At 36.8% G+C, this 144,179-nt stretch overlaps 1 protein-coding gene across 1 annotated transcript; it reads right to left on the reverse strand.

Moving 5' to 3' along the window:
* Nucleotides 1–6,921: 6,921 nt before the first annotated feature.
* crhr1 (corticotropin releasing hormone receptor 1) lies at nucleotides 6,922–108,239 on the reverse strand. The gene is made up of 14 exons (XM_053515274.1): nucleotides 108,141–108,239; nucleotides 107,934–108,027; nucleotides 92,658–92,708; nucleotides 88,120–88,239; nucleotides 77,156–77,241; nucleotides 61,257–61,363; nucleotides 36,253–36,373; nucleotides 29,774–29,927; nucleotides 27,709–27,769; nucleotides 24,744–24,816; nucleotides 23,528–23,613; nucleotides 20,183–20,318; nucleotides 18,533–18,574; nucleotides 6,922–10,408 (listed from the first exon to the last, which is right to left on the reverse strand). The coding sequence occupies exons 1-14, from the start codon at nucleotides 108,237–108,239 to the stop codon at nucleotides 10,268–10,270; spliced, it is 1,371 nt and encodes a 456-aa protein (XP_053371249.1). The 3' UTR covers nucleotides 6,922–10,267.
* Nucleotides 108,240–144,179: the final 35,940 nt, after the last annotated feature.

Consider the following 144,179-nt stretch of genomic DNA (forward strand, 5'->3'; position numbering starts at 1 on the left):
CCTGGCCTTGTTTTGAAGCTATAAATGCCTTTTATCCAGTGTGGCACACAGTAATTTGATCAAAATGAAAAAAGCAACATGAATAAAAAAACATGGTTTCACAGATTACTGTAGCAGTTGCTGGCCAGTGCTACCAATCTAGCAATAAAGCTAGAAAGACAGGAGGAAAAAATTATATTTTCCTACAAAGATTATGTACAGTAGTTGTGGAGCCGAATCTTGGGATTCACAAAACAAACCTACAAAAAAGAGAAAGATAAATGCAATACAGTTTTAAATGTTTGTCTACTAGAACCCTGGAAAAAAAAATATTTATTAAGATTTTTTTTTTTTTACTTTCCGTCTAAGGATGTGTTTCATGTTATTACAGAAGATATAGCTTGCTTCTTCTTCAGTAGAGTGCAACCTTGCACCTACAGTACAGGTTCCGGGTTCGATTCCCACCTCGGGTCTGTGTGTATGGAGTTTTCATGTTCTCCCTGTGCCTCTGGGTTTCCTCCCACAGTCCAAAGGCATGCAGATTGGGCTGATTCTTCTTGCACCGCTCCTTTCTAGCCTGTATATGCTCCCACTCAAGTCAGATAATGGGAAAGAAGCAAATTACCTATCACAGCTATCCTGATGATACCCAGATTTACCTAGGCTTATCTCCAAATGACTTCAGCCTCGCTGACTCCCTCTGCCAATGCATTGATGAAATTAAGAGTTGGATGTGCCAAAATTTTATTTAGTTAAACAAGGAGAAAACTGAGGTCATTGCAATTGGAAACAAAGATGAAGCTCTGAAGGTGAATGCATACCTTTACTCTAGGGGTCTAACAACTAAAAATCAAGTTAAGAATCTTGGGGTGATTTTGGAGACAGACCTTAGTTTCTAAATCAGCATACTATCATCTTAAAAACATTACAAGAATTAGATGTTTTGGTTCCAGTGAAGACTTGGAGAAACTTGTCCATGCCTTTATCACCAGCAGGGTGGATTACTGTAATGGTCTCTTCACCGGCCTCCCCAAGAAGACCATTAGACAGCTGCAGCTCATCCAGAACGCTCACATCACACCAGTCCTCACGTCCTTACACTGGCCTCCTGTAACATTTAGGATAGATTTTAAAGTACTTTTACTCGTTTACTAATACTCGAGTATTGTGGAGTATTTATGTCAACATGATTGCAATAATGTCAGGATTTGTTGCGTTAACAATCTTATGTAGTACAAATGAATAGACTTAAATTTTCAATGATAAATTACATGATATGATAAAGTGTGGTACGGAGAGTCCACCAGAGGTGTCATATGCCAGGAGTGACAGGGTGTCAGTGCTGAGTGATTAATTCCTTTCCTATAATAGCATGCTCCAAAATCTTTAGTTCATCTTAGAGTATATCGAAGCAATTTATCAATGCTAACAAATTGTATTGATTATAGTACAACATTTAAAAAAAACTGTTTATAGTTAAACTGAATGTCATGGAGCATTCACTAAATTGCAGTTGGTATAGTAAAGTAACATTCCTTATTTAAAATAATCATATAATCACATAAGCCGGCTCTTTTTTGCAGAACTGCTCAGGTTGAGTAAAATTTGATGGTAAACGTTTGTGGACTGCAGTCTTCAAGTTATTCCAAAGATGAATAATCTTGTGGTTTAAGCCCCTTCAACCACTGTGTGGACAGTTTTGCTGTCATGTTGAATGGTAAATCTTCTTCCTGTCAACATCTTTCTGGCAGAGGATGCACATTTTCCTGAGTTTGATGTTATTTTGAACCATCAATTTTCCTTCTATCCCTGCTACAGAGAAACACATAAAAATATTACCAGTTTCATGCTTTACTGTAGGAATGGTTTGATCTGTATTGGATTTCTGCCTGACATATTGTTTAATGGTGTGGCCAAATAATTCTATTTGAATCTCTTCTGACCACCTTTGTTTTTGCAAAGCTCACTTGTGACTGCATGTGGCCTTTCTTTGAGAAGTGGCTTTTTTTTTCTTGCAGCCCTGCTCAGTATATAAGCCACATTTGTGGCGAATTTGTGATAATGTTGTCACATGCACACAATGACCTTTCCTTATTATAACTTCCAGCAACTGCTTCAGAGTTGCTGTAGGCCTTTTAGTGGCCTCTCTGACCAGTTTACTTCTTGCTCTTTCATCCAGTTTGGAGCAACACTCTAATCTAGGGCGTATCTGTGTTGTACCAAATACCTTCCACTTCTTAATAATAGACTTTACTGTGCAGTGATAAAGCCTTTAAAATGTTTTTGATTCCATCTCCTGACTTTATCCCAGAGATCTTTTGACAGTGCCTTGCCCTGATCTTAGCTGAAAGTCAAATAGCTTTTGATGATGCATAGAAATTCTGGGATCCCTGTATAATGCAGTAACTTGGGTTCATGAGTTATATATTATTTAGCTGCTTTCTTTTCCACAACAGGATTAGCAACATGTCTTTTTTTTCAAAACATGTGTTCTGTATAAATGTTGTGTTTAATTTAGATTATTTTTAAATATTTTTTTTGATATATAAAATATACAGCTAACACAGAGTGTTCAATGAAAAAAAAAAGGCAAAATGTGACACCAGACATTGTTAGAGAGAGTTATATGATAAACATTTTTAATAATTTGACTCTATAATACAGTCTGTTTTATAGTCCAATAAAGAAATGAAATGATTTTACCACAAATTAAGCCACAAATCTATGACTTAATTACATTCCCTTTCATTTGGATATAATTTCCATTAAATATTTCATTTTTCCCCTATTTCCTTAAAAGTGTGCTGTGGAGAGAGACGTTGACATCCAACTTCATTATCACATAATGATATCAAATGCTCAGAATTTGTAATGCAGAAAAAATATCAAATTAAGGGCTAAACATAAGTAATGAAATAATGTAAATCTACATCCCCAGCACACTCCAACATAGGTCCTCAATTATATAAAACACTTAAACAAGCGTAGAACGAAATACGATATGTCCAATAAACACCGCCGAAGCTGAAATCAAATCGTTTTCTTACACGATCACAAAACAAATTTTACAAGAAGAACTAAAAAAAAAATAATAATAAAATTAAAAATCAATTCCTTCCTTCAGAATCCACACACTTCATTTGGTACTTAATGAGCTCTGATACTTGTGCACCTACATACTTAAAAACATTTTTTTAAATAATGTAATAAATATAGATTTTTGTGTCATATACATATAAATAAACATTTTATATGTACACCTTCACGACATTGATGAACACAACAGGAAAAACAAAAAAACACACACACACACATATTAGACTCCAGGCCCTGTACAGCTCACATCTACAGTACTGCAGACATGAGAAGAAGAACCGAATGTAATAAGAGAAAATAAAGAGATAGCAGCTTGGATTTTTTTTTATGGGGAAAAAAAAATAACAGAAAAAAGTTATAATGAATCTGTTCTTAATCACGCTTTATGTGTGATCTAATAATGACAAAGCTTCAGAAAGAAATAACATAATTCTGCAAAAGAAAACCTCAATATAGTCTACAGGACTACGGCCAACAAATCTGATACAGACACTAACCCTATTGTAAATGAATGTTCTACTGAACTACAATACCTACAAATATACATACATATATATTTATATCTTTTTGCATTGTATTAAAGTGGATACAACATAGATGAATGATACTGATGGATATGCTGAAAACATACACTTCTTTATTTCCCATATGGATATTGCCAAAACTGGGTACATACTGGGTGTGCTGGTGGAATATTCTAAATAGTTTTTCAAATAAAAGTACTGTAATATTTTCTGGTGGCTTTTCATGATCAAAAAAGAGGAAAATTTTAATTATAATGATATTATAAAAAAAAAATTACAGCTTGGATTAAGGGGCTATTCATACAAACATTACACTTTTCTAATATTTAAGACTTTACAGTTACTACTGTGATTTTAGAATTTTATTTATACATTTGATACAATATTTGAAACTAGCATTTGCTTTATACAAGCAAGAATAGAGTTTTTATTCATGATCAGTAGTTTTCTGTCTTTTTTTTTTATATGTAAGGACCATTTGCACTAAATAAAAAAAGCAAGGCTGGGATTGGTTACTGAATGTAAGCCTCCGTTGCCCTTCTGTGTCTTTCACATCCTAACAGCTTAGGATGGATAGAATAATAAAAGAATGCAGCAGCTTTGTGTTAGTAATGTCTAGCCAACGAATGGCATCCTGATTCAAATTTCCTTTCCAGTGCTAGAAAATTCCGTTCCTTTTATGCCAAAATAAATGAAATATGTTTTGACTGCATCACTGTTATTTTTTTTTTATTATTAATGTGACTTTAGTGGAACGCTTTTAACCAGGGGCGTTCAAGTCAAACCGGGACTTTTTTTTGTGCAGAGAAAAAAAACTCCCTTTATTTCTCTACATAATCCCCTACTACACTCATGCACATCCCAGCCTTTCAATATTTCTTGTATACCATTAGGGTAGAAAGTTCTCTCAGTACGTCGGAGCCATAATCAGACCTGCTTCACGTCTGAAACGTTTTTAAATGTTTTACTATGGATGAGAGACTCATCAGCATTAAATGTCAATTAGTTTTACACCTTCACAAATAAATTTCATCAAAAGTCCCTGTTTTCCTTGAACAACCCTCATATTTTCAATAGCAAACCACACTAGCGTAATAATGCCCCTTTTTAAATGTTCCTTTTTTCCAACAATTTTTTCGATTTATGGATCTCTATAGTCATCCACAACCTTGTAAAGAACAAATGGTACATCTGCTCATTCATGCAACCGTCCAATCATGGAGCAGCAGCACAATCATGCAGATGCAGGTCAGGATCTTTAGGTACAGTCATTAGACATCAAACGGGGTGATCATACAACATTTTTCCAAGTTGGGAGTCTTTACCTACTGTAACTTGTTCTTGATTAACAGGAGTGGAATCTGATAAGATCTACTGCTTTTGTATTCCTTCTGCCTTAAGGGTCAATATTACCTTACCTTACAATGTAGCCTTACATTAATTTTGAGAAATTTGCATTAAACAAAACATCTCCAGCCATATAACTGTAGCTTAACTACTTCAACACATAACAAAATTGTAGCAACAAATACATCAGAAATGGAGATTAGGTGCCATTATTGCTGTTATAGTTTACATTGTTTTAGTACCTTGTGCTGTTGATGATTCTTAAAGGTTGCCTTATGACGAAAATGGGATTATAAAGAAATACGTAAAAGGTAAAAATAGGTGAAAGAAAAACCTTAAATATAGCAACTGTACAATGTTATTTCTCACCTCCGTATAAGCATTAGCTAAATGTTCAAAATTACACACATGCTTAGCTGTGTCACCTTGACGAACACACCAGAGAATGTTGGACACTGGAGTTTACAGCAACACAATAGATCCTGAGTGTCAGTGCTTTTTGGATATCATCCAATGTTTAGATGCGGCTCAGCAGTGTTGGGAGGACGTTACTTATTACAGTAACTAATTACATTACGAAATTACTGTCTTTAAAAAGTTACATTAAAGCATTACTTTCTGATAAAAGTAACTAGTTTGAGTACTTTTCCACTGCAGAAAATAAAAACTCCTTTGTGATTCCTTATGCATGTTGTTTTAGTCAAGACCTTTATAATTATTCTACCATCATCACTCAGCGAAGTTTGGCCCATAATCTGTTAGTTACTAATACCACTATCTCACCTACGTGGTTTCGCGTGGTGGCCGTAAGTACGGTTCATCATAATTCACCGCGAGTTTTGGCGCTGTGATTAGGTTTCCATCTTTCCACGCATCGGTCCTCGTATAGTAAAACCGCATGGGTGGGATGGGGTATAACAGCAGGAATAACAGAAGGAGGCGGGTAATCGGGGGCGGGGCTCATAGAACGACTTTCAGATAAACACACACACACAATAACAGATTGATAATGACTGCTGTCTGGCTCACGGATTAAATACATTGTCTAAAAAAATTGATTACGTTTTTGAAAAAATAACTAAGTAATGCATTAGATCACTCGTTACATAAAAAAAAATAATCCAAGTACTCTAACGCGTTACACCCAACACTGCTGCTCAGTCAGCAGCTTGCAGTCACAGGTCTTGGTCAGCTGCGGCTCAGAATCAGGAACCAGTAAACTGTATTTTCAAGCCTAGGTTCCTGCTTTAATGAAAAAACCAGAGAGCCAAAGGGATGACATTATTGTGTAGTTTTCCATATCATTTAACGACTTGTGTATGGAGAAATTGCTCGATCTGCCATAATAATAATGGTGAAGAATGTAAAACATCCATCGTCATCTGTCAAAGCATGTCTCATCACTTAATGAAATGGATATTGGCTTTGCGTTCCCATCTTGAATTAATAGCTCTCTTGTTACGAATGTCGGAAAAAGCACTTAAAGAACCCACTTTACTGTACTTCTGGGAAATCTCAAAAGTGGAAAACATCACAGAGAATTAAACGCTGCTTAAAGATGATCAATGTCATTTTCTGTCCGAGGCTCACTTTAAACTATATTTACTAAACCAATCAGGTAGCTTTTATTATTAAAGCTGTCATATTTGGTTTAATGTTTGGACGTCCAACAAAAACGCAACAAAACTGAGTGGGATCAAGTTTAAACACGTGTAGAAAGAACACTGATGCCATTTTTGCCATCGATGCTTGTTATGGAAGAAAATTGGGGAGATCCACCAATCACAAGGAGAATATGCAAACTTCATGCAGACAGAGCCTAAGGGGGAAATCCAACCTTTGACCCTTGAGGTGTGAGGCCACAGTGCTAAGCTGCTCACAAACATTACAAATCCCTGCAAATGTAATAGCAACTGCTATAACATTTATGGAAAATGTATTAACTTTGTAGAATTATTACATTAAAAGCTGCAGAGTTGTATTACTTTAGGTTTGTTGGCAGGTCAAATGGGGATAAAACTTGGCATTACAGACAAACTACTGTAGATTGTGGGCGTACTAGTCAAGATGGTCTGACAAAGACAAGATGACTACTAAGGATATGAGACTATTATTGCTAACCAGCCACCAATTTACAACACTGTAGACTACAGTGACCAAGCACAAATGGACAATGTCTATTATAAGACAAAAAGCAAAATCAATATTAAATGGTTTTAAAAAACAATATTAGGCTGCAGTAGTCTTGAGATTTTTGCCTTGGTTCTGTCCGTAAAGTTTGCATGTTCTCCCCGTGCTTGGTGGGTTTCCTCCCACAGTACATTTTAGCCTAATTGGCGTTTCCAAATTTCCCGTAGTGGGTGAATAACAATTGGGCATCAATTGGGCAAAAAAAGGCTGATCCAGTGAAGTTCCAACTTGCCGTTTGTCCTGAAAATTGTGTTATTATTGTAAATGTAACTCTGGCGAAAGTTGTATTATGTATCAACACGGACATTCATAATTTGCTGATCCCAATAAGATATTTTGCGATTAAGTCACTATTTGCTTATTTGTTATTCACTCAGAAATGTCTGGTTTGTTTTTATTAAATTAGATCTTAAAGAATTTTATATCCATCCTAAGCTCTCATTAGCAAGTCACTTAAACCACTTGTGAATGTAGCAACTGCTAACATTTCTCTGTACAATGACAATTGTCGTAGCTAAACATTTTACTTCTACAGCTAACTAGTAAAATGATGCAGTATTCAGTTCATTATTCAGTGTAAAAAAATGATTGATTTGCATCTTACACAATTGTCTAGCTTCGTTATCAGATACTGGTAGATAGCAAGCTATCTAGATATGTATTTTTTTAAATACAGATTAAATGAGCAGCATGTTCAAGTTGATTGCTTTGATTTGTTGATGTTCCAAGTTGTATGCTTGTATGGTTAGCAGAGAACTGAAGAAGTCTCGATTTAAATGTTGCTTCTCATGCTGTTTTAGGCAAATGTTGCTAAAATTGACACCTATGTACTGTACATAGAAAATAAATGGTTGGCTGTTACCTTGTCACTTGGGTGCCTGTGAGAACCTTTTTCCGAGTTACAGCACAAGGAATTGCTCTGAGTCATACTTTCCCAACCCTGCCCTGTCACCCAAGTTTGGGACATTTTCTACAATTGAGAGATTTGAATGGTATTTGCACATTTCGCCCTTATTACTGATATGAACCACTTTACAATTCTTCCCCAATGGCACAAATTGGATTAGGAGTTTGGATCCCTGCGGCAGGGAAACTTTAATCTTGTGCCATCTCATATATCTCTCCTAAATGTTTTATCACCATGCTTTATCACAAAAACACTGCGGAGGCTGCGCTGGGAGAAAAAAAAAAGTAAAAAAAAAAAAAACCTCTCCACAATTAACATAATAGCTGCCTTCTTGTGCTTGACACGTCCTGTCTTTCTGTATAAGAAGCTAAAGCGATCAATGTCAAACTGTTTTTCATATTCTATACAAATTGACAGAGTTTTACAGCTGGAACACTGAAACCGTGTCTATTTAAAGCACAGCCAAATCCTCTCAGACGCCTCTGCATGTTTTGGTATGGTTCGGGTTATTTGTGGAGAAGTGTCCTGTTCCCTGTTCCCGTTTCTTCTTTTTTTAGTGCTGCTTGGTTTGTAGTGAATCTTATTATTCTAATAATTTGTAGAATGAAAGTGTGTGGAAGATTGAATCAAGTCATTTGTCAATGAGGTTAAAGTTTTTAAAATGTTATGTAACAGGATTTTCTTTCTTGGTTCAAACAGTTCATTTTTCTTTATTGCCCAAGCATAATTTTACCTATCACTCTAAAGGTTTTGAGAGGGAAGTAGTGGCTCAGGCAGCTAAGGCTCTACTGTAGGTTGTTGATTTAGGGATATGGGATCCGGGTTTGAGCTCTGCTTTCAGTGGGTTACCACACGCCATACTACCCAGCCACTGGGTCCCAATCCTGGCTAGATAAAAGGGTTGTGTCAGGAAGGGTGTCCAATGTAAAAACCCGGGCCACGTTGTTTGTGTGTGGATTGGACGGGCTGGTGTGGTGACCCCTTGACGAAAAGTATTGGATCGTTTAATTCTTCATGCTATTGTTATTTCAATCTGGTCTAAATTGGGTATTGGGTGAAAAATATACCACGTGATTAACACAGATTAATACATACAGGACTTATCTCTGATATACTGTATTATGGTTGAAAATGTCGTAGGGAAAGAAGCTCCCACAATGCAGAGATTAGAGGGTCGGAGGAATAAGTAAGCAATAGTCATATTATTATTGAAATCTTATGAGCTATAAGATTATATTATTGGTCCTCATGAACAGTATGAATACATAAAAAAAATTTACTCACAAGCAAAATATAACATCTTCTAAGGTTAACTACTGGTAATCCCTCTGTTCAACTTGCCTGCTGGAATGGTAGAAATTGTAAGTTGGCCATTTTGAGAAGCTGTGATTATTAAACAAGGTTGAAGTTTTATGAATCCACGGACTAAAAAAAGAGCAAAAACAATTAAACCAACAACAACGACAACAACAACAAAAATCCCACGTATATAGTCATGATTGAAATCCTTATGTTAAAGGGTAGCAGACTGAGAAAGCTGCAATCATTTTGTAGTTTGTAGAGGTGGTCCATAAATTCTATGAACATACACCCATTCTGACATACAATACTTCAGCTATCTGATAAAACAAAACAAACAAACAAAAAAAAACCCATCCCAAACAGACGTTCCACAGACGTTCCGTTAATCACCACATGTAAAGTCAGCCACCATCAGTTCAGCAAAGACTTTTTGTTTGTAGCTGCAGGTATTTCACAGACTTCTTCACAACACTTTCAGGATTCATTTTCCTGATATGACTTTATCCTGATTTGACCGGTGTAGCTGAGCCAGCAGTCTCTATTTGAAAAATCCCTTTCACAAAAAGAGTTGAAGAGGGTAAAGTAATTAAACATTGACCGCTGAAACTAGACAGGCCCCATTACAGTGTCATTTCTGGAGCTTGGATGTTCTACCCTTTCGGATCATCAGGTCTCGACCCCCCTCTCACTTGATGAGGGAACTGTAACTCCAGCTCCAGGTTTCTTCGTCTTATTTGTCTGTGCTCCACCACCCTGGGAGATCAGTCGGAAACTTGCTTCTGCTTTGGTGCACTGCTTTTGGGGGCGCTATTCAACAAGGTCTCAGGTTTGGACTGCAGCTTTTCCCTGGGTTTGCTTAGCAATGGAGGGTAGGGGGGGAGTGCACTAAAAGGAAAGTTGTGGTGCTTGAGAACAGTTAAGATCAGACAGCAGATGACTGCTTGATGCTGTGAAAGCTGACCCGAGTGGGTGAGGTGGGAATTGACATGGCCCGTGCCACCCGTGCCCGGATTGAGTGCTTGTCCTGCCAACGGTGCCAGCGTTTCCGAACAGCGGAACGTACCTGGGGAGAGATGGAGAGATCTGCAATGACTTTTGAGATTTCCCATCTTTAGGGAAAAAGTGCAGTACATAACTAGACATCTAAATCAAATATGCATGGTGTTTGAGGTAAGACCTTTTTCTTTGTTGAATAATATTTTAATTATAAATAAAAATGCCTAGTTGTTCTGTCAGTTGACCTATTGTACAAATAAACACAACCAAACCAACATTTTCAATTATTAAAGGGGAATGCTTGAAAATTTTGGACTATCCATCAACAGTATGCAATAGTTTCTCTCCTCCTGCACTACCAGCTTGTTATTGTTGCTAGTTTAGATGAATACTACATTTTTTCAATAAAAGTTGTTCAGCACTGTCATAAGGAGAGCTAGTGAGAGGCAAGATGAAAATGCATAACGGTTATATGATGGTTAATTAAGGAAATTCATAATTTTTTCTTATGATCTTTAATTCGAAAACAGAAAACTATGTCAAAACCAGGAACATGAAAGTAAGGAACTAGGCTTGGACTTAATAGACAAACATCATGGCACAATGGGCTGTACTGAAAATAAAGCAAAAGTGGCCATAACCTTGTTTCTTTACTGAGATAGTTCGTTGAACCCAACTCTCTAATCTTATTTGAAAATCCTCGCAGTTGATGGTCTCCTCACCGTGCTACAGAATGTTTACAGAGATGACACTATTGACAAGACCACTTATCTGCTCTGAACCCTGGGCTGTGAGGGAGAATTTTTAGCATTAAACAAAGGAGGAAATGCTATTTTTCTCCTCTAATGGCTCCTCATTGAAACAACTACCATAAGTTGATTAATTCACCTTTAACCATATTGTATAACAGGATGTGGTCTGTTATGTTCTGCTTGAATATTTGTTTAACATGTCATGCTGTAGTTTTAATATCCTGGTTTTTTATCTATTCTTTCCTTTTTAACTTTAAGCACCTTTCAGTCCAAGGATCTCTGCATGGCCCTGGCTTGGATATACATACAGAAAAAATGCAGGAAAGTTCAATCATTTGAATTTAGCTTGAATCTTATTATAAGAGATATAATAAAATGCTCTTTTACTTCCTCTTTTAATTTCACTGGTGTAAAATGTTCTTTTACTCTCCTCTAAAATATACTTCCTCTTTTACTTTCTCTGGTTTAAAATTCTCTTTTACTTCCTCTGGCTTTGGAGGTAATGAATTTATCGGAATCCATCTAGATTGTACTTGAAGGCAGAGGCTTTGAGATTTCTATTAAAGCATTGCCATTTCAAACATTTGACTGTGTAAAAATCCGAGTTTTGTAGCTCTGACTGCACTACACAAATGAATTATGACCTTCCTGAAATGCACATTCGATTTTTACACTAACATGAAGTTTTATTTTTTTTAGGTACACTTAATATAGATGAAAAAGGTTCTTCAGTGCTTTCTTAAATGATGAAAGGACAAATCCGCTTGGAAATGGTATAAAAAATATAAATAACTATTCATTTATCATGGTTTCTGGTACTGAATTTTTAGTTTACTTTCATCATTTCTGTGAGAAGTTAGCTCTAATGATCTCAAATAATCTCAAACATAAGGGGTTAATGGCCAGGTTTCACCATCCATTAGTCCATTTTTCAGCAATATTCAGCATCATATTAATGAGAAATTCTATGTAGAAAGATTTGACACACCAAATGCTGGATGCACTTCTTCCAGTTTCACTTGTGCTTGGATACCATCAAGGTAGAAAGTTTTCCAAAGCCATGATTAGACTTCCTGCTTAACGTCTCAATAACTGGCCTCCCAGAAACTTCCTAAACATGTAGGAAAGGCTGATGTAGCAATAACTCCTATCTGAGTTCCTGTGATGTGCAAGGGTTGTTTGTGAATGATTGTGTGTACAGTTCCCACAGACAGATATGCCTCTTAGTTGGTGACAAGTTATCCGTTGATTTTTAAGCATCAGGCGCTCCACTTGCTTCCGTTGCCAAATTGGCCGGAACGTCATTCATGATTTTTTTTTAAAGGTTTGCGCCATTTAAATGTTTTAAATGTAAATCGATTAAATGTTAATAATTTTTAGGCCTTCATTTACCAATAATTTTAAATCCCTATTTGACTTGAACGCCCCCTTTAGCACAAAAGTTTTGAAATCTGAGAAACTCCGAGCTAAAGGAGAAAAGTGCTTACTTAATTTTATGTATTTTTTTCCCCTTAATACAATCTCTCTCTTTTGTATTGTGGTGCTGCTCTGTAGTCTGGCACAGAACTATATCCACACACACACACACACACACACACACACACAAACACACACACAAATACGCGTCCAGGTGTCAAGTGTTTAGGCAGATTACCTGCCAGAGGGCATCGCCTAGTAACCATAGTAACCAGTGTTGGCGCTGATCCCACTGATGGCGCTGTTAGCTGAATCAAACATCATTTCACTAGTTCACCTTTATGATTAGAGTATAATTCACAAATACAAAAACATGGTTCTGTTTGAATGGTTCTGTGTCACCATCTCACCAGCCTGACATGGGTCGTGTTTCTCATGACGATGATCACAATACAAGTTCTGTTTTTACCTTTGTCTCATTATATACTTACTGTATGTAAAGTACCTGTGCCACATTTCCCTGGATATTTCCCCATATATTAATTTCCTGTGTTGTATGCTCTTGTTGCAAGGTCTCAGCATGCATTCTTATTGGTAAGCCTCAGTTTAGATCTTTACCTCTGTTCTTGTTGTCAGATCATGGATTTGCCTCATATTGTAAAAGAATAATGGCTTATACAGTATTAAAATGCCATACACACTTACATAGAGCCGTGGCTGATAATTAAAACTTTCAGGATCACACAATAATGAGAGCAAAAAAGCCACTAATTACATATCACGTTATGTTTTTTTGGATGAAATGAGTTTCCTATCGGGAGTCAAGCAAAATGTCAGCTCAATTTCCATGTGACCTTTAAATGTGTCCTCGGCTAGTGAGGACATAATGGGGAAGACAGATGTGCGTTGTGTTTTTCTATGGGGAAAAAATGTTTGACAGACATGTAGGAAGGTAGATCAGAGTTACATGCTGTACATTTTTTCTCTGCGTAACGCTCGTTTGTTTGCTCAATGCGATTTGGTCATTTTTTACAGAAATATAAAATTATGAAATGGATTAATACTGTCCATGAGCAAAGAAATCAGCTTTTGCTCTGAGCTGTTGTGGTTCTTATAGTAAAGAATTAGGCGGGTAAAATTTAGAGCATCTGTACAACAGAGAGATAAACAACTTGTGCCATGACATTTACACATTTGTCTCTGTAACTAACCACTTCATGAGAGATTGTATAAACATGAGGTTTATCCTTATGCAAACAGAAAACGAGCTCCATTTGCAGTAAGTGTTCATACTGTAGCATGACTGCATGGCATGTCACTTAACACTTAGTGCTGGAGTATTAAATGAAAAAATACTACAAAACTGTTAGGTTCTGTTGGGTTGAGGCCAAACTGGGACTTGTGATGAAATTTATCAATCATGAATAAAGCCATAATATTGATTGACATTTACAGAAGTACAGTACGGTGATGAGACTCTTAGCTACATTAAAACAGATGAAAGGTGCAAACATTTTATAGAAGGCCGCATGTGTGTGAATGGCGATCCTGGACGAGATGGCTCGCACCCCACTGCAGTCGTTTCCTAGAACATTCAGCGAATACACCCTCTGATCCTTAAAAATGAACAGATAGCTTGTCACAAACTTGAGGAAGAGACACATCTGAATGTGGGAACTGTACACCCCATCATTCACCAACAGTACTTGCACATTAGAGGAACTCGGCAGGGAGTTAATGCCGCATCCCCCATACAGTCCTGACCGAATCACTCCAAAGCGATTAGTGTTGTAAAGTTAACTCTCTGTTAAAATGTATTTTTTGGAAATATTATCAAGAGCTGCGTCTTAGCTCCCGAATTACTTTACTGTAATATGGTGTTTGCGGCACTTATGTACAGTATGTGCAATTAATGGTTATTTTAGCTGTATGTTCCCGAGTGGTCCAGTGGAAAGCACACTTTGAACCTCACTCAGGCCATTGGTTTTTTATTAATATTGTTTGGAAGCTGTTTTTGCAACATGGGGTTAAATTTGGGGTATTTACATCGCAAATAGAAAGAAGCAAGTGTGACAAAGTTATCGGAAGAACTTCTATTCTCCAGCAAGCTCAGTAAACCTAACAGCTGTTTTCTTATAGAAACTGCACAAATCTGTGTCTAAAACTCCTGATTTTAAACAATGAGTGTTCACTCCAAACATTACTCTTGATTGCTCTTTATAGAAGTTTCTTTTAGGCAGAAATGTTTTTAAAAGCACCGTTTCCTTATGCCATATTTTTGTATGTGCCCAAGACTTTTGCATAGTACTATACTGTAAGTAAAATAGTTAACAACTATATATAGTAAAAATATAGTAATACAATATTTCTTAGATTTACATGGATAAAAAATATGCAAAATATATGTTTACATGCTTTAGCAGTTAATCAAAATTTAACTTTTGTGTGACATATGTAAAGTGGATATGTAGCTTCTGTGAAGCATTTTATTATGAGGACATATAACATAAGTATTTTTCTCTGAGGTTGGGTTAGGCTTCTCTCTTCATCTTTTACGATCCCGTCAGTGCCAATTTTTCACCCAGAGATTCATTGGATGAAATGATCACAAGTGAGAGAGCGTTGTTCTAAGAAACTCATCATGCAACCTCACGTCACTCATACATGTGGCAAATGTGCAAAAAGTGCAACCACTCACAAAAAAATTGCGTACACTTCTCTACTTTCAGCAAAAAAATTCTGTATATTATACTATAAAAATTTAACTTGGATAAATTTAAGAGTAGTCAGGGTGTTTCCATTTTCATTGCAAGTTACAGTATTAAAACTATAAGGTCTGCATGTTGAGTTGTTGTTAGAGGACAGTAAATCTGTACTGCTATACAAGCTGCACATTGACTCCTCTAAAGTATATTAAATTTTCATTTCTATAGTATTGTTCATTGAAAACATATAATAAAGTAGTTGCTAAAATGTGACAGTACTCAATAAGATTATTATCTGATTAAGTGTTTTTTGGGGAAAAAAAATTACCTAATAAGTGAATTATAAAAAGTTCATCTCATTATGATCGGTTTCAGATCAGGATTAGTGGAATATTAGAGTCCATGTCAACGCACTTTACAGGATTCTGTCCTTACTATAGATACACTGTGCTAATAAAATTGCTCAGACGATCCCATTTGGAATAGTCGGTAATAATGATTGAGAGATAAAGAGTTTACTGGTGACAGAGATTTGATAGGGTTCATTTAGAATCCTAATACGTGATATAAATAACAAACAGGAGGAGTTTGACATTTGATGGTCATAGTCGTTCTAGAAGTGTTAAACATCAACAGGTCTTTAAACTTTATGTTCTTATGTGCAGCACTCACTTCCTGTGTAAGATGTTTCTATGGAAAACACAGTATAATGCATCAAAATGAGAACATTTATATAAACCTTACACCCAGAGCTACTCCCAGTGCTGCTGCTATAGAAAACTCCTTTAACCAATCAGAATCGCGCATGAAACAGATGCGAGCAGAAATAACCTAACCCATTAAGACAGGATGCATGTCCTTAAGACTAGACAAGACATGAGCATGTTTCATTTGATGCCATCATTCCCAAGACATGTAACTAATGAACTGCATTGTTTTTTAAAGCTCTTAGCTTGGAAGAATGTTTTTAAAGTTGTGCTTCAGACGGTGACTAACAACCTGAGCGAGGCGAGTGACCCTGATGCAGAGTACACCAATTACTTCAGGAAAAACAACAAAGACTTTGCAGACTCTGATGTGCCTCCCGTGAGCACAACTAGACCCCTTTTACTCAGGCATGTGTCCCAGTATCGATCTGCTGAGCCCCTGTATAATCTTATGCTTAAGTGTTAAGAAACTCCTATATTTGCCAGTGGATTGTTTTAGATTGATAGCGGGTAAGAATGGATTTTATTTTCTAATCCACAATGGTATTGCGATGCTGATTAACCCAAAGAACAAGCTGAGGTGCACCATTCTATAAATATCATAATTAGATATTGAACTTTTCTGAATTTGATTACAATTCTTAACAATCTTTGTAATGGTCAATTGCCAATACATAATTGTATAATTGCCAATAATTTGCTCCTACAACACTGGATACCGTGTCTACTGCCAACCTGTAAACAATTTAAAGCCCTTGAAAACTAGAACACTAGAATAGTAGAGAACAATTGTAGCAACATTTTACCACCTCAAATCCAAACATATATAAAAAATGTATTTAAAATGTGTTTTGTGGTCTGTGAACTAATTTTAATAATACACAAAAAATAACCTGAGTAAATAGAAAATACAGTTGGCCCCATGTAAAAGAAAATCTCCCATGCTGACTTATGAATGAACTGTGAAAATTAAAAAAAATCTGCATTACATTTTACTTGCAATACCCAGACCTGATTACTACAGTCAGACCTGTTGAATCAAGAAATCACTTAAACTATAACCTGTCTAGTATTTGAACCAGCAAGATGAATGACTTAAAAAACTTAAAAAAACAGATGAGAAACAAAGTATTTGACATGTATCAGTCTGGAACCCCAGTGAGAGTCATTAACCACAAATTGAAAAAAAAAAAAAAAAACTTGGAACACTTTCTGAAATACTCAAACCAGCCCATCTGGAACCAATCACCATGCCATGATTAAATTCACATAATTTAGACTTTTCTTCTATTCTGATGTTTGATTTGAACTTTAACTGAATCTCTTGATTTGCATTTATGCATTAATTTACTGCCTCATGAGTGGCTTATTGAATAAATGAAATGAACTGCATAACTAAATGTGTTCCTATCAAAGAAGTCCGGGAATTTGTTTTAAATGAACTTTGTGGGAGAAATAGTTTTTCATACATATTTTGGATATTGTGGAATATGGAAAAAACTGCATATACACAGCATGTTTAACAGCAGCAGCAGTATGGTAAAGACAGTAAAAGTGGGTTAAGAAAGTTTGCCATTGGCACATGTTATATATGCAACAGACATTCAGGGAGAAATTATGTGATTTCCGTAACTGGGGGCGTATCCCAGTGGAGCTTTATTATTAGCAATGCCTGGTGGCGTCCTGACTCGCTAGCCAATGCATATCAAAATGTTTTGAATGTTTTTTTAAATAATCTATGAATATCCTACTGTAACATGCAATATTTCACTATTTCTGTCACTTGTACTAATGAAGGAATGTCTGACATTGTGTTCCCTTTGTGCTCGCTCTGAAAGTGTGGAAATGCCATTCAAACATTGTTACCGACCGGCATATTTTTGTTCGTTTCCCTTGAGAAACCCATATGCAGGACTCCAAAGAGACAGTAACCAGAGCTCAGGATCAAACATGAATCTGGAAGGCATGAATCCTACCACACACTGTGATGCTGACTGTGTATATTATATTACTGGGTTACGGAAATAAATCAACAACGGCACTGATGTTGACATCATGTTGTTCTTGCAATATGAATTTAAGATGAGATGTTTTGCTTAGATTTTGTTCTTGATTCAAACTGACCTTGGATCAAGCACTTATCATTCTCCTTCTACCTACCCTACTGTACATTTGATCCCTGTAGGTTCGATTCCTACCCCATGTTAGTGATATGCTAGAACCCAACAGCGTGCGCTAAGAATCTCAGAAGAATCAAACTGCTTATATAACACGCGCCATAATTATTCCAAATGTGGATGAATATTTTATGACAATCCTGTTTTTATCATTACTGACCCCTCTTTGTTATTGACTCCAGCTACGAGCAAGAAATTCGAACTCGATGTGATCTTATTGATTGCACAGGTCAGTCTCAGGGAGTCTGGCCAAATTACTCAGGCTTGCTTGCACAGCGTTTCAGACTTTGGATGTCTTTGACACGGAGTGCGTTTTTAGCACCATTCTCCTTAGGGGACGCAGTGCGGATATGCTTCTGCGGGTCTAAAATGAGTAAGGGTTGTTAAAAGGGGAAGGAGTAGAGTGGGAGTGGAATGCAAAAGAGATTACTTACTTCACTGTTCAGGAAGCAGTAAAACACCGACACGAAGAAACCCTTGAGAGACAAAACGGAGAGAGAACGATTACATCATTGTAGGATGCGTTGTAGAAGAAAAGTATGCATATATGTTTTACATAACCCGAATTGCAGGCAGGTTTTACTCTGATTATGAAGTACAGTTATTGTTTTTATTACTGGTATAGTACAGTAGTGCCTGAAAAAAAAAATCTAATTACCACACCATACTCCTGCTTAAAGTCAAACCATTCCCTCTTCTATCTCTTCACCTCTTCATAGCCATTTTAAAATCCTTTCAATAATAGACGTTCTCAATAACTGCATTGGATGATACTTATCATTTGTACATATAAAATGTGCTTTAGTACAATGGCTTCTTATACAGTAAGAATAGCATGCTCACCAATACATAATCTGTTTAGAATTTTTTTTTATCAGGTGATACAAGTGCATTCAAGATATATAAATTCATGAATGGTGTTTGTTGTATAAACTGTTGTATAAAAGCATTATCACACTCAAGGTCATGCTGTTGTACTGAATATCAGCACAGCTCTCTGTCTACATGTGGCATTACTGGAATTTATGGAACACATGCAAGGGATTAATACCACAAAGACTTAGAAGCACAGTAATACAGCTATTGAGTATTTTAAAAGGGCATTATTATTATTACTATTATTATTATTATTATAACACATCTTGGTATGATTTTTCTGGCAGAATTCCATGCTGTAAATCTCCAACATTCCAAAGGTTTTCCATTGGCTTCAGATCCAGTAACTAGGAACGGCACTCAGGAACATTGATCTCAGTGTCATGCTCATACTGTAATTTCATCATTTCATGTTCATCATTGTTCTGGAATAAGGGTGGCCATGTGGACATGAAGTGATGCACACAGTCAGCAAACAACACTCACACAGGCCATGGCATTCAAATGACTTTTATTAACAAGCCCAAGGTGTGCCAAGAAAACACCATTAGTGATAACCATAAAAACTTCACCAGCTTGAGCTGCCTGGCTCCAAGCCTTTATGCATTGTACTGGTCCCACACAAATGGCTGATTAGACAAGTCCATGAATGAGTTGCACTAATGCTAAGTGCTCAGTGAATGAGAGCATTTATAAATATGTGCTTCATAAATGGTGTTACCATGCAGTATTTGAAATCAGTACAGGGTTGGGTTATAGAGAACAAAAATAGCAAACAATTTCCTTTGAAGACTAAACATATCTCCAAACATATTAAGCCGAGCCCTTTTGAACACAGTACTTCGATCAATATTTCAATATTTCCAACAGAAAACAGGCCTCTCCCAATGAGCAGAGTTGTAAGGAATGAATTAACTGTTTTCATTTAAACCGTGTGTGACTTGCCAAGCCAGCATCGATATTATATAACTTTCCAAAATGGCAAAAGACCAACTGCAAGCAGTTTATTATTAGGCCTGTCTTTCACAAAACGTAAACGGTGATGTTAAAGTTTGACTGGTGCGAGTCGTCTTCTAAAATAAACCATTCCATTCATTTAATCTGTTTTATGGAGACGAATGACAAACTGTATAACACTTCCAGCAAAAATGAAAATAACTCATGTTGTGCCGTAATTCTTTCAGGACTTGCGAAAGGAGATTTCTTACTTGAAATGACTCGAGGAAGGAATTGAAATAGATGAAGACGATTTTGGAGATCTCGTCCTCTCCGGGGTTCACGAAGAAAAGCATGTAGGTGATGCCAAGGAGAGGTAGCAGGACCAGAGTGGCCTTTACCGCCTTTCTGTAACAAGACAAATGAAAAATGTCATTAAAGAGCACTTACAGATCGGTTCTGAACACATATACTGTAGAACTTGCTCAACATTAACTGATGTGTTTCTTGGCTTGATCTGCTATTCCTGCAAAGTAGATCAAGGACGATAATTTGCTTCTGCAGTCTAATAAAATGCAATGAGTCAGACAGTAAGGAAATGCAGGCAAACGTGACCAGAGGTAATAAAAACAAATGCATTCTGAATGTTTTTGCATGTTGCAGCATTACAATTTCCCTTCACTGGAGCTAAGAAAGGCAAACATGTTCCAGCATTACAATGCCCCATGCATAAAGCAAACAAGCTCTATGAAGAAACAGCTTCCCCAAGGTTAATGTAAACGAACTCGAATGGCCCGCATAGAGCCCCGAGCTCAACCCTACCGAACATCTTTGCAATGACCTGAAAAACTGACTGCACCCCAGACTTCCTCATCTCTCATTAAGTGCCTGACCTCACTAATGTGGCTGAACGAGCACAAATACCTACAGCCATGCTCCAAAATCTAGTGAAAAGCCTTTCCAGAAGGATAGAAGTTATTAAAAGAGTAAAAGGGAGACAAAACCTGGAATGGAATGTTCAACAAGCACATGCATGTCCACAAACTTTTGGCCCTATAGTGGACATTGAAAGTTTTGAAATGCTTGTTGGTCTTTTTGCATGTTAGTGTTTTCTGATCACATGCATCCCCATCTCTCTTCCTTTTTTCTCTTGAGCTCTTTCTAATGCCTTATATGGCAATGATCCTTATCGTTCACTAGACATCTATAAAACATTTTATAAAAAAGTTTATAAATAAACTTCCTATAGAAAATGCTCATGCTTTTTAAAGGAGTAGCAGATGCATGTGATATGTCCTGCATACTCAGGACACTTGTCTCAAGACTTATTTGGCTTAGAACTTAAACCGGAGAACATTCGAACACTACATTGTGCGTGTGTGTGGATGATTGTGTGACTTTCAATCAGCAAGACTTTAAGCATGTTGAAGCACAGCGGACAGATCTAACGGTTTATTCAGCAAAATCTTCATTTAAGCTTAAAACATGTACAAAATAAAATGAAATTGACAGTAAGACTGACATTAACATTAAGGCATTTGGCAGACGCACTCTCTATTCAGAGCGACTCACAAAAGTGCTTTGAAGTTTCCGTCATTGGATAGATCCTTAACTAGGTTACTCAGTCAAAGACTATTGGGAGTTTTTTTTTTTTTATGAAATTAAATGTAAATTTTTTTGGGAGGTGTGTGTAGGGGAGGGGGATTAACCCAAAATATGTACGAAACAGATAAGTCTTTAATTGTCGCTTAAAGATCGCCAGTGACTGGGATATACAGACATATAGAGGAACAGATTACTGAGTTCTAGGAACTTGCACTCAAAATGCACATTCATTGTGTACACAAAATGCTCCGTTTTTCTCATTCAAAGGAAATGATCATCTGTAGACCCTGCAAATAAATGATCTAAAATAAATGATAGCATGTAGCATAACCCATAATAAATGTTCAGTTTTAACGTTAAGTGCAGCACCCTGGCATTTCTGAGGAAATCTGTCACTTCGCTGCAAATCGATGTAAAAGTGCTCAGGTGTGACCCAAAACTGACTAACAGACTGCCAGGTTGAATCTTCAGCCAGTGTTTGCAAATGTGACTGTGCTGCAAATGTGACTGTGCTGCGAATGAGACGTGTGCCCTTATAACTGTGATATTGACAGAAACTAAAAAGAAACCTTGTTAGATGGATGTAATGAAATTTACACCACCGGTTCCCCAATTGCATTTATCTTTTGTGGAAGCAGGTGTACGTGAGTTCTTTTGCTTTATAGTTATCAAACTGCAAAATAAATAAATAAATAAATAAAAAAAATACTCCTTGATCGATTGTAGGAGCATCATCAGCAATGAAGGCTGTTGGCCTACAATGTAATTACTGCAAATGACAGAGCTTCATTACTGTCATCAAACGATGGCAAACGAATCAATCAGATTATACAGAAGGAATTTAATCATCGGTTGCAAGCAAGAGACGATAAAGATGAATACAGCATGCGCTGCCGATGATGTTAAGATGGATGTCACGCAGTCTATTCAATACAATGGCACTAAGTACGATTCGGTTTGAACCCCACGAATTATTTTGCCACAGGACACTGAATGTGCCTGTCAAGTCGTACATACATAAAAAATAACTACAGGCTGTCATGAATTACTGAATACAGGACTCACAGAATGACTGACACTTAAAGACAAAAACACACATACTTCGAATTGCTTTCCATTTACCTTAAAGGAGACTATTGTATGTTATACAGTACATAGAATGCGGTTCTTGCAAAAGTGTCCACCCCTGATTTATTCTGGGTGGAAAAAAAATTTAATCTGAGAAATGCACTTTCATGAGAACCTCTTAACTCAGCTTTAATAACCAACTCTGAGACTGAGACCTTGATGACACTTATCTTGTGTTGCTTTACTTTAAAGGAAAAACAGCCCCACGGAATTTCAGATCCTCCACCGTACTTGACACTAGAGAATAGATTAGTTTCTGTATACTGTATAACTGTCTTTCTTTTTTAAGTTAAGCTTTTATTTGTTAAATATACCAGACATTTCTGCACAGTAAAATTCTTTATTCTTCACATATCCCAGCTTTGTTAAGATGCTGGAGTCAGAGCGCAGGGCTATTATAATGAACTCCTGGGGCAGACAGGGTTAAGGGCCATGCTCAAGGGCCCAACAGAGGCAACTTGGTGAAGCTTTACGTAAAAAAGTTTCTGCTACTTTCAAGACCAAAGAAAGGTCCAAGGTTTCCTCCCACAATCCAAAAACATGCAGATTGGGCTATTTGGCATTCCCAAATTCCCCATACTGTAGTGTGTTAATGTTGACCCTACCGTGGCTGTAAAAATTAGAATAAACACATGGTCGCCATCGGCTTCCACAGTTCCTAGCTGGACTACAGGAGGTTCCCAGATGAATAGGTGGAATCCAAAATTATTTGCATGGGGAAGTTAACTATTGTCAACTATACCAGAGTAACTTAAGGTTACCCATCTTTACCATGGAAGCAAGTAATTCTGTAGCTAACTAACACCTTACATAAATAAAATTTCCTTTAGTAAACCTGGTTAAGTTACTGTAGACCACTGTAGTCTTGGCCTCTTTTGGCTCACCTGTACTGAATTGTCTCCGATGTGGTAGAAGCTCTTAGCTTGGTCATGAGGATCCTCACGATGTTGAAAAGGAAAATAAAGTTGATCTGTACAAATGAGAGGAATATATTTTGTTATTGGGAAGAGCTGGGCAATTATACATATGTGTCAAAATGTAATATTTTCCTATATAATAATAATATTTTAAAAAATCACTGGTGGATTGCAAACTCTTAAAACAGCTATTTTAGAATAATGGGTTATATATGAGTTAATTCTTGAATCTAGTTTTTCATCATCACTGTCATTCATACATGAGGCATCTCGATCTAAATTTTAATTACAATCATTTCTAAAAAGCTACTGTATAGGTTTTGGGTTCCCCTTCCCACTCTGGCGACACAGGGTGTGGTGCGTCAAGATCTCTGTAGTGTGTACCATGGTGTCTGTCACTGGAACTCCTCTGTGGGTTGCAGTCTTGTCTATCTGATGCATCCCATTGTGCCTCGATCAGATTGGGATCTAAAGAATTTGGAGGATGGATCAACAACCTTGAATTTTTTTCCTGATAAGCCGTGTGTGCCGCAGTTTGTGATGCGCCAGGTGTTCTGATACCTTTCTGTTGGAGCCAGTGTTGACTTATTATATACTTAAATAATTTATTATATTTTTATTGTGTAGGTCGTGAGGGGTCTTGGGTGCCCATAATCCTGACAGTTTACTGGAGTAGAATTGATACATGTAATGGTTTTCAATTCACCTGGCAGTGATAGATAGATAGATAGATAGATAGATAGATAGATAGATAGATAGATAGATAGAAAGAAGAGTATAATTTGTATTTAAATTACTTATAAAAAGTTTTTTTGTGAATTTGTGGAGTTTGCCTGACTTAAATGGTAGTTTTTTCCCCTGCTTGAACAGGATTGAGTTACTATTAGATTTGTGCTCTATGCTGTTTCCCTGCCTTCTAGATATTTTCCTTGAATTTCTAATAAGGCAAAAGAAGCAACCTGAATTTTCACAATTACAGACACAGCATATGGTGATTTTTTCCCTTTGCTTGACTGTTTCCCGTTATTTTTAGCTTGAATGTTTTAATTAAGCTCACCCCATTCATAAGCACATGCCTTATTTCTTATTAATTAGACTTAACTATGTAAATCACTATGAAAAAAAAATAAATGAAAGTTTTATGCTAAATTTTTACTTTGACACCCACAGGGCTCTAACATACCAGGAGAACAAGAATCATGGGGCCTTGGTAGATGTAGTCAGTATAAACACCAGCTCGCTTTCCAAACCAGCACCTACAATCAGACAGAACAGAAATGCAATGAAGTCCTTCAATTAAATACAGAAAAGCATCGCATTCCCGAAATGCTTACCGAGAACCTCATTCAGTTGATTCTTTTCATCCCTGACTCTATTCAACTACGCATGGCTAAAATGCCTGCCCCATTTCTACAGGCACTTGGAGTGGAGATGAAACAATACGGAGATTTAGAGAAAAGAAAGGTGTGACGATGGAACAAATCCAACGAAGTGATTACTTCAAAGAAAAAAAAATTGCTTTTTTCTCCCCCAAACGTGACTAAAAGTTCAAATCAAAAGCAGACCCTCTTGAGGAAGAAATAAAGACCAACAAAAAAAAAACTTTCACCAAGCCAAGATATACTACTTGATCAAAAAAAGAGTTCATTCCGCCATCTTTAGCTTTGAGTACAGCACACGATCATTCCTCGTGCTCCCAAAACCACTCTTTCACAATTGGAATCCTGGAATATGCCATTTGTCATCAGGCAGAAAAAAACTCCATTGATGTGATAACCTGGTCGTTCAGTACATTCAGAATCCAGACCTGAGCAATGAAGCAATCCCAGATTATAACTTTCTCTAGAGGCTTGTACAGTGGCCACTATGCATGATACTGTAGGTGTGATACTTCATGTGCTTCCCTTCATCCGCTGATGCACCAATTACTCTGAAATAGGATCAATCTGAACTTATCAAACCACATGACCTTTTTCCATTGCTCCAAAGTCCAATCGTTACAGTATGCTCAGCAGAAAATTAAGCCTTTTTTCTGATTAGTTCTACCAACATGTGGTTTCCTTATGGCCACATAGCTGTTTAATGCCAATTCTCTAAGTTAACTTCGCCAAGTGTTCAAGTGATCTTCATTCATAACTTTCATAACCTGAGTGTTCAGGTTTGTTGAAGGGTTGTTAATTCAGTTAAAGCAATTTCACATCTCCTTAGTTGTTTCCTTTGCTTAATGCAGGCCAATAATCCAACCCTTCTAAAGTGGTGACTTTTTTTTTTTTTTTTGGCCAAGCAGTGAATGGCAATATTTGTTTATCAAATAATCTCTGTTCAATGGGGCATTTATTCACACCATGTGTGTGAAAGAGAAGGAAAGAAGTTGGTTCAATATGCAGTTTGGGAATTATGATCTTGGAATAATTTGCAGATTAACATGTTTAGATACTAACAAACTTATCCCATGTGCATATTTGGCTTTTGGGTTAGTGTAAGAGCATGTGTGTGTGGTTGTGAGTCAGTTCTCCAGTGTGAAGCAGATGAAACGATCGCCTGGCAGTGAGGACTCCGGGAGGTCAAAACTATGAAAAGCTGATGCATGCTGGCTGCCAAAATCAATTACAGTGCAGCTTTAAATGCTAACAGTTTTGCTGATAATGCCTGCATGGGAATTTACTTCATGTGCTGCTTATTGTGGTCAAAAGCTTAACTAAAGCTGGAAGTCTGGCATGGGACAGTATGTGCGCGGGAAATGTCTTATCGTGATTCAGTGCATATCATGAATAACTGCTCATTCCTTCACAAAATAATCATTTTATTAAAAGGATCCAGGAAAGGATCCCAACTGGCCAAAAACACATACAGTATACGGTACAGTGCAAGAGTCTTGAACTACCACTTATATGTTCATATTTTGCTTCCTAAGAACCAGACTTTCATGTATCTTTTAAGGTAGTCTTAAGGAATGTGAATGTTTGCTTGTGTACGATGGACTGCACCCCCCCATCCAGGATGTACCCCACCTCATTCCCAGAGTCTCACTGACTCCCTGAGTCTCCATGATAAGCGGTATAACGTGAAAAGGGACTTGAGGAATAGTTCTCCAGGCATCCAGGACCTTTTTAGCTTTCAATTTCAGTCCATGCACTGTACAGTACCTGACCAGTTTTAGAGGAATGTTTTTTGTTTGTTAAGTCACACAGTGATCTATGAATCAACCAAGCATAAAGAAATATCCAATATCTAACAGGTGCAGATGACGACAGATGATCAGGCCGGTCATTAGTGTACTGGTGATGCTGAATGCCTATTGGTGGAAACAGACGAGAGGGGAAATGAGGTCGCTGCTGAGGTTGTTACCTAAACGACCAATTTTTTAAATGGGGACTTTTCAGCCTGTGACCTTGAAACATTTGCGCCCATTTCTTTCATTTAATCTACATACGTAAAATAAAAAGTGTAAGGGTGGCTCAAAACTTTCACACAGTACTGTAATTTTTTATTACTTAAGGAAAGAACACATTGCACTTTTATAGTTCCATTTAAGGAGTTGTCCTTACAATTATTCCTTTAGCAAAGTCTCTGTTACTGTCTCCTAATGGTAATAAGACAAGAAAAATACGGCTTGTCATGTTACAAAAATGCCTTTTGTGAGTTGACCTCCGACATTATGGAGCTGGCCGTTGGGACACCTACTAAAAATTCTCAGCAAATTCCAAATCAGGAAAAACTACTGTGGCAACTACAGTACACATCATTTTTCAAGTGTTGCACCTGCCATACAATATTCTGTTCAAGTTCCTGGGTAATTTGTTACTATAGAAACAATAATGTATCAAAATAAAGGTATTGATTTGAACTCTGCAGAAATATTGTACCATCAGAACTGCTGTTACACGTAATCAAAACCTTCTTAGCAATCAGAATCAGGAGTTTATTATGGTTCTAGTAATAATCTTTATTACTTCAATAAAAAGGATTGTCTTTGGTGGACAAGTGTTCTCAACTGTCTATTGCAAGAACAGCTTAGTTAGTTAGTTAGTTAGTTAGTTAGTTAGTTAGATAGATAGATAGATAGATAGATAGATAGATAGATAGATAGATAGATAGATAGATAGATGTTAAAAGAGCAGTAGAACGCATGCATAAAAGGCACTTACTTTTCATTGTCGTAGTACAGCTTACCAATGGCCCATGCAACGATGATAGGAAAGGGAATACCTGTAAAAAGAAAAAGACATCCACTATCATTATTGTCACAGCTGAACAATAACAATAAACACCACAATTACTGTAATGAAAGCGCCACTAATTAGTGGCACCCATTTGGTCGCATACTGAAGGTTTAATATGGCATTCACATGCACATTTTAAAGTATGAGTGGCGTTCAGGTCAAACCAGGACATATTTATTTTTTTACTTTTTCCAGAATAACAGAACACAGTTATAAGAGGAACAACTTTATTTCTCTATATCCCCTGCTACACTAATCCTAATGTTTCACTAGTGCTTGGAAACCCGTCAAGGTAGAAAGTTTTCTCTCAGTACAGCAGGGCCATGATGGGACTTGCTGCTTCATATCTGAAACGCCAGCCTCTCAGCGTTTCAGACGTCTGGACGTCAGACTCTGAAGAATCATAATGATGTTAGACTTTCAGGAGAATTTTTTTTTTTCTTTTCGATTGCCCCACTTTACTGTATTGATTGCTCTCGGCAGCAATTGAGCACACATGGAGAGTTGCATACTTACACTCAAGGCTCTAGGAAAATAAATTATACCCTAAAGCGTTCTAATAGTAGGAATCTACAACATAATAGCATGGGTTCTTCTTGCAGTCTAGTTTCTTTCTAGGAAGGTTTCTTCCTTGTGTCACCTCATGAAGGTGTCATTTTCCTTGTCATTGTCCTCAACTGCTAAATCTATAAATGTATATACTGTAATTCTTAATGTATATTTAGAAGTTTTATTTTTGTGAAGCTGCTTTTCAATTGTTGAAAGTGCTATACAAATATAATGACACCGAATTGAATCATTTCATGATCTACTAAACATCAAGACCTATTGCTGTAAATGAACCATTTAAATAAGATAAATCTAAACCTCGGCATACGGTGCCCTTAATAATTTTTGTCTTAAAGAATAACATTTTTAAGGAATTTGCCCAAACATCAATAATGTATCAAAATTAAAGTTTTTCCGCCGGAAAGGACGTTGGAGAGACGAGTGAGCTTAATTGCTGCCCTATTCAATGGCTGGGAGTACTTTATTTTGTACACAGCATGTATAGCATGAGCAGCACATTCACATGAGAACCTACATCCAATTTAGCCTAAGCATGAACCGCAGCACATTTAACACGTCACACACACCCACACACAACATGGCCGAAGCCACTACCCCAAACACCCTTCCCCAACAGGGTGAACACATAGAAACCCCCGCAAGGCATGCTGGTCGTCAGCCGCCGCCACGCCCACGCTACAGTATGTTCTAGGCAAGTTTTTGTATTTGTTTGCGTCAGTGTAAAGCCAAGTAAAAAAAGCTTTTTTTGCATTTTGTGCAAGATTCAGTGAAGATATAGCACCATCACAGTCTCATGAATGTTAGCAAGGATGGTTGCAAGAAGAAAAGGGAGCCACTCTTAGTTTTGGACTTACAGGAGGCGGTGCATCATAAATTAAGTTTAAGTGAGGTTTAATGTCCATTTTTTATAATTTACTTAGTTTACATGCTTTTTCTAAATGGTTTGAATGCTTTTATATGCAAAAATATGATTATTGTGTTGAAAATTGGTAATATTGGTAATATTTTTGTGTGGCTGGAACGGATTATCTGCAATTACATTATTTTATATATAAAATGCAATATGGATTTTCGCCTTAAGAACTCGCCTCTGGAATGGATATAATTTGTATGTACTGTATAATCTGAGTCTGTGGAAAAATAGTCTTTTGTTACATCCACAAAGCAGCTGACTGATGCATGGAATAAGCATAAAAAATGACTTTTTAGCTTCATTTGATCTTTACAAATTTAAGCTAATTACCATCACTACAAAACATAAACAAAAACTGATAACTAAGATGTGTCTCATGGCCCCTTTTCAATGATTTGTAGTAAACAAACTTTAAATGCATTATGAACATTAAATCTGCCATTTTTATCAAAACTTAAAATTACTGCATTTGATTAGTAAAAGTTCCAAATGATTGTGAGTACTCACACCAGCCAATACAGATGAACATCCACTTCCTGAGCTTATCGGTGGAGTAAGTCAGTACGATGGCTGTGTGAAGATAACAGCCCTCACCGAACATCCAGAAGAAGTTGGTCACATGAAAATAATTATATGCTGCTGTAACCAGTCTGCACCAGATCTGTCAACAAGACCAACAGAAAGGAAAATTGTATAAAAGCATCCTTGAAGCGGACACAACATGACACAAACATGTTTTTTTTTTCATAATCGACAAGATCTTAAAAAGCTTTTTTCAGTCATGTTTTTTTCTGATTAGATTTACATTCCTACATATTTAAATACTTCTTCTAACAATAGTAATAAAACACATTCACTTTCATTTAAATGCAAAAAGAGCGAGGGAAAGAAAAAGGAAAATAGTCGTCGTGCAAACGGATGGAGTTTATTTGAATAAAGGTGATTTCAAGTTCAAATGCTTTAATGCAGAGAAATGCAGTTGATTTCAATTGTTAGCTGAGTAACAATTCAACCAAAGACAAATGCATGACGAATCAATGTCTCTGGGATATATAATGAGTATTTGAAAAATTTTAATAAGAATGTAAACACTATTAAAACTGTTTGCTCAGGTTAAGGAGAAATTCCCCCTATAATTAAGAAACATAGCGATGACCCGCTATCTGTCTCTCTGTCTGCCTATCCATTCAAAAGCTTGTTCAGTATGTTTAGTATGTACTGTAATGTGTGAATATACTGTATGAGAAGCGTTCAAAAAGTCAACCCTGGACTTGTAATCTCATGCAGTCCCTTGGGGTACCTACAGTATGCCTTTGACAGCACAGACATTTGCTAATCTGCAGTGAGTTGAAGGAATGGTTTGACATGGCAGGCCAGGATTTTTTTTGAGCACATTGTCACGTATGACAAAACTTGGGTGGAAACAAATCGCAACATGTATCAAAGAGAGAACAGACTCCTACAGGATGAAAAGACACCTCCCCTCAAAAAATTAAATCAATTGCACCTGCAGAAAAAAGTACAGTATGACAAGTAGTTTTCTTTTTTTTTTTTTGGTATCAATCATGGGATTTTTTTTTTTTTTGTCGTGCCAGTGTGAACAGTAAATATTACTATCAGGCTTTAAAAGATGTGCATAACACTTTTAAGAAAGAAAAATGGCTTCATTATCACAGGCATTCAATTTATGCAAGAAAATGTACAACCTCATACTTCCCACCACACCACTTGCACATGACAGGAACTCTTATTTACTCTCATTAATCCTGGTTTGACTTGAACGTCCCATGTCTTATGACAGTATAGAAAATTTGATCTACATAACCATATCTTACGACTCTCTCTATTCCACAGATGTCTGCACAGTGGATGGCATTAAGCCCACTGCTGCCCAAACGTGCAAACATAGCTTCCTAATTTTTCAGCCATATTAATTCCTTAAATTAATGTGTTAAATGCTGGTAATTATCTGCCAAATCATCTATTTGTAGGAATATAAGGCATCTAATGTAAACAAAGAAACTCAGGAGTACAATTTGGGTGTATGTGCTGCAATAGCTCCCCATGCTTGGTGGGTTTCCTGTGTACTCCGACAGTCAAAAGACCTGCAGATTAGGCTAATCGGCATTCCCAAATTGTCCGTGCTTTAGGTGTATGCCTGTTCCAAGCTAAATGTAACTCTAAAGTATTATAATGATTTTATACTTTCAGGAGAAAAAAATTATTCCCGATTGCCCCACTTTATTGATTGCTCTCGGCAGCAATTTAGCACACATGGCAGGTTGCATACACACGCTGTAGAAAAATAAAGTATACCCGAACAAATTCTAATAGTAGAAATCTACAACATAAGACTTCTATTTTGGCTGTTTATGCTTGATAATAGTTCACAGAATAATTTGTTTTACAGAGCAACCTCTTTTGGAATGAAATAATCACTTTGGACGCACTCTGCAGTCTGCTGTTGACAACTCTATTAATGACATCACGTCGACAGTCTTGGACTATTTATGCCGTTGGACCCTGAAGCGTGCTCATTTTTTATTTATTTTTATTTTTTGCTGTAATTTGGAGCATTTTACAGCAAATTGATTTTGCTTCTTAGAACAGGTATGCAAAATATTTTGCTGAAACTTTTGTCAAAAGTCAAGCCGGAGCTTGTAATGAAATTTCTTGCAGATGAAGGCATAAAACTGATTGACATTTACGGAAAACTTCAAGTCCAGTATGGTGGTGAGACTCTTAGCTCCGTGGTTAAACATCTGAATGTTTTGAAGGAGGCTGTACGTACAGTATGTGAATGATAATCCTGGCCTCAGAGGTGGCTTGGAGCCCACTGCAGTCTTTCCCGTAAACATTTAGTGAATCGTCAGATAGCATGTCACTAACTCGCAGAAGAGAGGGATCTGTCTTTGGGAACTGCTTTTACAATCATTTGCAGCACCACTTGCACATTGTGGAAACTTGGCTGTGGGTTATCAACACGTTTCCCATACAGTCCTGACCTCAGTCCAAGCAATTTCCACATGTTTGGGCCATCAAATGAGTTCCTGGGAGGTCAGGATTTCACGTGAAGATGTGGAGCAGATCTTATTACTGAGAGAACTTTTTTCTTAGATGGTATACAAGCACTAGTGAAATGCAGGGGATAATGTAAAAAAAAAAAAAGATTAAAAAAAAAAAGTTTTTACTCTTATAACTGTGTTCTGCAAGTCCCGGTTGGACTTGGACCCCCTTATACTTGTGTACTGTAAATGTCATTCAATTCTAAATAAGCCTGAAATATGAAAAAATAGTGAGAAGTGCAACACACTGCCATGGCTGCACTTCTGTATATAAATACTTATAGTCATGATGTGAGTTTATACTTTATATAAACTTTAATAAATGTAACAGCAAAAATTATACCCAGTTTAAGTAAACTTCTTGATTTGAGAATTTAAAGCATAATTCAGCTTTTATCTAGTTATTTATGAGCATAATAACACTTTTGGTGGCTTAGTGGTTAGCATTTCTACCACGTGTGCAAAAAGTATGCCTGTGTGCATGGAGTTTGCATGTTCTCCATGTGCTTGGTGGGTTTCCTCAAGGTGCTCCAGTTTCCTTCCACAGTCCAAAGACGCACAGAATAGGCTAAAGGGCGTTCCCAAACTGCCCGTAGTGTGTAAATGTTCACCGGAGGTCCTACCGTGGTCGAACAAAATAGGAATAAATACAACGGCTACCACTGACCTACAGTACATGGTACCTAGTTGTACTACAAAGGTTTCAAGATGGATGGATGATATAAAACATTTGCTTGAGAAGAGCATTCAGGATAATTCTTCTCATTAGGATTAAATGTTGGGGATTTTGAAAATATATTAGATTAGAACTATGCAAAGTAACAGGTGTCATGTTAAAAAGTGGAATACTGAATATTCACTTACACATTGTTTCACATGAGAAAAAATGCTCTCAGTTGGAAAGAATTCAAATAGGAAAAGTTTTAAACTTGCTCACCTGAAAGCATTTCCCCAACTCTTAATCGTTCCCAGACATCTCATATCACCCATCTGAGCATTAGATACTACTGGAGTGCATTTCTAATTACAGAGCTATTAGCATACAGGCCATTAATTCCATTCTGTATCAGCCATGTTCGAATAAGTGAAATGGAGCAAGCAGAATAAATAAGCGGTGGAAGTTTGGAAGCCATATGGATTACTTTGACTCCGAATTTAGCTTTGTCTTCTTACTTCGTCACCACATTTTTAAACGTGGAAGCAAGTGATAAGTCATTCTTCCCTTTTCATGTTTTGTAAGATTTCATCTCTTAGAGTTAATGCCACTGTTTGAATTGTGATATCTTTATTAAAGTATATTAAAGTCTGACGAAACAAGGCTTTTTGGCTGTGTGATGCCTGTGCCATGGCTCTAAATACAATAATCTATAATTATCGGCACCCACCTTAAAAAAATAAATAAATAAACTATTGTACACAGCTGGGCAAAAAAATAAATAAATCAGAGAAATTTAAGGAAATTTGGAATTACTTTAACTTGTCCCAAAGCATTATCACAACCTGGAAGTATAGTCCTGAACTGTCAACTTTGGAAAAAAGAAATGAATGAATTTTAATAAAAAAAAAAAAAAAAAGAATTAAGATCACTTGGTGAAGTTGCATCATATACTGATGAAAAAAAAAAGCTGATGAACTGAATGTACTGAACGACGTCAATAGATTTAATCTGGATGTTTTTGTGAGATCTGGATTCATTTATGAATAAGACGGCTTTCTATAAATGTCTATTGATCTATTTCATTATACCTCATTTAGCTGGTCGTGGGGTGACAAATGTTTTTGATAAAGTTGTCTTCTGGATATTTTTTTAGACATAAAAAATCACTCACTTTCACTAATTCATCGTCTATACCGCTTTGTTTTGTATACAGGGTCACAGAGGACCTGGAGACTATCCCTGGAGATGGGGTACACACTCTAGATTGGGGTGCCAATCCATCACAGGGCACACAGACACAAAAACAAACATCATATACAATTTTTTGTAATTACCCCCTATTGTGAAGACTTGAGAGAGGTCATTTGGAGTCATGTCAAAAGAAAGCAAAAAAAGTTGATAGATGGATCAACCAATCTGGTCTAAATTAATCCATTTTACCCATGTCTAGTGTTTACTTTTTAATCTTTAATGCTGTAAACAGAAGCCTTTCCTTGGCGTGCTTAAAATCTTAGTGAGAAGCTATAAGAACCCTGACCTCTTAATTCAAATTGCAAACACTAATTAGTCCCAGGATGTACAGATAAACTACATTAAACTGCACACAGCAGGGTGTACTCTACATCGAACATGTGGTGACCAATTTAAAAACATAGAGCTGTAATGTCAGTGCGAACATACTTGTGTTTATGCATGTCTGAAAGGTTCCTTTGGGCTTCGCATTGACAAGGCGTTATGTAATTAATTTTCTTACTTTTGATAAGTTCATTAAAATAGCAGGCAGAAGCAGGGGTAATTGACTAGCCTAGAGGCTCATCTGACAGCTACTCAGGGCTCAAGCTGTTTAGATGCCCCTCCTGACATCTCTTTCTTTCTAATTTTTTCTTACACGCACATACACACACTATAATGTAAATGCTTACTAGTACGCCAGGCAACATTGCACATCGGAGACAGACTGCAGAAAGGTGCGTGGTGGCAAAGTTGGGCATTTTAATCAAATTAAAATGACACAGACAGTGTGTGTTTGTGTGTGTGTGTGTTCATTTAAGAAAGAGAGGTAATGTAGGTGGAGACAGTGGGCACAAGGCTACTGAGTCAGTGCTATGCGTGGGAGAGGAACTAAAAGAGAATGAAGGTTTGTATTAGAAGCAGGCGAGATGATGTGAAGACTTACAGCACACAACACATGCAAATCTTTAAAGTCCTCTGTGAGTGTGTGTGTAATTTAAACTGAAATGGTATTTTAAAACCGTATGTGCATTTTGCAGAACTGAGCATAAAGACGTGAGTATAAAGTCCTCTCGTTAATATCTATAATAATACCATAAAAACTATTTAAGACAGAAACATTGATGTGGACTAATACATTGTATGGACTAATTTAGATTTAGATTTCTTTCCCTCATGTACAGGTGGTGCTACTGTAGAGGCACCAGTAATAAAATGGCTATGGCTATCTACTGAATGAAGGAGAAAAAAAGTCTGGTATGTTTTCAGGTATCGTGAAACTAATTTGCCTAGTTAAAGTTCAACAAAAGTTTAAAAAGAAATATAAATGACATCTAAAAGGTTAAGAGTATGAAACACTCCTATGCAAAAAGTTCCTTCCAGTGTCTGCGATCTAAAAATAATGGAAAACATGGAAAGTTCTCAAATGACAGGAAAAAAATAATTGTTTTAAGGTATCATCAATCACCTCGAAACAAATGGGACTTAACTGATAAACACACACACACACACACACATTGATCAAGAATCATCCAGAAATCTCACATACCAGCCTGAAATAGCTTTTTGCACAATATTTATTACCTATTATTTGCACAAGGACTGTTTTTATATCTTCGCTGCTAATTGCTAAACATGCTAGCTGTTCACAGCTCACTACTTCAACTCATTACCTCATTACCACAGTATTACACATTTGCATGTGCACTTTATGTTGTCTTCTTGTACAGTACTTACTTTTGTGTAAATTTCATAGTGTTAATCTGTTTTGTCTCGGCTAGTCAGCTAATTAGGTGCCTTAGTTAGCTAGTTAGCTTTTGTCCATTTATGTTGTCCCTACTGTTTGTGTAAAATATGTTTGAAATCATAAAAAGATTACTGCATAAAAAGAAAAATCATACAATATTGTACAGTATTATCTCATCTAGGCCAGAAACTTTCTTGCATGCACCAATAATTATAGTGTTTGCATGGATCGTTCTAAAGTTGCGGATCAGTGAATAGATCTGTACTGTAAGTGCACTCTAACTCACCACGTTACTCTCATGCACCTCTGGGTTCATGGTCAGCTGAACCACGAACCACGTAGCATTGCGGAGGATGAACGCCGTGATCAGGTTCCAGTGAATGATATTCCGAAGGCAGCGGATGCTCCTGCACACACGGAGAAAATTATTTTAATTCTTTAAACTGCTAGTATATCAACTACAGACTAAATCAATCCCATCTGGTTTTATCAATCTAACTTTCAGTTCATGTGTAAAAATATATCTTGTGATGTACACTAATCAGCCATATCATTACGACCACCTAGGTTTTGGGTTCCGCTTGTGCCACCGGGACAGCTCTGGCCCCTTGGGGTATAACTCCACAAGACCTCTGGAGGCGTGCTGTGGTGTCTGGCACCACAACATTGGCAGAAGATACTTAAGGTGTTGTGGGTTATTGGGTGGGGCTCTGACATGTTTGTCTGGTGTGTCCCATGAGGTCTCAATTGGAATTGGGTCTGGGAAGTTTAGAGGCTGGGTTGGTGGCCTTGGGCTCTTGGGATGTGGTGTACTTTTCTTTTGTGGCCAGCACAGATTTTTCCTTGGTGGAATTTCCTGCATTGGCCTATCTGTGGAATCTGTTCTTTAGAGCCTGTGGACAAGCCTTGGGTGCCTATTATCATGTAGCCTGTTTACTGGTGTATCGTTGACAGTGGTTGTTCCATTCACCTTTCAGTGGTATTAGTATTATGTCTGATCAAAGTAATATTCATGACATATTTCTACTACTACTTCACGACATATTATACATGCTTTGTAGTATTTCTGCAATGAACTATTAAATTAAAGTATGACCCAAATAGTGCATTAGTCTTAATTTTGCTGTATGTTTATGCAAACTTCACAGTCAGATATAGGACATTTTTTTTTGTTAAAACATTCTATCAATTTCAACTAAGATAAAATGATGCTATGTGGTTATTTGTCATTTCTACTTTAGCAAAATGTTATTGATGGCTTATAATGTAGCTCAAAAGACGTTAAGACCTTATAGCATTGTTGTCGTAAAAAAATAATAATAATCAACCTTAACATTTTGGGGATTATTCACCATACACACACATACTGTACACAAAGGAACACATTCACCCCCCCTTCAATAAAGCACCTTTGGCCTGTTTTTTCACTTCTTTCAATGCTACATAAACGTTGTGGAAATTGGACTCGGACGTTGTTAAAGACGTTTCTAGGTTATGTATGAATGCCTGTTGTGTCTGTGTATTATGTATTCAAGTTTCAACAACAGTGACTGAAAAGAAGTATCTAGTATTACATTTATCTGGTGTCCATCCAAGAATCAAGTACATCATGCACTGACCATGGCTTCTGTCATGACCAAGAATTATATGGTCATGTAATGCATTTTTTATTCAGTTTAAATAAAGCAGTTATATATATCACAGTTTTATATATATATATATATATATATATATATATATATATATATATATATATATATATATATATATATATTATAAATCCAGGTAAAAAAAAAAAAAAAACAGAACACTAGCTCATGTTAATTTTTTTTAAACAAGACATTAATTTAAGATTTTTCACTTAAAGGTTAGGTTTATAAGCACACTGCTCCAACACAGCTGCAGACAAATCCAGGCAGAAACCACAGACAGGCTGAGCACATTTACTTCAGTATGCTCTGAAAGCTTCCCAAGGGTTTCTGCTTGTATCTTTAGGCAGCTAGGATAAGACACATCCCCAAAAAAATCTTTTATTCACATCTTTGCATGAATATTTAACCATGCCGCTTTTTGTGAAATAAATGAGAAAGTGCTCACTGTTTGACCTGGTCATGCAGTCAGTCGATTAGGCTTTTAAAAAATTAAATTATTTCCATACTTGTGTAAAAAAAAAAAAACAGTTCTCTACAAATAATAATGTTGAACAGTTTGACTGTTAATTAACTGCGAATGAGGTACGACCTTCTTTTCTTAGACAATTGTTGACTCAGACTTGCAGCTCAAAGACTTGAGACTTAAAAAAGAACTTGTAGTGCAGAGACTTTTCAGAAACTTTGCTATGAAAAAAATAGCTCAAAGACTTGTGATGTGACTTGGACTTGTAGCTCAAAGACTCTCTGTCTTCTGTTTAAAGACTCGAAATATACCACATTTTGAAATTTGACTCTGACTTTGGTTCATAGATATAACTTGGATTTGTAGTTCTAAGAATTGATCCCTTATGAAAAAAAAAAATGGCAAAAACTTAAAAATAAATTTTATATATATACAGTATAAGAAACTAGTGCTTATATTTATCAATATATTGCAATATATGAATTGACATATGTATGGTATATATATATATATATATATATATATATATATATATATATATATACAGTATATATATATATATATTGCAGTGAAGACAAAAACCATTATATTTATACTTACAGTATAGTTGTTTTATTGAAACATTGAAACTTTATGCATGTTTAAGAATTATACACACACTTTTACTTTGTCGGTGTGCTTTGTGCTCTGATTAATGCCTATAAAGACCATTTTGTTCGCACTACATTAAAAAATTCAAATTTTATTTGTCACATACACAGTCATACACAGTACGATATGCAGTGAAATGCTTGTATGACCGCCAGTGACCTTAAAAAGAAAATAAAAACTATACATAAGGAATAAATATTAATAAAAAGAAATACGAAGGAAATAAATTCAACTAGTAAAATAAAATAAACTGTACAAATAAGAGCATAATAAAAATATTACAAAATATAGAAATATAGGAATATGGAGGGGGCGGAAGGGAAGGAAAAGAACATATAAGCATATTGTAAAAATATATAAAGAAATAGATATATTTAATCAAATTGAATATACAGTACAGTATTATGATTTTGGACTACAGCTCTTTAAACCAGTCTAGTAGCTCAAGGATCTAATGTTTTAACTGGATCATCACCACATTTAAGACAATTTAGAAATGCATTTGTCTTTATCATTTATTAACATTAGCTACATTTACATCTAGCTGAATATCATTCAGGGTAGGTTCCATGGAAAGACTCTGGAGACACAGTGATCCCAACCCTAATGAATGAATGAGCAGATGTGTTAAAACAATAGTAGTGTAACTGAATTCTGGGCTAACATCCTATAATCCCAAATTTTACAAGTAATCTTGCCAAAATTTTATCATGTGTGCATCTTTCCTTTTTACCCCCCACATATTCTTTTTCATATTCTGGATCTTTCTCGGTTGTCTACATCCTCAATCTGCTTTTGGCTTTACAGAGATCAATAACACACCACAGATCTTGTCTACTGATCGCTCTGTCTCTGCCTCCCTTGCTCACACCCACCCACGCGAGAGCACGAGGAAAAAGATGGAAAAACACTTAATGGGTATATCTCACTGTCAGCATGTATACGTGTGGTGACCTGGAAAAACCATTCATACGGAGAAATCCTGACATTTTCCACTATAAGCGATTTTAAGGACTATATGTTTTCCTTTACACATATTTCAGTCACAAGCAAAGCTACGGCAGCTTACAGTTTGGAGTGAAATGGAGAAAATTGCATTTAAAGAGTGTGTTCTAACTGCACTAAAAGAGAGCAACACACTGATTTATCGATTTCACACATTGCATATGCAATAAATTAGCTAAAAGTATAAAAATAACCATTTGAAATATATCTATTTTTATATCAGCCTTTATTCATAACATATAGCCAGAAACATCAGCTTTTATTCCGTGTTTAGATTCCACTAATCAACCACCAATTGCTTTAATCTACTCATGAAATGCTGCACATATCTATAATTAGACCTTTACAATGGAAAATGTATAAGCACTTTGTTCATCAGCAGCATCCACATCATTCCTATCACCTGAGGTAAGTCACTTTTGTAGTGTCGTCTCAAATTGTTATGCTATTTATATCCATGCCAAAATAAAACCAACATTTACTCACTCACTCACTCACTCACTCACTCACTCACTCACTCATCTTCTATCCCACTTTATCCTGTATACTGGGTCGCGGGGGCCTGGAGTCTATCCAAGGAGACTATCCAAGGGCACATGGTGGGGTACACCCTGGACAGGGTGTCAATTTATTGAAGGGGACACATACACATATATACACTCACACTCATTCACACACTTTGGGAAATTTGGGAACACCAATTAGCCTAACCTGCATGTCTTTGGACTGTGGGAGGAGACCTGAGTACCCGGAGGAAACCCACCAAGCACAGGGAGAACATGCAAACTCTATACACACAGAGGCAGAATTGAACCCGGACCCTGCAGGTGCAAAGTGACCAATAACCCACCTTGCTTCCTTGTTTATTTCATTCAGGGCTTTTGTTCTTCTGTTGACTAGATTTCCAAGTTTTATAATAGGACATTTAAACATTTTAAACTTTAGTCCATTATGCTACGACATGTAACTCAACAACTTAATTAAAGTTTGACGTTTCATTAACAGGATTAAATTTAAATGAGGTTCTGGAGTAATTTCCTACTTTACAGGTACGTTGATGTAAGTTTACTTTTGTTTAGATTGGCCATGCCGGTGTTTTTTTTAAGGCTTTTTTAAGCAGAAATACCTCTGGTTTTGTACCAAACTCAGCATTTGTTTTAGTAATTTTAGCCCTGTCTAAAAGCAAATGTCAAGTTCTAATTTAAATTTAATTTTATTTGTGACATACACAGTCATACACATTAGTGATTAAGCTAGTGACCTTAAAATCTAAATTATCAATAGAAATAAAAATAAATTAGGGAATGGAATGAAGAATAAAATATAAAAACTTTTTTCTAAAATATAGAAAAACTGTAGAGAAAAGAACAATATATTAAATATGGAATATAAAATATATTTGAAAAACCCACCTATAAAAAATATACACAATAATGGCTGTACAAATATGCAAAATGTGCAAAAGTGTGCCTCGCCCGTGCTTTACTTAAAAAACATCCATCAATCTTTCCTGTTGACTGAAGAGTTTATTGACATGATAGAGGTGATTCTTGGTTTTAATTAATCTAATTCATTTTTTAGTTTTTTTTTTTTTTTCAATTAAACTATTGATCTCTTAGAGAATCTCATTCATGACAGTTAAAGTTTAATAAATAACAAAAAGGCCCACAGATTTCCCTCTTTCATCTATCCAGTACTACAGTAGCAAAGAAAAGACATTAAATTAAACACAGATTATAAACTATAAACAGATTATAAGAACCCCAGATTGTAAGCTAAAATAATTGTTTTTTTTAATTAAAACGGATGTTTTTGGTGCGGGTGTTGGGATTGCCGATCTTGTGATAGAATACTCCCACCAAAGATAGACCAAGTCCTGTTTTTAAGGTCAATTTTAATTCATGCCTTCATTTAATTACATGGCATGAAGCATCCGTCCAAGTTCAGCAGGGACTTGGGGAATATGCTCTAGTGTTCAGTTACTATAGCAGCATGGGAAAAAAATCCGATTGGCCTTCCAATTTCACCTTCCAACCCTAACCCTAGAAAACCCATTTGGTTTAAAGGAATAGTAATGATTGTAAGTCATAATTTTTTTTTATATTTTGAGAAATATAATGCCTTCACTGAGTTCTTTAAGGTGTTGCTATTGAATGATCATATGACTGCATGATGTGACATCATATGACAGTACGAGACTCACTCCTCTTTGTGGCCATTTTATTGTTGCATCATTTTTTATTGCTGATAAGATGTTTAAAATGCACAACAGACATTCTCTTGATAAACTAATCCAGTCCATATAGAGCTTTAATGAGCAAGCTTTCGACATTTTTATCATTGCAGACTGCAGATCAAAGCCCAATTTAGGTTGCTTTCTATTCGCAGTGACGTCTAATGAGCTTTCCTACACTGCTTCACACATACAGTGCAATACATTTCAAAGGGAATCAATACATCTCTGGTGTCCGTTAAGCTCCTTATGCATTTAATTATTAAATAAACCTAAATGCTTGTCGTTTTGAAATCAATTGAGGTACTCATAAACATATAGATCCATACACTTATGCCCTGGATTAGGATGCAACTGTTTACGTGTTGAGGGGACAGTGCACAGTATACTGTTGCCAACATTCCATTAAAGTAGTGTGTGTGTGTGTGTGTGTGTGTGTGTGTTGAGCCCATTAAACGAAGCTGACCAGGGGCTTGTTAAAAATCATTTTACTGAAGATATGCCACTGACGATGAGCGCTAGGAGAATACCATAACACCGTGGGTTTTCGACATGTTTTTAAAATGCCAGATTTTGTAAATTGATTTCCTGTCTGTGGGAAACACACACACACACACACACACACACACACACACACACACACACACACACACACACACACAATCTCAGACAAGTTAAAGCATCCTTCAGTTTGGTTTGATGTAGACATGAACTGGTAAGTAATGTGTGGGATTAAAAAAAAATCTATTAAGATATCAGGTCGCTCAAAAGTCTTTGCCAATACATTTTATCACACAATAAAGTAGAGAGAAGCAATTAATTCTTCAAACTGCAGCATGAAAAGGATGAAAGGATGGTGCTTAAAAAAAGAAACAGAGTGTTTGTGGATATATGAACGTATAAGATGGAATTAATCATGACCGGATTAAAAAAAAACAGTCCTGAATGCACTTTAATTTTTCTAAGCTTTCATTAATCACATGCTCACCCTGACCCCTACATATCAAAGTCTCTTACAGACAAAAAGATCAAAAGAATTCTTAAAACAAAGAACACCATTAAGAAGAACGATACAAATGGTTTTAAGGTAGACACAATTATTATAAGATGATAAAGATGTGAAAGTCTCATCAAAATGCATGAGAGTTTGATTTTTCCTTGGGTTTTTTTCTCTTCCATCACATCAGATTATTTGATCAGGAAGGTCTGGTCCAGATTTTTTATCTTATGCCCTTCCTGTCGCGACCCTACCATTTTCTAACTGGGCTTGGGATGCATGCGGTGTTACTGTACATGCAATGGATAGAGTAGGGTTCATAATGTGTAGGGTTAAGGATCTTACCCAACCAGATGGCAGCACATATTAACAAGGTGAATTTGCTGAACACATTGACACAGAAAACACAACTCACGCACACCTGCCCTGTGCATTCGTGTTCTTTCTCCCTTTTTTTTAAGAGCATTAGAACAAAGCAGTGATGATGCGTACACATACAGTACTGTACATCCATCTTTGAAATTGGAAGCAATGAATGAACAAAGGAAGAAATGGGAGAAGAAAGACAAACAGTACAGACTCACCTGATTCTGGGAAGGAAAGGAAAATTAAATAAAGCAGAATAAAGCAAGGGATAATGAGAAGGCAAAAGAAATAGTGGGCAGGTTGGAAAAGCAGGGGAAGGAAATGCTTGGAGAAAATGCGCGGAGTGTGTAAGGACAGACACTGTAAGGATTAGGCAAATTTTATAAGCGGGGTAAAATCTGTCCTGATCAGTCGTCATTTGATGTGCAGTGCACACAGAGTCCCAGTGCCTGATTACCCACCCAAATGACCAGCGATCGGGCTCCCTGAAAATCAGATCATCAGTGAGCATGTCTGGGGTCACCTCAATGCTCCTGCTCAATTCTTGCTGCAAAAAGGACAGAACATACGAACCGGCAGTAGTGTATGTGAGAGAGAATGTGTGTGCCGTGCGATGGATTGGCACCCCATGTACTGGACACTGCCTCGTGCCACCATTTCCATGGGATAGGCTCCAGGCATCCTGTAACCCCGAACAGGAGTAAGTGAAAGTGGAACTGTCTCTGATCCTATTCAGGAGTTCTGTTTAAACATTCAGTGTGAGTGCTCACGTTACTTGATTGTCTAGCGTGAGCACAGAGGTCTCTGGTTCACAATGTGCAGGAAGGGTGATCACAATGTGAGTTAGGCCATTGTGGACTATTATATTCAACTAAATTTTATTATATAGCACTTTTAGCAATGATCATTGTCGCAAAGCAGATTTACATAATAATAATAATAATAATAATAATAATAATAAAAATAATAATAATAAAAACATAATATGGAAATAAGTTGAATTATAATGATCAGTTTGTCCCTGATGAGTATGCTGGGGGCGACGGTGGCAAGGAAAAACTCCTTAAATAAAGAATTCAATAAAGAATTTCATAATTAATTCCATAATAAATACAAACATGAAAATGAAGGATTCCTGTCCATCGAGCAATTCTACCAAAATTATTAGACAATTGATATAAAAAACATATATATTAACCCATATAAGTTAATATAGGTTATAGGTTAATACGTTTGGCAATTCATAGAAGAAGTGTCAGCATGAAATCAAAATGATTTAAACCATCATTCACTGCCCAAAATCACAACCGAAACTGAACTCGCGTCTGACATGCGTCCAGCTGGGATACATCAAGCTTGTGGATACACGCAGAGCAATGACACTGAAGCTCACCAACGGCATGTTTTTTTCCCTCTCGCTATAAATAAATCCTTGTCAATCAACATGCATGCTGAAAAAAAGGGGAAAAAAAAGGGCTCGCAATCTGTGTGTGAAATTGTGTTGTGAGGCTGACAATGTAAATTGCTCTGAAGAACCGGTCTGTCCTTCAGATTGTAATCATGAGCATGGAGGAATGAGTGCTGAGTGTCTAAATCGAGACCTCTCAACCATGTCCTTTTTGATTATGAGTTGTGGCTATAAATAAAAAAAGTTTTTAAATTGCTTACTCGTGTGTTAATGAAAAAATGTTGAATATGTAATGTAATTTGCCATATGATGTCATTCAAATGATGGCACGGTAGCTTCGAGGCTAGCACCATCGCCTTGCACCTCCGGGGTCTGGGTTCAATTCCCAGCCAGGTTGGTTTCCCACCTCTGTGTGTATGGAGTTTGCGTGTTCTCTCTGTTCTTTGGTGGGTTTCCTCCCACAGTCCAAAGACATGCACTGGCTAATTGGTGTTCCCAAATTGCACCAACAGGTCATTGTTTGTACCCTGCAATGAACTGGCACCCTGTCCTTAGTGTACCCCTAAGTCTCCTGGGATAGGCACTAGGCCCCCCACGACCCTGTATACAGGATTAAGCAGTATAGACGTTGAGTGAGTGAGTGAATTATACTTTAATTAAAATGATAGATGTCAGACAGCTAGTAAATGGTTCCTGGGTCAGTCATGATTCTTGAAAAAATCCATATGCAATTTAGCATTTTACATAATAATAGTTAAATAATGCTGCACTTTACACTTTGAGATTTCTGTCACTCCATTGCTGCATTTCAGTAATATCTTACAATGTGCATTCTCCCAACATGAATAAGTACAGTCTTTATCCTCAGTATGAGTGGATGAAAGGTGCATCCACTGTATTAATGGACATACATACTCCTTATGTTTTTACTCCAATTTTTACAAGATGGCAACTATGTAATACAACTAATAAAGTGCACAACAGAACTGAAAACTTGTGTGCCAGATAATGAAAGGTTGATTGGTACTCCAGTCATGTTCCTCGGTTCTAGGCTGACTCCACTGTGAATAACAAGTATTACGCAATCAAAGAGAAAACTAATACGGATATTATAAATAATACTGGAATTTAACTTTCCCACTTAAATAATTTATTCAATGATCACTTTACAATTTCTTTTCTAAAAGCCTCTGGCCTCTCCAAGGGGAAGCATGGAAACAAGAATTTTTAAATAGTGTCACTATACAAAATACAGACAATTCATAGTAAAATTGTGACATAGTGGTGCAACGATGCATCACTTTTCCTGTGCAAAACAGTGATTTTTGCTTATTTTAGCCTGCACAGATCCCAAGATACATTGTGAGTTTGCTGTATAGACTTTGAAAAAAAATGTGGTCATAGGAGCAATTGAAAATAAAATAAAATAATAATTTCTGGCAGATTTAAGGAAAAAAATCTTTATAGTAAGAAGTAAATGTATTCCTACGAGAGAATCATTTTTGTGTCAAGTCTTAAACCAACATCCATACTTTAACTCCCAAATATTTTGACCAAAATAAAGAGAGATACAACTGTCTAGTGATACAGTAAGCCCAATCCTCCATCCATACTGTATGACCAGCATCAAATGCAATAACAGTAGTAATACTATTAAATTGAATGGAAGAACCTATATTAAACTCATACTTTTTGGCCTTTATGTATACAGTACAAACACCCACTATTTTTATAATCCTTCTGTTTCCCCAATGAGTTTTGTAACTGCTTTCAAACTTATAGTTTTATCATTTTAAATTGTCCTAAAAAAAACCCATAACTAAACATTATTCCCTAAAAGACCAAAAAGCTCAAAATTAGGAAAATAGCAAAAAAATAATGTTCATAAGACAGTACTCAGAGTTATACAGGGAGGGGTGGGGATGGAGGGGGGAAATAAAATCTTAAAATGCGTGTATGAGTAAGAAGTCTAACTAGAGAGTGTACAAGAGTAACCGAGAAGAAAGTAGGGAGCAGGTGCAATTGAATTCAGGTGTGTGTGTGTGTGTGTGTGTGAATGCTGTTAAATTCATTTAGATTTAGGAGTTAAATTTGTATTTCAGAGTCGTGGGTTATCTAATCTAGTCTTAAAGTTAAAATAAGGAGCTTGGAATTTTTATTTTCTTTATTATTTTATGGTCTGATGACGGATCATGAAGGATGGAACAGGGGTGTTCATGCTAGTCCCAGTAGCATACTGTAGCGGACTGGCCCTCCAAGACTGGGTTTGAATCGCCTTACAAATGTATGCTGTCATTTTAAGTTTCATTATTAACAGTATTCATTTTAAATTTGTTTATTATTATTATTTTAATCATAGCTTATTTGCATTAGTTGGAAGACAGAATTTTAACAAAATCCCTAAAACACTTGTATGAGCATCTCCCACAATGCTGTAAAGGTAAATTGTCTTATCTCTGACAAATTCTTCTTTTATAGTCTTGGCCTCACCCCATGTTTGTCTTGGTCTTAATTTGAGCTTGTCTTGGTTTCATTTTATATAAATCTCTAAAAGAACCAGCAGGGTGAAGCCTATAAACCTAAATCAAGTTAAAGCGTGTAAAAAGAAACAGCTGTACAAACCAGCTTTAAAGGCGAGTTATATTTGGTGCCAGGCTTCAAATCTGACATGTTGTTCTCTCTCTGTGTGGAACTTGTTAGCTTGTTCCGTTATAAAGACTTCTTTACATGCAGTGTTTCTAATACATTAAATCAGTCTATCTTTTTGATCTGTTTGTCTAATTTCCTGAAGAAAATTGCGTTTACTGTGTAGGAGTTGCATCTCTATGTACTGTAATGCATACAGAAGCATTCATAGAAGTCATTATTGCTTTAATGGCTTGTGAATAGATTCAAACAACCCCCCCTCCTCCCAAATGATAATGTACTCGTATACTTCCTGCCAGTATTGTTTATTGCAAACTTGCATTCTCTCATAATGAATGACTTGATGTGTGGTGCATTTAGGCCATATCTCAGTTCACATCATCCCTACAGTAAAGAAAAAACCTGGCCTTCTTGTCAAAAATGAATTAGTGGTTATCACTGTTGCCATGCACCACCAGGCTCCGGGTTCGATTCAAGCCTCTGCATGCATAAAGTTTGCATGTTCTTTCCGTGCTTGGTGGGTTTCCTCCGGGTTCTACGGTTTCCTCCCACAGTCCAATAAACATGCAGATTAGACTACTGTTTGGCGTTCCCAAATTGCCCATAGTGTGTATGTGTGTGGGCACTGCGATGGATTGGCACCCTGTCTAAGGTCTTCTGGTATAGGCTCTAGATTTAAAGCCCACTTCTTATCTTGGCCACTTTGAAAATTTCATTCAATTAACTTACAAAAAACCTGAACAACCAGGAGCTAATCTACTAGGAAGAAAGTGCAAAAATCACCCTCACAACTGGAAATAGCCCAATAGACTTAAAGCTGTTTCAAGAAACTGCACTTCTACCAAGTTATAGTCTAAAGAAGCAAAATTTTATGCAAGCATCATTTTTCATTTTTGACCCTTATTTAGATTTGGAAAAACTACAATAAAAATATTGGCTGGAACAATCTGACATTGGGATCCAGACATGCCTGATTACTTTTAATAAGGTAGAATATTTTGGCAAGGCACTAAACATACTGTTAGAACAGGTTCTGTCAAACTAAATGGGTGTGTGTGTGCGCGCACGTGTGTTGGGGTCTTCTAGCAACCTGGTACTTAGACTGAAAGGCCTTGTTCACGCGGGCGTTAAGTTTTTGGATAAACGAACGTGCTCTGAACGTCCTAGACGTTTATGTTGCATTTTGTAGTGGCGCTTGATTGACTTCTACACCGGCGTTCGTTTGTCTCTGTCTAGCGTCAGCCTGCAGCCCAAATTGCAGTTTGTGTGTTAACCTGTGGGGGCAGTTTCGGGAACTGGATACGATTTTGCCCTTTTCCGCATTTTCCTATCTATAGCATGTAGGATCATGGGATATATCCGGTCCTCCGAAGCGTAAAATGATTGTGAAGAAAACACACTGAAAGCGTTTTCCTTGCATTCGTTGGGTTTGGAACGCCAAGAAAAAGCTGCATGCAAGCACAGCCGGACAAACGCACGTCACCGAAGCCCGTGTGAACACATTCATTGACTCCTATGTGTAGAAAACACTCGCCGCTTGATCCGCGCTTACCGGATGCAACAAACGCAAGAAAAACGCTCGATTTCAACGCCCGTGTGAACAAGGCCAAAGACAGACCACAATCATTTTGTCTAATCAGGAAATATCAAGAGCTGTCATAATCACACTATGACCTCAATTTCATGACATAAGAATGTCCAAGCTAAGTCATCCTAAATTAAAACAAGATTGGATCAAAAATGTTTTAAGACCAAGCATTTAGTAAACCTAGTTGGCTTTATCTGTGCATTTTGACAACTTATTAGGCCATGTTTTCTAGTATAAAGAATAAAACACAAACAATACCTTTTATGAACTCTCAACAAAGACCATGGCTATATTTAGTGAGACCAATGCTCACCAAAGTCCAACCACAAATGCCAAGACTCAAAAACCAGTCTCGAGCAAACAGAAGTGCTGGGTTTGACATTGGCCAACACTTTAATTTAAACCACTAAAAATATACAGTTCTGTCATTCACCCCATCGTGCATTTCGTACTTTACTGAACAAGTTAGTTAGTTTAGTTTTATTCCTTCTAGTTTTTCTCCCAAGGCCTTTAAAAACACAAACCTGTTTACGGCTGTTAAATCCATGGGTTTCAGTAACGTGCCCCAGTGGACACTTTACTTGGGCGTGGTATTCACTTTGCGTAATCATTTGACGTGTTTGCACATGTTTGTCCTACACTGTGTAAATCAACAGTCTAGGTTAGAAATAAATCAGCCTCTAACTCATGCATGTGTTTATTCTTATGAGCATCGGAAATAAGATGATGTGGATAATGAAAAGAAAGAGCTTAACCTTGCTAGTTTATTTACACTAGCTGGACCTAAGTACCGGATGCTCAGTACATCACGACACACTGTTGCTCTCTCTTCAAACCTCAGTGACATTTCCCCTTCTGTAAATAGCCCTTATCATTTATTAAAGTCTTTTATAAATAGATTGTGTGTGACCTAATCGACTGCCCTCAGGCGTTCCCCTGCTCTCTCATCTCCCACTGCATTACTGAATGAATATGATCAATGTTTACTCCTCCAAAGACAAAGCATATATACTAGATGTATTCCTGTGTACAGAAGAGTTAGGATATTTATTGGTACTGTTTATAGAAACGAAGCTGATTAAGCTATGGAAAATCTATTCGAAATTTATGTGCGGTAATGTCAATGTAAAAATGCACAATATGAGCAGGTGGGTTCAGATCAATGGATATAAATAGCTGGAAACGATGAGCCGCCAGTGGAGGGATTAGAAAATGTAGCTGTATTTATTAGGGATTTTGTTGAAGCTGTGCATTTTAAATGGTGGTGCAATTATGTTAAGTCCTCCTGATCCTTGGGTGTTTAGAAACCATAGCAATAAAAAAAAAAAATTATAATAATAATAATAAATAAGGCTAATATTTATTGTATGTTGCAGTGAGTTAATAAATAATTGATCTTATCACCACTACCCTTTCCGAGTATAATTTAGATTATGATTCAAATATTTATACTGTATTATGATTTAAAGATATTTAAGTTTATGTATTTATATAATATCTATATTTTAATATTTTTCTGTGTAAAATATATAAGCTCATATTATTTGCCCAGTATCCACCTTAGAAGGGTTTTAAGTCTATTTATTTCACCTTGATTTTTTCAGTAGTGTGAGGATGGGCATGTGAGTGTGTGTGCCATGCAATGGATTGGCACCTCGTCTACTGGGATAGACTCCAGGTTCCCCCGTGACCCTGTATACAGTATAAAGCGGTTTAAATGATGATTGAGTGATCTTTTATTTATCAAATATAAAAAAAAAAAAACACTTGAACAAACAAACAAATAAAATAGTCTTATGGACCAACCCTACAGGTATCTCATTCCATGCATCTAAAGAAAGTAAACTCTTCTCATTTTAGTTACGCTTAGTTTAGTATTTTTTCTCTTTCTCTCTAAGGTATACATGCACTTCTTCTTCCTAGGGTTGTTATACTTGAACCAGATCCTGACACATTTCCACTCCTCTCATCCTGTAGACCTGCCTGATTCCTTCTGATGCTCTGCTCCTCGTGCTTCTTTATCTGAAGTAACTGTACTTTCACATTCCCTGATGCTATGGCACAAAAAGTTTATACCTGTCTTACCCTCGGCTCAGGAGAAATTCTAACATGTAGACTACAGATTTATATGAAAAGAACTGCTGCTTTAATCACAAAGACTGTCATCAACTTCTCTACTTAGTGATAACTGTGACATGCACTTCTTTCATGCCATGTCATTTTTCTTTTTGTGCTCGCTTCGTGTGCTGTTCTTTGCATTTCAGAATGCCATTCTTTCTTTTAGCCCTCATGTCATCATTGCCCTTTTATTTTCACCTACGTACTGGCTTCCCAGTTTTACTCACTGCACCATACAGACCGTCCTGTGTTTGTGTGTTTTTTCCCCTTTTCTTTTTTTCCTCCAGCACATTTGTTCAGATAAATACCCATACGGAGCACCTTTTAACACACTATACTGTTTGTCTTTACACTTCTACCCAGGGGCGGACTGGCCATCGGGAGCACCGGGACATTTCCCGGTGGCCTGACGGTCGTTCTGGCCTGCCGGCTGCCGCTGTGCAGACGATTAGCCTGGCATGTTATAGGCTGGTGTATAACTACGAATTAATTGACGGATCTCTCAATCTACGAATCAGGCAATGGAAACGGAGGGGAAGATTAGAAGATCAGGAGGGAAAATTACACTCCCACATCACATGACCCAACGTCAGCGACGCACTGCTTAATATCTGGCCATATCCAGAGACAGGGTATATCTGACTAAATCGTTCAAAAAATGGAGCGTAAACACAAAGGAGGAGCAGAGAGTCAGCGTAAAAAAAAAAAGCCCTGGCCGCAGACGCAGCAAGCTGCTGCAAAATCCCAGCCATGTTCGCCAGTAAGGGAACAGGTCGGTCCCTTTACATTTACATTATATTTATAATAACTTGGCAGACGAACACTTTCATCCAAATCACTTACGTAGATCATCACAATCGATAAAACTAAACCAACAAACGAGCAACAATATGTAAGTGCTGCTGTGCTGTGTCAAGTCTCGTTTCGTCTGAAAAGGTGATGAAGGAAGCAGCAGCAGTAGCACTAGTGCTGTAAATGCTCCTGCTGTTGAGCTAGAGGTGGTGGACAGTTCAGCGTTTGAGTCAGAGCAGGGACCTTCAGGTAAAGATAAAGATAAGCAAAACTAAACATGCAGGCAGCAGGCTATACTTTTTAAACAACATGTGCTTTTTATGATTTATAAGATCAGTAGTAGGACTGTGATTTTGGGGACATACAACTGATGGCTGCACAATTATAAGTACAGATTATTGAACACGCTTATTTCATATTGCAGAGCAACTACATGTGAGAGAGAGAAGGATTCAGGGAAAGATTAAGGAGACAGTGAAAGCCTTTATATCTCTTTTGATTATTTTGCCTGTCCACAGTCTAAGGATTTAGATTTTTTTTTTTTAAGTATCACCCAATTCAAATGCCTACTGGTGTACTAGTAGTGCTAATTACTTACTGTTTACTCTTACTGGTCTGTTCCACATAATGTCATAATTGAGTAAACATTGGTATCTGTTACTTACGCTGTCATAGGTTTTGTTAAGTTTATTTGTGTTTGTGTTTCTGATGCATTTGATATACTAGAGTTGAGCACTGAAAATACATAAAATGTAAATATTTCAACATGTGAATGTGTCTCTTATTATCTCTTTTAAAAAGCCAATTTTCTATTTGTCATTGGTTTGGTAGTATAAATGGTGTATTCCTAGTGAGTTGTTAAGGGCTATTTTTTTATTCATTTATATTGCATCTGGTAGTCTACCTGTTACAATAATAGGGTTAGCCTACAAGTTTATCAGTCCAGTAGATTACATGAATAGGGTGGTGGTGACTGCAGCAGCAGAGGTGGCCTGGGAGTGGAGTCAAATTCCCGGCCTGAATTATTGTCCCAGTCCGCCACTGCTTCTACCTTTCTATAGTACAGTATAATGATTTATTATCTCACTACGTTGTTTTTGTTTGATTTGTGGCAATGCCGATAAGACTTGTGCAAACAACCTTGAATGGTCTCATTCTAAATGCAGAGTCTAGAATCCTGCGCGTTACCTTTCAATACACATCTATCAATCTAACTTTTCAATGCATACTGCAGTTCTAGGAGTGTCTATGTCGCAATTAACTTCCAGTCAATTATTGAAACAGTGCCCCAATGGCGCAACAACATTGACTTTAGTTTTAATAAACTCATTTCACTCAAATGAGTCTTGTAAATCTTGTAAAAGAATTGACCAAGACCCTGAGGGACAAAACGTCATGCACGGTGGAACCTTGGTGGAATTTTCCAAAAAGACCTTAATGTTTTTCCTAACACTAAAGGTGATATTACTAGATGTTAAAAGGTCAAAATGAATCCTTTAGGTAGGTAGGGTTGGTATACAGATATACTGCATTTTGAGAGAAAAGTGAAATTCAGTTTTTTAATGATGTTAAATCCATAAACCAACCTGTAGGTTTTGGGTTCCACTTGTGCCACAGGGGCAGCTCTGGCTCCCCAGGGCCTCTCGGGTTGTGCTGTAGTGTCTGGCACCAGAACATTGGTAGTAGATCAGTGGGGTGCTGGGCTATAGGGTGGTGCCTTCATGGATTGAGCTTGTTGTCCAGTGCATAGGCATAGGTGCTCTATTGCATTGAGATCTAGGGGGGTTTGGACACCTGGGCGACGTGCATAGGGGCTGTGGTACCTTAGGTGTTCTGGTGCCATTCAATTTTGGCCAGAATTTGTGCTGCACTGGCTTTTCTACGAATCAGACTGCACAGTCTTGATTTGGTCTATACGGGCATGAGTGAGGGTTGGGTGCCTATGATCCGGTCAACAGTTTCTTTGTATATAATTACTAATCAATGTGAATTTGTTAGTGTTATGTTCGGTTGATCAGTTAGTATATGTATAGACATATATATTTGCCTGTTTTGTAAAAAAAAAAAAAAAATCCATGTCAATATGGACAATCTTTTGGAATTCGGAGTCCTAATGGTGAAACACTAGCAGGGATATGGAGGAATCACGCACAGCCTATAAGCTCTAGTAGAAATTAGCTCATATGCCTGTAGTAAAATCGTGCTGAAACTACTAATAGTTTTAATACCAAACTATTAACCTGAATGTGCACCATGAAATAGTTACTTTGACAGTCCATTTTCACCTTTTTTTCCTAGTAAAGTGGTGATTAATTGCATGTAATATTGTATCAAGCCAAGTCAGGCCGAAGCTAAGTGGTATGAATTACATGAAAACAGGCTTGTTATGCACCCTGCCACTGCTGTTTTATTTTAACATTTGTGTTTTTGCTGTACTCTATAAAATGTGTTTAATCATTTCGAAATTTCATTATTTCCTGGTTTTGGCATATGGGCTTTGGCATATAAAACAAAGTTGTCCTTGTTGTTTAGGTGTGGTTTCTGTCAGATGAGTTGTTGATGTTGGCCCTGTGGGAGGAATGTCAGAGCCAGAGCCCACAGCATTGCATTTTAGCTGTCACTTTGGCATGAGCAAGTCTGCTTACCTAACAGCTGGCTCAACTTGCTAAATTCATTCCGGTGACACTTGCACCTCCAGGGTCGAGGGTTATACTGTGCATAGATCCTTTATAATTGATCAAATTCGAAAAACTCAAACTCAACCACTAATGATTACATCACATTCTGGCAGGACCTGAACCAAAAAAAGAAAAAAAGAAAAAAATCTTCTCCATTCCCTTCCAAAGCCCAGTAGCATTTTTCTGCATTAAAGAGTTCATTACGGCAGCTGTCTGCTCCAGACCTTCCATTAATATTCAGGTTTCATCGCTGTTTCTTCAGCTTTCTTTCAGCTTGCGCACTGTCCTTTCATGAATAACCTTTGAGAAAAACAAAAGGCCTGACCAATTTTTTATTCTATTTATTTATTTTTTTACCCTTGGAAAAGGCAGGACGTTAACACCAACCGAAAAGGAATGTAAACAAGACAGATGCACAGGAGTGTGTTAAAACAGTTCAGTTTGTATGCTCTGCAGTAGGCCTAATTTAGAGCATCCTCTCGGCTTCGTGCAGTCCCTGCGGCATTGGAACGCTTACAAAACGGTGTCCCAAAGCGGCCTGCTACCCACATGATGCACAGATGTACTGGTAGCACCTCATATTGGGGCTTTGTTGGAGACAGAGGTCCGTGTCCACATGGTGCCTGGCAGGACGTTGGCAGGATGCCAGCACCTCACGCAGTGACCATGTGTTTCGAGGTCTGCTGCCGCTCTCCCCCCGCTGTACCTATCTACGTCAGTAAGGCCACAAATAGCAGGACAGAGGACCTCCTCGTATTGAACACAGACAGTGGCAAAATTACCGTATTAACCTTTATTAACCTTTTGAGAAACGTAAAAATCTGATTAACAGACCTCTTCTTGATAGCACTAGTATTAAGAATAATGAAGTTATTGGGGGAAATCAATGAAGCATCGTCTAAAGTAACAGTGTAAATAAACCTGCCTTAAAAAAATGAATCTATTTATGGAATAAAACAACGTTCACATATTGACAAAGCCCTTGTTAATACGATTTATGTAAAGTTTTCAGCTGATTAGGTTCAATTTAATAAATTTAGAAACCAATACATTTCTAAGAGTGGAAAACAAAAAGCACTCATTGTCTATACCACTTTATCCTATATTAGGGCACGAGGCGGAGTACACTCTGGATGGGGTGGCAATCCATTGCAGAGCACACTATTAGCAATTTGGGAATGTCAATTAGCATAATCTGCATGTCTTTGGTTTGTAAGAGGAAACGCATCAAGCACCGGGAGATCATGCAAACTCCATGCGCACAGATCCGAGGTGGGAATCGAACCTGGACCCTGTAGGAGCAAAGTGACAGTGCTAACCATTAAACCACCGTGCCGTCTTAAACAAGAATCCGAAAGAATTATTATTTTTTTATATTATATTTATAATAGTTTTAATGTTCTTACTGCTCTACGTTGTTGCTGTTGTTAGTCTTTCGCACATGGCACAGGTTTTATTCCTGCAAAAACTTTCCTTTTTATCTAGGTTTAGTTCCAGCACTACATTTATTAGCAGGGATTTGGGAACTGGGTGGAAAATAAAGCGCATGGCAAGCAAGAAAAAAAACTATAGTACCTATATAGTAATAACTGTCCTGTCCTTATTACTGCATGTGCTTTAATTTATACTTTGACATATTTCCATATTACTACATTATGTATTGTGTGTAATCTATGCAAATGCATTTGTTACAAGGATCATCCTACACCAGTAACAACAACAACAAACACTGCCTGGCCAAAGAAATCTTGCACACACTAGTATTTTGTTCCACCACTTTCAACTTTGATTACGCCATGCAATGTGGTGAATAATTCATGTGTGAAAGATTTCTCAAACTACCTGCAACATTTTTTAAAATATAGTTTATGCCCTGGAATGCAGCTATAAGGGTAGGACAGTTCCATAGATGTGACGTGGACATTCAGTACAGTCAGGCCGTCGGCTGACTTTATTTTATTGCAAAGCAAGAAAGTCAAGAAGTTGCCAGAGGCTTGTACAGTACAGTGAGCACTATGCATGATGCTTATAGCACTTCCTGAATTTTCCTTTTTACCCTGATGCACCCATCAGTCTGGAATATAATTAATCTGGATGCATGACTTTTTTTTTTTTTTTTTTCTATTTTTCAATCTTTATGCTTCCTAACAACTTGGGTCATATTTCTCTGATTAGTTTCAGTTTAGTCCAAATTCTGGGACTTGTCATTGCATTGTGCATGTACTGTAGAAATGCAATTACTGTCACTATTAAACATAGCCATGACAATACGACTTTACCAGGCATTTAAGTGATTTTTGATTATGGTCATTATTATCGTTATTTTTTTATTTGAACCAACAACTTAACCCCTAATTAACAATGCAACCTTTTTTGGGGGGCAACCTATCTATGTCCATGACCTAATTCTTAGGAAAGTTTAGGTCTAGGAAGGAGATCGGTGTTGTCCCATGTTTGACCCTATGTACATGGAGTAAAAATCAGTCTATATAATTTGTCCCTGTTCATTTTATCTGCTTTATTTACAGTAAGCAGAAAAAAATTCCTTCTGCCTGCCGCATATATTCTTGTGTTCTATTCCACATCACACAGCCATTTCAGTGTCATGCTAAGCAACCTACTTGTCACAAACTGGGAAATGAAACACTGGAAGTAGACAGCTCCTTGTCACCGCAGTCATGACCTGAGGTTGTGTGAGGTTGGCGTTTATTGAACCGCTCGCTGAGTCTTCGTTCTGTTCTTTACAGTTCAATGCCTGAGTGAGAGCGAGAACGCTGGCATTTCCCCCTTGATTCACGCCTGCAGATATGTCTTAAACAACCGCAGCAGGGCACACTTCGGTCCTGGTGTGCCCACGCTGCTTCATCCAACTGTCACTGTCTTATAAAAGCAAAATTTCATTCAGGATTGCTCTTTAATCTTACTGCTTCTGTGAGAATATGCCTACACAAACATTACATAATGCATGGTAATTCAAGAGAATAACACATCATGCATTACATACTGTATAATACAGTTAATATTATACAGTATATTATGGTACTGTATGTGTGGGATCATTACTGTAGTTAATCAAGTTTAATCAATCAACATAATCATGATACTTAAAAATAGTTGATAAGTAAATAACATACAGTAATGAGCAGGATGCAGCATCTGATCAGCCATAACCTTATGACCACCTGCCAATATTGAGTAGGTCCATCTTTTTCTGCTAAAACAGCCCTGACCTGTAGAGTAGAGACTCCAGTAGGCCGCTGAAGTCATACCGTGGTACAGTATCTGGCACCAAGCAGTTAGCAGCAGATCCTATAAGTTGTAAAGTGGTGCCTCCAAGGAATGACATTAATCATCCAGCACATCCCACATTGTATTTATTCCCATTTGCATGACCGTGGTAGGACCTCCGATCAACAATCAATCACTCATTCAGGGCTCATGTAGGCCTATTCATAAGACTTATTCATCTATTGGTTTAATGTTGTGTACTTGGCACCATTTGTTCACCATCTTGTATCCTAGTAAAAGACACACAGTACTATTAAAAAAGTAACTCCTGCCTAAGCACCATATGCCACTCGGCATCTGTACCAGCTTCCAGAGCTCTTAAACAGGTTCCATAACTCAACAGGGATCATAAACTTGTGGAAACACAGACAAGCATCTCTATATAGGCAACCATCTACTGTAAAAAAAACACAAATGAATCTTGTAAAAGCTTTCGCCTTCCTGTTTATAGTCTTTAAGTCCAGAAACGGATATATAATGGTGGTTTGGATGTGGTGGCACGATTATTTCATTACACCGCATCAAGACAGCAAAGACGAGACCAAAACTGGAGTAAGTACTGTATATGTTTATACTGATTAAGTTTCTTTATAATGTACTGATTATGAGAGAGAGAGAGAAAGAGAGAGGTTAGTCATCTGACTCCACATAAGATGAGATTTCTTGACCAGATTAATCAAGTGGAACTAATTTTGAAAACCAAAAAACTCAATATACTGTATATTTGTTTTTATTATTTATCTCCCAGAATCTCCAACCCCCAGAATCTCCAATAATGCAGATATACCCAGAAGCTCAGCTCTTATTGCACGACTTTTATTTGTGGTGTTGATCAAAGCTCAGCAACATCTTAAACTAAGCCAAAAAGCAAAAAAAAAGAAATCTACCTTTCTGATGTACTTTGTGTTAGGATAGTCAATCAGTAAAAAATATTTGTTTACTGGATAAACAGAATAATTGTCCATGTTAAGTGTTAGAACATCCTTAATAGTAGTAACATTTATAATTTTTAATTAGTTATAAAGATAGAAAAATAAGCCATAACCATAATTCTACTTGAATGCATTGGTTGATGTGGGAATGTTGAAATGATTCTTATGCCAGTTATTCCCATATAACATCAGTGCAGCAACATAAATACAGTACTGTACTGTACCAGGAAATTTTTTTTAGTCATTTGTTCATATTCAAATAAATAAAATGAGAATGTAAAGAGTTTTACATTCTTGATCTAAAAATTTGTCATTTATCTCAGCAGCAGCCTCGTTTCCCTATACCATCACTGGTATACTAATCACGGCCTGATCATCTGTTTCTCACTGGATCATGCCTTGTTTTTAATGTGTGGCTCAACAAAGGAAAAACATTTCTGTGAAACTGCTCAGGTACAAACACTGGACTGAAAACGAGCGATAAAAAGTCCATCATGAAGCCTGGAGAACTGTTCCTTATGACTACAGTACTTTAAAAATACAAGATTATCTTTTTAAATGCGAAATATAAAGAAATAAGGGGTTGTTTTAATTTTTTGCAGAGTACTGCATTTAGAAAGGTGAGCACTAAATAAGGACATACTGATGCGACTGTGTATGTTTTGTGCGTCAGGCTGCAAAGAGTCGCCCTGCGTGGCTATTTCCGCCCAAGTGCACTTTATTTCTGGAATTCTCTCACATTGATCTTGAGATGTAGCCAAGGAGGAGTCCTTCATTGACCTTCCTTGTGCTGATAATTCGAGTACTGGGAGGCAACCCGTGAAGTCTAAACTTAGAGCCATGCCTAGCTGTTAATGCCATGGTACTGTTTATGGCAGTGATTATCTCCGGCATGGGTCTTATTAGTATGTTGAAATTCGACTGTTGTGCTGGAGGAAAACATTGCTAGCCTGGTCTTTGTTTGTAGTAGAGATGTAACTGAATATGAATACATAAGAGGAGTGAAGAGATGTGTTCTAAACAGATACATATATGAGTAAGAGTGGATCACAGAAATGTTTCCAGGGCATCTAGGCGAGGCCGGGATCCTACAGGATGCAAAGTGGGATGTTTTATTTTTATGACTGTCCAAGCAGGAGGTTGTAGAGTACTGTAGATAAAGCTTGTGGGAGAAACCTGTAGAGCTGTGCAATGCATTTACAGTGTTAATTCATTCATTCATTCATTCCAAATTAGACTACATATTAGTCCATTATTATTAAAATTATATTACATTAGTTTCAGCTCATTTTGAACTCATTTTAAATTAGCTGAGGTTGAGGAATAGTCAAAATAAGAATTCACACACACACACACACACACATACCCCAGTTTTTTTTTCTTTAAAACCTTAACAAGTTAAGTGGCACAGATCCGTGCCGGCAACACAGCATAGGTCAATGATGATTAAAAAAAAAAATTATATGTGCTTATATTGCTAGTATGCCTTAATGGTAAGGCGTCAGACATTCCAGCTGTGCATTTGGGTTTTCAGATGTGTCAGGTAGAACGAAAGTTATGATTACTTTTATAACTTACATTAAACAGTACATTTTTTACCACTTCCACAAAAATGTATAATGAACATATTATTATTATTATTATTATTATTATTATTATCATTCTTTTTTAATCCTAGAAACAACCAAAAACAACAATAAAAACAAGTGATGTGTATCTGTGCTATTCCTTTGCCTACATGTCCCATTTTTATTTATTTTTATTTTTTTTGCACAATCATGTGTATACTGTATAGTTGGTTAAAATTAAATTAGATTCAGTACATTATATTGCTCATGTGCGGGGAAAAAAAGGATATGTCACTTTATACTGCAAAATCCTGAGCCTTATATGTGTAAAAAAAGAAAAAAAAAAACTAACAAAAATAAAAAACCGAGCAAAAAAAAAAAAAAGGCTAAAATGCTTTGGGTTTTAAGAGCTACAGTGCTGAGAGGTTTCGTATGTAATTTAAAAGAAAAGAGCAGAAAAGGACACTTGGAGCGGTACAAAGATCCAGAAAAGTGCACTGAGCTACATTCCTTGTTTGCAGAGAGGCTGAGTGCCATTTTAAACTCAACTTGATCCAGAGTTTGGGTAAAATTTCAGCAGAGCCAAATGATTTGGCAAACACACAGGACCGAACTGCTAAATTCTCTCACCCATTCTGATTGGCTTTCTCTGGATCTCTTTAACAAAAACAGCCTTGATTTGATCTTTTTATCCTGCTATACCTCACTTACGGTGACTCCCATGCTGCTACTTAAAGCACAGATGTTCAGGAGTAATGAGTTATACAGTATATTAACAATGTAGATGTCTCATTATAATGTGCAATGCCTGAATTAGGGTGAACGAATTAGATACGCTGTATGTATGTGTGTATTATGCTACAGGACCAGAGTTCAGGTAAAACAGGAGCGAAATTTGAACTCACCTCAGCCTCATAAAGAGAATGAAGGCAACCAGCAGGGCTCCGAGAGAGATGCAGTGGCCAAGGTAGTTTATAATCACTGCAATGTGATAGTGCAGCTTGCTCTTTTTCTAGGGGATAAAAACCAGAATAAAAAAATAATTAGAAACACTTTCAGTGTTAACCATGTGGTAATAACTCCAATTTGTATGTATAAAGTTGCTGTTTCAAAAATGAAATCGACTTAAGAGAGAGTTCAGGTTTTTCAAGTCTGTGTTAAATCAGAATTCATGTGCATATACAGTACTACAAGTACCATGGGTCTTGGTCACTATATATATATATATTTATTATTATTATTATTATTTTGCTTTGCACACTATAAATTTCCTGCTTTGTCACCCAAAATGTGAGTACAATATAAATGATCATGGCCAAACTCCACCACTCTCGTGCATTATTTAAAAATTCAGCTCAGTCTTCTATGAAGCTTCTGAGCTAACCTGAGATGGTATGGCTAACCAGCTATATACTGTAGCTAACCAGAACCATATTGCAATTTGTACTAAATACACCATCACTTAAAAAATAGCAGAATTTAGTTCAGTGTGAAGGCAGAAGCTCCAGACAGTATGAGTCTCAGCTGAACTTCGGAAAGCATTTTTGCACAGAACGAATGTTGTGGAATTTGAACACCATTGTACGCACATACATTGCAATGTACTTAGAGTATGTGCATCAGTCCATTTAAATTTAAAACAGTCTTAAAAAACAGGACCATCATGCAGCAGTGAAGAACTGTCTCACACATTGTTAAAACCTGGAGGGATAGTGATTCTCAACTATGTAGAAGAAATGTGTCCAGAAAAAAAAAAATCATAAATGACCGCTATTGGGATCACTTGCACATTTAATGAAGTTGCATTCTAAGAAATTTGCAGGAAATGTTGCAAAAAAAACCAAAAATAAATAAAAATCACAGCTACGTTTACTAGTGAAAGTGAGCATTTTCACACACAATGCAATTGGGACTAAACAGCTGTTTGGACATAGGAACAAGATTTGTTAATGAGGCTAATCTAAATAGAAAAACTTTCGGTTTACTAGAAAGCATAAAGATTGGACTTTGTGTTATTATTTGAGCGTTTTGTAAAAAAAATTTGCACACTTATAAGTTCCTTGTATTATGCACATAAAGATTTTATCATGTTATCTGTACTGCTTAAAAAAATAAAGTGAACACTTAGTCCTGGTTTGACTTACACACATACTGTACAAATACCAGGGGTGTTCAGTTAGCCCGGGTCTAAGTGTTCCCTTAATTTTTTTGAGCAGTACATTATCATACTTACGCTGTCATCATATTGTGATCTGAACGCACAACCGAGCCAATAACAGTATTATAAATGTCGTAACTAAAGTTCTGCTGGATGGAGATCACATTACACTGCTTTGCATCAGATATAATGCATGATGATTGGAAGCGACCTCTAGTTATTTGGCTGACAGGATTATTATTATTTTTTTTTTTAAGGAACGATGTCTCCCAATGTTTTGAAAAGCTCACATTTATTTGAGTCATAGTGTTTTGAAAGACTGTAATTTATTTGTGGGCACCTGTTTAGTGTCCTGGCAAACAGTCTCGCTCATCATCTGCCCTGTGGCCCAGTGCACATGACAGTCTTGGATCCGAGGAAGCATATGCTGAACACGTAATAAGCAGGTTTTCATGTGCGTGTGAGAGACACAGGGGCCAATACCCCCTTTAGGCGCCTTTAGGCTGTGAACTCCCGCTGCATAAATACGTCACTTGTTCCCTGTGGCTCTTAGAAGAGCGGATCCCTAAGGTGGACCCTGCTGGTGCTTATTATTAAAACATAGTTTTAATCATAGACAAAAAGTGGATGCCAGAAAATTTATGTAACTTACAGTATATGTATGAATGAAACTAAATGCAAATACCTTATTATCGGAGGACTTCAGTACTCTGAGTTAAATACTGCCTTAGGGCAGATCAATGTTTAGCGTTGGCGCACAAAAAGATTCACAGTACAAATAAGTGTTTCTGTCTTAAGGTCGAAGAGGTGCTATATAAGAATGCATATAAAATTTAGATTTTTTTAAACTGGGAAACTGTTGCATTTCTGCATTGACCAGCCATTACATAGACACCACAAAACATTAAACCATTACCCTTGATTATCAATAGTACACCAGTAAAGTGGTGACAGGATCATGGTTACCCAAGGCTCATTCATGCCGGTGGGAAGCAAAGACTAGCTTGTCTGTTCCAATCCCACAGAAAGGCCAATACAAATAGTACACGTTAGACTTGATAGAAAGGTACCAGCACACCAAGTGCACCACAGTCCTCTGCTCATGTGGCCCAGCAGGAAAAGAGCCCAAGGCTGCCAACCCGGCAACTAAATTCCATTCTGACTGCACACCCATGGGTTACACTGGACAAACAAGTCAGATCTACAGAGGACCCACCCCGCAACCCACACCGCCCAAAGGATCCAACGTCCTGAAGCCAGACCCCACATCACACTCCCAGGCGCCCTACAGATACAAGCCACCAAGAGGCCAAAGCTGCGCAGGTGGCACAAGAGGAGCCTATAGAATATTCGGCATAATGTTTTGTGCTATAATGTTAGTTTGATCAGTTTATATTGCCATCTATTGACAATCACAACCGGGTTTTCAACCACCTCCTTTTTTAAAACCATGGACTCTTAACATCCTCCACTATATTTACACTTAAGTGGTTGGGGAATTTACTAATTCGCCCACACGTGCATTAGTGGGGCAGTGAGGAGAGGAGGCTTTGGGGCCAGTCTATATTTCCCAAAGTTTTCTAAAGTGGTTTGAGATCAGGGCTCTGTGCAGACCGCTTCAGCTCTTCCACTTCAACTTTAGCAAACAATGGAATTAAATGGAGAATTGTAATGGCAAAAATCCAGGAAAGAACCATAGATTGATGTAATTGGCAGGTGTCTACAAAGTTTTGGTGATACTCATCTTATTGGTTGCACTTTTTCACAAGAATGTGAAAGCAGTGTCGTAGCCTAAGCAGTACAGCTCTTTCTACAGAGAACCAATGGGCTAAAGGCTTTTCTTTGCCACTTATCTATTGAGCACCAAAATAAAACTACTCTCAGCGTGTCTTTTTCCAGAGTGACATAAAACCGACAGAATGAAACCTTACAAACCATCTGCTGTGTACTGGGAAGCACATGTTTGCTTGGGTCTACAAAAATGTATTAATACATTTAAAAACTATTAACACGCACATTTATTGGGCTTATTAGTACACAAGCTAAATAAGATAGAATGGATAGATCCATAAATCATAAATCAGTACAAGGCCTTGTGATATTAATTAACCCATATGAAAATTAAGCAAGACAATAAAAATCCCAAATGATTACGAATGGCCTGCCTACCTCTGTGTTGAATATAATTAGAATTGCTTGATTTCCTCACAATAAAGGGCATGTCACGAGTATAGCGGCATGGTGTTGCGCTCTTAATCAGACCAGAACAAACAAGCAAGACTAGGACAAATTTGATCTTCTAGGAAGGCCCTTACTGGGAATGCAAACTAAATATGCCTTTGATCAATACCATTGTATCATGTGTAAATTTATGCTCGAGGGGTGAAAAACAGCCAGTGCTGGAAATGACAAATATCAGAGATGTCCAGCATCAAAATTCTTGCAAATACAAAATGTCCTTTCATCTTAGACAGCTGCCTGAGGCAGAGATTAAACATGTGGGTGAGTCATTCTATCACTAGCAAATTCTGCTGTTTGAAATAAGAGAACTTAAACACATGCCATGGTTGAATGAAGCAGCAGCGAATTAAAGGGACAAACACATAAGGCTGTCAGAATGAAACATGACACAGTGAAAGATAGGAAGTTCATGGATGTGTTGTTAAACTCTTCTAAATTGAGTGGAATTAAAGTGGAAGCGCCATGCAATCACTGTCAACGGTGTAGACATTATAAAGAGTGATAAAATAAACCGGAATATGTAGTACTGTGTGGAGTAAATATTTTGTTAAGTACTGCGAAGGCTGTACTGAAAGCAATGCAGAAGTCAGCGTAACGTTTTTATTAACTGTAGGTCGTTTAGGTGCACATGTTGGGAGAGTAACTCTTCCTCTATACAGTACATAGGCACGAACTGTACTACTCAACATACAGTAGTCTCCATCACAAGCGATACACCATGCTTTCGTCAAACCCAACTCTGGAATTCTCTTTAAAAATTCCCTTTCTCGCTGTTAATAGTCACGCTCCCAACTAGAATATTTACAGAAATGACACCTTTAACAAAAGCAATGTGCTCCCCTTCATTAAGCTTCTTCATCCATGTTAAGAAGTACCCTCAAATAAAGCAGCACTATGGCGCATGATGCCAAGGAGTTTTAAGCTCCAGGATAGTATGACGGTACTGTGTACATGCAAAGTCTGAAAGTTGAGTAATGTCAACTGGAATTCTTTGGTTGATTCAAAATATTTAACTTTTCTTTCAAGTTGCTAGGGACACCAAATATATCTCCTAGGGCTGTTTCTCAACTTACATAAATAGTCTTCTGATGGACAATGTACTGTAGAAGGTGAAAGTAACGGGAGGATTTGTTAGCATGTAAGGGTCACATGTCCTGTACTCCCTTGTGACCCGGAAGGGGTCAAAAGGTTTGGCCTCCCTGGTAGACATGTGAAGAGTTCGCAGGCATCTTGGGGTGGGATAAAAGGGCAGCATGGAAAACTGGTAGACAGGTCATGTCTAATGCCTCTAAGGTATGTGTACATACTTTCCTTTTTCAATATTGTCCATCAAGAAGCCTATTCAAGTTTCTGGAAAATATATTTGGGGTTCCTACCCAACCTTTCTCAAACTGAAGAAGCTAATTGGACAAGTTGTGAAATTCTTCAAACCAACAAAATAAGTCCAGATGACTTGACTTACAGTAACTTCCAGACAAATTCATGTAGACAACTTTTACCATACTTGACGTGGCTGCACTAATCCAATATCCTAAATGAATTCAAGCCACCTGTTCCACTTCATTACTTTACTACAATTTTCAAAGCTAAACCTTCACAGACCTTTTATCCAGTAGACATGACATCCTATATCTTTCAGCGGATGTTACTATCCTTCAAGACCTGCTGTCAGTCTCTCACTAGCACCTGGGGTCATGCTTAATCCAGTATTGCATTAGCACCGTGTCACTTTAGGGAATGACAAATCTCACGGGCCCCATTGTCATGCCTTTTGCCTTACCATAATCCTTGAGAGCGCATCAGCCTTACCATGTGTGAAAGTGCTTTTTTATGTTTGGACACCTCATGGGATTAGCAAAAGAAATTAAGTGCTTAAATGACCTGGGAAATAGAGGAAGCAACAAGAGGGTATACAGAGTTCCAAACTTTTTAATTAGAAAGCCTGAAATGCTCATCCTTAAACGTCTATACTGTAGAAGCATTATTATTTCTTTTACTGAATCTTTTGCAAGAAGCATGTTTTAAAACACTACATGACTTACTGTTATGGGAATATTATCAATTTGTAATAGATTAGGCAAAAACATCACAGCATTTGGTAGACACCCTTATCCAGACTGACTTACATTTTTCTCATTACACATTTGAGCAGGTGAAGGGTTACGGGCCTTGCTCAGGGGCAACTTGGTGGTGTTTGGTGAAGGAGTTTAAACTTGGGACCTCCCGATCAGTAGTCCAATGCCCCAACCTCTAAGCTACCCCTGCCCAAGACCAGACTTGACTAGACTTAACTTAATATTAAGGAAAATTGTACAGTAGTTCTGCAGCAGCACACACTAAACCATACACAAGTACTTAGGGGAAAAAAACAACAACAACAAAACAACATTAAAATAATAAAAAAAATAAACCTTTTAAACAAAAGTAGGCGGCATGGTGGTGTAGCGGTTGGTATTGTCCCCTTGCACCTCCAGACTCAATTCCCATCTCTGTGTGCATGGAGGTTGCATGTTCTCCCCATGCTTTGTGGGTTTCCTTCGGGTACTCCGGTTTCCTCCCAGAGTCCAAAGGCTTGCATGTTAGGCCAATTGGTGTTCCCAAATTGCCCGTAGTGTGTAATACATGTTTGTGTATGTGTGTGTGCCATGAGATGGATTGGCACCCTGTTCTTGGTGTACCCTGCTTCGTACCCTAAGTCTCTAGGTACAGGCTTTAGGCCCCCCACGACCCTGAACACAGGATAAAGCGGTAAAGCCGATAAGAAAGTGAGTAAGAGTGAGTTGTCCAGCAGCAGCAAGAATAAACACATGTACTGATGCTGCCTGATACAAATATCATACAATATCTTCCCATTCAGTACTGTCGCAACAAAGTTTCCATTAACAGCACATCTTAAAGATCTTCATCCCTTATTTACTAAAGCATTAAACTTTTCCAAAATCCATTTATAGGTTTGTTTAAAGTTGTCTGTGGACAGTCTGAGCTTCTGTTTTATGTTGTAGACGATATCAACTGTGTTCTTTCAGTTCGCCTCTATAATACTCTCTCTTGAAGTGTAAAGACTTTGCAATGTTAGAAAACTTCAAATATCTGCTATACTTCGACCGCTACTACATGCCAACAGTGGAGACTCCAAAAAAACTTCCCTTTTTCAGAAAACTTTAATATAAACCTGTGATTTGTCTTGCACAAAATTAATCCGGACCTCCCGATTAATCAGAGTGACCTCATTACTCGAGTGAAAAATTCTTTAGAGAAAGAAAGAGGGAGGGAAACAAACAAATAACTCCCTCAGCTGAAGCAGAAGACGAAGTGGAGCACGAACCAATTGTCTCGCTTTTGGCCTGGTTATTTGTGCAGCTGGATCAAGAGCACAGCTGTGACATGCAGTACAATTTCTTCCCATTCAATAAAACCTGGTATCCAGATAAAACATAAAGCACGATGAAATATCTCTCAAGCATATACAGTATGTTTATGCTAAAAGGAATTCTGCCAGTTTTCGATACATTTTTTGATCTTGTTTTTCGCTGCGTTTTATGTAAATAGAATGACATTTCGGCTCAGACACTACCTGCCAAGGTGTTCTCAGATCCATCAGGTGTGAGGATTGTGCGGATTTATTAATTTTGATTACTCATCTTGCACAGACTTGTTTAAAAAAACAAAACAAAACGGGAAGACATTTTCAACAGTTCCACCAAACCAATCGATATCTCCAGCTCTTCAAAATCAAACATTTAAATGAATAGAAACAAACAGACATCGATCATAGGTATACAGTAGATGCTTGGGTGAGAGCTACATTTTTTTTTCATGCCTAGGGTATTTTATGTATAAAGCTGCCCAAAGCAAATTGCTCAAAATCTGATATTTTTTTTTACAGCTACGAGCAAAACATTTTTTCCCCAATTTTTGAAAAACAAAACAAAAAAACAACAACTAAGAAACAAAATTATGCAGTTATTTTTATGTTACCAGAATATCTGAGACTGTATTGTATCATCCAACGACAAATCCCACAGACAATAATCATGCACAATGAGAAAAGCATTTTTATTGCTTTTATGTGGGTAGATAAAGAATACACGCTTTACTAGCCAGAATACAAATACAGTACAGGTCATAAGTAGGCTGTGATTAGAGGACAAGGTCAAAGGGTAAGTTAATGGTCTTATTCAGGGGCATGACCTTGGCAGCTTGGCACTGTTGACTCGTGGCATTCTGATCAGTGGCCCGGAGCCTTTACTTTTTTAAGGATTCAGCTCAAAATATTTAGAATTTTTCTTTCTTAATGTGAATATAATATTAACTTGCTGTAATCTTGCATGCCAACTTTCCCTACTCTGTCCCTTAAACAGATTTAAGATATCAGTAGTAATATACGATTTAATTTGCCTGTAGTACTGTATATGTTCTGTAGTACACTGATCAGACATAATATCAACACAACAAAACGGCAACACATTAACCTCGATTATTAATTATTTACCAGTAAACTGATGACAGGATTATGGGCACCCAAGGCTCACCCATGCCCATAGGGACCAAGGGCCAGTCTGTGGGCATGGATGAGAATTGGTGCCCATGTTCCTGTCACCAGTTTACTAGTAAATAATTAAGGGCCCAAGACCACCAACAAAGCCTCCAAACTTCGCAGATCTGATCAAGCACCCATGGTATATGCCCGACAAAGAGGCCCAACCCTGCAACCCACAGCTCCCAACGACCTGGAGCCAGACACTACAGCACAAGCCAAAAGAGCCATGCCCCAGAGTACCAGATGCGTCATAGTGCCACCAAAACCCACAAAATACACAAAAGCCAGTATAATATAGTTTACAAAACTATTTCACCAAAAAATAAAAAAGTGACTGCATTTACTGTAGTACAGTATTTACTTTTAATGCTGTGAAACTCTTAAATCAGTTCTGGTGCAATCAGTAGCTACTGTATCAGACGCCACATAACTACTTATCAACATAACAAAAAATACAAATTCGATTTACATTAAGTGTGTTACATTGACTTGATCCTTTTTTTGTACCCCCAACATGATTTCATCATGCATTGTCAACACTGTGAATAAAATAAAACAAAGGCATGTTGACATTCTGCAACATTACTACTGCAAGTTTTTTACTTTGCACTTTTAACACTACAGTAATACTTCCCATCAGTGCCAACATCCTCATGGAATTTCAGGTAATTGGTTTAATTTAGTAATTTTTTATTTATTATAGGTAATAATTTTACATTTTGATGAGAAACCTAATATTGTTATATAAACTGTATATAATAATGTCTTTTAAATCTGACTAGACCACATACTCCTTTTTCCCAGTGTAGTCAACCTTTTGCACAAATAGAATAAACATAAAACATTTCTGAATGTCTCCAGGGTTTTTGATAAAGATCATATCTAATCAAAAACATCAGGACAATGAAAAAAAACTTATCAAAACAAGTCTGGGACAAAGTTCTAGAAAAGAACCAATCATGGTTTGGTGTTGAAAAAAAGGCCAAAATTGGAGAAGCCTTAAATTTTATGATATAATAATAATAATTATAATAATAAAGTAAGAGATATGACCATGATCTGCATGTGAGGAGCCATACACCAAAAGACAGTGACCATATATGGAGGACTTTGGTCAAGAAAGTAAACAAGTGGTGAAAGTTTTGTAGAGGTTCACATCACAGGGCTTTTCAAATGTTACTCATAGGATGTGTTTTTTCTGTTATAATGTATGACCCCAGTCAAGTCTACTTCAGTTTCAGATTGTATGCTACTTAATATAAGATACTATACACTATGGGTACTGGATGTCTGTAATGTTGAAAAATGGCAAACAAAGTTACTGTACGATTTATTTTATCCTCCAAACAATCATGGAGTTGCAAAGAACTGGACACATAAAAATATTATTCGTATATCAGCGTATTTAAATGCAAAGGCTGCATTTCAACCCAAGTAAAATATGTAAGGTGATCAAAAATACATAATGATAAACAATAGTAAAAATAGTACATTTTAATTAATTTAAAATGAAATATCATTGTAATAAAATAGACATATGTAGAAGGAGAAATAATTATGTTCCTTTAAACATATCAGTAATTACAGAATTAAGTGTAAGTCTATTGGTCTGAACTGTAATACCACTGGCCCCAAAGCTATGACATCATAGTTATTGCTTTTAGACAAGCTCCATTAGATCAATATATATTCGATTTTGTGGGCTGAGAACTGCTTGAATTATCTGGAAATCTGATCATTGTGCTTATGTCATAATGCATAACAAGCTAGATCACAAGTTACCAAGGTTTGGATTGATTCATTTATTAAAAAAGGAATGATTGAAATGAATGATGACCATAATAATAATAAAAAAAGATTAATTATTAAAAGGACAACATATGCGTAACAAATCATTAAGATTTAAGAAAAAAAAAGACTATTTCATTTGAGATAATTGTTTTCCTTTTTTTTTTCGTCTTCACATCACAAGTAGAATATATACTGGGGTTAGTACTCGTCATTGTACGGGTAAAGAGTTTGTAAAAATAGTGAAAAGGCTAAAGCTAAAATAAGCTGATTAGCAAAGGTGTCAAGTAACGAAGTACAAATACTTCGTTACCTTACTTAAGTAGAAATTTTGGGTATCTATACTTTACTGGAGTAATTATTTTTCAGCCGACTTTTTACTTCTACTCCTTACATTTTAAAAATAGCCTTGTTACTCCAATTTTATTTCAGCTTGTCATTCAAAAAACTAACAAAAAGACAACAACCGGATAAACCACACCATCCAGATGGAGCGAATTTGATTGTGGTTGGATGAGAAGTATAAACATACCATTCCGACACCCTATTGGTTGGTACGCGATCCATCGCACCTGCACATGACGTCACGTCACACACTCCAGCAAGGACGTTTGAATAAAATAGCATTTTCGGTTGATAAGGTTGTGATAAGTAGAAGAAGATGTCCATGATAGAGACTCAATATCCGAGCGAAATGTCACAACCAAGCACCAGCGAGGAAGGTAACAGCACCAGGAATTAATCATTCATTCTGACAGCACTAATGTTTATTGTAGACAACCATACAAGGGTAATTGTGTAATTGTTAGTAAGCCTGCCCTGGGTGCACTAATTTTCTTGTATGTTGCCCTCACAGATTCCTGCAGCTAAGCTTGGATGTACATTTACATTCCAATAAAGGTTACTGATGACACGCCTCTGAAGTCTGACTTTTTGCACCATTAAAATACTTATCGGCAACTAGTCATCATATCTTCTTCTCCATAAAACATGTTAATGCTCAGTAGTACACATATATGGTTCTTTAGTGTATTTGCATTGTACTAAAATGCATTCTTTTTCAATTGCCATATACAGTATCCCAAATCACTATGGCCGTTAAAAAATACAACAAAAAAACAACACATTTTTCTTTTCTTTTTTAATGAGGTGTTAGTGCAGTATATAGGCCTGTGGCACAGCCTAAGCTTTTATCCTTAATGCTTTTTTCCCCCCTTACGTTACTTTTACTTTTATACTTTAAGTAGTTTTAAAACCAGTACTTTTACATTTTTACTTGAGTAAAAAGCTTGAGTTGATACTTCAACTTCTAAAAAAGTATTTTTAAACCCTAGTATCTATACTTCTACTCAAGTAATGAATGTGAATACTTTTGACACCACTGCTCATTAGCATCTGGCACATAACTTTTTATAACATCCCTTCTACACACATTTGATTTAATTTATGGCGTAAGGTTCAGTTTTCATAGTTTAATTTTTTTTGAGTAAGCCACGAGACGTGCGCTGTCGTGTGTGTGTATGTGTGTGAATTTGGCGGCTTGTAGGGAGATTACGATTGTTTCTGTATCTTTCGCGTTCTACACAGAGTGAACTATTGCATTACACCTTGAGGGGAACATTGCTATATTCGTCCGGAAAATTAGGCGCAGGTTTAACTTCAGCAAATACTGAGGGACTGGCAAAGTTTCATCAAATTCTGTTAAGCCAGTTTTGTGTGATGCTGTGACGAAATCTGGCTGGACAGACATACAAACATACAGACAGACATACAAACCAAAGATTTTCTGAGTTTTGGATACTTCAATGTATAAAATGTAAAGATATAATTGAAAGAGCGAGTTCTGACCAATATACGACAAAAGCTTTCTTTTTTTTTATTAACATCTTGAATTTTCTTTATGTGTTTAGTCTTTCTTTACTTCTTAACAAACAACAAAAAAAAAAAAATTACACCAGGCTGAGCTAATTCTTCATGTTATTTAGTACATTTGAACTGAGTGAAATGCCTGACCAGCAGTAGTGTTTTTATTATCATGTAAATATGGGCTTTTATTAACTATGTTTTTATAGATAATTCTGACTTTGTATTTAAACTTAATTTTACAAAGAGTGTTTATAAGATGTTATGTCACATAAAATACATTCAGAGTAGACTTGTCTGGAGACAATTTTGAAAAAACAAACAAACAAAAAAAAAAGAGTCCCCAGGGACAAGCTGGGACACAGCCATGCAATCGGTTCACCCATTTCAAGCGGAGGGAAAAGATTTTCAAATGTCACAGAGATGTGACATGGTAGACTTCTTGCCTATTTCGCCTTATATGAGAATGTGTATGCAAGCACATACAGCGCTATAAGTTCTTAGTTTCTGGACCTACATTTTTTGTAAATCCTTAAAAAAAACATACATGTCTGTATGTCAGCCTATACTGCTCTTCATTATAATTATTTCATAAATAGCATCTGAATCCTTAGAACAGATGATGAATGCATTTTGTTGTAATATTAGTTATTATTTTTGGTTAGATGAGTGCTGACCAAAAGCTTGTAATTGAAGCCCGGACACAAGCCTGCACAGTTTATTGCCATTTCTAATCCAACACACCTGACTGAACTAATGATGTGTCTAATGAATTACAGATGACGGAAATAGTCAAGTATGGAGTTCAATAATGACCAATAACTAAACCAAAGTCTGATCATCTTTGTAGCTCTAATTCAATAAGTAAAATTGTGTTAAGGAACCAGAATGCAGATGAGAATTAGCTTTGTTCCGGTTTCGCAGATGATGCAAGTTTTACAGTTTAAACTGAAATGATTAAAGTTTAAAGCCATTTAAAGACAGAGACAAAAAAATCTAACACAAGGTAACTTAAAAACCATAATAGATGAACTCTTGAGTCTTATAGGTTAGAAGGTGTTTATTCATTTTCTATAACAGCACATATGATATTAGTGCTGGCTTATGCCCTGCTTACCAATTTTCCCCTTGAGAATTAAAATTTTGCAATAAATTTGCATCGGCATAAAAAGCATTTTTGGTATATGAATAAACAAACTGAACCAAACGCCGGCTAAGAAATTAAAACCATGTTTCCATCAGTGGTTTCCGTCAATTGGTAAAGCAAGTTCACCAATTTTCCGATTTTTTGGTGTGTTTTTTTTCGATTACCGGGTACCAAGAAAGTCAGCAAGGATTATAGCATATAGGTAAGGGAGCCACATTCAGTGGAAATTAAGAAAGAAAGCATCGCTGAAAAAGCAACGGGTGGCAAGAAGAATCAGGAATTAAGGTTAAGTGAGGTTTAAAGTCTTTTTTAAAGTTTTTGTTTGTTTTTTTTATATGAAAAATATGATTATAATGATGAAAATTGGTAATAATGGTAAGATTTTTGGGTGGTACGAATGGATTATCTGCATTTACATTATTTCTTATGGGAAAACTTTGTATCGTAATATGAATTTTTGCCTTAAGAACTCGCTTCCAGAAGAAACTAAATGCTGAGGTTTTGCTGTATATATTTGTATAATTGTAATTAATTATCTAATTATGTATAGAGTTACTGTACAGTAGGTATCTATACCAAATCCCACTCCAGATTCCCTGCTTTTATTATAGGGATTTTTAACAGCAACTTATCATCACCCAATGTTTCTCATGATCCTTAACAATGATTGTAATTAAAAGGTTTTTGTGTTCAACAAATACTATACTTTTTTCTCTTAATTTAATTGACTGACACAATTTGCTCTTCGACATGCAAAAAAAATCACAAAATTTTTTTGTTATTATTGCTTGTTAACACCCTTGTGACTTAAAGAAAAATGCAAAAAAAAAATTCTCTACCATTTTTAAATACTTTCTGCTTATTATTATTATTATTTTTATTATTATTATTATTTAAAAAGCTGTTTTTTCTTCAATCTTCAAAAATGATATCATTTTTCCTTTTAAACCAATTGTCTTTATTCAAGCTATCGCAAAACGGTTGATATCTGAAAACGCATTGCATATGCTATGAGCAGAAATCACATTTTATTCCTACTGAATAATGCCATAAACAAATAAACACAAAACACAATATACCTGCTTAAAATGTAAAGACTTACAAAATATGTCATATTGCACTTGTGCTGATGGTGTTTAGTTTGGTGTGGTATTTAGCAGCACAGAACAGGTCAATGTGGACAAAAATAGATCGAGATCAAAATAAAAGCTCTGTACAGTAGATGTTTATCTTTGATGCGTATGATAAAATGTGAAGCCCAGTTGTTGTGTGGACAAGTAAGCAAGCACTTTGTATAGTGCAGTAGTACTGGGAAAGAGGACTTGGTGGTCCCTAATGCTGTTTCAGCAATATTTCCTTTTTTTTAATATCCCTTTTAAACATTCTTATATAGGACAATTTAGGAGATTATTCGGAATCTCATGCTCCGGTTTAAAGGAAGTAGTGGTTGTTTTTATATATATATATATATATATATATATATATATATATATATATATATATATATATATTTTACCACTCAATGTGTGGAAGGAAAAGAGAGCATGATTTGCAAACAACCGCCAACTATCCCAGAAATGAACCCTATAGGTTGGTGTAATAGCCTACTACATGGAGTTAATCGCAGTTGAAGCCCACCCTTCTGCTATATAACTGTCAGCAGATGAATTATTGAACCCTGCCCAATCTAATACTGCGGACGCAGAATGGGTTCTCGATTTTAAGAGCCTCCCTACGGACAGACTCCTCCTGTGCTGCTTAAATGTTCACTTTAAAGGCAGACAACCGAAGAACAGACAGCAGAAATAAAGAATTTGTACATTATTTATTTTCTCTTTTCACCATTTCTGTTAGGATCCGTGACAGCGAATGATTCTTCCAACCAACCTGAAGCTGTGCTGCCTCTTTGCTTCATGACAGACTTACTGTACAATCTTGTTGCATTATTGTACTTGCTATAAAGTCTGTATTCCTAGATTTATTATAACTGATTTATTACCTGAGCATGTGTTCCATGTTAACATTTTTAGCTGATTAAAACATTTAACATTACAACAGTACAATAATTTAAAATTTAATACAATGACATTGATTGCATGATCTGTTTACTCTTCGCCCTTTTTAAATTATAACAAAATGAAATGTCTTTATTTTTGCTAATAAATTGATATAATATTTATGGTCATAAAAATTGACAAATACACATCAAAGCAGATTTTTTTTCTCTTTTTTTGTTGATGAAGAAATCAGTGTTCAACTGTAAGGCCATCAGTGGTTACTGCACAAGATTCTTACAAAATAATTTGTAAAAATGTTTGCATAATTTCCCCCATGAATTCCATATTATTACTTTTTTCCATTAAAATAATAATAAAAAATCTATTATTATTAGTATTATTATCAGTGACGGCCTGTCAAAAAGGGGCTGGAATAAGTGCTTTTCCAGCACTTCTTATGACAGACTGGATGCGATGTGAGTCACATCTCTATTTTATACTAGTAGTAATGATGCTTAATCACCTGAGAAATGGCTATTTACAGGCGATTATTAAAAGTTAAATTAAAAATTTTTTTGCAACCCCCAAATTCTTTTTTGCAACAGCCGCCACTGATTATTATTATTATTATTAGTAGTAGTAGTATTAACAACAATAATAATCATATTATTAATACTAAAATATAATAATAATAATAATAATAATAATAAAGAGTAAATTCTCAAATCCGAGAATGTGTGTCTTTGTGTACATGAGATTGTCCATGCAAAAGCAGTGGTTTTAGCACCAGCTCACATGCTAATATTATTATCCCGCGTAAAAGAACTATGTATCATTAAAAACCTTATAGCAGGTACTTTCAGAAGATCGAGTGCAGCCTTGATTAAGGTTATGAGTTTATTGGATCTTATGCAATATAAGTAGTATTTTTAGGAAGAACAGTCTGCATTATTGCATCATAAAACCTCTGCTATTTGCAAGCATAAAATGTTTAAATAATTATTTATGATTATTGCAGTAAACCTCTGTACATTTGTCGGATAGGAGAACCCATGTGTGCATGTCCCTACCTCTTCATTAAGAATTTCCTGACACTGAGAATAGTTCCCTTTCTTTGCCCATGTTCCATTGGCGAGGCATTCTCTGTAGACGTTATCTGGAAAAAAAAATAATAATTTTGTTAGTCATTTGTGACAGTACAACAGTAAAGAACAAACTCACAGCATCAAGCTGAAACAGTTTTCCAGCGTTAATATACAGTGTGTGTTTGTGTGTATCGGAAGAGAAATATCAAGAGATAGATAGATAGATAGATAGATAGATAGATAGATAGATAGATAGATAGATAGATAGATAGAATTACTGTTAGATTTAAGGTTAAAGACTACAATGGAGAGACAATCTCTTCCAGTATACATGTGGGGAAAGGAGGCTTATACTCAAAATTCCAGAATCCAAGCTGATTGTATGTCATTTTGTTTGTTGGTGTATTGTTTGCTCCCTAAAATGATCCAGAACTTAATAGTAAACATTTAAATAAGGTTAAAAACATTCAAATTATCAAACGATCAAGTAAAATAGAATCTAGAAATAAAATAGGTCTAAACCACAATCACAATAAGGAAATAATGCTCAGAGGTCGTTGTTGAAATAAATTGCACATTTAATATTCGAAAGACTGTCAAAAATAATTATAATAAGCCAAAACTGAAATGCTGAGGTTTACCCTCAGTGAATTATTAGTATGTTTTTTGTCAGAGAGTGTGTGCTGCTCCATATTAAATCCCGGAGTGCACAACACTTTTTTTTTTTTTTTGTAATCCCTAGTGTGGAGGTTTTATGCTTATTTTCAGATAAATATGGAAGTAAACACTGTGTAAATATTCATAACCGGTTGTTGCAAGTGTGCGTTAAATATATTTTTAAAAAATTTGGGTACTAACAAAGTTGACGCAGATCAATAAAAAAAAATAATAATAATAATAATTATATACTGTAAAAGCCTTGCCAGTGTTACTGAGATGCTTCAGACTTCAAACTGTGCATTTGGGTTTTCAGATACGTCAGATCGGAGTTTGGTAAGGTAGAACTCTCATGGTGATAGAAACAACCAAAAAAACGCTTAAAAACATTTGATCATGTGTATCTGTGCTATTTTGCGATTTTTTTGCTCAGTCATGTTAGTATCCAGTAGGTGGTTAAAATAGTTGGTGCTGTAAATCCTGAGCCCTATATATTTTTATAAAAAAAAACAAAAAAAAAAACAGCAAAACAAAAAATGGCTGAAATGCTCTGGGATTTAAGAGCTACATTAGAAATAAGGCTTGTGGGTAACTCATTAATGTACTCAAATCATGGTGTAAAATTTAATTCAGACCAGGGTTTAGAAAAAATAAAAGCAAAACTTGGTGAAGAGATGGATTCTAGAATTATAACCAATAGCTGGACCTTTCAAGCAAAACAATGTGTGTTTTTTTACAGCACACTACTGATGAATAATTTTTTCTTCATTTTATTAATAAACAAACTACAGTTTGTGAATTTCACTTATTACATTGAAGTTACATTTACAGGACAATTTTCCCACTGGAATGTTATGTATTAGTATTGTTACAAAACATGTCCTCTATTCCTTAATTATTTTATTCCTGCTGGAGTACAGGGTCGGTGGTTCTAACGCCACACTCACTTCTAGCTCATCAGCAGCTGCAAGCTAAGTCGGCATCCTGTCACTAAAGAGGATTTATGTTACTGCATTGCTCCGGTCAACATTCCAGGCAGGCCACAATCGATATGTAACCCCATGATATTCTGAGCGCTTCTCAGACAATGCATCGATATTCGATCTGGCTGGGTAAAAATAGTACCGATCAGCTAACACATCCTATAACCCACGCAGGTAGGCTGATACCTAAACCACTACCCATTTGCCCATATTTACACAACACCTCCTGTGGTGTCTTCTGTATCTGTGTATACACAAGGTTTTATATGAAACTTTTAACCCAGCAAGAGTGAGAAAGCAACGTGTGGCATTGACACCTAGAAAAAAAAAAGTATTAGAACGTCTTAAAAAGAACCAGTGAATGGTGTGCTAGATAAAAGCCTGGGATCAGTGTGAGGTTATGGTGCGGAGGAATTGCTGTCTAAAGTTACGCAGCCATTTGGACAGAACAGCATTGCACTGGGAATGAAGATATGTCTTGCCATTGTTTTTGCATAGGGGTGTTGTTTTAATTCGTGATTTGGACTAATAAAAAAACTAATAATTTTTTTAGGGCTTGTCCCTTAAAACAGAAATGCACTCTTACAATAAAGGTAAACCAAAAATTCTTTGGATGAGTATCAGTTCCACATCTTTTCCCAAGATGTTCTACATCAAACTTTTACTAAAAGGGAAAACCTCATTATAAGGTTCTATTATACATACAAATGTGTCATGGAGTTTGCATGTTCTTCCTGTGCTTGGTGGTTTTCCTCCGGGTACTACACAGTTCAAAGACCTGCAGATGAGGCTAATTGGCGTTCCCAAATTGCCCATGGGCCTATGTATGTGTGTATTTGTGTGTTCCCTTCGATAGATAAGTCTCCTTTTTTTTGTTTTTTTCTAGTAATTTCTCTGACCGGACATTTTAAACATACAATATTTTATGTAGTTTTAGCTAGCTAGCTAGCTAGCTAGCTAAAACTTATTTTTGGTTTCATTTGAGTTGAATAAAGAGTGAGCGCTTCCCGGGGAGCAACCCTTGGTTCTAAAAACTGAGTCCAACTTGGAAATGCCTGAATGTGCACCTCCTTAAGTGGCCTTTAGGAGATGTCTCCAAAAGTGAGTCGATCCTTATAGATTCCCATGTTAAATAACCAACTTTACAACAAACATATTTGCAATTTGGCATAAAAAGAACCTTTTTTTTCTTTTTGTCTCCAAAGCTAGATTGACCGATTGCATTAAGCCATAACATTAAGCACAAATGGCAGATGGCCAATTTGAATGACAGCTGCGTTGCTATAACACTCCTGTGTATCACTTACTGTAGCTAATCAGCTAACTGAAATAATTTTAGTTTAACTCACCACAAGAAACGTTGGAGCTGACATGGTCCGACGTCTAGGATTTAAACAATGAAATTTAAACTAATGCAAACTGGAGTTAGCATATACATTAAAATTAGCCATCTTGCATTTCAGGTACGTTAAAGCTTAGCTAGCCAGCTGGTGTTAAGTCGGGGAAGTAGGCAGGTTACAACTAACAGCCAGGCTCTGATCATTCTGCCTATTTATGGATTAACTGGAGTTTAGGCAGAGCCAGCTCCTATAATGTTAAATTTCAAAATGTTTTTTTTTTTAGAAAACCTATGGATGACGTTGCAGAGAGTTTGTCCAGTTCTTTTACGGTCCATGGTGTTTCCGCTCTTTTTCCACAGGATATAATGAAAACTATACAAACCCATTATTTTGGGCAGAAAGGATATTACCTGTAGTATTTTTATTAGCTGTTTTATAGACAATTTACGTGGCTCAATCCTTCTAGACATGTACATGCACATGCTGTAAATAAGAAATAATAAATAAAAATACTGACATGATGGATTGGATGGATGGAACTAAAATCCCTGAGACACTTTAATTGCATTACTCCCAAAGTAAACCTAATCTAATACAAATAGGAAATTATGCAGTCCAGTTTGTTTAATAAGAAACAGCTGTTTTAAGTTGAGCTTTGTAAAAGGCTTAAGGATGTGTATGAATGCTGATCAGCGGATATGAGCATAAGGATATGCAGCACTAACCACCTGATGTTTTAAAAATAAAAATATTTATTGTTAAAGATGCACAAACTCCTATTCTCTTTTTCTCTTATAAGTCGATTTTTTTTGTCTATTTTCTTTCTAACGACTAAAATTCACAATATACAATAATGTTTTTGTGATTTCTCTTTCACTGAATCAATAATTAATTTGTATGTTTATAATTAAACTTGGACTAGTAAATAAGTTTTAAATTCACCCCGAAACGGCGCAAAGTTAGTGTCTCTCTCTCAAACAAATCTATATACTGTCGGTGTATGCTTCCAGCGTTGTGGCAATAGTTTCCAGAGGACCCACAAATCCAATTTGGATGGAGAAGCTAAAAACACCTAGAATATTGCAATTATATAAGGTATTCTGCATACTGGGGCCAAAACTCTGCAGGGTTGTGCAGGTGGTAGTGGTGAACAGCTCCAGGTTTCCTGTATACAGTTTCACATGTTTTTTTTTCTTCTTCGGTTCTTTTTCCCACCTAACAAGAACATGCCATGGGACCGTCTATAGAAATCACCCCAATGTGCAAATGCATTTGTGAGTCAATGTGTCAGTAAAAGTGCTTATGGTGCCAGGGTGCAACCCAGAGTGTATTCCAGCCTCACAGGAACACAGCTCATACATTAAGACGTCCATATTAGCTGCTTTCCAATTTTATACAGTATATTGATAAATGGCTGTCGTCTGGTATTTTTCGTGGTGCTCATTGTTATCCACATGAGATTTGAACCTCCTCATATGAGGACAAGAAGACAATTGCTGTGATGAACCTTTGCTTAAAATATAAGCTCAGATACGATTTGTGCCGAAAATGCGTTGCTTAGTTCCAGCAGAACCAGCCGCAGTCCATCTGAGGACTTTCACACCTGCTTCTTTGTTCATGCACCCAAAACAATCCAGAAGCTTTCTTTCTTTCTTTAACCAACTATGCAAACCAAAGTAGTCCACATAGGCAAAGAAATAGCACAAAAAAATGACATGATGACATTTAAAAAAAAATGTTTTTATGTATGTAATATTCCACAATGCATGTACACCCACCCATTGACACGTTTATTACAGTTTGGTCAAATGGACCATGATAACCACCACTAAACCTTTTTACTGCAGTTAAAAAACAATACAAGGTTGTTTGGTGTAAACCCAGTCCTCACACCAATGACATAATACACTTTAAATCTGAGTAAGCTGTATTGCGTGTCCGTGAATCATTATGACTGTGTGGCTCACAAGAATATGAACCTTTCTTAGCGAGTAATTACTCGGTGTGAGTGAAAATATGAGCTGCTGATTAAAGTGATGCATTACCCACTATGCATTCATCAGAAATGTGTGTCTGTGCTCTCCCACCCACACACTGTTCGCACTTCTCACACGATCCACACAACCTCTCTCTCTCTCTCTCTCTCTCACACACACACACACACACACACACACTGAATAACATCTAGAGAGAATACTGTAGATTACAGTAGCAAAGGCCCAGGGGAAGATTTACGCTGGCTTATCATGTCTTTCGGCAACTGGGCTTTCTTATTGCTGTGAATAGTGTGTGTGTGTGTTTGTGTGTGTTTGTGTGTCTGCATAATCATGGGTAGGTGGGGTGTTCTGGGCTTGGCATCCCAAGTCGGCTTCTTGACTGCTGCTTCACTTATCTTGATTCCTATTAGAATGTGTGTGTGTGTGTGTGTGTGTGTGTGTGTGTGTGTGTGTGTGTGTGTGCGTGTGTTTGTGTGCATGCATGCTTCTGATTGGGATTTGAATCTGGAGCAGAAAAGCAGAGCATCAGCTAGAACACGGTAAACAGCTATATATCATGCAGTAAAGCTCACTCCATAGCACCTCATAAATTTCCTCATGGTGGACATTTTAAAAATGCCTTAATTAAAATGTAAAAAATAATGTAGTTGTTACAACATCGCGATGATGTCCACCACCGGGAGAAGCCTGGGAAAACGTTGAATGAACGACCCAAACACAACATTGCAAACACAACCTTAAATCAACAAAATGAACCAAGCAATCAAAATTCTGAGCACATCCATGGCGCTTTAAGTTTCTAACAGGGATTAGAATTCCGTTTGCAAAGTGGGATGGAGGCAACAGCTTCCCGCACACAATGGGTGTATCTCATGATATGCATCTCTTAGTGCTCTAATGTCATCCCTTTAGAAAATACAGTATTACTGGGAGGTGCATCCCAGCTCCCAAATTACTATGTCCAAACTACATCCTGTCTGTTTTTTTTAGAACACCTCTCATACATTAAGAGCTAATTTTTTCCATCTGAGCTGATTTCCAATTGAATATATTGATAAATGGCTGTTGTCTTGTAGTTTTTATGGTGCTTATTGTTATCCTCATGGCATCCGAATTTCCGGATTTTACCCCAACTCTATTGTCTATATGTCCTTGTATGATCTAATATGAGGATCATACACGAACAAGAGTCTTATACTCCCCTGTGAAAGAAAAATACACTTTAGTATATTACAAATATATAGAAATTAAAAATCCTCGATAGTACATTGCAAATATACTAACAAAAAAGGTGTACCATCAGTTAATTACTAACATCATGCTTTTACTCAATTTTGGAATTTAAACATACTTTAAAATAATTGTATTATAGTACACTTTCCAAAAATATATCATTGGAAAATATACTTTAAGTTAAAGGTTAGTCTAATTTCCAAAGCACACTTATTTAAACTTTCTGTTACAATGTATTTTTGGTATATTTTTTAAAAAATACACTCGAAATAATCATTGTAGAAATGTACAGAAAGTATACATTAAAATACAAAAATTAATATACGGTAATTTCAGAATATTTTCAGATAAATTTAAATGTATTTATTCATATGTACTTGTTTATGCTTATATTTAGTGCACTACTCTCTCGTGAGCGTGCGCTTTTAGACTCATTTTTGCACGCTGAATCTCTCTCTTGCGCGCTCGTTCTCAAACTCGTTTTTGTGCGCTAAAAATCACTTTTAGTTCCAGATAATTTATGTGTTTGCACTCTTATAATACATTAAATATATACTAACATTTTATTAAATACTGTAAGGTATGTACATTAGTACACACACAGCCATATACTTTAAGTGTACTAAGTGTACTTAAAGCTGTTCCACTTTAGCACACAAAAGTATACTTAATAACTTAAAGTTGTGCTTTTACACAATTTAATTACAACTTACTGTAAACACACCTAGTACAAAATTTGTTCCAAAATAGCAACCTTCAAGTATACTAGTCATTAGTCTGGCTACTGACTAAGTACACTTAAGTATGCTTTGGCATGCTAGGATTTAATATACTTAGCATACTTTTTTTTTTTTTACTTGGGCTGGTTTATAGACTTGCGGTGGGGCCTACAGGCACTCCGGTTTCCTCCCACAGTCCAAAGACATGCAGATTAGGCTAATTGGTGTTCTCAAATTACCCATAGTGTGTAAATGACTGTGTGAGTGCCCTGCGATGGATTGGCACCCTGTCTAGACTGTACCCCGCCTTGTGCCCTAAGCCTCCTGGGATAGGCTCTAGGCCCTCCGCGACCCGGAATACAAGGTAAAGGAGTATTTCCAATGTACGAAAAAGGTTTTCTAGCATCGATATCATGCTTCATAGGGGTTTAGCGATAAGCATTCAATGCCCTTCCTGCAGTGACTGGAGTTTAAGTCCTGCTCTGTTTAGCAGTTTGGTAGTAATATTATTTTTTAATTGTTTTTGCAACATCGTGTTTCAGGCATTCGTTCAACATTATCCCATCGTCATGAATCCAGTGCCGTCATTTCTAGCTTACAAAACTTTCAATTCCAACGTTGTCCTGGTGTCTGTAACGTTGCCAAATTAACATCACCACAGTGCTTGCTGGCTTTTGTGTTTATTCCAAGTTTCTCAATATGAGCCTTGTAATAGCACAACCCACTGTTGCCAACTAACAGTATAAAAAAAACAGGTCTGACAATCATCTCTATGACATATGAGATTTCAAAGCAACTAAATGAAACCCTAGGAGGCAAAATTAGGGGTGTTTTAAAAAGAACAATTTGAAAAGCAAACAGCGTGAGCAAAGATGCTCCATAAACACAACTGCAGGCCTACTGACAGGAATAGACGGACATTTAGTAGCTGCTAAACACCCTACTAAAGTGTAATCAGAAAAATAACCACAGATGGTGAAAGATGAATTAACTTTTACCATATGTCTTACATCTGGATGGATTTATGTTTGGAGAAAGCTAAAGGAGACTTTTAGCAGCCATGTCCTGGAAATCATTTGGAATGCTTTGCATGATTCTAAAACAGCCAACAAGTTTAAGGCAAATAATCTTTCCCAAATTTCCATCCATCGATTCATCCATCCATTCATCTAGAAACCTCTGTAGTCCAACTAGGGACCGTGGAGGCCAGCGGTGACCATTGTATTTATTCCCATTTATACATAAGAAGGACTTTCCCATATTTCAGGTTGATAATATCCAAAAAGAAGATGAACTTTAAAAAGACGTCAGGCAACTTCTATGGCTTCATGGGAATCACAAAGATCCCAAGTTCATTCAGAAATTGGCAAATCACTGTGAAATAAGAGAAATAAAACATTTTGGCATGTGCGGTTATCATAAATTACAATAAAAAAAAAAAAAAAACATTTCAATCAATGGAATCTGCCCTCTGCTTCAAGTCTGGCTGTATAACACCACCCACGTATGGACTATTCCTTGCTTCATATAGAGATCCATCACCTTTCTCCTGTAATGACACAATTAACTACTGTACAACACAACAGAGCAGAAAAACAGACAATCACTCTAATCTTACCCTTATCGTAATTCAAAGTTGTATCAAAACCTCTAACCACCTGGAGATCCACAGAGAGAAAGAGGGACGACTGGATCAGGAGGATGTTCAACATGCAACTACTGTACGAAACCCTTGTTACAACTTGACACCTCAATCCACAGGGAATATGGTGTCTAGCATTACTTCAGCAGTGTACCATTAATTTCCCCTTCTTATTTAAATGACACTAATGCATACACACACACACACACACACACACACACACACACACACACACACACACACACACAATCTACCACCTGAGTCTCATTTGTCAGATCACACATGCAGCCACAGCTATTTCCGTCCTTATCTACCCATGCCAGGGACATTGGGGTATCTACAATGGCGTGTGTAACCACACCGAACACGCAGGCACGCACACACACACACACACACACACACACACACACACACACACACACACACACACACACACACACACACACACACACACACAATAACTCCTCTGGCTGTTTGGCTTTTGATGCAATCAAAAGGTCAAAGGAATTGTCTATCTTTCAGCTTGTCTTTAAGTGGAGTCCCAGTTAAATGCTGCATGAGAGTGAGGTATGTTATGTGAGATATGCTCAGTGTTACCGTCCCACAGATGTAATAATGTACTGTAAAAAAATATATATATATACATACATATACAGTACTGTATACATGTACGTATACATACATACATGTATACGTACGTATAAAGAGAGAGGGCATTTCGAAGCGTGTAAACCCGTAAAGTAAGTTTGACCCAAAAAAGACATCTGAGTTTGAATCTTGATTTTTGAAATAATTATAATAATAAAAAATAAGAAAAAAATTGTAGCTGGGGGTTTTAATCTAATGTGCTGCACACTGTGTATGATCGAGTGGGTGTGCCCTGTCTTTTGCACATCAGTTTCCTGTGACTGACTTAAGGTTCCCCATGACCCTGCACAAGATATGCGGTGTACAAGGGCCGTTCAAGTCAAACCGGGATTGTGATGATATTTCTTGTGACCAAAGGTGTAGAAAACATCATGTAAAAACGCTGTATGTCTGCAAATGATCATCCTGGAGTGCAACATGAAAATTCAGTGAGTGGAAGGCCTGAATATTGTAAACTGACAGCCAATATATCACCAGGAGAGCCATCTGTCATTTACACACAATCATTCACAAACACCACTTAAATGTTGCAGGAACTCGGCTGGAAGTTATTGCCACATCCCTGCACAGTCCCGACCTCACTCCAAGTTATTTCCACAAGATCATTAAGGAGTTCCTGGGAGGCAATCACTGAACGAGGAACTCATTACATCTACAAATTCTTTACATCTGACACTGTTCGCACTTTTACACTACTGCGCTCTTGTATCTACTCTTATACTGCTGATATCTATCTTTTACCTTACAAAGGCCTATATACTTAAAACTGAACGTTTACATATATTTGAATGTATATTTGCACCTTAGGGGTACCAGTGGTAGGTATTTCGCCTACCACGTGGAAAGGTCGGATGCGATTCCCAGCCAGTGTTCAAACTCCAGCCAATGTATGCAGTGCCGGTCCCAATTCTGACATTTTTATACTTTCTATGTTGCACTGACAACGTAAACACTCGATGAGACATAGGAGAAATGGTATTTTAAATCCCCTGTTTGTCTGCACATATCACTATTTCCATTGGCAAATAATAAAGTCTCCGGCGTACTGAAAACTTTCTACCATGATAGTATCAAAGTACTAGTGAAACGCTGGGATACGTGCATTAGTGTGGAGACATAACTTTCATAACTGTGTTATGTAGTTCTGCACAATCAGTCCCAGTTTGACTTGAACACCCCTGTGATTTCTGCTTCTATAGTGATTCCAAGAATTTGCACTTTCAGAAAACAATTTATTTCCAATGCACGCTCTTAATTCAGTGGATTACATCACATGGAACCTGTAGATTAGAATTGTTGCTTTCTGTAACAATGTTTTGAAGCAGTTTTAATGAGGCGTTTCAATTTGGTCATGTGATTGTGCATAATAAGAAGATATCCTAGGCATAAAAAAAACAACTTTTTTTAGCTGCCTGGCTTTAAATTTTTTTTTTTTTTTTTTTTTTTTTTTAAAGCTATTGTGGTTTAATTTGATATTTAAAGAGTGAATTGAAAAAAAAAACTAGCAATGAGTGGCAATATTAAGCTGTAAACAGACATTAATAAAATACAAATTTTGGTCTGAATCATGGGTTGTCATCTTTAGTAAATTGGATTTAACATTGCCCTGAGTAATCCGTGTCATCCTGCTAAAAACACTTAATGGACAGAATGCATGAATGACAGAATCCGGTCGTGTACAGTATACAGTATTTGCCTTTGCTTCATTTGTTAGATGGTGCTGAACTCACTGGTGGTGTTGTAGCGGACACCCAAGAAGGTCTCAGGACACGGACGTGCTACTATTTCCCTGGCCCTGCTCTTGGGCCAACATGTCCCGATGCCATCTATAGACATATTACAGAACAAACCTGTTGGAGAAAGAGAGGAAGACAGGGAGCAAGTCAGTGATTTATAGTACAGGACAAATATTATTTACCCCTGCCCATGGGAAAGTGTTACCCTGCAAAAATGTCATTCTCACAAGCTAGTAATTTAGTCCATGTGTGCTTCCGTCTATCTTGTTTGGACGATACATTATGCATAATACAGTACAAATCATGTGAGTTAGATGTTGTCCGAAACTCAACATATTAAAAGTCATGATCCAGCATTTTTAGAGATGTTCAAGATACATTTGTGCTACATACATACATACTATTGTTGGTGTTTTCACTGATACCAATGCATTTTCACTGCTTTACTGACCGTGTTTTTTTTTTTTTTTAGTTTTTTTCCTTCCATTTAATCAAAAGTATCATTTCCTTTGAGTCCCTGACTCTCTTTTAGTTGAAATCTCTTCTTTCACTGTGCCCGGTATCTGCTACGCACAGCAGAGTGTGAAATACCTTTTGGCTCAGATCTGCGTCTTATATAACAATGTTTCCTGTGCAGTCTCCACAGGGTGAGTTTCATGATGGGATTTTAATCGTTTGCCGGCTGGTACATCTAATAAGATTCCGAGTTGAAGCTGATGTACACTTTGTGAGAAAGTGTTGAGTGGCCTTCATTGGCTATGTTCACATTACCAGCCTGAAGTGACTCAATGTGCCAGAATGTGACACAGATCTGAACCTTTTAGTCCTGTTTTTCAGATCTTATGGTCTTGTATACAGGATAAAGCAGTAAAGACGATGAGTGAGTGAGTGAGTGAGTAAGTTTATACGACTTGATTCAACACCAGCATGGGAATTTCATACCGGTGCTAAAACAGCAACATAAAGCGAGGCGTCTGGCTTTCTTCCTTCTACTGAACGCATTACGTGTATTAACCCAAGATAAAGGACAGACACATCCACATTAGAGTCAGACAAAAGCTATGTGTAAGTCATGCGTTGCGGTTTCTTATTGTCACATTTCATGTACAGAAATGGCTTCTATTAGAGACTGACTAGCTTCTTTATTTGCTGCAATCATGTGCAAGGAGGAGTTTTTTTTCCTTTACTGAGTATTTACTTATTTTAAATGTTCCATGTTCTGAAAAGATGATGTATGCATTCATGTATGCAAATCAATCTGTGCAATAAAACCATTATACACCCAGGTTGGTTGATGCATGTAACCTAATACAGTACAGTAGATGATGAGATTGAAAAAGCATGCTGTAGTTATAGCATCAAGATGTGTCTCACGAATTTGTCGTTACTACTACGTAAAAGCATTCACTGAGTTTGAATCCTGTTAAAGCAACAGGTCACGCTATCTGGGTGGGATGCCATACTTTCTCTTTCTCGGTGATGTCAATCACAGCAACCCTAGCCAACCATTGCCATCTGTGAGGTCATGCATGCAAAAGAGGGCAGGTAGCGTTCTGACCTGTGTGTGTTTAAAAAAAAAAAAGGTGCTTGGCATCTACATGTGTTTTGGACGAGGTATGTCTAAGCTCTCACTCTTCCCGCTGGTAGTTGTTATACACTGCCTGGTCAAAGATTCAGAAACAGATGGGCAGTATCAAACAAAACAAACAAACAAAAACAAATCTAATTTCTGGAACTGGTTAAGGAATCACCCAACACATTATTCAAACCTGGAAGGATGGGGCTGAAAAATCAAATTCACAGAAGATCCAAGGTTGAAAAAGAATCATGAATGACCTGAGCATGATGGAGATCATTAAAAACGCTTGGTAAGGTTGCATCTTGACTGGACTTTTGAGTGATGCAAACAAGTCATGTGGTCTGATTTTACCCTGTTCCAGAGCGATGGGCACCAGGGTAAGAAGAGAAGTAAATAAACCAATAAAACAAGTCTCTGTACTGTACAAGTCAGTTGGTCAGGTCTAAGCTTAGAAACACTATCTGGCAATAAAATAAAGTCAGAAGACTATGTACTGAATGACCAGGGTGCATCACATCAATGAAGGTTTTATTCCCTGATGTCAGAGCCATATTCCAGGCCTTAACGAGTGAAAGAGTGGTTATGGGAGCATGAGAAATCAGTTTCATATACTGATAACTAAAACATAGTACAGTACAGTCAAGTTTTCCCTTTTTGTGCTTGATCAAACGCATCATGAATTTATGCTCTTCTTGACATGGAGCCAATGCTCTGATTCTTGATTGGGCCTTTAATGGAGCTTCTTCATGGGGAATAATTCATGTGAAATCTGGTATGCAACCCAGCGCCATCTAATTACCTCCCCCCTAACCATGAATAAAGGTGATTTATAAAGGAGTTCTGGTACAATCCCTACGTTCCATGCACACAGAGGGAACATCGTCATGAGCCAGAAATAGATTGCAAAGAAGAAAACAGGGAAGAATTCTCCGAATGATGTTTCTCCTTTAATATCATTTCAAAATGCCTGCATTTCTTTCTTGTTAGCTTTGAATCGGTTGCTGCTGCAGTATGACATGGTTCCACCTGCTCCTCCATTCATCAAAGAGGAGATAAAGCACAGTGTGATATATATGCAGAGGTTCGAATAATTAAAGAGGCAAGGACCAGAGAAAGCAGTTCACACGGTATAAATCTAGGCTAAGATGGTAACACCCCACACACTGGCTTTGATTTAAAAGTCATCAATTCTTAACAATCTGAAAGCGTACAGTATGCAGGTTAAGTCACTCATGCAGTGTATTAGTAATGCTTTCATCATATTTTGTTATATACTTTGATTTGGGGGTGTGGCAGAAATACTTTTGGTGTCTTGTGACCACTGGTGTTCAGGCAATAACCCAGCAAGGAACAATATAATTGTTAAAAAAAATTGTAAAGGTTGAAATTAATACAGTAAAAGACTTTTGTAGGGGCTTTTTTCATTGTTTTCTTTTGTACTTTTTATTTTCTTCTGTGTGTCATTGGGACTGTTCACATCACCAGCATAAAGTGACTCAAATCAGATATTTTATCCTAATATCACACAGATGTCATTTTTATGGCAGTCTGAATGCAAATCAGATTAGATTAGATTAGGGTCAAATCTTAATTAGATTATTTTTATTGCATATCTATGGTACACGGCAACAAAATACAATTAGTAAGTGCATTTGTCGCAGTGCAGAATAATCTGCATATGTAAACGGTATACAGTGAAGGAGTTATGTACATATCTTTATTTGATATTTTGCAGATTGTATCTGATTTACTTTCGTATGTGGTCCTAGATAGGTACAGTATATGACTTGAATGAGAATGGTCAGATAAGAATTCATGTGACTTTTTGCTGCTATAGTGATTTCATAGAAGTGTTAGCAATCCCTGCTGAAAGTACTAAAGTGAAAAGTCTGGTTTAGTTTCTTCTTCCAGCCGACTAACCGCTTGCCGTGCCCAGAACAAAATCCCAAGCATAGCATTGTTCAAAATAAGTGAGTGGTCGCACAAATATGTCATTTTTTATCCCAGTTGGTGCGAGCAAAGACGAATCAATTTGCGCATAAGCGCCGTTACAAGAAACAGAGAAAGTTCACATTATTGGTAGATAAAAGTCATTTGTAACTGTGAATGTGAACCGTCATGACATGCAAACCGGATCTGACCAAAAAATCGGAATTAAACAAACTGTCTTATAATGTGAACGTTGCCATTGTGTGTGTGTATGTATATATACTGTATGTGTGTATGCATGCATTTGTTTAGAATTTGAATCTAAAGCAGAACATCAACCAGGATATAGTAAATACAGCTATATATTATGCATTAAAGCTTAAAAATGAACTGATTACCGAAAAAGAATTCCAGCAAACAGACGTCACACTTCAACAGTTCACACTTGCATTTTAGCCGCCAGATTCAAGTTATACATAGCAGGCAGTATTCATAGATGACGGAATGAGGACAAACTTACACACATCAGTATTTAGACCTCAGAATTTCGGAGGCAGGGATCAGTTATCCAAGAAAAATAAGTGTGTTTTTGTTGTGCAATTTTCACTCTGGCTGGTAATATCAAGTTCAGTGCACCTACAGTATCTGACTATTGGATGGAAACACATTATTTTAGTCTAAAATTTATGGTTTGAATGTTAACACACACCAAAAAAAAATGTATGCCTTGCCAAGTAAAAGCAAAATAAATATCTAAATATGACATTATGGAATAAATCATTATATAAATCATCTATGCCTTGTTTTGTTTGTTAAACCTCATGCTTTCTGTATGACGTTAAACAAAAATAATAGCAGTACGCCATTTTTGAGAAAAAAAAACGTGGAATATTATTGACCTGATTTTTTGGCTCTGAATATGACTCAGTGCACATTAAGGTTTAAAACAACATAAGAATTACGATTATAATTAGTTAGTTAGCAAATAAGCAGCATAGTAAAGATATGGGTAAATGTACAGTACCTGTGGCATTACTTGAGCTTGCTGTCTGGTTCCATAGTATTAAGGTACGAGCTGAAAAACAAACAGGCAAAAGAAAAAAAAATTAAACCCAAGTCAATATGTCATTAAACCATATACAGTAATAAGCATGTTGTTTGAGCGCAATGATATCACAAAATACACAATGTGATTGAGACCCTTTGTTATAAGCTGTCAGGTCACATGACCTGTTCTAATCTTGACAAGCCATACACTATACACAATACCTGCTTGTATAAATTACAAGAAAATAGCAATTGGTGGACTTTTTTATGGATACTTTTGTTTATGGATTTGGATGTAGACCATGACTGAGAAAACATCACCAGGTGTGCTGAATGGCAAGTTTCATTATGAAAAGGTTCCAGAAAGAATCTTGGATGAAACCAAAGTTGTGTGCTCAAGCTGCGTCCAAGGAAAACTATTTTTACAAGAATACACTAAATGTCAAACACTCAAAAAGGCTGTGAAAAAGAAGAAATTGGCTAAAAAGTTACTTTTATTGCATGTACTGGAAGCCACCGGACATCAGTAAGTAACCATAACTACCTCGGCATAAAGGCACATCTAATCGATGACAAATGGCAACTGCACTCATTTATCGTGTTTAAAACAGAAGAAAGTCATTTTGCAAAAGTATGTGCTAGCCAATTGCCGATGCAAGGAGTTTATCGTTCGAGAAATTATCATTTAAAATTTGTTAAATTAATTTTTTTAGATATCATAAAACTGCATAATCTGTTTACTGTTACCAGTTTGTCATGCATTTCTTTATCCCACTGCATATTTATTATACATGCAAATGTGAGTATTTGCTTAAAAACTATGATTTACTATGATTAATCACAGTCTATGACTGTGATTAACTAGATTAAATTTAACAAACTGATTGACAGCAATGGAAATGCTCTTACTTTCACTATGAAGCATTTTTTACTGTAGATTTTTTTTACCATCCAAAGTGTTTAAGGGATGGTGCTGAGCTAGGACTGGACGATAGGGCAAAAATTTATATCACGATATATTTCTTAATTTTGGTTGATATGATATAATTCCGATATCGATATGGACAATAATAAAAAGCCTCAGGAAAAAACACACATAGACACACACACTCTCTGCCTTTCACATGAGAGGAGAGGAAAATGGATCTTTACCCTCTATGAGACTTGCTTTTGCTTTATACGCGCGCTGTACAAACACGCTAACAAATACAAAATTAAATATGTTTTTACACACACACGTGGTCACAGTGTTATACAGTAGTAAACAGTACACGTGTGCATGGATGTTGATTATACCAGTGAGAGACGAGCACTAAGACCCAAACACGGAAATGTGTTTATTTTATATATATATAAATATATGTGTATATTTATATTTTATAAATTATATCACCGTTATTGAAACAAATTCTATCACGATATATATTGATATCAAATTATTGTCCAGCCCTATGCATGTGTTTTTTGTAGCCATGAATCATTATGGTGACCATGTAGTGGCAAAGACGTCCATGACTTAATGTTTTGTAGTAATCTCAAACATAATACATGGCCCTTAAAATATTTATTCATGACTAATGTATTTCAATTTATGGCAAATTTACTATCTATGATATCCATTTAGGAACCTCTGTAGCCCAACAAGTGACAGTGGAGGCCAATAGTGACCACTGTATGTATTCCCATTTGTATGACTGTGGTAGGACCTCCGGTCAACACTTACACACTACAGGCAATTTGGGAACGCCAGTTAGCCTAATCTGCATGTCTTTTGACTTTTAGATCATGCAAAGGGAGATCATGCAAACTCCATGCACACAGACCCCACATGGGAATCAAACCCAGGTGCCAACCACTAAGCCACTGTGTTGCCAGCATAACCATTGGGTCATTTTAAATAGATGTCCTGAGTTTTTTTTTTTTTTGTTGTTGTTGTTTTTTACCCAGGAGACCTTTGAACTTCACAGGTTTCTGTGTTTCTGTGTGAAATTTGATTTGACAGGGTGTTCCCTAGTAGGAGACTGCAAATTCAATTTTATAAGTTTCAGTTGACCTCAGCATTAAAAAAAAAATGAAAATAAAAAAGGTTTTCACACATCTCCAAACACAGTGACTCTTACAAGGGCAAAAACAACCCTAGAGACCACAATGCAGTGCAAAAGGACCTGAAAATGCAAGCAAGGATTTACAGATCAGGTATCCTTTACAGATAAGGCTTGGATATTAGGTAAGAAGCCAGAGCAAAGTATTAACTGTAAAGTTAGGCATAAGCATTACACATGTGAGTCTGAATAACTAGTGAACAAAGTCATTAATATATGCAAATTTTCTGTAGCTAATGATTTAAATTCTAATTATTTTAAGGAAACCAATTTAAATATCGGAAAAATGATCAGATTGGAAATTAGTATAACCAAGATCTTTTAAAGCAAGATGTTTAAAAAAATGCCTAACGTACTGTATATCTGTAGACAACAACTAGGGATCAAAAGCTAAAAAGAGTGTGTATGGTTAAAAAGTAACAACTTTTTATGGGTAATAACTAAAACTTTTTTTTTTTTACTTTATATGTATCGTAATTTTTTAAAATCTGTGTGTCAAGTATCAATCAACTTTTTGTCAAGTATGTAGGGACAGGGGTAGTTCAGTGGTTAGGGTATTGGACTACTGATCAGAAGGTCCCAAGTTCAAACCCTGTCGCCAGCAAATTGCCACTATTGGGCCCTAAAGCTAAACCCTTAACCCTCAGATGTGTAATGAGATAAAAAAGTTAGTCACTTTGGATAAGGCAAAATTCCGTAATGTAAATATTTTGCTGATTTATACAGTACTGTATATGCTTATGTTAAGAGAACTTGAATGAAGTAAAAGTATGAGCTAAAATATTAACTGGTTTCATGTAATAGCAGATGATTTCTGTGAGAGGTGTGTGAAGGTTTTGAGTGTAGATGTTAGCAAGAAGAAATTGTTTAACATTTATATATATATATATATATATATATATATATATATATATATATATATATATATAGTTATTAATAATTATTATAATAAAACAAAATTTTTTCGACACGAATCCACTTTTCAGGAAAACTTTATTTAAAGTGGCACTTGTAATTCATTTGCTACTGGTTTGGGTGGTGTGAATGATTCCACATCTAAATTCCACATGAATACCCTGAAGATCTGCACCCCACCAAAAACAGTTTATGCCCAAATCCCACTGTAGGGGATAATCCCACATGAACAATAATTTTACCCACCTGCTAAGAATATTTATTGTAAAAATATTCCCCTCATACTGAACATCCTTTCAACAAGCAATACTGCTTTTACCTTTGATTATGACATACAGTGTTGTGAAAATAATTCCTTATGCTCCCAAAACACTCTCACAATCTAAGTCATGGTATTTCAGGGAGGAAAAACTCAATTGATTTAATAACCTGGGCATTCAGTACAGTCAGGTCATCAGCAAACTTAATTTTATTGCCACATAATGTTGAGGCTAGACCTGACCAATTAAAGTAACCCGAGATCATAAACACTGCCTCCGGAGGCTTGTACTAAGAGAATTATTTATTATCATTTCAGGATGAGTTTTCCTTTCTACCCTGCCATGCACATCAATTTGGAAAAGGGACATTCTGAACATGAGAATCCAACCACATGACTTTTTTCCTTTGCTCCAAAGTCCAAACTTTAATGCTCTCTAGCAAATTTTAAAGCTTTTCCTATTAGCCTCAGTTAAAAGTGATTTTCTTTTTGCCACACAGCTGTTAAGTCAAATGCTGTGATTTCCCATTGCATTTTGCATGTCTGCAAACTTTAAGATTCAGCATTCAGATTTTCTTCCAGGATTGAGTAATGCATTGAGAAGTTCTTAACCCAATTCTATTCCTTTTAGCATATTCTTTGCTTGATGCAGGCCAACTTCATACCCTTACCTTCTACTGTACTGTATAATGGCTACTTACCTGGCCAGGCATAATATTACTACTGTACTAATATTGCTATTATGTAGTGTCATGCAGGAGACTAGTTCCATTTTAAGTCTGGTTCTTGTCTCCAGGATTGTGCCGCTTCAGAAACACGTCAGGGCTACCATTCATTCCAAAACTTGTCCAAAAGAGCTCTGAAATGGTCTAGCAGCACATCCCATAAAACTACATAAAATATTGGAGTAACATATGCAATTTTGAACTTAAGACAGAACCTGCCAGGAGAGACACACTATATAAGCTATCTAACAGGCAGAGAAATGTGTCACACATTTTAAAAAGTGGAGTGCAGACAGGGAAGGTCTGACAGGATGATGACTTAGGAAGAAAAAAAACCCTTCGTTTTAGAACCTAAAAGTCTAACTCTGAGGGTTGTAAAAGCTCTTCTGGGTGAAATCTCTTACATTTTACTATTTAAAAGACTGCACATTTTCTATCCCAGCTAGAGGCTGGTTAATGAGCTCGCTAAAGGCCTGTTAATAGGATTCGAATTTGCTAAAAGGAATATGACACATTTTCATTTCTTTGTCTTGGCGAGTTGAAAAGAGATAACATATGAGGGTCTGGTGAGGGAATAAATGTTTATAGGTGATTAAGTGATATGGGAAACTTACTTGTTTCATGGCTGCCCAACAACAGTAAATAGGTGGAGGATGTGTCTTACTTTAGGAACTGAATAATGACGTGGTCCTACTTAAAACAATACAACCATCATGATTATTAACAGAGGAAATATAAAATGAAAAAGACTGATTTAGATCTTTTATTAATACCAAATGAAAGTGCAGTTCTGACGCAGCACTGTATAACAGTAACAGACATTAGACAGTAGACTCTCCAGGAGTAGGTTAAATAGGTTGTGTTGCTATAATCAAAGCCAACTTCTTTCTGTAAGAAATATGTTTTAATCTTTAATTTGACATTTTAATAACACTTATAACCTTAACACCTATTCTATTTTATTCTATCATTCTCTTCTTTCTCTCTCCTCTTTTTATTAATGTCTAATGTGTTGTATTTGGTGAAAACATGGAATCCATGCTTCAAAGTGTCTAATCTAAGTTAAAATTAGAATTTTCAATTAAGATCATATAACACCATTTTTTTTCATAATACCTAATGCTTTTTATCTCCCAACCATGCTTTGTTTTTTTTTTTGTAAACATGCATACTCATTTATATTCTTATCAAATAAAAAGAAACACATTTGCTGAATACATTTTCAAGCCCTTTTATGTAGCGTCTGGAACTTGGTGTCGAATCCAATTGATCCTACTGTACTGTAATTTTTATTAAGGTAAAGCCTGGCCCATTAAGATTTCACATAAAAAGGCATGATCCTAAAAAAGTGTATCATTCTACAATGTGAAATTGTTTTTTTGCTGTTGTTTAAAATCCTGGTATTTGCTTTTTTATTCTGGCCCACAGATATTTTCCTTGTACGATAATTTCTTTGCTGAATTTTTTTGTACTGACTTATAATAATATAGTCATAAAATAAAGTTTGTACAAAACCCCCCCAAAAAAGTGAGCCTGAAAATATTGCATAGCATAGTTTTTTCATTGTCCACCTTACCTTAATCATATTTCATAGTTTCCCACCTTTTTTCTACTCATACCTAATTCTATTGCATTCTGTTGTATTCTATTCTATCCTGTTCTATTTTATTCTAGCAAACCTTTTTTCTTCTCTACTATTCAATTTCACATTATGCTTTGACAACTCTCCGTTCTCTTCTAACAAACAATTCCTAAAAACCCTTCATCAAAAAAATAACAACCTTTCTCTAACTTATCAACGATGTGCGAATGATTGTGGCAATTTATGGCAACTTATTCTGCATTTACTGTATTAACTACTTTCCCCTGAAAAGAACTGGCAGCACTGATTAAACTAGGAAAGGGCATCATGCAGAAAAAAAAGCTGTACTGACTTAATGCCAGGGAATGACAAGGCATTTTTTAAATGACGTCCATATTAAAATTAAAATCTTTCACTATTTTTGAAAAATCCACCTTTTATTGTACAACCTTTTTTCACACCAAAGCTGCAAATCAAATCCATTGTATGGACATGGATAAGGATACTGAAACCAGCATGTCGTAACCATGGGAACATTACAAACAAATAAGCAAGGTTCCAGTCGTAATCAGGGATCAGTAATGAGTGTGCAGCAATAATTACACTTTTAGCTGTAACATCAAATTAATAAATGAAGCAACAAGTAAGAACCAGCAATCCCCTACAGTATCATCAAAAGACAAAACATCATAATGAGCTCATCACCAGGCTGTTTTTCTGCCGTGTGTGTGTGTGTGTGTGCCCACCTAAGCTTTATTTTAGTTTATAAAAAGTAACATGTTAAATTACTACTGTATTTTTATGTGGATGCTGGAAGTATTAAAATATATACATACTGAATATAAAAAATCAACATACCCTGGTTTAAAATTCAAGGTTTTTGTGATGTAACTAAATAAAACAAGATAACATGTCTGACTTTTTTCCACTTTTAACATGATAAAGCATCCAACAAAATTCATCAATAATAATAATAATAATAATAATAATAATAATAATAATAAAAACATTACAGATGGGATATAAATACAAACTTAACAATATTCTGGTTGCATATGTTTGTACACCCTTTCATAATGAGGCATGTGGCTGCACTCAGAATCAACAAATCACATTCACGCTCATTGTTAAAAGTAATCATGGTATAATCAATTAGATGATTGTGATTAACTTTAAATAAAGACAAATAATGTAGGATTCTCTTGGTTCCGTCTGACTGGAGAGGTATTCAAAAGAACTCCAAAAAATTACCATGGAACACCATGAAGAACATCATCAACCAGGGCAGAAAAAACTGCAATATAGTCACATTACCAAGAACAGGACATCCCTCTTCAACTGACAAAATGACAGGTACTGTAGGTTACCAAGAGACCTACATTAATATTATAGGAGCTGCAGGAATATCATATTATATATAGATAGCTCCAAATACCAATCTGTTTTGGCACAAAACCTGTATGCCTCTGTTAGACAGCTGAAGATGAGGAAAATATTCCAATTCCAGCACGATAACAACCCAAAGCACAAATCCAATTCAACAAAGTAATGGCTTCAGAAGATGAAGATAAATATTTAGCAATAGCCCAGATCTAAATCTCATCAACCATCTGTGCGATGACTTGAGTTCTGTGTACCAGAGATCTCTTCACATTTTTATCGATCAGGAAGATTTTTTTGCAAGGAAAAAGGAATTAAATTTTATGAATTCCCACAGGTGTCATGTGGTACAAAAAATAGTTATGGCAGAATCCATGCACATGAATTGACAAACCCAACACACAGTTTACCAAACTGAGCAAAACTTGTTGACAAATCAAATACTGTGATTGTGCTTGATTTGTGTCTGTGCGCTCAGTTTAGTAAAACATGTTTTCTGTTTAGGACACTGTACGCACTGTGTGTATTTTGACCAGATGATCCTTGGGGGCCTATGGAACATTGTAACGAGCAAATCAAAATCTTCTAAGTTGGTATATTTTAAGAAATGGATAAAGAAACATATGCTTTAACCTTTAAATATTAGTCATTATTGTACAGTTTTTCTTTTTTGTCTCCTCCCCCCAAAAAAACCTCTTTGCTTTTCACTTGAATTGTGCTGTATGATACAGTATATCACATTGAAGGTGGAAAATAATTATCTGTTCTGGTTCATCTCAAAAACCTGGGGTTTTTAGAACTTTTGTATCCACTATATAATATTCAAGATGATAAAAAAAAATAATGTTTTTTTTCTCCTTAGGGATTTTTTAAGATTATTTTGCCTAAAATTTGTATCATTTATCCATCTATCCATCTCAAGGGTTTGATCCCTGGCAGTGGTCCGTGGGTGTTGAGTTGCATGTTCCACATTCTTGGTGGGTTTCCTCCAGGTACTCAAGTTTCCTCTATACACCCCAAAGACATGTACAGTAGATTAGGTTAATTGTTATTCCTAAATTGACTGTCCCCTGTGATGGATTGGCACCCTGTTCTGGGTGTACCTTGCCACGTGCACTACAGTATGGATAGGCTCAATGTCCCCCATGACCCTGTACATGATAAGAGGTATAAAAGACGAACAAATAATAAAAATAAATAAATAAATAAATAAATATATATAAAATACATGAATAAATAAAGTTTTACAAAAATGGCATAGATAACAACTGGTAATGTGTGTATACATTTTTGGCCCCCCTGTGTATGTATGTATACTACAGTATACTGTATGTACAAAATGTATTTGCTCGTCTGTCTTCACATGCATATGAACTTGTGTAACTTTCAATTCTTAATCCATTGGGTTTAATATGATGTTGGCCCACCCTTTACACCTCTAACAGCTTTAACTGTTCTTAGGCTTTCCACAAGGTTTAGGAGTGTGTTTATGGGAATTTTTTAACATTCTTCCAGAAGCACATTTATGAGGTCAGACAATGATGCTGGACAAGAAGGCCTGGCTTACAGTCTTAGCTCTAACTCATCCCTAAGGTGTTCTATCAAGTTTACCTCCAGACTTTGTGGAGGCCAGCCAAGTTCTTCCATACCAAACTCACTCATCCGTGTCTTTATGGACCCTGCTTTGTGCACTGGCGTACAGTCATGTTGGAACAAGAAGAGGGCATCCCCAAACATGACTGCGCATCCCCAAACAGGAAGGGGGCATTCTCGCTCCTGGCTCTACCAAGTTTTTCAGGATCACTCCAATGTTTTTTCAGACTTTCAGCTTGTGGTATAATAGGTGAATTTCATTATGGCTGATATTCTGTGTAATATCAACAAATTCAAAAGGTCATTCTTACCAAAATGTATTAGTAAACTCTGGTAAAGTTTAGAAGCTTGTTATTTATTTAAAAAATATTGTCTGCTCAGCAATTTAAAATCTTAACAGCATCAGTAAAAGATACTATGTTATGACATTGTTGCAGCACATGAATTAATTTAAATGATTTATGTAAAGAAAGCTCACGGATTTTTACTTATTTTGTAATAATAAATGATGTTGCGGATGAGTAAGCAATTTAATCACAATTGTAAACCAAGTGGTTATTATAGCCTAAACTTAATGAATATTAGTCCCTGCTACTGCACCTATGAGCAAGAAACATGCACTGCTTTCCCACAGTACCTCAGATTTTAATCACTTTACATTGCACTTTATATGCACATAAACAAACTCACAAACAAACAAATAAATAAGCTGTTTAGCTAAACCAAACTGTTATTTATCCAAATATATATATATATATATATATATATATATATATATATATATATATATATATATATATATATATATCTTCTATACTGCTTGTTGTGTACTGTATACTACTGTAGGTCATTGTGTAGCATATCTCAGGGGACAGTGTGCACAAGGCAGGGTACACCCTGGACATGGTGCCATCCATGGCATAATTGGCACACACACTACAAGCAATTTGGAAACACCAATTTCTATTCCTAATCTGCATGTCTTTGGACTGTAGGAGGAAACAGGAGTACCTGGAGGAAACCAACCAAGCATGGGGAGAACATGTTAACATGTAAACATTCAAACAGACACGAGGTGAGAATCGAACCCCGACCCTGGAGGTGCAAGTCAACAGTGTTAACCAGTAAGCCACCATGAAACCACAAGCAGTGAGTCTTATCTAGTAAATTTTTATGACATATGATTTTCTAATATATTTAACAGAATTAATATTAAGTAATCACTTTTAGTACAGCAAAAACACAACCAGGCTACTGTGTACAAACCAAACCCACCAAAAGAAAATCCACAACATTTTAACGGTTTGAATCAGTTACTATTTTAAAAAAAATGAGCTGGCTAATGCATAAGCTTATTTTACACAAACTATTTGTTTTAAAAAACATGTACAGTACATTGTATGAATGAAAGTTTGTGGACACCCATAAAGTATGTGGTTCTTCCGCAAACACAGTCAGTTAGAATGTCTTTGTATGCAGAAGCAATTGCCCAAAACCACACAGCACTGTTTCACAAACCAGTGAAAAGCCTTCTCAAAAAAGTTGAGCCTCTTAGAACAGCAAAGGCAGGCCAACTCCATATTAATGTACATGGATGTGGGATGGGATGTTCAGTTTTAAGATTTCTGTATACTTTTTTTTTTGGTGAGTGTGAAAACATTTAGCTGTACAGCTACTGTAAGGCTAGCTATTACTACAGTACTGTATATACAGTAAGATCAACTAGTTCATTTTAATATCAAGTCAAGTCAAGTAGGCTTTTACTTTCATTTTAACCATATGCAGTACACAGTAAAAACAAAACAGCATTTCTCCATAACCAAGATGCTACATACAACATAAATTAACAACATAAAGTAACAACTAGCTAAGACACTTAATTAACTAACTAGCTAAGCCAACAAGTTAGCACTACTGTAAATTAACAACACTTTCTTGAGACTATACAAAAAAAGATAACAAACAAAATCATCATCAATATCAAAACAATAAAAATTGTTAGCTTAGCTTAATTAGCAATTTAGCTTAGCTTAAATAACTAAACTATCTAGAAACTATTAAAAAAGACAGAAAAAAGACAGAACAAAAATCACCATAAAAACAACACAAAATAGCTAGCTGACTATAACTGAAGCAAAATACTGTTAACTAGCTGTACATATTGTGAGGATTAATTTTCTAATTAAGTTTATCCAAATGTAAACAGCTACCTGTTACTGTAACTGCATTAACCAGCTTTAGGCTGAATCCTGTAAAGTTGCATTACATGAACTAGCTAATTTCACTCAAGCTAATTTTACTCATTTAAAATAAGCTAGAAAAAAATTAAGGGTAGCTGCCTTGAAAACACATTTGTGAATACTATAATTTGTATTACAGTAAGAGCTTAGTCTGCCATGGCTTATTTTAGGTTTGGCCAACATTTTTATAAAATAGGCTACATTACAGCCAGTCATTAATAATGTAATCAGATAAGGGTAGGCATGGCACAAACTCAGTCGGCTCATTCTAAACAATCCATGCAACCTCTAACCCAGAGTCATGTTTGTGAATCAGTGGTTTATTAATACAGCACCAGATGGTCACAGTGCAGATGACTGAGCACTGATGAAGTAAGGTGATGTGGTTAAAGCAGCCCTCAGCACAGCCTCATCAACACACCACCGCAAGTGTGAATGGAGAACATGAAAGAATGGGGGGAAAAAAACCCTGTAATGCCAGGTTTGTTTATTACTGCTCTTAAAGCTGACAGATTTAAGATCTGCAAATTTCTCTCTCTTTGACAGGAAAATGTTAGTGCAGCTAGTACAGTAGTTGTGTGTCACACTACATCTCATAGCAGAGAGGGGCAAGTAAATGCCACTTAAAACTATTAGAGGCCTCATCACAAATGGCATACTTCACCATAAATAGTAAACAGCAGTAAGAACATTGGTATATTGATGCACTTGATTCTAATTATTTTTTCTTCCTTAAGTAAATGTACAGCTAACGTCTAAAGAAATCCAATATATACATACATTTACAGCATTTGGCAGAAACTCTTGTCCGGATCAACTTACATTTTATCTTATTATATGTCTGAGTGTTAAGGGTCTTTCTCAAGGGCCCAACCTTCAAGGGTAAACCTTCAAACTCAATGCACACAGACCCCAAGCCGAGAATCGAACCCTGATCCTGGAGGTGGAAGTCAACAGTGCTCACCACTAAGCAACCATGCCGCCAAAAGCTCTAATACCACTATCTCACCTACGTGGTCTGTCTCACGGTAAGGTGCGGTGTTAGGCACCGTGAGTCGCAGCGATTGCCCGCTGACGTTCCGCGAAGTTCTGTAAGGACCGCAAGCTTCCGCGAGCAAAAAAATTAAACGTTTAATTTAAAATTAAACATGTTTAGTTTAATGGAAATGTACTCAGCGCTGAAAACTTGTGGTGAATTATGATGAACCGTACCTATGGCCACCGCGCGAAACCGCGTAGGTGAGATAGGGGTATAAGTGGTATCTAGTGAATTTGATCACATATAATTTTCTAACATATTTAATAAAATTAGATAATCACTTTTAGTACAATTAAAGCATAACCAGGCTACTGTGCAAAACCAAACCAAACGAAAATCCACAACATTTAATGGTTTGGTAATCGGGTACTGGAACCTAATTGTAGTTTAGGTGTATAAACTAGCTATAGAACTTGTGTTTAGGTTGCACTACTGTATGTACTGTAAACGTCCTGCCATATATGTTTTCCATCCATGAACTAAACCAGCTGGTTCTAATTATTACAACCCTTCAGCCTGACAGGCTTGAACTGATGAAGTGACATCGGCCGATTTGTGCTCAGGAAGGGCTTTAATTAAGCAATATCACATGAGAGTGAGTGCTGTTGTGCTGCATATAAGCACGGCTGTGATACAATCATAGGCAAGAGGGCACAGTTTATATACATTTTTTGGCTGACTCTGTATATCGTTATATAATATTTTCATTTTGTCCACACATAAGCCCTATGGAAAATTTCCTTGGAATTACACAGATCTACCTAATTGATAACATTTAGAATTAACCCTTTTCCATACAATTACCTGTACATTCTCGTGTAAAACATAGGTGCCTAAACATATAGTGCAATGCACCAGAGGCCCAGTGTTAACAAGCCGCTGATTGCTGTGGTGAAGTGGTTAAATCACTGTGAATAGATGCCAATCACTTGAATGTTAATTGAAGTGTGACACTTCACACTCGCAGGTAATCACAGGTTTGTGTGCGGCATGCTGGGATCAACAGGCCCACAGCTGTCACTGGAGATGTTATGGAAATAAAGAGGTTTTTGATAATGACTATGCTGCTTAGGAATAACATATGGCTTGTCCCTGAAACACACCAATTATTTCCTCTGTCCGTCTGTCACATATGAAATGTACAACCCAGACTCTAATTTAGCATTGTTGTTTAACTAAAAACCTTTATCTTTCAACCACAAGTAAAGAGAATAACCTAGAAGAAGATAAAAGGATGAATTCCGGCATAGCTGTAATTAAAAACAATAGGTGATAAAAAAAAATACATCACGATAGCCCTGAACTTAATTAGGTTTAGTGTTAATCAGCAGCTAATCTGACTTCATAACTCTGAATTACCAGCGCTATCACTACTTTTGAATGGGATTTATGCAAGTTTTGTGTGGGTTGAGCATACTACTTCAGATGGAAGCACAACTGTATAGCTTGTGTAACAATCCCTTCTGGCCCTGTCGAGCTGATTTGTTGTTAAGCTGCGCCTAAGGGAAGTGAATTGTCAATATAGAGGTTTATTAGCTTTTTAAGCACTCAAACCTAATTGAGGAGCCACAGTTACAGCTACAGTTATACAATTGTATAGCTTTCCAAAGAGCTGGTACATGTATCAGGGCTTGGTTAATCTTCAAGGACAATCATTTAATAAATAAAGGTATTACACAATAACTTTTAGTTATGCTAGTGTACTTTCATCATATAGGGCATCACTTAGAATCAGCCATAACATTATAGCTAAAATTTTGGGTTCTACTTGTGCCACTGGGGTGGGGGACAGCCACCCCGGTGGTACAAGTAGAACCCAATTCTATATACAGTATACTGTATATAGAATTAGTATAATTAATGAGTATACTTAATCAGTTTGCCAATAATTCACATTTTTCTAGACTTTTGTGACTGCAAAAATAGGTTAAAAAAGAGGGGTTTCTTTTGAGAAAAATAGCTTCAACCACAGGTCAACATGCATATTTTCCCTGCTCAGAGCTAATTCTGAGGTTATTTCCCCTCTGAGCTTTAAATCTGCAAAATTTGCAGTTTGGCTAAAGTGAGGGATTATAAAGTGTGTGGCTCACAGCATGATGTCAGCTTTTAATCGTGTGGAAAATATTGGTTACATGCAGTGTTTTGGGTTAAAACATTCCATAATTCATCATAAGTCCACCAAGAGTTAATAATGCAGATCGTCAGCAGTACATATGGTGCTAAATAAGTGTTAGGTTTAGGATAGGTAACATTCAAAAGCCTGAAACACTATGATACTGAGAGATTAATAGTTTCAAGCTACTCCTTTTGATTTCCTTTTTTTTTTTATCTGTTGCGTACAGTAGTCTTACAAGCAAGTCCTTGTCTTAAATTTTGTATGATCATGTGTTTCTCTGCTCTGGAACTCGCCATTCAAAATAATGATAAGATAAAAAGAAAACAGTCTATTATGTAACTGAGAAACATAATAATAAAAATTAAAACTTGTCCTTTTAGAGTGTTTGTAAGCGTCTTTTATAATGCCAAAGTATCAACTGTTATGACAGCAACTTTCTTTTACCTTTGAATTTAATACATGCAGCTTTCATTTTTCAGAAATGTCAAATCCTTAAGCCATAAAAAGTCTTTACATAATAATAATAATAATAATAATAATAATAATAATAATAATAAAAACTGTTTACAATCAGACCAAAAAAAATAAATCAGTCTTTTTTTCTCATTTGCACATGTAGGAGTATTTTAACAATATTTTGGTTGTACTCCCAAGCAGCAAGAGAAATGTGTATTGTCTTAATGCCTACATACCATGACCATGGTAGTTAAATATATTCAGAGCATCCAACCAACATTAAAAACATTACCATTAAAACCTAGCTTTTGTTTCCCCTTCACTTTTAATGGAGAGATGTTTTCGTGTTGTTGTTAAATCTACCATGCATTTGTGCATATTTTTGTCACTCTCTACTGCACAGCAATGTTTCCACAGACATCAATGCATCATCTCACACAGTTGTAATATAATTGTAATAAAGGTACAAATCTGGAATGCATATGGTCTGGTTGCTGAGTTTATTTCTTGTGTAAAGTCTATCAGTATTGCATATTGCATGTCATTTTGTTGTATCAATTTTTTCAGGACATCATTTTACTGTAATTCCACTGATATTACTATATATTTTTTTAATATGTGATTGGTTGTGATTTTATCACACGTGATTGGTTGCTGGACTGTCAATCCTGCTATAACAAATCCACCAGAATATATTTATTTATTTATTTATTTTAAGACACACACACACACACACACACCCTCAAGCATTCGTACAATCGAATCGTCTGAATATAGCCTTGGTCCATGGAAATGTAATGGAGCATAAAGAGATCAGAAAACCACAGCAGAAAAGTACACACTCACCTGTAAGGTTGGTGGAGAGCAGGAGTATTGTGTCACATGTAAGCTCAGCTGTAGCCCCAGAGAATAGTGTGATCCACATGGACAACACCTGAACCTGGAGAGAAAAACAATAGGACAATAAGCCTCTCTCTACTCAGAACACCGTAAATAGTTTTTTGAATCACAGGATTTAAATTTAAATTCAGACTGAAATCAGATTTCCATTACTTTCATTCCTAATCTATTCCTGTATATGATGGTTGTATGGTGCAGCCGCAGGGTCTTGGCAGAAGGCTCACTTTTCCCTCTGTGTTTGAGTAATTCCATGTTTTCAACCCCTTTAAAGGTGTGAATAAACATGTGAATGTGTGTGCATGAGTGATGACCTTTATGTGTTAAGGGATAAAATTATGATGATGAATAAAGATGATGTCGCCACCACTGAGCAACATTAGACCTTGCAAGAAAAGAAGACTTATTAAATATATTGTCTACATGCAGGTAGTAATAATGACTAATTGTTTGGTAGGTATATCAACTTGATTATATATTAAATACAGTTTACTTCACAACTGCATCTAATTATGTTACATTTCTTGACAAAATTATGTATTTTATGTAAATTATGTACATGAACTTACAAAGAAAATTGCATAAATTAAGTTAACTTAACCTAAAAACAAGAAAATAATTGTTTTTAGCTATATGAACATTTAAAAAGTTTTTCTATGTATAAAATTGAACTTTTTTATTTTAATTAAAATCTATTTATCTATATATTTACCCAAGTAAATATAAAATGCTATTTTTAAATTATGCCTTTATTAAGGGGAAAAATTGTCTAAATTGTATTTAATTCAATTAATTGTATTTATTTATCTTGATTCATCAGGCCTGGGTGTGGCAAAAGGGAAAAAAAAGTGTCAATCAAGTGTAAATCATTCTTGATTTGGCAGTTACTTTTTCCTATAGGGCTAGGGAACTTTGGGCAGCTTTTTTCCCCTTAATAAATGAAATCAGGATTTAAAAACTGCATCTACCTGTCTAAGCCTCCACCTGAATGAAGTGACAATGTCCAGTGATTTGTGATTTAGGATGCGGATGCCATCATTTTAATAAAGTAAAGGACACTTTTATGGGAGTCTGACGGCGACTCACATGATGCTTTTAATATAATAAAACACCCAGTAGCCCTTAATCCTATGATTCGTTTTACAAGGTCGACCCTGAATTATTGAATTGACCTCTCAGTGCTCCCAGAGATTCTGATCAAAGGAACATCACTGTCATGCTTTGTGCTTCTGTCCTGCACACAGAGCATGATTCGCATGTCCCATTTCCATGGCATGAACAGAATACAAAATCAGCAGTGATTTTCCTAACTGTGAATAGAGCAGTTGCTTGCTGATTCCCTTCTATTTTTCTGACCGCTCACAAGCTTGAGTTTAAAGAGCTACATGCTGAGAGTTAATCCAGCCTGTGATTCCATAATGCCAGGCTTCACTATGAATGGGGAAGTCGGTCAGAGGTATGCCTGCACACTGCCTCCTAGAAATGTTGTTTACAAGATATCAGTGTCAAACCTCTCTGCTCATTAGTGTCGCTGGTTAGAAACGCATCTGCCTGAAACACTTGAAATGAGAAATTTCATACCAATTTGAATGCAACGTACAGTTATAGTTGTACAAGAAAATGCAAGAATCCCACACACGTCACTCACCCTAACCTTTGTGTCTTTAATAAAACTTAAATAGTAGGTCACACACTTTCTTTCCTATTTATTTCCATGCTTTTTAGTTAATACTTTGGGCCCGCTGTGCATATAATTAAGCAAAACAAAACAAGATAAAACAATCCAAAGCAAAACAACAAAATTGATCAGGGACTAAATAGGGGCAGTACTGAATTCTTTAAAAAAAAAAATTGGGGATGGGAAAATAACATGTAAAAAATGCAAGGGCACATACTGTAGAAAGCACAGAGATAAATAAACAATCATGGAAAATGAGGGAATTCATAAATAATTATTTTAAAAAACATTTAGTTTATACCATCAATAATTTGTGTGCTTTGATTTTGTATTTCAACAGCACTTTTAGCTCTTTTGATCATGTACTTAAGTTGGATGGATTAAGGGTTGCAACTGTTTTCATAACACTGCCTCCAGAGACTTGTGCAGTGGACACTATGCATGATGGCATACCTACAGTAGGTTATCACTTCATTTGCTTCATTTCTTACCCTGATGCACCCATCACTCTGGAATATGGTCAATTTGGACTCATCAGACCACACAACCCTTTTACATTGTTCCAAATTCCTCCCTACTAAATTAAAGCCATGAACAGTGAACAGTGTTGTAAGGTGATAGACCATCATACAATTGCTACTGTACATCCTTGCCATGACACACCAAAGGAAATGTTTACCAACAGATTGCTGGTAAATAATTTCATCTTTATCACCGGCACCCGATCTGACAAGATACTCTTGTAATCTCTCAGTCTAACAGAGACATGAGGTTTTTTATTACATTTTCAGTGAGCTTGTGCTGGTATGATTATCTGCCACTCCAATCATAAACGGAAAGCTCCTTCTTGCCTCGTGCTTAAGAAGCGCATATTATCGCCATGTCTTTAAATTCAGTTTTGTGAAGGGGAAAATCTCCTGCTTCCACCGGGAATAGCAAAGATTCTTGGATGGGAGGAGTGGGAATTTCCGAGCTATGCAAACTGAAGCACACAATACATTTGTGTGAATGATAATTCCCTGCCCACATTAACAAGCATTGATATGTGACTGTGTAACTTAAAAATCTGTCAGATCTTTGATTACAAGTGTCCCTAAATACCAAAGTATATGGAAATCACTGGAACGTGTCCTTTAACTGGTCCGAATATTCTCACGAGTCAGAGGTTAACAGTCACATGCAAAAACTCCCACAACCCACAAAATTAAGAAAGATTTTTTTAACGCAAATATATATAAAACCCTAAATTGTTAAATTGTTTACTTAAAGGGTTTGAGGTCTTTCCAAATATTTGTATTGTCCATTTTTTATTGTCTGTTTAGCATGTTTGTCTGAATGAGTATGTAATCCGGGAAAGAAAAATACAGGACAATATTTATGCAAATTCATTGTACTATACAAATTATTACAACCAGAAGGTAGGTAAAGTCCTTGCCGGGCCACGCGGACCCAGAGCAAAGCTCTGATCTCTGTTTCCAAAGCCCTCAGCCAGACACTGGCTTACACAAAGCCACAAATACAGTGCCAGTATATCGCGTAACATGCCTGTTTAACTCCCAGCCATGCAGCTGGTACCTAAGTTATATTGCTTAGTGACAGATGCAGCTGTGTGTAAACAACATGCCTAAGGTTGTTGCCTGGCACATGGGTTGAGTCGCAAATTTGCAACCTTGCGATCAGAAGCCGAGCGCTCTAACCACTAGGTCACCGAGCCACAACACGACCAGAAGGCACGTGTTAAATCATGGAAGCTGGTGTTTTTCCCAGCTGAAGGCCAATATATACCATTTCTAAGTAATAATACAATGTTTATTTTAATTATGCTTTAGTGGTTTAAAACAATCAGAATGCTTGTGAAAATGGTGACATTCTATTTGGTTTTATATTTGATATTTGCTAACAGCATTTAAACAGCATTTGTCATAAAACAAAAATGTAAAGACATGAGCGTGAATTTCATGTTCACATACAGTAAACATCTTTTATGTGCCTCATCAATGTTATATTCAAGTTTCAGGATTTTTGTATGTTTCCAGAAGAAATCTCCAAGATCTGAACTTGCATACAAGTTTTTCTCTGTAGTACGTAACATCATTTAAACAATTATTTTTTCATTATTCATTTAAAGCATGTTCAGCATCTGTGCACAATTTATCTAAATGTGCATGCAAATGTGCACTAATAATTGGTATTATATCAGGGTGTTTGCATAATTACATATTAGAATTAGATTATTGCCTTTATTAACTACTGGAGTGTAGCTGGTTTTCAAATATTGTACTAAACATCCTAGCTTTCTTTCTTTCTTTCTTTCTTTTTTAGCTCATGTGATGTTTTCAGCCAAAACAGTATTGGTGCTGATTAAAAATTTTTAGATTATAGATATAATACAGAAAATGAGTGTGCCAAAGAAGCTATTTCTGAAATTTACGCAAAATGAAAGTGACCAAGCTTTCTTCATTAAAAAAATTCAAGTTGCTAACATCAGCTGGTTTGGAGACATGATTTTATATGTGCCTTTAAATGACCATATTTTCTCCGTTATACTGTCTGACTTTAAACAATAACAATTGAAAATACTAATTATTTAGAATTTTTTGGTATTAAAATTGATGTAAGCTTGCAATATCTTAACAATTTAGCATTTTAGAATAATGCACTTTAGGTTTCTGTCATTTTATTTAAAATCTAAATCAGTCAAGTTTCATCTAAATGAAAATTAAGATTATTGAAAGTATTTAAATTGTAAAAAGTTACAGACACTACAAAAAAAAAGTGCCTGAAAGCAAACGTGTTTCTTTTTATCTGATAAGAATATAAATAAGTATGCACATTTACAAGAAATGAATCTTGGATCGGGAGATAAGAAGCATTAAGTCTTATGAAAAATAGTGTTATATGATATTTAAAATTTTACTTTTTCACCCAGGTGAGACACTTTATAGCACCAATACCTTGTTTTGGCCATGTGCTCATATGACATTATTTTATTTGTCATTTAAGTTTCTAAGGATAGTTAATTTATTCATGCAGTTTAATATCTATGGGAGGCATTATTGGAAAAGGTTAGTTAATTAATTGAGTCTGTGGGACGGGTGGTGATCCTGGTTGAGGGTTGCAAACCATCTACAACACACACCATCTACACTAGTCTTGAGCCACTCCTCATTTCTTTAAGTTGAATTATAGTACGTAGCTAAATTGGAACAATTGTTTCACTCTGACAGGCTGCAAAGTACCTAAAGATAAAATTTGAAAACTTGTCCAATCAGTCAACGGTTGTCACCTCTTGTTCCATGGGGTACTGCTACCGCCCAGTCTGAAATTTCGGTTTGGTAAAAATTGCACAGATAGTTCTCATAAACTGTCATGTTATGTAAAAATTTTTTTTGCTTATATTTTTTATGGCATCTATTTTTTTATGGCATTCTTTATGGGTCCCGGGAGGGGTCGGACTAAGTTGCTTTCGTCATACATACTTGTGACAATTTGCTAACATTTCTAAGATTTAGAGATAATAAGATAACTTAGAGCATGGACAGTTATGGGAGTGAGGGATGTAAAGCATCTGTTAATATATGGAACACATGGAAACATGAGAACACTAGGAAACATATGGAAAACTCTCTCAAGCTAGCCAAATGAAGATTGAACATCGCTACACAGCTGGATGGTGACACGGTGGCTTAGTGGTTAGCACTGGTGGCTTAGTGGTTGCCTTGCACCTCCAGGGCCTGGGTTTGTTTCCCAGAGGTTTAAACATTAAAGCAAGAATAAAAATAAAATACAGTACGGTACATATACTTATATCCCCTTTTTAATAATGAATAAAAAATGGTAAACATTAATACCTCTTCACCAGGCTGCTAAAAACCATAATTGAGAACAATCATAAAATGAGTTCATGAACGTGTTGGGAATGCATTATGATCATTTTTTTTTGCATTAATATGCAAGTAATTTTTTTATAGACCCTCTCTCTCATCTTTCATTTCTCATTATGATATAAAAATGACCTTTCCTTCAGAAGCTACACTGGACTCAGAGTAGGGGCTTGATATTATTTTGACCCCATTTATCCAATATGTGAAATGATACACATATCGGCACATGAGGCGCACAAAGCAAGGACCTTGTATTTGCATGTAGCAATTTTAAAGAAGGTGACAAGTTAATGAAGTGGGCAAAACCCCATTATACAGCTGTATGTTATCATGCCAGCCTTTGTTGGAATAATAATATTATACTGTTATATTACCTGTGTAAGAGCTTTGACTTAAGGTGCACTGCAGACACAAAGACACTAAACGAGGTCTTACAGGAAAAGGGTAGTTTTATCGGAAAAATGGGTAAAGGAAATGGATTTTAAGGAGAAGTGGAGAAAAGAAGTGATGGTGTGTATGTGCGGTCCAGAGGCAGTGCCCAGGTGGCATAAAGGGGGAGTCTGGAGAGTGATGGTGGCAGCAGACTGACAAAGTGTACCCACAGCTCAACAATGACTCTTACAGTTGCAGCCAGCCAGCCCCACCACTTTTGACAAGAAAAAACATCCAATCATGTTTTTTGTCATCTAAATAACTGCTGTTCCGCTAATTAAAAAATTTTGTTCTAACTAGCTTCTAACACAACAATGATTTAAAAATCCCTTATCTAATTCCTTACCAAGGGCACTACTTTTTGTGTTAAACGAAAGATTGTACAGCCTTCATAGTGCACTAACTTTATATTTAACTTTATTCAGGATTTAACCCTGAAACCCGGAAGTCAGTTGATATTCTAAAGTAGAATACAGTAAGTGAAAAGTAAATCTTGTACCTTTCTCAAGACTGTGTGCCACCACGGTTTATTTTCCATACCTTTTAGCTACATAGGTACATAGTACCAATAAGAATTTAACATTTCTTTTCTTGAACTGTTGATCGCCAACTGAAATCTATCTCTGCCGGTCGTGAAAAGACAGGAGTTGGTGGAAAAATATAACTGGGTAAATCAACAAACAAATCATAGTCTGTTAATAATAAATAGAGTTTGTGGATCTGTTTTATAAAAGCAATAACACACTAAAGATTGTGCTGTTTTACTAATAATATCAGAATAGTGTTATATTTAGTTCTCGGCCTGCACCCTCATGCCTATTACCACATCACAAGCTGTGCTAATATTCAGTACAACAGCACAACCACGAACTTATGATATTGCGAAAATATGCTTTAAAAAAAAGTTTTATACCTTTCAAATCATTCCGATCAGTGTGAACCAGATGATGTTCTTAGATTTGAATAATAATAAGAATAAGAATAAATAAAGGTTGCAAGCAACGATGAGCAGGCCCAAGAACCCTGCGCTATCGCCACCCTGCGCCATCACAATTTTCATGAGTTTTTGAGCATATTAAGTCCCCCAAAAAGCTTAAAATGGTGGAGAAAAAAACTAAACAATAATCCTTAGGAAAACAAGAGGGCCCTGCACACCCTATAGTGCTTGGGCCCTAATAATAATAATAATAAGAAGAAGAAGAAGAATCTAATTATAAAGCGATGTAAATGATGCTTTAAGATTTATACAGTAAAAAAATTATATCTAATATAGAGGGAAAACCTAAACTGAGATGAGGCGAGATAAGATGCTGAAATGAAATGAAAGAAAAAGAGTTTCACTGGCCTGTAATGTATCTTGTACACAATACATACAGCCCATCATAAAAGAAAATCTGATAAAGGAGATATGTATACGGTACAGTATCCATATCTCCTTTATCATCTTTTCTTTTATCATCTTTTAAAGAGTGATTACATGACTTACATGCAGACTTTGTGTCAGCTCATAACAGTTTGATTGTTTTTTTATTACATGTTTTAATCGGTGTGACTCCTTTCCTCTGCAGCTTTCCTCTCCAGCAGGCTTGTTCTTAGTTTAAAGGCTTAATCTTTATGAGGCAACACTCAGACATAGGGATTAAGAGCCAACTTTCTGGTTTTCCATCATTATATTTACACTTTTTCAAACCCCTTTTCCTGTTCTAAGCCTCAAACTTTTCTCTTATAGGGAGATCTGAAAGAAAGTAGGCCCATTGCGGTATGATTCATTGATGCTGCAAGTTTTGTACATTTTGGGCCATTTTGGTTAAAACCAACCAACATAGAAAAAAATTAATAAACAAGTAAATGAATGAATAAATAAATAAATAAATAAATAAACATCATGAGGTTTAAAGTCATGAGAGAAGCTTGGCCCTAGCGTTGACATTTAACTTTTTGCAGTTGTGAATCACTTCTCTCGCTCTTTCTCTCTCTTTCTCTTTTAACAAAACATGAGAGTCCATGTAAGAAATAAAAAGTTAATTATTGCTTATTTTGGCTTCTTCATTTTTGTTAAGGATGGCTTATTCAAATATCTGAACAATGTTCATAGATGGTGGAAAATGAAGTCATGTTGGTAAATTCTGCCAACAAAAACAGTTTAGTTAACCATGCGGTGTTCATATACCCAGTAGATCAGTTTTCAAATCTGTTTCATATGGCACCACAAAAGATTGTCTTTATGTCCCTCCGGTGGTTTTATGTAAACAGTAATTTTTTAGAGAGAGAAAGCTAGAACTGTTAACCATCCGACATTATTATGGAGGACATTTGATTTGGAGTTACATCAGTTCTACGAAGTGGAGTAACATCTAAATGTTACACTGTAAGACATTTCACATGAAATGAAAACATGCACATCGATATTTATAATTAACCTGCAACCATTTTAACAAAATGCAAAGTTTAATTGCGTCATGTTAGGTTTTTTTTTTTTTTCACGCCTCGGTAACAGTTTCCTGCTTTACACACAAGCCAGTGCACTTAATAATGCTGGTCGTAAGCCCAGATAAAATGGGAGGGTTTCATTAGGAGGCGCATCCAGCGTGAAACCTGTGCCAAATCAAATATGATAGGGGATGGCACTGCGGGTTATCTAACAGGAACAGGAAAAGAAAAACAACAACAACTGCAATGTGGCAATGTCGATCAGTAATATTCCAGCATTTAAGGACTTGATATCGTGAAAGACATAGTTACGTAAGTGTACCTTGTCCCCATAAGCATTTAAGGATTGATTCCAGTGGTCAAGTCAGCTGATACAGTCTGATACAGCCATCAAGTGTGGAAGCTACAGTATGTAACATACTGCATCCTCAACTTTTACCACTGCTCCAGTTTGCTCATGGAAACAAAGTGAGCCAAATTAAGCTTGATTGTCAGGAGCTAGAGGCTCTTGGGTTTAACGCAACAACACGTGAGATTCTGGCTCACTGGGCCATGTCCACACAAAGCCCTCCAGGAAAAAGCCTACCATGTAGGAGGCAAAAATCCTGGATCTGCTCTAAGCCTTTGACAAGAGAAGGGCTAAAGCTGCCATGAGCTCTTAGGGTCATCTGACAATTCCAATCACGTTAGACAGTGTTGGTCAGAGGCATGATCGGAGGTAAGAGAGAAGCGCGCATGATTAGCAGCTGCTTCCACAGGCCCGGAAAACCTTTCACCCCTCAGCCGGAGTGATTTGCCAGAATTATCCCAGAGAGATCAGCATCTATTTATTATGATATTGAAAAGCCTTTGATTTACAGTAGACAGTAGACATCTGATTGTGTAAATTTCATCCACATCATTCCAGTGAAGAGGCTACTTCTGCTCTTATTTAGTAACATGGATATGTAAAGGGAAGAGATAAAGTTGCCCAGGCAGCTGCTTATTTGCTCTGTATGGCTGAACTGCCCCTTAGAAATTAATATTAAAGAATTGTTTTATTTTTGCTGTTGTGGCCACGTTCACTATATGGATGATCGTTTTTAGCCAAACCAGTTAATTATTGAATTTCAATCAGGCCCCTTTATTCGCAATAAGCTTAATTCTTCAGCATACCAAGACATCTTGGACAATGCTACAGAATGTTTCCAACCTTGTGGCCCCAGTTTGAGGAAGGCTCTTTGATATTTCAACATAACGGTGCCCCAGTGCAAAAAGCCAGGACTATAAAGACATGGTTTGATGAGTTCGGTGTTGAAGAACTTGACTGAACTTGACTCTAACACAGAGCCCTGACCTCAACTTCATCGAGCACTTTTGGGATGAACTCCAATGGAGATTACGAACCAGACCTTCTTGTCCAACATCAGTTCCTGACCTCATAATTGCTCTACATGATATTGCTAAAAGTAAGCATCACTTTGGTATAACAGAATGAGTGAGAGTGAAAGAGTGATGCAAAGTGATGCCCATTGCCTCCGATCATTTGACACAGCAGCATACTTGATGTTGACTTTTTGTAAAGGTTATGGGTGAAGTTGGGGATGGGATATGGATGATATAACCAACTTTATTCCCTGTAAATAAAATCTTTACATTCTCCAAAACACAATTTTCAAAAAATCTTTTTACAGTTGCACAATGATTTTTTTTTATTTTATCCTGATCTGTCATAACATACCGAGAGCTACAATACAGTAGGGAGCAGGTGAAAGTTGCCTTTTATTCCCCTGCAGTTGCTTAATATATCTCCGTACGTTCCTGTTTAGCGATTTGTGTGCCAAATTACATTCAGGATGCCTGTTTTCGCTTATTATGCAGATGGAACTCAATCTAACTCTGGTTTGTAAAGCACAATAAAGGATAAAAGTCTTAACAACTGCATGCCATTAGAAAGACTTTTGAGAGCTCTGAGAATGAACTACTTCAGAGTACATCTGCTTTGACTATATTCAAATATATATATATATATATTCACACTATATTTGACACTTACTCATCATTCATACTGATTTATCCTGTATATTGGAGACATCAATCCCCATGTCTTCGGACTGTGGGAGAAAACCCACCAAGCACAGGGAGAACATGCAAACTTCATGCACACAGACCCGGAGGCGGGAATTGAACCCGCAACCTGGAGGTGCAAAGCGGCAGTGCTGAACACACTTATTTTTCCCTTCTTTTCCTTTACCACATGTAATGTAACAGCACTGTATATTCTACAAAATACATATTGTTTTATTCATCACTTAAGTTTCTTTAAAGCTGTATTAGCTTACTCATGCAGTTTTAACCTGCAATTAATTGGAAAAGGTTTACATACAGTAGAACCCTGATTCTGATGAAGCAGCACATTTTAGCATTTTCTTCAAAAAAAAAAAAAAAAACTAAAACACACTGATAATTAGCTGATAGTTGAGTCAGCAGACCTGATCAAGCGTGATCCGAGGCAAGGGTTTGAAACCAGTGCTGCATAGGGACAACCAGTTAAGAGTTCTAGATCGAACTGATTACTGAGTCTGCATGAGTATAGGAGGAATTTTCCAATATCAACGTCAATTAGTAGTGCCTAGTGGTATAATCTTACGGATGAAAGAGTTCTTTGGGTATTCTGGGACTTCTAAATCCATTACAGAGCCCTCACGGGCCTTTAATGCCTCCCCGGAGGAAAAACCAAAGACCTGTTAAGGCTTTAAGTCTAAGCTTTTTCTAAGAGTGTATAAGGATTGTTCTTTTAAATTATCCAACTTAATTTTAAACACTTCAAAGTAATGGCAGTTTCACTGGCCATAGGATCTTTTAATTTCCTAAAGGAAGCCCTTAGGTGTTAAAGGTGAAATTTTTTTTTGACTATCCAGCACAATTCGAAATAACTGATATTTTTATTTCTTGCCAAATGGTTACAGACCCATATGTGTCTGTAAGGATCCATGGACAATGCAGGTGTTTTTTTTTTATGAAACATTCAAGATTATCCAATCCGTGAGTTACCATTAAATGATTAAGATTTGTAACTTGCCAGTTGTGAATGTCACATTAATACAGGCTTACTGTAGCACAGTCCACATGTCCTATTCCTCTGAGCCCAACATCCACTCCGCTGTCCATGGCATGAGACACCTGCTGCTGTACAGTAAGTCTGACAGAAGTGACTAAGAGTGACCTTAAACTAAGCATGCAACACAACCCACACACCCTCACCCCCTTCCTAATGACTCTTTATCAGAACGAGTGGGTGGGAAACAAAGCCTGGCCAGCCGACCATTAAAGTGTAGAAATAATCTGTTCTCCATTTTAACTGGGAAAGTTGTGAGGGTCTGGGCAATAGTTAAAAAAAAAAAAAAGATAGAACATAAAATGTACACAGTAATCAGTTGTACTGTTCATTTGCTCCTGCTGGCTGATACACAAGGATAATCTAATTATTATTACCATTATTACAATTTGGAAAAATTCCAAGTGCTGCCTTTAAAAAAGGTTTGCCCTATCATTGATAGATCGATGATTGAAGTTTGAATCACAAATATGTCACAGTTCTTCGTAGTCGAGGAAATTTTAAAGAGCTTTCACTTTTCTTGGAAGGCTGTCCACAAGATTACTGAGTGTTTCTGTTGGAATTCCTGGCCCTTCATTCTGTAGAGCATTTACAGTATGAAGTCAGGCACTGCTTTTTTTTTTTAACAAGAAGTCCTTCATTACACTCTCTGTTTTAGTTCATTCCAAAGGTGCTCCATGGGGTTGAGGTCAGTCAAGTTCTTAATGTCAGCTAGATTCTTTTTTTCACGTTAATGAACTTAGTGGAAACTACAGTATTGTAAAAAGGTGAGTACTGTAGGTACATATTTAATATAGGAAAATCAAGTTGAGACAACCCTTATATTTAATACTTATAAGTTATATAAGACCAATGTTTAAAGAATAACAGAAAGAGAGAGAAGAAAGGCGGTCGAGCAACAAAGAGAAAGCGAGAATAAGGTAGACGTTTCTGGATATCCTTAAGGTTTTTAGGAACTTACTTCCTTTCCAACCAAGCAGCAGTTCGAGTTTAGCTGATAAAACCTGTCATAGCTGTAAGATGGCTTGTCAGGGTTTTAGATCTTTAATAAGTATGTCATAAAATGTCTCTAGCAGTGAGTGACAACTTCCCCGTGTTTGAATACAATCCACAATCGGGATTCTGAAAGCAAAAGCAGTGGGGTTGAGAGAAACTACAATAGTAAAATGTTTACAGAAAAATCTTGTACTGATGAAAGAACTGCTAGTATTGTGGAAAAAGTGAATGCCTTTTTTTTTGATAAATGTGATACAGGCCTCCTACAGGCAGCATAATCCTGCTCATATAACTGCTGCAATAATGATTGGCCTTTACACCCTTTTGGAGCTTTAATGGTGAAGGTGTTCACTGTGTGTGTGTGAATATGGGTGTACAATGTCATTTCCGGATATACAGTATATAGAATATTGTGCAAAAAATTATTTATTTCAGTAATGCAGCTTAAAAGGTATATAATGATAGTTCAAGCCATGATTTGTCATAATTGGGATCATTATGGCTCACAGCTCATGAAAACCCCAAATCCACAATTTCAAAAAATTTTAATATTGTGAAAAGGTGCAATATTCTAGGCTCAAAGTGTCCCACTCTAATCAGCTAATTAAGCCATAACACCTGCAATTGGTTCCTGAGCCTTTAAATGGTCTCTCAGTCTGGTTCAGTAGGAAGCATAATTATGGAAAAGACTGCTGACCTGACAGTTGTGCAGAAAACCATCTTTGACATCCTCCACAAGGAGGGAAAGCCTCAAATGGTAATTGCAAAAGAAGGTGGATGTTCCCAAAGTGCTTTATCAAAGCACATTGATAGAAAGTTATGTGGAAGTAAAAAGTGTGGAAGAAAACGATGCACAAGCAGCAGGGATGACCGTAGCCTGGAAAGGATTGTCAGGAAAAGGCCATTTAAAAGTGGGGACTTTCACAAGGAGTGGACTGAGGCTTGAGTCAGTTCATCAAGAGCCACCACCCACAGACGGATCCTGGACATGGGCTTCAAATGTCATATTCCTCTTGTCAAGCCGCTTCTGAACAACAAACAATGCCAGAAGCGTCTTACCTGGTCTAAAGAAACAAGAACTGTTGTTGCTCAGTGGTCCAAAGTCCTCTTTTCTGATGAGAGCAACTTTTGCATCTCATTTGGAAACAAAGCACCCAGACTCTGGAGGAAGAATGGAGAGGCACACACTGCAAGATGCTTGAAGTCCAGTGTGAAGTTTCCACAGTTTGTGTTGATTTGGGAAGCCATATTATCTGCTGGTGTTGGTCCATTGTGCTTCATTAAGTCCAGGGTCAACAAAGCGTCTACCAGAATCACTTCATACTTCCTACCGCAGACGAGCTTTATGGGGATGCTGACTTTATTTTAAAGCAAGACTTGGCACCTGCCCTCTCTGCCAAAAGCACCAAAACCTGGTTCAATGACCGTGGGATTACTGTGCTTGTTTGGCCAGCAAACTTGCCTGACCTGAACCCCATAGAGAATTGGCATTGCCAAGAGAAAGATGAGAGACATGAGACCAAACAACGCAGAAGAGCTGAAAGCCGCTATTGGAGCATCGTGGTTTTCCATAACACCTCAGCAGTGCCACAGGCTGATAGCTTCCATGCCACGCCGCATAGAGGCAGTAATTGCTGCAAAAGGGGCCCAAACCAAGTACTGAGTACATATGCAAACTAATACTTTTTTAGAGGTTCGATATGTTATATGTACAATCCTTGTAATATTCAAATTTTTTGAGATTGTGGATTTGGGGCTTCCATGAGCTGTATGCCATAAACATCTCAATTATGACAAATCATGGCTTGAACTTATATATACAGTATATAAAATTGTTTACACAAGCAATCAACCGTTCAAACAGCTGATTTACCACATGTCATGTAACTGCAGTGCAGAATGAGGCCGGTTGTGCTTTTGGCCACAGATGGCACACAGTGCTGCTGGAACTGAATCGTCACAATATTTGCTAACAATTCAAATGATCTTAGTGTTAATCATGTGAGATAATTCTTCTTATATATGGTGCTCCTTGTTCTGTTTGTTTTTTTGTTTTTTTTGCAATTGTTTTGCTACAAGGGTTGTTCGTGTAAAACCAGGATTTTTGAACACAGTTCTGAAAAGAAAAATAATAACTTTATTTCTCTATATAATCTCTTTCCACACTAATGCACTCATTCCAGGGTTTCATTGCTGCTTCGATACTATTAAGGTACTGTAGAAAGCTTAATGGCCCAAACATATGGAAATGGCTTGGAGAAAGGTTATGACGTGAAATAACTCCAAGTCACGTACCTGGGATGTGTTCATGAATAACTATGTGAACAGTTCTCACAGACAGATGCATCTCTTCTGCAAGTTGGCGACAAGTTACCCATCAATTTTCAAGAATCAGGCTCTCCAGTCGCTGAATGTTCACAGGGACGATTGCTGTGGGCTCCGAGCCACCTTGGCCAGGATCTTCATTCATAAACATATGGCCTTCTGCAAAAAACGTTTGCACTATTCAAGTATTTTACTGCGGCTAAGAGTTTCATTACAGTACAGGGCTTTAATGCATCTGTGAACCATAACCAGTTTTTAAGCCTTATTTTACAAAAAATGTCCCAGTCCCAGTCCCAAGTTGACTTGAACACCACTCATATATTTGTCTGTTATATTGTGAAATAAATAAATGGAGAGGAAATATTCTGTCAGTGATTGTCACTATGCAGTGGGTGAACACATAATAATAATACTTGTAATAATAATAATAATAATAATAATAATATGTGTTCACCCACTGCATAGTGACAATCACTGACAGATTAATTCCTTTCCAATATTCTGTAATGACAAGCAAGATGAAATAATGAATGCCATCTATTAGAATTTATTATATGATAAATTGATTTACTGCAACAGTAGTTTCATTTAGCCATTTATTTCCATAATTAGGAGTGATAGCATGGGAGTTAATAAAAAAAGTATGAAATACTCAAATTCAGCTGCTGGTTTATGGATTTGTAAATGTCACAAGCATCACATAGCTAATTTAGGATAAATATTAGGTAATTTAATTAATCTTAAGCTATTGCATTTTTATTAAAAAGTGTTTAATGTTAGCACACAAATTAGAGCAGATCATTATGGCTGACTTTTATGGAGCCTGGGCACGGATTGTCTGACAAAGATATTTAAATTTGATTGTTAGATTAGGTTATGATATTAGGTACGACTGTGTGTGAACCATAAATATCAGAATCGAAATGAATCCAGGTGTTTATATATGGTAAAAACATTACATTACATATACAATATTACATTTGTCAATTGTTAGGTGTTTATGTGTGTGTGCAAATTTTTTATATTTTGATTAAAAAAAAAATTCCTACAGCATCTGCAAGATATTTCTTTTATTATATTATTTAATATTTTCAATTAACTGTAATGTTAACGGACAAATGTTGGACATCTGCAAAAAGCTACGTTGTGTTAGCACTTCAGATATAGTGGTCATAAACAATCCTTTTTCTTAAAGATATTTCTGGGCTGACAGTGGAGACTCGTTTGAAAAATCCTTCTAAAAAAAAAGAATCAAAAAGATTCACAGTAATGCCTATACATTTTTTTTAAAACATCATTTTTAAAACTTTTTTAATATATTTTATTTTATTAGACTTGGACTTGGATCATCCACCGTACATGTCGGTAAAAAAGCCCTCTTATTGCGGAACAAGGGCATACATTTAAGCACGATTTACCTTTCAGCCCGGACTACAGTCAGAGCTGCTGTAATAGAAACTGAATCAACACCTTCTGACTAATCAGATTTGAGATTTCAGCAGCACTGAAGAGATAAAAATCTGAATAAATGATCGAAGCAAATACAAGTGCAGATGCTTCTAGACAAGTCTGCTGCATGATAAGCAGTTAACCATGCTCTGTGGCTTGTATAAAAATGCTGTGCAGGCAGATTTAGCCATGATAAAGGTTTTAAGAGGAAAATGTGACTTTGAAGGGGGATTAGTCTCTGGGGGCTCAGACTGTCGGAGCTACAGTAACAAGGACTGTGTAACTGGCTGTGTTTCTACAGAAACGTCTATGTCTAGACATTTAGAGTTATCATATTATCTGCCATTTTTATTGAAGTGGTACAAGCTGCATTTTTTTGAGATTTTGAGTTTCTGAGGTTAAGAAGAGTTGTTAGTATACATTAGTCCACTTAAATTATAATACGTACAGTAGGTTTGCATTTTCGCCTTGCACCTCCAGGGTACGGGTTTAAATTGACTGGATTTATAACTAGCTACTGTACATGGGGGAAATATAAGGACTACTAAGGCTATTTGTGTTTGTTACATTCCTAGTGTGTAGCAGGGGTGTTAGGCGTGGCGGTCTTAGGGCTTTCGGACGGCGAGAAGAAGTTTGGTAAAAGACTGTCTTTGTGACTGAATCTTTTTGAGTTATAGGAGCCACGACAACGTTTTGATTCATCATCTTACCTCAGCATTGTCATCCTTCTCAGCCGTGATGAACAACCTCCCAGACTCCCAAAGCAGATTAAAAAATCAAAGAGCTGGAAAACCAGCCTGAACAAGCTCACTGCACTGCGCTGATAAAATTACAAAGACACAGCATATAGAGAATTCAAACTATGGTTTAAAATGGAAAGCCGCAGCAGTCCACTTGAATCTATCCAGGTCTGGATAGCTTACGGGTAGCTGACTTTCTTGAAGCCAAAAATAGCTTAACCATTAAAAGAAAAGGTTCAGTCGACTTTAACGTTGCATAGAAACCAGTTCAGGGCAGTCAGATAGTGGTCCATAAAAAAAGGACAGAACAAGGAGATGCTTGAGCCCCTTACTCTAGAGCTCACCTATCTGTAGGGAGCATACCGTGTAGGATTTAGTCTTTGGACATGCTGAGCAAAATAAATAAATAAAGAATGGAAAAGAAAGGAAGCTTTCATATGTTTTGCTACCCAGTGTACCAGCTATTCTTGTAACGTGGTGAAGAGATAGAAGATTTTTTATTTATTTATTTTCAAGCATGATAATGGCTTAAAAAAGGCAAAAAGATGTTATCATGATGGTGCAAAGTCCAATAAAAATCAATGTTCTGTTCCCTGCTGGCAATTTCTCTTTAGTACAGGTGACTGAAATCCTGGGCATGCTGCTGGTTGCCATGATATAAAATTTCAACTGCACTACAACTGTTTCCAAAATCAATTTTACCCTCATGTGAGGTCTTATACAGATTTGGTATGAAGGGAAAAGCTATTTCTGAGTTTAAGCTATATTCTGATCATTCTGTGGTCTATCGTCTACTTTTGTGTAGTTACTGTAGCTATTAAAACAGACCAAACCAAGGTCTAAATACTGGCTAAACCTTCCCTCCCATTCTCATAATACTGTACATCTGTAAAGCATTACAGAATCTGTTATAACTGTTATGAAGCGTCAAGTCAAACATGGATTTGTGATGAAATTTCTTGTGAAATTGACTTCGATTTACAGAAGAAATCTAAAACAGTACGTTGATGAGACGTAGCTGCAGTAAAATATTTGAATGGTGCAATTGTTTTAATGGCCGTTTCGATCGTCTGTGGATGACGATCCTGGGCTGAGGTGGTTGGGAGCCTTATGCAGTCGTTCCAGTCCCCTATGCAGATCATTCGCAGAGTGGAACACCCGATTTTCGAAAATCAACAGATAAGTTGTCACCAACTTGCGGAAGAGGCGCAACAGTCTGGGGAAAATGTATGTACAGTCATTCATAAACACCACTTTTACATTACAGATACTCAGCTGAGAGTTATTGCCACATTCCCCATAAATACCTGACCTTGCTTCAAGCCATTTCTCTAAAAGTCAGGGTTTCAGACGAGAAGCAGGATGTTTTTACTCTCATAACTGTGTTTTGTTGTTTTGCACATGGATCTTCAAGGCATTCAATGTATGTCTCAAGCTTCCTAAATGAGTTTTACCTGGAATCAACATCAAACATCAAACATCAAAGAACATCAAAGTCCTAATAACTGTAAAGGGTTCTCTATTTAACTTTTAAAATAATAATCTGATTATCAATCTTTACCCCATGGTCCTATGACCTCCACATATTAAACACAATCCAGACTTGATGAAAACAGGGCATTACATGTTTTGATCCTCCTTGGTGGCATATTTCTTTTCTCTCTAGTGCACAAGTCTATCTTCAATGTTGTTGTTAGTCTTTTGGCTGCTCCCTTCAAGGGGTTGCCACAGCAGACCATCTGATCTGCACACAACTTGGCACACAGCTTTTACACCAGAAGCCCTTCCTGCTACAGCCCTCCCATTTTATCTGGGTTTGGGACTGGCTCTTCATCCAGTGGCTGGGGTTGGAATTGAATTGGAAAAGACTTGAACATGGCTGGCGAGAAACCCACCACTGAGACACCAATGCCCTAAAAGTCTATCTTCAATACATTTTAAAAATGAGTTATTTAGACTTGATTCAGTTTATCTCCCACAGTCCAAAGACATGCAGTGTAGAATAATTGGCAATTCTAAATTGCCAGTAGTGTGTGAGTGAGCGTTTGAGTGTGCTTGTGCTCTGCAATGGACCGGCCCCTTGTCCAGTGTGTATCCTTGCCTCCTGCCCCGAGTCCCCTGGGATAGGCTCCAGCCCTCCCATGACCCTGTACAGGATAAACTGTAGAGGGAATGAATGAGTATTTAGACATGGTTCTAATAAATCAATTCCAGCAATTATTTGCTAGAAATGTAAGATTCTTCTCATTTGCTATTTGGTACTAAAAGCAGTTGTCAAAACAATGAATAATACATAGACAACATTTGCATCACAAGTCTAATTGGCCAAGTGTCATTTTTTTTTAAAAACCATGCCTATTTTTCTATTCATTATTATTTTAGGGAAGCAGAAGAAGGCTTTATTGTCAATATACAGAGTACACGATTCATATCTGTTTTTACTGTAAATAGTTTTTCACTCCTGAACCATGACAGTCAGCTTGTCCTAAATAAATATCAGCACATTTTATATTCATTACAAAGATTGCAAACTACGGTTGACATATTACAAATATGAGACTCACTCACTGACAATGATTGTATAAGTGCTCATTCATGCAATTATATCATCAGTCAATCATATGGCAGAAGTGGGATGAATAAAAGTGGAAAGCTTCCGGGAATGTTCATTAGAATGGGAAAATAACTCTAAATGTCCCTGACTTTGGCATGGTTATTTGTATCAAACATTTTGATTTAAGCATTTCAGAAATTGCTCACCGGGGATTCGCACAGACCATAACCTCTAGAGTTTATACCAAATAGCGCCAAAAACCATGAAAGGGGCTGTTGAGTGGGCGGAAAAACCTTGTTTGGAATGTATGAAAGAAGTAAAGGCAGCATAGGCTGGAGGTACTACACTGTAGTTTAAGCTGTATTGTAACGCAAATAACCACTCTTTGCTACCATGTTGAGCAGAACAGCATCTCAGAACTTTATAAGGCTCTCTATATCCTGCAAAGACTGTTGTATGCCTTGGCGTAACAAGTGCAGTGTTATAATGAGCATGCTTAACAGATCATAGACTGTATAGAAAGAACTGAACACACTGTCCGTCACATTACTTGTACTGTAGGATTCTGAAGAGAAGTTTTGAAGCTCAAATGAGTGAGCCCTGATCATGGCCATCTTGGAAGGAGCTGACTCCAACTAAACACTGGTTAATCCAAAAATAAGCAAATGGGAAGAATAAATATAGCGCAGCTGTTGGTTGTAACGTGCCTACGTACCTCAGTTACCACAAGTTAGCTTTATCCTAGCCAAAATGTTAAGGTGGCTAACGTTAATTTTATAAATTACATTTACATTTACATTTAGGCATTTGGCAGACGCTCTTATCCAGAGCGACTTACATTTTTTTTTTAATCTCATTACACATCTGAGCAGTTGAGGGTTAAGGGCCTTGCTCAAGGGCCCAACAGTGGCAACTTGGTGGTTGTGGGGTTTGAACCTGGGATCTTCCGAACCATAGTCTAAAATTAATTATCATAAATAATTAACGATACTTAATAACATTTTATTAAACTCCGTCCTGCGTCAACTTTTACATCGCTTGTTGTAAGTACAATGATCCCAGTAAGTTGGTTAGATAAAGTGATAAAGCAGACAGCTACTGGTTTGTACTCTAATCGGTCAGCCCACAAATTATGCATATTTTTTTATGGCTTAATATAATTTTAACCTATATAAAAATTCGCCCGCGTACAGTTGTCATGAATGGGAAATCTATTTTTTATTTATTTATTTTTTTTTTACCAGGCTGCTGACATGTTTATTTCTGTTGCATTTTAACATGGCGCTCTATGGGGATTGACTAATTTTTCTTTTATTTTAGAATTTAGAACCGCATTTTAAAACCGTACGTTTTTTTGTCTTTACCCAGCTTTAAAAAAAACCCTGATAAGTCAAATTAAGCGACACTTTTGCAATAATAATATTTAGCATGTGCCCACTTTAACAAACCAAACACACGGGTGCTCAGTGACTTTAAGTTCCCCACTTGATTTTACAAGACCATCTGATCTGCACACCGGTTTCACTGGTTTCCTCCGAGAAATACCCATCATTATAATGAGAGGCTGAAAATAAAAATCACTCCATACGATCGAGACAAGATAATACAGCCACTGTGAGCAGTGAATAATCCTGGCTGTACAGCCTCCTGGCTCTGTCAAATGAGGTATGAAATGTTGTATTTGTTGCGGCGTATTTTCTTCCCCGCACATGAAACTTTAGCATTTTAGCATGGTGATGAATGGCATGCACACTTTTGCGTTTTTTAAGCTTGCAGGTGGCCCCATGAGCAGACTGAGAGAGTAAGAATGAAATGCCATGTTGCTTGTGAGGCTTAGTAAGCATGCTGGGAAACCATCTGGTGAATGTGAGCTCTGCTGCTGAGCGTAAACACTATGTACTGTACACAAGGAGCCAGAGCTTTCGATATGTAGGTCGCCAAGTTCAAAGTTCTGAACAGGATCTGTATGTGCAGACAGACAAGCATGTGAATTTGATCATGGATTTTAAAATTTAAGCCCTGGTATTTTCTAGTCATGCATTTTTTATATAGTGAAAAGAAAGAGACACCGACTGCTGATTGCTGCGGATGCTGTAGTCCGCTATAGGATTAGTGTCAGATTCAAAGCGCTCTCATTACATAGCTCATTGAGATGCATCACATCAATCAGATCCTATCATGCCATCATCCTCTGGAGACTCCGTAGTGAGAGCGTGTGAGATTCTGCTTCAAGCCGAGCTGACGAGGGTGGGTGGCATATTGTCAAAAAGTGCTTTGGCACGCTGTAAATCCTCATGTCCGTCAGAAGATTAATGAGAGGTTCTCCTCTTTCTGATTGTGCTCCATTCTTCAGTCCATCTGCTTGCTTAAATTACATTATAATCCCAAAAAGAAAACACCCAAGAACACCTAAGGGTTGAGGAATACTTACGTTCGATATTTTTACTCAGATCTTCCAACAATTTTGGAAAGCCAGACTTAACTACCCATAGAACCTGCACTGTTGGTTCTGATACTTTGGATAAGTGGAAAAAGCAGTTTATGAGCCCAAAAGTGGTTCAATGAATCAGTCCTTGGTCCTTTTACGAATGGTGGTCTGCGCTTGGCTACATCCAAAATCCTGCGGTAAAGACATCAAGTAATTTGAATGTCCAACGTGTACTTCTTATTTAAAGATTGATGATGTTGTGGAGAAGGGTTGTTATGGTCAGCGGATGAGGCAAAACAGACATACCTACTTAGAGTTACTCATGAAACCAGCCTTTTATAGGACTGGAGCGCTGTTTTAGCTCATTTACCGGCAATCTTGAATCTCATGACAGCCTGTGTGACCAGAAACTGAACTGATCAATGAATGGTTTAACATTTATAATGCGAGAAACAAAGCGCTGCTCTTTGACTGATGAACATGTCTACCATTTTGCACACCTGCTTGCACAAAAATAACGTACAGGACTGTGCAAGCTTTCCACGTTTTGGAAGGAAATCTTGTGAAATTTATGTGAAAGCATGGACCCTCCCCAAACAAGCGCAGCATGGGTCACGGGAACAAAGTCAAATATATGAAACAACCATGAAAATAAAACAGGCTTGACACTGTACAGTAATATATGGAACCTCTTTAGATGTGTGTTTTATATAACTGTTTAAAAAGTGGAGCCTCAGCAACACAAGTGCTGTCAGTGTTGTGCTGTTATTGACAAACTAATTCACTTCTGGCTTGAGAATTCAATAGTGCTGTTTGTGTGATTCATTGTTATAACAGTGTGTTATATGTAATGTAACATGTCAGATACACTGTATTGCCAAAAGTATTCGCTCGTCTAACTTCACATCCATATGATCTTGAGTAAAATTTAATTCTTAATCTATAGGGTTGATTATGATGTTGTAGAAAGATTTACAGTTGTTACAGCTTCAACTCTTCTGGGAAGGCTTTCCACAAAGTTATGAGTGTGTTTATGGGAATTTTCGACCATTCTTCCAGCAGCGCATTTGTGAGGTCAGACACTGATGTTGAACGAGAAGGCCTGGCTCACAGTCTCCACTCTAATTTATCCCAAAGGTGTTCTATCAGGCTGAGGTCAGGACTCTGTGCAGGCCAGTCAAGTTCTTCCACACCAAACTCGCTCATCCATGTCTTTATGGACCTTGCTTTGTGCACTGGTGTACAGTCATGTTGGAACCAGGCGGGGCTGTCGCCAAACTGCTTCCGCTGAGTTGGGAGCATGAAATTGTTCAAAATGTTTTGGTATGCTGAACCATTAAGAGTTCCCTTTAAAAGTCGAGCCCAACTCCTGAAAAACAAACCCACACCGGGTCCAATAGGAATGGAAATAGAAGCCATGGTAATCACCATTGGCCTCCACAGTCCCTAGTTGAGCTACAGTGGTTCCAAGATGATTTGATTTATTCTAATAAGTGATAAACAGGATACAAGTTGTATAAAGTATAATAGGTTTGGAATAAACATTATATAAAATAAACAGTCGAACAGAACAAGGCACTGGTGGCTTAGTGCGGAAGGCCCGGGTTCGATTCCCAGCCAGTGCCCAAACCCAAACCAATGGATGCAGTGCCAGTCCCAAGCCTGGATAAAATAGAAGGGTTGCATCAGGAAAACCTGTGCCAGGCTTGTATTTGTATGTGCGGACCGGGTGATCCGCCGGGAGCAGCCGAAACACCACCAACATCAACAGTTAAACAGAATCACATGCTGCTCTTAAACAGTGGCCAGGTTAAAGTGATAGAAGCTTCTGTTACAGCTTGTCAGTCACTTCTGCCTTCGCTCCCTACTGATTATTAACAAGAAGAATGGAAAGGAAAAGAGATAATGAGTATCTCTGGGTATTCTGTGTGAGTGGGAGTATGAAGAAGGAAGGAAGAGCAAAAATGTGTGCATTAAAAAAAGAATGAGAGACAGAGAGCAAGAAAACGTCTATGAACCAGAACTATTGTCATGGTTGCTGTTACAAGAGTAATTCCTAAAAAATATATATATAATAATAACTTGTCCTATGATTTGAGGATTCAGCAGTACTGTGGTGTAAGACTCAGAAAAGAAATTTAAACAAAGATTTGGAAACAGAACCTAATAGTGCATGGGGTCAAGACACGGTTAAATCTAATGGAGACAAACTTGAAATCATGATACACACACGATGACTGAAATGTGTAGTGACAAAGAGCCATGGCTGCCAGACATATCATGCCACACGCTGTCCTTTTCCCCTGACAACAGCAGTGTCTATACAGTAGCTGACAATCACCCTGCTCCTGATCCTTACCTTTGACCTTTGACCCATAATGTGACTCACGTTGCTGCAGAATAAAATAAATAAAAATAAAAATAAAAGTCCACACCGGACCCTGACCTTGAGCCAACTCTTCATGGGCGCACTTTAAAAAGTGGCGGCATTAATTGTGATGAATTGGAGGTGACGCAGGTTGTTGAGATAGCACCGACAGTCCATCTATTTCATTCCTGCATTCTCATGGTGTGGAGGCGTAATTAATAATGTTCCTGAGCCACAGTACACCTCTGTTTAATCCACTCAATTCCCCTGAGTCCTTTGGAACAGTGTATGCACGGCAATGTGTGGGTTAAACGTGTCACTTGGTGTGTGTGACTAAGCGAGCGCTTGTACTCCTCTTACTCTTAATGTAGTGTAGGTGGACGCATTAATATATTGATATAATCTCTATTGTTTGTCATGGAAATGGATATCAGCAATTAGAGCTGTCCGTGCTAAGGTGCAAATTTACATTAATGACTGTAATTGTTTAAAGCAATAAAAGCTCTTTAATGCTTATTTGCTATGAGTCTATCGATCATTTAGGATAAATGGCAATATACTGTATAAAAAGGACAAAGTTTAGAACTTAAGCTTTTAACGCAGCAGTGAGTGTATAAAGTAATTAAACAATGACTGGTACTGGTATAACTTAAACATTGCATAAACATAATGTTACTTAATTTTAATAAGTAATTCATTATGTGATGCAATGAGTAGACTTTACCTAATTTCAACTGGCATGTTATAGCTTATTTATTTAGGTACTTTTTATGAAAAATATGGGGTGAAATGTACCCAAACAAACTTAATGCAAATTGTTACCTCACATTTTTTGGGTAGATTCTATAGGTAGTTTTTTGTTCATCCTGAAACTCTGTATTTCTGGACGAACCTATTTCTCGCAGCGAGACTTTCCAGGAAGTTTCAAGTTCCTCACTCGTTCATCGTCTATACCGCTTTATCCTGTATGCAGGGTCGCAGGGGGGCCTGCAGCATATCCCAGGAGACGAGGCAGGGAACACGCTAGACAGGGTGCCAACCCATTGCTGGGCATACACAAACACACACTAAGTAAAGTAGTGTGGCGTGGGCGGGGCGGCGGCTGGCGACCAGCATGCCTTGCGGGGATGTCGGTGTGTTCACCATGATGGGGAAAGGTGTTTGGGTTAGTGGCTTCGGCCCTGTTTGTGTGTGTGGGGGTGTGATGTGTGAAATGTGCTCCAGTTCAGGCTGACGCTGAATTGGATGTAGGCTCCTGAGTGAAGGTGCTGCTCATGCCATACCTGCTGTGTGCCTAATAAAGTACTCCCAGCCATTGCATTGGGCAGCAAATAAGCTCACTCGTCTATCCAGCATTCTTTCCGGCGTAAAAACGCTACAGTATTTTGGGTGCTGGGTCATATCACTATACACAATACAACAATACAAGGTGCAGAAAGAGAAAGCTAAAAAACATCAAAAGAGGGAAAGTAAATAAGACCATTCAGCATACTACGGTTTATATACTGTACATCATACGGATTGCTGCCCAATGACAGTCTCTGTCTACCCTTAGGCTTCCATCCACCTTGAGCTCACTTATTCCTCACCCTTTAGGATGGACAGATTTGGACTAATTTCCAGGTTATTTATAAATAAAGCATTTCTGAATTAGACTTATTATTATTATTATTAAAATAATAATTATGTAGCACGAGAGAGTAGTGTACTAAATACTGTATAAGCTTAAATAAATATATATGAATAAGTAGCCTTAAATTTAACTGAAGATATACTGAGACTACTTTATATTAAATGTATTCTAATGTATACAGTGGTGTGAAAAACTATTTGCCCCCTTCCTGATTTCTTATTCTTTTGCATGTTTGTCACACTTAAATGTTTCTGCTCATCAAAAACCATTAACTATTAGTCAAAGATAACATAATTGAACACAAAATGCAGTTTTTAAATGAAGGTTTACGTTATTAAGGGAGAAAAAAAACTCCAAATCTACATGGCCCTGTGTGAAAAAGTGATTGCCCCCCTTGTTAAAAAATAACTTAACTGTGGTTTATCACACCTGAGCTCAATTTCTGTAGTCACCCCCAGGCCTGATTACTGCCACACCTGTTTCAATCAAGAAATCACTTAAATAGGAGCTACCTGACACAGAGAAGTAGACCAAAAGTACCTCAAAAGCTAGACATCATGCCAAGATCCAAAGAAATTCAGGAACAAATGAGAACAAAAGTAATTGAGATCTATCAGTCTGGTAAAGGTTATAAAGCCATCTCTAAAGCTTTGGGACTCCAGCGAACCACAGTGAGAGCCATTATCCACAAATGGCAAAAACATGGAACAGTGGTGAACCTTCCCAGGAGTGGCCGGCCGACCAAAATTACCCCAAGAGCGCAGAGACAACTCATCCGAGAGGCCACAAAAGACCCCAGGACAACATCTAAAGATTGCTCAGGCCTCACTTGCCTCAATTAAGGTCAGTGTTCACGACTCCACTATAAGAAAGAGACTGGGCAAAAACGGCCTGCATGGCAGATTTCCAAGGCGCAAACCACTTTTAAGCAAAAAGAACATTAAGGCTCGTCTCAATTTTGCTAAAAAACATCTCAATGATTGCCAAGACTTTTGGGAAAATACCTTGTGGACCGACGAGACAAAAGTTGAACTTTTTGGAAGGTGCGTGTCTGGCGTAAAAGTAACACAGCATTTCAGAAAAAGAACATCATACCAACAGTAAAATATGGTGGTGGTAGTGTGATGGTCTGGGGTTGTTTTGCTGCTTCAGGACCTGGAAGGCTTGCTGTGATAGATGGAACCATGAATTCTACCAAAAAATCCTGAAGGAGAATGTCCGGCCATCTGTTCGTCAACTCAAGCTGAAGCGATCTTGGGTGCTGCAGCAGGACAATGACCCAAAACACACCAGCAAATCCACCTCTGAATGGCTGAAGAAAAACAAAATGAAGACTTTGGAGTGGCCTAGTCAAAGTCCTGACCTGAATCCTATTGAGATGTTGTGGCATGACCTTAAAAAGGCGGTTCATGCTAGAAAACCCTCAAATAAAGCTAAATTACAACAATTCTGCAAAGATGAGTGGGCCAAAATTCCTCCAGAGCGCTGTAAAAGACTCGTTGCAAGTTATCGCAAACGCTTGATTGCAGTTATTGCTGCTAAGGGTGGCCCAACCAGTTATTAGGTTCAGGGGGCAATTACTTTTTCACACAGGGCCATGTAGGTTTGGATTTTTTTTCTCCCTAAATAATAAAAACCATCATTTAAAAACTGCATTTTGTGTTTACTTGTGTTATCTTTGACTAATAGTTAAATGTGTTTGATGATCAGAAACATTTTGTGTGACAAACATGCAAAAGAATAAGAAATCAGGAAGGGGGCAAATAGTTTTTCACACCACTGTACTTTCTGTACATTTGTACAGTACAATGATTATTTCGATTTTTTTTTTTTTTTTTGAAAAACAACGTTTAAAGAAGTGTGCTTTGGAAATTAGACCAACCTTTTAAATTAAGAAATATTTCCCTATAATATATCATTGGAAAGTGTACTATAATACAATTATTTTGAAGTATGTTAAAAGTTTAATTTCGAAATTCGGTAAAAGCATGATGTTAGTATACTTTTTATATAATAACTGATGGTACAACTTTTTGTTAGTATATTTGCAATGTACTACCAAAGATTTCTATATATTTGTAATATACAGTACTAAATTGTATTCTTTTTTCACGGAGGTAATCCCGTGCAAATATGGCATATTAAGACCTAAAATGGCCTTGTCCTGTGAATAAACTAGACAGAGCATGCAGACACCATCATGTTCACTAGTGTACAGTACAGTATGTCTCCAGCTGAGCTCTGTCCCTGCTCTAACGTGATTCTTTCAAGTGGCAAAATACTGGTGTATTAGAGAAAAGAAAACACTACATTGCAACAGTTCTCTCTCGTTTTTGGATATTATATACATCTTGTAGCTTTTGCCGTGGACATTACAGACTGGCATGTAACCATAACACTACCTGGTAAATCCCTTATGGTAAATTTATGTAGAGTATGTCAACAATCCAAGTATTTTTAAAAAAAATCGATAAATCAATATTTTCAAACATCCTCTTAATAAATAGTGCCATTCTTTGCTGTTAGCCTAGATACATATACTGTACATATACAATACAAAATGGTGCATTTAATACAGTAGTTTAATGTCATAGTTAACATCAGAAACACAATATATGTTATAAAATAATTACATTGTGATTTTTAAAATCAAATTGTGAAGCTCTGCTAGACAAGAAATGCTAAAGCATGAGCATTAATTACTAAAGCACCCAGGTGTATGTACAATCACAGAGCGTACCAATCTAAGAACGTTCTCCAAGGGGTTTGGACTACGTGGTGCAGAAAGCTGACACACATGAGTGACAAGAACTGGAATGCGTGCTCCATTGGGATTCGCTGTCATCTTCTGAAGCATTCAGATTTATGATCCATTCTATCCTCCTCAACTCGGACATACTGTACCACAGTGACCAAATGAGGTTAAGGGTCTCCGCTTGACTTCAAACCATTAGTGACACTTTCCTGGCCAATGATGTAAAACTGGACGCTGTAAATATGCTACCACGCATGTTCTGAATAAGTTATGAGGTATGAAAAGGTTATTTCCAGAAGGCTGTGCACATAGTATGAATAGTGAATAGTATCACCAGAGTGATTGTGGTGAATGTATCATAATCTCCAGCCAATACGAAAGAGAGATACAGAAATCAAATTCAACAGAAGGTGTATTTTTGTCTGATTAATGCATATATTAAGCCTTTAAAAAAATTTGTAGTTATAGCTTTTTACAAAGATTTGCATATGTATTTAATTTTAATAGCACAGACTTCCAATTCTCTTTCTAAGCTTTAAAGCCAAAAACGCTCACATCCCTTAAATGGTTAATAAACTGCCTAAAGTTAAAATACCAAGAAAGTAAAACTTATTTCCAAACAGTTTATTAAACCAGATGTGAAAAGTATGTCACTTCTGCACATTGCAATTCCATACACTGCTGACCAGTGTAGTGTTTAAAGTGGCAAGAATTGCGAGAGCATATGAGCTTAAATCCTAATGCTTTGTTTTATATTATTACCTTTTTACTAGAAATACATTAACAACATGAAAGCTTTGCGAGTCACTGTCGTTCCTTCTAGCACCAGCACTGTTAAAGTACTGTTGCAGGAAAACACCACTGATAATCAGTATGCGATCTGACACACGCAAACAGTCCCTTGGGAGTTTTTGTACCTTTCAGTTATGATTAAATGGTAGTTAGGGATAAACAACACGCTGTTAAATGTTATAACCAACAGCCTTACACACGGTGTATTTTGTCTTTAAAGAGAAAGAAGCAGCGGGGAGTAATACAGGTGGAACAGTAATACAGGTGGAATGTTGCTCATCAACCACAATTAACTGAATATATAGCATGCATTAAGAATATACTGTACCGTAGCTGAATATGAATATATACTGTACTTCACTTTGCAAAAATCTTCAGCCTCTTCGTTTCTTCATATTTTGCTTCCAAAGAGCCAGAATTTATTGTATTTTTAATATAGTCTTAAGGAATAGTTCTCCAGGCTTCCTGACGAAAATCTGGCTCCTATTTTTGGCAAAATCATGACTTTCATTTTCAGTCTAGTTTCTGTTCCTGTCCTGTTTTAGAGACGTGTTTGTGTTTCTACTGACCTATAAATCATTCAAGTATAAAAAACATCTAATCTAAGACATGGTCCAGTGAGAAGCAGGTGCAGATGATGACAGATGATCAGACCGGTGATTAGTATACTGGTGGTGCTGGATGCTGAGTGCTTGAAACAGACGAGAGGGGAAATTAGGTTGCTGCTGAGGTTGTTACATAACCACGCTCTCACTCCCTTGTTCTCTATACCGCTTATCCTGTACAGGGTCGTGGGTGGCCTGGAGCCTGTCCCAGGAGACTCAGGGCTGTACCCTGGACATGGTGCTAATCCACTGCAGGGCACACAAGCACACACACACAGTACGGGCAATGCCGATTAGCCTACCCAGAGGAAACCCACCATGTATAATACTCCACACACACTGAGGTAAGAATCAAACCCTCAACCAAGGAGGTGCAAGGTTACTATACTGTACAGTGCTAAACATCATGTCACTGTGCCGCTGTTACATAAACAAGTCATTTTTAATTCCAAGGAATGGACTAAAAATTAAAAGCCAAAAAAAATTCCCTTCAGGAAGCCTGAAGAACTATTTCTCAAGACTACATAAAAAAATACAATAATAAATTCCTTTCTTTAATATAATCTGCAGATCTTCAGGTTCTGGGTTCGATTCCCACCTTGGGTCTGTGAGCATGGAGTTTGCGTGTTTGCTGGGTTACTTTCACATCACCCCGGTTTCCCCCCACAGGCTCCAGGCCCGCTACGACCCTGGATACAGGATAAAGCCTTATAGAAGATGAGTAATTTGCAAAATGTTATTACATTTAATATGAAGAAATGAAAGGCGGCTCATAACTTTTGCACAACTGATGTTTTCTAAGAAAAGAAAGGAAGTACAAACCTCTCAAGGGTATCAAGGGTTTATTTTTTTATTTGTTAGTTGTTCGCTCTGGTAGCCTGACCTACACACTGCCTTACTGAGCTTTAAAATATAACCATACCATATTCTTAAAATATCTAGACTGCTTTAAAATGTAGAACTATGCTTTTATTTATAGAGCTGCTGTTCCACGTAACCCAGGGAACCCACGCGATGAGCACAGAGCAGCAACACAGTAGATTCTGGTAGCACGTCTATCATTCCTTATCTGTCTAAAGCAGGGGTCTCCAAATCCAGTCCTGGGGGGCCAGTGACCAGCACAGTTTAATTTAATTCACCAACACCTTAACACACCCACTGAACCTAGTAATTAACAGATTAGTAAATCAGCTGTGTTTGAGAAGAAGAATCACCAAACTGTGTTGGACACTGGCCCTCCGGGACTGGTGTTGGAGACCCCTGGTCTAAAGGGATAAAAATAATAATTAAAATATTATTATTACAATAATAAAAAAAAAATCTGGATATTGTTGACAACTATTAGCAAAACTTTCCTGATTTGAGAAAATAAAAAAATTAAAAAATAAAAAAGATAGTTCCCTAGCTTCCTTAGTTAAAACTGGAGTGATGTACAGTAGCTAAGCTTAAAGAACTGCAAAATTTCAGGAGCTGAAATTCTTTCTGCAACTTGCTACTTCAAGTTAAATTTTGTGACAAAAATTGGAATTTTTTTATTATGTGTTCCTAACTATAATTTTATTTTCATACCTTTTATTTATTTATTTTTTTTTGGGGGGGGGGGATTTTTTCCCGATTTTCTCCCTAATTTAGTCGTGGCCAATTCCTCCCCATCACTAGGGGGCTCCCACATTAAGGCTACTACTACCTTTTAGCCGGGAGGGCCAAAGACTATCACGTGTTTCCGACCGCATCTTTTTTTTTCAAACTGCTTGCTCACGCACCGTTAGGGGCGGAGTAACACACTGGGAGGAAAGCGGTAGCCGCTCCTCACGAGCTCACAGACGCCCCTGATTGGCTGTAGAGCTGTGACTAATGTGGGAGCACAAGGTTCCTCTCATCCCTCCCCTCTGAGAGAGCTCGGCTAATCAGCTCTCTCTAGGCCTCCGGCTGTGAGAGTTAACACCTGGGGATCGAACCAGCAATCTCCGGATGATAGGGCGAGCACTTTACCACTGCGCCGCTCGGAGGCTCATACCTTTTACTTTTTTTTATACTGATTATTTTTATATGCATATTATATAATTTAATTATAGCGTTGGAAATTGGTAATATTGATAATAGTTCTAGGTGGCTGGCACAGATTATCTGCATTTACATTATTTCCTATGGGAAAAAGTGTTTCGCAATACAAAATTTCGCCTTAAGAACTCGTCTCCAGAACAGATTCTAATTTCGTACACCGTGGTACCACTGTACTTTTTAAATCATTTTTTTCCAGTGATTTCTGAGCTACTATTTCAGAGCAAATTATCTTCATGTTTTTTCAAGCAGTTACAAAATTGCTTCACACAACATCTTCTCACTTAGCTTCCACTAATTATCCAATGAGATCCAGTGCGATTCCTGATCTTTGACCGTACGTTTACTTATCTACACGGCAAAACTAATTAACGACAGCTTTTGAAGCCCCTCTGAACAAATTTTTTCATGTGTTTCAAGCTGTTTGATTATTCACTTCACACAAGTCTCACAAAACGGCCAATTAAAAAGAGTTTTTTAAGACTTACATTTACATTTACATTTAGGCATTTGGCAGACGCTCTTATCCAGAGCGACTTACATTTTTATTATCTCATTACACATCTGAGCAGTTGAGGGTTAAGGGCCTTGCTCAAGGGCCCAACAGTGGCAACTTGGTGGTTGTGGGGTTTGAACCTGGGATCTTCCGAACCGTAGTCCAATGCCTTAACCACTGAGCTGCCACTGAGACTTGTTTTTAAAGAGATGCTTCTATAATGATGTTGAATATTGGTGGTGACATTTAACTGAAGCTTTAATTAAATATGATAAACCAGCATGAGAAGACAGTAACAAATTTACAAACTTCAATAACTTGTTTTTTCCCCCGTCTTTTACACTGCAGGTGTAATAATTAGAAGGGGCGCGCACACACTCCCACACACTTACTGTATCCGCCTCTCCCAATCTGTGAACCAACTCGAGCACATATAGGTAATCTGATATAAGTTTAAGATTTTGATGTGAAAGATGATTTTCTGCATCTGTGATTTTCACATGCGATATTGACCTTTTTTGCATGACGTCATGATGTCTGTCCACCATGGTCCCGTGGACTTCTGGATGGCAAAAAGGACATCACTTCACAGAAGCCCATTCAGCAAGAAAACATTTTGCGTTACATGGCTAATTGGCTTTTAACACAAAGCTGACTCCCAAATCCCGTTCTAACCCCTGTCCGAAAACACTACATGGTGTGTAGAGCAAGTAAATGTTTACCCTACATAATGCACTAGCTTTCCATTTTACATTATTTGGGATTTAACCCTGGAACAGTGAATTAGCTATCAAAAAGCTTGAAATGCATCGTATAAAGCGTAAAGCACAGCATATTCCTTAGCTTCATCTTATTTCCAACAGAAGCACTGAATGAGCTAATGCTAACGCTTGTAAACACCACCAAATTCAGGAGGAATTCGTACACCATCTGAAGTACCTGCAAATCATGCTAGCATAAAAAATCTAACTTTAGCTAATTAAAATCCTTCTTATCTTCATCAATTCTTCTTCTTCATTACACGCATGTTTGCACCACAGTCCTGTAGTGGTTAGCACCGTCGCCTTGCACCTTTAATAGGTGCCTCCATTTTTGGTAACAGGCTTTTAACATTTTGAGTTATTTGGATCTGACCTGGAATCTGGGAATGTAGGTGGGTTTGTTTTGCACACAAAAAGATCCATCTTACTGTTTATTGGACAGGAAGATGTTTGTATGTCCCACCTGGATGCACAGTGTCTCAAAGGGTTGGGACCTCATAACCAATCAATTACAACGTTCAGGAAATCTTTATTTAAATTAAATTTTATTTATGTAGCGCTTTTAACAATTGTCATTGTCTCAAAGCAGCTTAACAAAATGAAAAGAAGATTGGTATAAGGGTACTGTATGTAATAATAATCAGTCTGATCGTCTCTTATCATCTGCACATGTTAGATGACTTTAATGCTTGAATGATTCATAGGTCAATGTGTGGCTTAACAACAACAAAAAAACATTTGTCCTAAACTGGTCGGGGCCAGTTCCTCAAGACTACATTAAAATACAAGAAAGTATGTCTCTTTGAAAGCAAAATATGAAGAAATGAGGAGTGGATCAATTCTTTTCCACAGTACAACTATACAGTATATATCAGGGCAATATAAGACATTCTCAGGATTCATTCAAGCCAAGGCTTTTATACAGGCTGAACTTCTGCTAATTTCCTGCCCTTCTCATTTGCATCCCATGCTGTTTGTACACTTTATCTCCAAGAGCCTGTTTGCACTGTGACCTACATGTCCGATCTGATTTTATCCATTGCACCATTCGCCACTAAAACCATGCATTCATACATCCTGCTTCATGCATGGCTGCTACAATAGCTGCTACATGCTAGCTACAGTTATACCTGATCACTAAAGAATATTTATTAAACTTAAGTGCTGAATTAGATCCAAGGGATTAACTGCGAAGCCGTTGAGATCAGCATTCAGGAGTGACAGAGGAAAAACTGAGAACGCAGAGGGGAAACGATTAAGACTGGGATGAGCTTCAAGGACGGGCCTGGAGTCCAGAGAGTGCTGCACGAGAAGCTGTGTGACCCAATTCACTTGGTGCTGAATAAGTTTGTCAGTTTTTTTATTTTTATATATTTATAAATGATATTCTTTATGTAAATAGATTTTTTTTTATTTAATATGTATATATAAGCATTTTACTCTGTGCCATACTGTGTACATTTGCGTACGTGACAAATGAAATTTGAATTTAAATTTGAAACTGAAAAAATGTGTTAGTCATGTTTAAACCACAGTGCTGCTGGATCCTCAAATCTTACTGGTCAGAAGATCATCTACAGCAACTGCTCATGTATACTTGTAAAAATATTCCAGTAATAATTGGATTAAAAACGTATCTTCAAAGTTTTCTGTAGGAAGATGTTTAACGTTAATGGAAGGAGTCTCCAGTGTAAGTCTGGGTAACAACTGTTGTTGTTGTTATAATGTATTGTACAGTAAGTGATAACAGGATGGAATGTGTCTACATGATGTTTCACCACATTAATTGTAATGGCTGAATCCATGGTTGAAAAGCATTAAATGTTGTTTATTATTATATTTGTTATGAGTGATCTTAATTTGGAAACAGTATATTATATTAATATACCGTTCTTTTTAATCGAACCGAAGTCTAAAACCAAATCCAAATGTCAAGTGTAAACATTCCCCATGATGCAAATGAAATTATTTATTAAAAAAACAAAAAAATATATTTATTTTATTGTAAATATAAAAAAGTTATATATATATATATATATATATATATATATATATATATATATATATATATATATATGATAAATGACCTGGGAAACAGAGTATTACTTAGGAAACTTGGTTCACTTACAAACGAGCAGGGATCCAAACCTCGGTGCGCACCAAGTGGCATTATGTAATAATCATAAATGGACCTGAAAACTTTGACTGGACCACTGTGTGACATCTGATGTGTGTATGTGTGACATCTGATGTAGAGGAAGTTTGCATTTGCAGGGATTAAGAAAAAAGTCCTTAGCCATGTCACGTATGTTAGATAGCTTGCCACTGGACAAGTATAAAAAGATGTCAAGATTATAAAAGGGAAAAATGTCACCAAATTAAATGTTAAATTATATACCAAATTAAAAGTTCAATTTAATGAGCAGTCAAGGACATTGGACAACACAATGGACAGTGCACGCTGCATTCAAAAACAAGAGCGCTTGTTTAATAAAGTTTCATATGTTTTTGAGCGCTCTCATTATTATTATATCACGTGTGGTCCTGCGCTCTCGTATCAGGCAGGAGCATGCAGTATCCCATGCGATAATATAGCCTTGTTATAGACTTATAAATGCCCGTTAGGGGCATGGTATTAAGCACCAGTGTTGCTAACGTTTTGGCCATAAAAACCTTATAGCAATAGCCCATGTCTAGTACTGCTAAAATAC

Source organism: Clarias gariepinus, chromosome 16 (genome assembly GCF_024256425.1).
Source record: "Clarias gariepinus isolate MV-2021 ecotype Netherlands chromosome 16, CGAR_prim_01v2, whole genome shotgun sequence".
NCBI classification, from domain to species: Eukaryota; Metazoa; Chordata; class Actinopteri; order Siluriformes; family Clariidae; genus Clarias; species Clarias gariepinus.

Coding starts and splice junctions, on each gene's coding strand:
- crhr1 (XM_053515274.1), bottom strand. CDS start 108,239: ATGGAATTACTCAAACACAGAGGGAAAAGTGAGCCTTCTGCCAAGACC. Junction 108,028..108,140: donor GGAATAGATTAGGAATGAAA/GTAATGGAAATC, acceptor TTTTCTCTCCAG/GTTCAGGTGTTGTCCATGTG. Junction 29,928..36,252: donor AGGTGCATGAGAGTAACGTG/GTGAGTTAGAGT, acceptor TCTTGTTGACAG/ATCTGGTGCAGACTGGTTAC.